Below are 144,179 nucleotides of genomic sequence, written 5' to 3'. Positions count from 1 at the left end.
CAAAGATTTGAAAGACGTTTAGGAAATAAAACTGCTAGAACTTGGTGATTAGATATGTGGAATGACAATCTAACACATACTACTAGAAATGGGTTTTACTTTCCCTTCTAATCTAACAGTAGCTACGAGTGAACCACTCCGTGTAGGTGATAGAGCTTTAATCAGGATGAAATAGAGCTTGATGAAGAAAATGTAGGTGATTTAGGGAAAAAAGGATTTGAAGAAAGCATTAAAAAAATATTCAATCCTGCGTAGAGGATCGAAGAGAGAAGTATTTGCACCCTGATGAAGTCTGACCAAGAGAAGTACAGTCAATTAACATCTAAATGAAATAAATACTGATTCTCTTAGACTAAACTTTCATTAAGTGCTGAATGTCACCCTTTGTTCATGTAAGCCTCTGTTTATAAATGAGGGGTGAATCACCCCCCTCCCTCCAGGGGCGCTTGGCAATGTCTAAAGACATTTTTGGCTATGATAACACAGGTCAGGATGTTAGCGCTACTGGAATCTCATACATAGAGACCAAGAGTGTTGCTAAATATCTTATAATGCACAAGATAGCCCCCTACAACAAATAATTATCCAGCACTAATGTCAATGGTGCCATGTCTGAGAAACCCTAGAATTCATTGACATAAGAAATATCAAATTAGACACCCAGACACTGTCATGTTGTAGGAGGCATGAAGAAAAGAAAGTCATAGGTCCTGCCCATGAAGAAGAAATCACTTAAACTTATTAATTTTCAATGTAAGAACAACTATTCAAATAATGTCACAGATAGTAATAAGACATATGTCATAAATCAGTTATGTCTGTGATTGCTAGATAAATGGCATCAATAAGTGCTCAATCTATATTTTTGTAGAGTGGAGAGCAAAAGTCAGCCTAGAAAAAAAAGCATACCTGTTTTGTGAACACAGCATTTCTGAGGTGTCTGGAGGAGAAATAACTTAGGATTTAGCTAAGAGAAAAAAAAAAAAAAAAAGTCATGTGAAACACAAAATATTCTATTTTGGGCAACTTCATGAGTTTTCCAGAGAAAAAAAGATATACTCCATTGCTTAAGGCCAGATTCAGGATGGTCTTTTTTTTTTTTTTTTTTACCTGAAAGTGGAGTTTTGAGCAGTAAAGTGACAGAATGAAATTTATCTTTCAGAAAAAGCAATTACGTGGCAGTAGGTGGAACTGACTGTATATCAGAGGCACTGTGGACAAAGAAAGATATCAAGAAGGAAAAAATGTTTGAATAGTGACATTAAAGATTCTTGCAAAAAAATGGTGGCTCTGAGTAAGAAGACAAAACATATAAGATCAACCTGAGAATCAGGAATGGACAGGATTATCCAAATGTTTATAAAAGCAAAGAAGAAAGCAATTTGTTTTGTTGAAGGGAATATTAAAGATCCTCATGCATGTGTAAAACTAATAAACTTGATATGCTTTTCTTTTATTAAAAAACCTTACTTACACCAACTTGACCATCATCTTCTGTGACCTCTTTTTGGTGTAAATAATGGTAGTCTCTGGTAATTAGAGGTAGAGAATGACTACATATGATTATAATGATAGGTATAGCAACTACCTTTAAGGCACCATGGAGAAATATTTCAGCTTCACCTGGCTTTTATTCCAGCACTTGGGCAACAACGGTCCTGCATAAGCTCTGTCCAGCTTCCTGTAGGTAACTTCTGACCACGGTTTGTCTCAGGTCTGTGTTGTGTGCCTCCTCCCTCCTTACCCTGGGCTTTTCCAAGTCGGATGTGCTTGATGTCCATATTTTCACAACCTGAGGGTCAATGAGAGTTAACATCCCATGTGGGCACAGTAAGGAATCAAGGACAGAAGCCAGTAGATATATGCTCCCCACCCAAACCCTGCCTACATGAGATTTCAAGGTGTAGATTATATTGTTTCTCAGGTGGTCCTATAAAATTTAAGAAACCAATCACCTCTATCAGTAGCCAACTAAAGAAGACATCTTTGCATTGCTTTTTTCTTGTTTCTGCTTCCTTCCCCTGTCACTCTCATTTGATCTCTGGGTTTAAACACCAGAATAAAGCATTTGTCCTTAACTCTGTGTTCCAAGTATGCTTTCTGAAGAACTTAGGTAAAGGCAATCATAATGACATTGATGATGATGATAACAACAACTAATATTGTGGATACATCGTTTTCGTTTTTACAGGTGAAGAAACTAAGGAAGAGAGACGTTGCCTTCATTTCCTCGTAATAAGTTTAGTCACAATAAAGAAAACAACAAAACAAAAAATAAATAAAATAGAGTAAGTTATAATGTCTTGCTAATGAGACTACATGTTTACTCATTGACATTTCCCCTCTCCAAATAAAGCAAGATAAGCACGAGGGGAAAATAGGTGGCTACATTAAGTAGACATTTCTAGTTTGTTTTGGTCACAGATGAAACACTGATTCAGTGAACACATTACAAAGTAGACTTGTAAATTACCCATTATTTATTATCATCGCATTAACTCTAGTAGTGGAGTTATTTATTTATGTGTGACTATTATTTGAGAAGTCTTCTTCAATACCAGATTGTCTTTTAAAATTTGAGAAATAATGGCATTCTGGGGACAGAATAGCAAGCACCTTGTTGGGTGATGAGTCATGTCTTCAGGGTATATATTAGCTGTTTCTAGCAGTCCTCAGCATTTGAAGAGTATCTTAATGATGCTTCTCCAAAGCATTTTTAAAAATAGAAAATAAATGAATAAATATAAAACATTATTTACATTTCTTCCTGAGATACTTAAATTTTGTGGTTGTGACACCTTTGGCATGCCAGGCAGGATTATGTGACTCTGCAAGAACCATAGCATTATTGAACTTGGAGTACCCTCTAATGCAGAAATGACTCCAGTGGCAGAAAACATAGATCAAAACATTCAATTCCCATCGAAACACCTGGAAAGCTTTCCCAAGAAGGACAAGTACAGCAAAGACCACAATAAATACTACTAACTCCCCAGACATTGATAGGCATCCATCCACAGGCATCAAGACCATCCAGGAAAACATGATCTCACCAAACTAAATAAGGCACCCATCACCAATTCTGGAGAGACAGAGATATGTGATCTTTCAGACAGAGAATTCAAAAGAGCTCTTTTTTGTTTGTTTATTGCCTTTTTTTTTTTTTTTTTTTTTTTTTTTTGAGACAGTTTTGCTCTTGTTGCCCAGGCTGGAGTGCAATGGTGCAATCTCGGCTCACCACAACTTCCACCTCCCGGGTTCATGTGATTCTCCTGCCTCAGCCTCCTGAGTAGCTGGGATTACAGGCATGCACCACCATGCCCGGCTAAGTTTGTATTTTTAGTAGAGACAAGGTTTCTGCATGTTGGTCAGGCTGGTCTCAAACTCCCGACCTCAGGTGATCTGCCTGCCTCGGCCTCCCAAAGTGCTGGGAATACAGGCGTGAACCACTGCGCCCAGCTGAAAATAGTTGCTTTGAGGAAATTCAATGATATCTAAAATAATGCAGAGAACTAATTCAGAATCCTATTGGATAAATTTAACAATGAAATAGAAATAACTAATAAGAACCAAGCAAAGACTCTGAAGCTGAAAAATGTAATTGACATACTGAAGAATGCATCAGAGTCTCTCAAGAACAGAAGTGATCAAGCAGAATAAACAATTAGTGATCTTGAAGATGGGCTCTTTGGAAATGCACAGTCAGAGAAGACAAAAAACAAAGGAGAATGAAACACAACTACAAGATCTAGAAAACAGGCTCAAAAGGGCAAATGTAAAAGTTATTGGTCTTAAAGAGGAGATAGAGAGAGAGAGATCAGGGTAGAAAGTTTATTCAAAGGGATAATAACAGAAATCATCTCAAATCTAGAAAAAGATATCAATATTAAAGTATGATAAAGTTATAGAACACGAAGCAGATTTTATCCAAAGAAGACTAAATCAAGACATGTGGTAATTAAACTCCCAGAGGTCAAGAATAAAGAAAAGATCCTAAAAGTAGCAAGATAAAAGAAACTAATAACATACAAAGGAGATCCAATACATCTATCAGCAGGCTTTTTGGTGGAAACTTTAGATGCCAGGAGAGACTGGTATGACATAGTAAAAGAGCTGAAGGAATTAAAAAACCTGTCCCAGAATAGTACAACCAGCAAAAATATTCTTCAAACATGAAGGAGAAATAAAGACTCTCCCAGACAAGAAAAACCTGAAGGATTTCATCAATGCCAGACCTGTTCTACAAGCAATGTTAAAGGGAATTCTTCAGTCTGAATAAAATGATATTAATGAACAATAAGAAATCATCTGAAGGTACAAAACTCACTGGTAATAGAAAGTATACAAAAAACACAGAATAATATAACACTGTAATTGTGGTGTGTAAACTACTCATATGTTGAGTAGAAAGACTAAAATATGAACCAATCAAAAATAATAACTACAGCAATGTTTCAAGGCATAGGCAGTACAATAAGAGACAAATAGAAACAACGAAAAGTTTAAAAAGCCAGGAGATAAAGCTGAAGTGTGGAGTTTCTGTTTTTGTTAGTTTTTTCTTTGTTTGTTCCTGTAATCAGTGTTAAGTTGTCATTAGTGTAAAATAATGAATTATAAGATATTATTCACAAGTCTCAAGGTAACTTCAAATTAAAAAACATACAACAGATACACAAAATATAAAAAGTAAGACATTAAAACCACCAGTAAAAATCACTTTCACTAAGAGGAAGACAGAAAGTAAGGAAAGAACAAAGAAAAGATCACAAAGCAAGCGGAAAACAAATAACAAAATGGCAGAGGTAAATTCTTACAAATAATAACATTGAATGTAAATGGACTAAACTCTCCAATCCAAAGACTCAGAATGGCTGAATGAATTTTTTTTAAATGCCTGATGATATGTTGGCAACAAGAAACAAACTTCACATATAAAGACACACATAGACTGAAAATAAACAGAGAAAGATATCACATGCAAATGGAAACCAAAAAAGAGCAGGGGTCATTATACTTATATGGGACACAATATATTTCAAGACAAAGGCCATTAAAAGAGACAAAGAAGGTCAATATATGATGATAAGCAGTCAATTCAACAAGAATACATACAATTATAAATATATATGCACACAACACAGAAGCACCTAGATATATAAAGCTAATTGGATTAGAGCTAAAGAGAGAGAGAGACCCAAATATAAGAATAGCCAGAAATTTCAACACTACACTTTCAACAATAGACAGATTATCCAGACAGAAAATCAACAAAAAAAATATGGACCTAATCTGCACTATAAACCAAATGGACCTCATAAATATGTACAGAACATTTCAACCAATGGCAGCAGAATACACATTCTTCTCCTCAGCACATTGATCATTCTCGAGGTAGACCACATGTTACGCCACAAAATGAGTCTTAAGAATTTCAAAAAATGTAAAGTTATATCAAGTATCTTCTTTGCCCACAAAAGAGTCAATCTAAAAGTCAATAACAAGGGGGATTTTGGAGACTATGCCAAAATGTACAAATTAAACAATATGCTCCTGAATGACCAGTGGGTTAATGAACAAATAAATAGAAAATTTTAAAACTTTTCAAAGCAAATAACAATGGAAATACAACATATCAAAATGTGTGGCATACAGCAACAGGAGTACAAAGAGTAAAGTTTAACCTATAAGTGCCTACATCAAAAAAGTATAAAAATTTCAAATATGGCCGGGTACGGTGGCTCACGCCTGTAATCCGAGCACTTTGGGAGGCTGAGGCGGGCGGATCATGAGGTCAGGAGATGGAGACCACTCTGGCTAACACGATGAAACCCTGTCTCTACCGAAAATACAAAAAATTAGCCGGGCTTGATGGTGGGCGCCTGTAGTCCCAGCTACTCGGGAGGCTGAGGCAGGAGAATGGCGTGAACTTGTAAGTTAGAACTTGCAAGTTAGAACTTGCAGTGAGCCGAGATCGCGCCACTGCACACTCCAGCCTGGGTGACAGGGCAAGACTCCGTCTCAAAAAAAAAAAAACAAAAAAAAACACAACAAAAAAACACTTCAAATAAACAATTTAATGGTGCATCTTAAAGAGCTGGAAAAGCAAGAGCAAATTAAACCCCAAATTAGTAGAAGAAAACAAATAGTAAAGATCAAGCAGAAATAAATGAAATTGAAATGAAAAAAACAATACAAAAGATCAATGAAATAAAATATTGGTTCTTTGAAAAGATAAAATTGACAAGCCTTTAGCAGACTAATTAAGAAAAAAGAGAGATGATCCAAATAAATAAAGTCAGAGAAGAATAAGGAGAATCTAGAATAGATGGAGAAATTCTTAGACATAGATGTCCGCCTACCAAGAGTAAACCATGAAGAAATTTAAAACATAAATAGAGGCTGGGCATGGTGGCTCATGCCTGTAATCCCAGCACTTTTGGGAGCCCAAGGTAGGTGGATTACTTGAGGTGCAGAGATTGAGACCAACCTGGCCAACATAGTGAAACCCTATCTCTACTAAAAATACAAAAGAAAATTAGACAGACATGGTGACACGCAATTGTAATCCCAGCTACTCAAGAGGCAGAGGCAGGAGAGTCTCTTTAATGTAGGAGGCAGAGACTGTAGTGAGCTGAATTTGCACCACTGCACTCCAGCCGGGGCAACAGAGTAAAACTCCATCTCAAAAAACAAACAAACAAACAAACAAAAGCATAAATAGACCAATAACAGAAAACAAGATTTAAACCATAAAAAACTGTATCACAGCAAAGAAAAGCCTGGAACCCGATGAATTCTTTGCTGAATTTTAGTTTGCAGTTGGGTAGTGTGATGCCTCCAGCTTTGTTCTTTTAGCTTAGGATGCTATATTAGTCTGTTCTCATGCTGCTGATGAAGACATACCTGAGACTGGGCAATTTTCAAAAGAAAGCCATTTAATGGACTTACAGTTCCATGTAGCTGGGGAGGCCTCAGAATCATGGTGGAGGGTGAAAGGCATGTCTCACATGGTGGCGGACAAGAGAAGGAGGTTGTGCAGGGGAACACCCCCTTTATATAACCGTTGGATCTCATGAGACTTATTCACTATCATCAGAACAGCACAAGAAAGACCTGCCCCTATGATTCAATTTCCTCCCACCAGGTCCCTTCCACATGGGAATTCAAGAAGAGATTTGGGGGGGTGGGAAACACAACCAAATCATATCAGATGCATTGGCTATTCAGGCTCTCTTTTGGTTCCATATGAATTTTAAAATGGTTTTTTTCTAATTCTGTGAAGAATGTCAATGGTAGTTTAATGGAAATGCCATTGAATGTATAAACTGCTTTGGATAGTACGGTCATTTTAATACTATTGATTCTTCCTATGCATGAGCATGGAATGTTTTTCTATTTGTTCGTGTCATCTCTGATTTCTTCAAGCAGTGGTTTGTAGTTCACCTCTCTTGTTCACTGTATTCCTCAGTATTTCATTATTTTTGTGGCAATTATGAATGGGAGTTTGTTCGTGATTTGGCTCTTGGTTTAATTGTTGTTGGTGTATAGAAATGTTAGTGATTTTGCACATTGATTTTGAGACTTTGCTGAAGTTGTTTATAACCTTAAGAGGCTTTTGGACCAAGACTATAGGTTTTCTAGATATAGGATTATGTCATCTACAAACAGAAATAATTTGACTGCCTCTCTTCCCGTTTGACTGCCATTTCTTTCTTTCTTTTGCTGATTGCCTGGCCAGAAGTTCCAACACTATGTTGAATAGGAGTGGTGAGAGAGGGCATTCTTGTTTTCTGCTGGCTTTCAAGGGGAGTGCTTCCAGTATTTGCCCATTCAGTATGATATTGGTTGTGGGTTTGTCACAGATGGCTCTTATTATTTTGAGGTATGTTCCATCACTACTTAGTTTATTGAGAGTTTTTAAAATGAAGGAATGTTAAATTCTATCAAAACCCTTTTCTGCATCTACTGAAATAATCATGTGGTTTTTGTCTTTAGTTCTGTTTATGTGATGAATCACATTTATTGATTTGCATATGATGAACCAGCCTAGCATCTAGGATATGAATCCTACTTAAACATAGTGAATACATTTTTTGATGCTGAATTTGGTTTGCCAGCATTTTGTTGGATTTTTTGCATTAATATTCATCAAGGATATTGGCCTGAAGTTTTCTTATTTTGTTGTATCTCTGCCAGGTTGGTATCAGGATGATGCTGGCCTCATAGAATGAGTTATAGATGAGTCCTCTTCCACACTTCTTTGGAATAGTTTCAGTAGAGATGGTATCAGCTCTTCTTTGCACATCTGGTAAATTTCAGCTGTGAATCTGTCTTATCCTGAACTTTTTAAGGTAAGTAGGCTATTTATTACTACCTCAATTTGAAAACTCACTTTTGGTCTGTTCAGGAATTCCATTTCGTCCTGGTTCAGTATTGGGAAGGTGTATGTGCCTGTGAATTTATTCATTTCTTCTAGATTTTCTGGTTTACATGTATAGAGGTATTTATAATATTCTCTGATAGCTGTTTGTATTTCTGTGGGGTCAGTGGCAACATCTCCCTTATCATTTCTGATTGTGTTTATTTGAATCTTCCCCTTTTCATTATCAGTCTAGCTGGTGGTCTAACTCTTTTATTTATTTGTTCAAAAAAACCAGTTCCTGAATTTGTTGGGGTTTTGAATGGTCTCTCATACCTCTATCTCCTTCAGTTCAGCTCTGATTTCAGTTACTTCTTGTCTTCTGCTAAGTTTGAAATTTGTTTACTCTTGGTTCTCTAGTTCTTTTAGGTAAAATGTTAGGTTGTTAACTTAAGATCCTTCTAATTTTTTGATGTGGTCACTTAATGCTATAAATTTTCATTTTATCACTGCCTTAGCTGTGTCCCAAAGATTCTGGTAGATTGTATCTTTTTTTCTCATTAGTTTCAAATAACTTCTTGCTTTCTGCCTTAATTTCATTATTTGCCCAAAAGTCATTCAGGAGCAGGTTATTCAATTTCCTTGTAATTGTATGGTTTTGAGTTAACGTCTTCATCTTGAGTTCTAATCTAATTGTGCTATTGTCTGAAAGACTGTGTGTCGTGATTTCAACTCTTTTACATTTGCTGAGGAATGTTGTATTTCTCGTTATATGATTAATTTTAGAGTAAGTAATATGTAGTAATGAGAAAAATGTATATTCAGTTGTTCTGGGGTGGAGAATTCAGTAGATTTAGATCAGGTTTATTTTAATCCAGAGCTGAGTTCAGGTCCTGAATATCTTTCTTAGGTTTCTGTCTCAATGATCTAATATTGACAGTGGGGTGTTAAATTCTCCCACTCTTATTGTGTGTGAGTCTAAGTCTCTTTGAAGATCTCTAAGAAATTGATTTATGAATATGGATGCTCCTGTGTTGGGTGCATATATATTTAAGATAGTTAGCTCTTCTTAGGTTGGTAATAACAAGCTTCTCTGAGCTAAAGGAGGATGTTTAAAACCATAGCAAGGAAGCTAAACACTTGAAAAAAGATTAGATGAATGGCTAACTAGAATAAACACTGTAGAGAAAACCTTAAATATCCTGATGGAGCTGAAACCATGGCATGAGAACTTCTTGATGCATGCACAAGCTTCAATAACTGATGCAATCAAGGGGAAGAAAGGGTATCAGTGACTGAAGATCAAATTAATGAAATAAAGTCAGAAGAGAAGTTTACAGAGAAAAGAGTAAAAAGGAACAAACAAGCCTCTAAAAAATATGGGAACATGTCAAAAGACCAAATCTACATCTGATTGATGTACCTGAAAGTAACGGGGAGAATGGAACCAAGTTGGAAAACACTCTCGGGATATTACCCAGGAGAACTTCCCCACCCTAGTGAGGCAGGCCAACATTCAAATTCAGGAAATACAGAGATCGCCACAAAGATACTCCCTGAGAACAGTAACCCCAAGACACATAATTGTCAGATTCACCAAGGTTGAAATGAAGGAAAAAATGTTAAGGGCAGCCAGAGAGAAAGGTCAGGTTACCAACAAAGGGAAGCCCATCAGACTAACAGTGGATCTCTCAGCACAAACTCTACAAGCCAGAAGAGAGTGGGGGCCAATATTCAACATTCTTAAAGAAAAGAATTTTCAACCCAGAATTTCATATCCAGCCAAACTAAGCTGCATAAGTGAAGTAGAAATAAAATTCTTCACAGACAAGCAAATGCCGAGAGATTCTGTCACCACCAGGCCTGCCTTACAAGAGCTCCTGAAGGAAGCACTAAACATAGAAAGGAACAACTGATACCAGTCACTGCAAAAACATGCATATTGTAAAGACCATCAATGCAAGGAAGAAACTACATCAACTAAGGGGCAAAATAACCAGCTAACATCATAATAACAGGATCAAATTCACACAAAACAATATTAACCTTAAATGTAAATGGGCTAAATGCCCCAATTAAAAGACATAGACTGGAAAATTGGATAAAAAAGAGTCAAGACCCATCAGTGTGCTGTATTCAGGAGACCCATCTCACATGCAGAGACACACATAGGCTCAAAATAAAGGGATGGAGGAAGATCTACAAAGCAAATAGAAAGCAAACAAACAAACAAAAAAACCCAGAGGTTACAATCCTAGTCTCTGATGAAATAGACTTTAAACCATCAAAGATCAAAAGAGACAAAGAAGGCCATTACTTAATGGTAAAGGGATCAGTTCAACAAGAAAAGCTAATTATCCTAAATATATATGCACCCAATACAGGAGCACCCAGATTCATAAAGCAAGTCCTTAGAGACCTACAAAGAGACTTAGACTCCCACACAATAATAATAGGAGACTTTAACACCCCACTGTCAACATTAGACAGATCAATGAGACAGAAAGTTAACAAGGATATCCAGGACCTAAACTCAGCTCTGCAGACCTAATAAACATCTACAGAATGCTCCATCCCAAATCAACAGAATATACATTCTTCTCAGCACCACTTCGCACTTATTCCAAAATTGACCACATAGTTGGAAGTAAAGCACTCTTCAGAAAATGTAAAAGAACACAAATTGTAACAAACTGTCTCTCAGCCCACAGTACAATCAAATTGGAATGCAGGATTAAGAAACTCACTCAAAATTGCACAGCTACATGGAAACTGAAAAACCTCCTCCTGAATGACTACTGGGTACATAACAAAATGAAGGTAGAAATAAAGATGTTCTTTGAAACCAATGAGAACAAAGACACAACATACCAGAATCTCTGGGACACATTTAAAGCAGTGTGTAGAGGGAAATTTATAGCACTAAATGCCCACAAGAGAAAGCAGGAAAGATCTAAAATCAACACCCTAACATCACAATTAAAAGAACTAGAGAAGCAGAGCAAAAACATTCAAAAGCTAGCAGAAGGCAAGAAATAACTAAGATCAGAGCAGAACTGCAGAAGATAGAGACACAAAGAAAACTTCAAAAAATCAATGAATCTAGGAGCTTGTTTTTTGAAAAGATCAACAAAGTTGATAGACCACTAGCAAGAATAATAAAGATGAAAAGAGAGAAAAATCAAATAGATGCAATAAAAAATGATAAAGGGGATATCACTACTGATCCCACAGAAATACAAACTACCATCAGAGAATACTATAAACACCTCTACAAAAATAAACTAGAAAATCTAGAAGAAATGGATAAATTCCTGGACACATACACCCTCCCAAGAATAAACCAGGAAGAAGTTGAATTCCTGAATAGACCAATAACAGCTCTGAAATTGAAGCAATAATTAATAGCCTACCAACAAAAAAAGTTCAGGACCAGATAGATTCACAGCCGAATTCAACCAGAGGTACAAAGAGGAGCTGGTACCATTCCCTCTGAAACAATTCCAATCAATAGAAAAAGAGGGAATCCTCCCTAACTCATTGTATGAGGCCAGCATCATCTTGATACCAAAGCCTGGCAGAGACACGACAAAAAAAAGAGAATTTCAGACCAATATCCCTGATGAATATTAATGCAAAAAAAACTCAATAAAATACTGGCAAACTAAATCCAGCAGAACATCAAAAAGCTTATCCACCACGATCACATTGGTTTCATCCCTGAGATGCAAGACTGGTTCAACATACACAAATCAATAAATGTAATCCATTTTATAAACAGAATCAAAGACAAAAACCACATGATTATCTCAATAGACGCAGAAAAGACCTTGGACAAAATTCAACAGCCCTTCATGCTAAAAACTCTCAATAAATTCAGTATTGATGGGACGTATCACAAAATAATAAGAGCTATTTATTACAAACCCATAGCCAATATCATACTGAATGGGCAAAAACTGGAAGCATTCCTTTTGAAAACTGGCACAAGACAGGGATGCCCTCTCTCACAACTCCTATTTAACATAGTGTTGGAAGCTCTGGCCAGGGCAATCAGGCAGGAGAAAGACATAAAGGGTATTCAATTAGGAAAAGGGGAAGTCAAATTGCCCCTGTTTGTAGATGATGTGATTGTATATTTAGAAAACACCATCATCTCAGCCCAAAATCTCCTTAAGCTGATAAGCAACTTCAGCAAAGTCTCAGGATACAAAATCAATGTGCAAAATTCACAAGCATTCCTATACACCAATAACAGACAAACAGAGAGCCAAATAATGAGTCAACTCCCATTCACAATTGCTTCAAAGAGAATAAAATACCTAGGAATCCAACTTACAAGGGATGTGAAGGACCTCTTCAAGGAGAACTACAAACCACTGCTCAACGAAATAAAAGAGGACACAAACAAATGGAAGAACAGACCATGCTCATGGATAGAAAGAATCAATATCGTGAAAATGGCCATACTGCCAAAAGTAATTGATAGATTCAATGCCATCCCCATCAAGCTACCAGTGACTTTCTTCACAGACTTGGAAAAAACTGCTTTAAAGTTCATATGGAACCAAAAAAGAGCCGACATTGCCAAGACAATCCTAAGCCAAAAGAACAAAGCTGGAGGCATCATGCTACCTTACTTCAAACTATACTACAAGGCTACAGTAACCAAAACAGCATGGTACTGGTACCAAAACAGAGATATAGACCAATGGAACAGAACGCAGCCCTCAGAAATAATACCACACGTCTACAATCATCTGATCTTTGACAAACCTGACAAAAACAAGAAATGGGGAAGGGATTCTCTATTTAATAAATGGTGCTATGCCATGGAATACTATGCAGCCATAAAAAAGGATGAGTTTGTGTCCTTTGTAGGGACATGGATGCAGCTGGAAACCATCATTCTCAGCAAACTATCGCAAAAACAGAAAACCAAACACCACGTGTTCTCACTCATAGGTGGGAACTGAACAATGAGATCACTTGGACTCGGGAAGGGGAACATCATACACCGGGGCCTATCATGGGGAGGGGGGAGGGGGGAGGGATTGCACTGGGAGTTATACCTGATGTAAATGATGAGTTGATGGGTGCTGATGAGTTGATGGGTGCAGCACACCAACATGGCACAAGTATACATATGTAACAAACCTGCACGTTATGCACATGTACCCTAGAACTTAAAGTATAATAAAAATATAAAAAATAAAAAATAAATGGTGCTATGAAAACTGGCTAGCCATATGTAGAAAGCTGAAACTGGATCCCTTCCTTACATCTTATACAAAAATTAATTCAAGATGAATTACTTAAATGTTAGACCTAAAACCACAAAAATCCTAGAAGAAAACCTAGGCAATACCATTCAGGACATAGGCATGGGCAAGGACTTCATGACTAAAACACCAAAAGCAATGGCAACAAAAGCCAAAATTGACAAATGGGATCTAATTAGACTAAAGAGCTTCTGCACATCAAAAGAAACTACCATCAGAGTGAACAGGCAACCTACAGAATGGGAGAAAATGTTTGCAGTCTACCCATCTGACAAATGGCTAATATCCAGAATTGACAAAGAACTTAAACAAATTTACAAGAAAAAAATCAAACAACCCCATCAAAAAGTGGGCAAAGGATATGAACAGACACTTCTCAAAAGAAGACATTTGTACAGCCAACCGACACATGAAAAAAATGCTCATCACTGGCCATCAGAGAAATGCAAATCAAAACCACAATGAGATACCATCTCACACCAGTTAGAATGGCAATCATTAAAAAGTCAGGAAACAACAGGTGCTGGAGAGGATGTGGAGAAATAGGAACACTGTTGGTGGGACTGTAAACTAGTTCAACCGTTGTGGAAGACAATACAGCGATTCCTCAAGGATCTAAAACTAGAAACACCGTCTGACCCAGCCATCCCATTACTGAGTATATACCCAAAGGATTATAAATCATGCTTCTATAAAGACATATGCACACGTATGTTTATCGTGGCACTATTCACAATAGCAAAGACTTGGAACCAACCCAAATGTCCATCAGTGACAGACTGGATTAAGAAAACGTGACACATATACACCATGGAATACTATGTAGCCATAAAAAACGATGACTTCTTCTCCTTTGTAGGGACATGGATGCAGCTGGAAACCATCATTCTGAGCAAACTATCGCAAGGACAGAAAACCAAACACCGCATGTTCTCATTCATAGGTGGGAACTGAACAATGAGAACACTTGGACACAGGAAGGGGAACATCACACACTGGGGCCTGTCATGGCATGGGGGGCAGGGGGAGGTGTAGCATTAGAAGAAATACCTAATGTAAATGACAAGTTAATGGGTGCAGCACACCAACATGGCATATATATATATATATATATATATATATATATATATATATATGTAACAAACCTGCACCTTGTGCACCTGTACCCTAGAATTTAAAGTATAATTTTAAAAAAAGAAAAACTAAACTAAACTAAAATAAATAAATCCTGAAAAAAATTAAAAACCAAAATATCTGTAAGAGAAGTATGGAAATAAATTCCGGTAGGAAAAAAGCTATTGTGTAAGCTAACTGAATTATATTGTGTAACCTAAATGAATTAAATATTAATTTTTTTGACTAACTCTTACTCTAACTACTGTAGCTCACAAATTACAATAATTTCTGGCTGCTTTTAAACTACATATATGATTCTGATAGAAGGAGAAACTTTCTAACATAAATAGAGATGACCCTTGAGCAACATGTATTTAACTGCACACGTCCAATTAGACATGGATTTTTTTTTCAACCAAATACAGATTGCACATACAGCCTTCCTGGGGTGTAAAACCTGCACATCTGGAAAGCCAACTTTTTCTATACACAGATTCCACAGGGCCAAGTGTGAGACTTCACCATGTATAGGTTTGGGTCTACGTGGAAGTCCTGGTACCACTGCCCCGCCCATACTGAGGGTCGAGTGTACTATGCATGAGAGATTTCTGCCTTAAAATGGCATCTAATGATTCCCAAATTCCCCATAAAAGCATTTGTAAGTACTCTGGAAAATGCAAAAATGTATAATGCTACAAAAATTTGGTCTGCACAAATGTATTTACTTACCTAAGGAAACCAAATTGAAAAATGAAATGAGTAGCCCTCCATGCAGTATTTGCCTGAAAATATGTCTTTGGTTCTCCTCAGACCTCACCCAAGTGCCATGGGAAATAGCACAGGGGAACGGCTAAGAGCAAAGACCCTGGAGTAAGGCTGTGCTCGTAAGTATGAATCAGATGCATTCGAAGTTGACATCCTGGTTTTATGGCAACTTGGTGCAAACACCAGTGATACTATTTTTACAGAAGGTTAGAGGGGGGAGAAAAGAGAATTCATAGGCCCTTGAATGTTTTCTACATGTGGAAACAAATGACAAATATTGTCTGGCTAACTAAAAGCCAAAAGTTAAAACCAAAATATACATGGTTAAGGATTAGAGAAAAGGAAACAGATAGGAATAGCCTTAGGAATTCAAAATTAGAGGAACAATGTAGATCACTGTGAGGTGGCTTATTTTTTAGCAGTTAATTTGGATACATTAATCATAATCAACTCTTTTTAATCAGAAATTGGGATTTCCTGAGGACTTTTCATTAATTGCAAACCAGAGCAGTAGGCAAATTATTCTTCACTGTAGATCAGAGTATTCCTTTGTGGGTTATGTTCGTATCCCACAGAATGAAGTTCAAATAGAATTTTTACTGAATTTTGCTATCACATTACCACACATCCCCCATTAATTCATTACTGCTAATAGGATACATGTGTGTTCCTCAAATGGTAGCCCATGAAATGACTGAGCTAATGAGTAAAAGTGAGCTTCTACAGGTACAGCTGGGAGCATGCAGAGGAATGGTGTAAGGGCTGTTGTTCTATTCGGCACAGAAGCAGTTAAGCGAGCTTCATATTCTCCTCTATTTTGCACTGGCTTTTAATGACATTAAATCAAATTATATTTTCTTAGAAGATTTAATGTTTAGCTTTTCTAATTTTACCTTCATAATGAAATTGAAGTAGGGCTGTGCGCAGTCATTTGGATGAAATTGAAAGTGCCATCAGTTACACACTCTAAACAAAATAGCAGCCTTTCTGTTTAACTTTAGTAAATGGTCTCATAGTTTCACATAAAAACTTTCTACCTCTTTTGTTGGAATTTGACTAAAAGCTTTGAAACTACAAGCACAGTTGCTTATCACAAATGGAGAATTCCCAGAAACAAAAGCTTATCTTAATGCAGTTATTCAAATTAAAATGTTTGTATTTGATGACACACATATTCGAGGACAATCGCCCACCTTTTTTATGTTTACATTTAGTAATTCATGTCCTTTCTGTTTCAAGGCAGCTTCACTGGTACAGTGGTTTCCAGAGTCACTTCTCACTGTCATCATGAACTCCTTAAAAACTCAGTGAGAGGAGCAGCCTTGCGCAGAGAAAGGTACCAGTGTGAAAGTCAGTGATCAAAATGTTTTTCAGGTTCTGAAGCTACTAAGCAGACATCATTGCCCAAATTCTTTAATTCTCCAAGCCTCCTGTTTCTTCAACTATAAGGTTAAGTACCAATAGTAATTATTAGTGATGTTATTACTGTTATTCTGAAAATAACAGTAAGTAGCTAATATTTACTGGGTATTTGCCACGTGGCACATTGTGAGCTGGGCACTGGTCTCTATAAGATCTCATTTCATTACCATGAAAGCTTTATATACAGTCAATGATTTCCTCATTTTGCTGATGAAGATATTGAGATTCAGAGAGGTTTAGAAATTTATGTAAGCTCTCACAGCTAGCAAAGGTCAGAACCAGAAAGTTAAATAAGGTCTGAATTAAGAATAAAAGACATTAAAAGACCCTTTAAGTTCCAAATTTCACAGTAAAATAGGAGTCACTGACTGAATTTTAACTTTACATAAACACAAGACTTCTTTTCAAAAAGTATCATATGAAAATTATACTTATGAAACATCCATATTTCTAAAACTAATTTCCTGTTGGAATATCTTTATAATTATATCGAACGTAGTTTAATTTATAAAGTTATTTTAGATGCACAGCTACCATTTGAAAGGAGAATGACCTGTAATTTTTATATAAAATACCATGCAGTGTAATATTACTCTCGTTAATTTTCAATTAACAATTTGCCTTTTTTAAATCATGTCTCCAATTACTGTGTGTGCCCTTTTTCAGCTGTGCAACTGCAATCTTTGACTGAAGTGTAATTTCATTATTTGTAAAGGCAGAAACAATGGAACTGTCTGTGCTCATATTAATTTTAGTAGAGCATGCACTCTAAAATGTTTAGCCAGAGCAACAAAGTTTATGTCAATCCTGGTTATTATCAGCCTAGAAATCTCTTGGACTTAGAATCCATTGCAAAGCCAAATTAAAGGTTTGTGTCTCTTGGTAAAGCAGGACTCTCTCACTTACTACATTTCAGAGAAAAATATACTGCTTATCTAGTTTTCTTCACAACATGTTGGAACTTATCCTTATGCCTTTGCTCACACTGAGTTGGGCTTAAAATATTTCCTCCTCCTTTGCAAAGTTTTAGATATCCTTTTATTTATTCTTTAAGACTAATGTTTGTGTCACCTTCTAAAACATCTTCTTTATTGCCCTACTAAAATCCACACATACCTAGTCCCAGGCAAAATGATGTTCCTTTATAAAGATCTTGATTGCTGCACATATGGCATTATGGTACAATTAATAGTTTATATGTCATTCTTCCTTACAAGACAGAATATTGCTTCAGGAAGGTTTTTCGTTTTTTTAAGTGACAGCCTCTCTATGCACCTAGGCTGGACTGCAGTGGTTACTCATGGGCACAATTATGGGACATTATATTCTTGAAATCCTGAGCAAAGTGATCCTCCTACCTTGGCCTCTGGAGTAGCTGGAACTACAGCGATGCATCACCATGATTAGCTTCAGGCAGCTTTTGAGTGTAGAAGAATAACCCAGTAGTTGCCTGATCTAGGCTGCCTTTTTGGCCTGTTCTGCATCACGCTGTGGGTCAGACCGGATATGAGTCCTTGCTTAGATCTGTCTGTGTATTACTTCTGGGGCCCAGCTTCTACTTATGGTGATGGGGGAACAATCAATAAATCAACCTGCACTACACAAGCACATCTTGTGCAACTGCTTTCATCACATCTGCTAACATTGTTTTGGCAAAAGCAAATCATATGAGCAAACCCGACATCAGGGGGCAGCCCAAGATGAGGCCGTGAATGCATATTATCACGACAAGGAAGTGAACAGTTGTAACCAATAGGTCAAATACTAGAGAATAACAACCACTTCTCATTTATCTTTATTTGTATATCCAGTGCCTGGGACTATACTTGACCATTGTGAGTCCTCAAGACATGTTTGAAGAATGAATGCTCTGATACTGCTGATAGGGTTCCCACACTCATTCGTGTTGTGAGGCATACTCCAAACCACATCAAACTACCAAAGATTTGAAACACAGGATGTTGAACTCTTCATTTCTATTTATTGAGACACTCAACAGCTTCCAAACAGAAATACAAAGATAGAGATTTTCATACAGTAAACTGTTAGGTTATAATTTGGGCAGAAGAACATAAAGTTGTAGCCTTAGACATGGAATTTATTCATTTCCATTTGGGGCCTATTGTTTTCCAAAATGGCTACAACAATACCTCCTTTCCCACACGCCCCTTTGCAATAGGACCATGCCACCCATCCCAGCAAGGGATACAGTCTATTTCTACATTTCTCCAATCTAGGATATCCTTGCAACTTGCTTGACCAGTAGCATATGGTGGAAGTGACCCTATGCAGTTATGGGTCTACAATATAAGAGGTCTTGCAATATTTTTCTTAGTTTCTGCAGAATTTTATCTTTTACATAAAGAAACATGGGTGAGACAACTGAATGATGAGCGACCATGTGAAGAGAGCCAAGACACTTGGAGGAGGACCAAAAGACACTGCCAACATTCACCACCAGCAGACCATCCTGGATCCCTTGGTCCCAGTTGAAATTTCTCAGCCAATACCAGGTGAAACAGAGACAAGCCATACCCTCTGCGCACTGCCTGAATTCCTGACCCACAGAATCATGAGTAATAAAACAGTTATTTTAAGTTTCTAAGTTTTGGAGTGGTTCATAATACAGCAATAGATAACTAAAGGAGTTCAAAGCTACTCCTAAAAGAAGGGAGAAAATTGATACCGAGAACTCTGACATAAACCAGCTGGAATCATTTTAAAAATAACCGTTACAGAAATGCTACATCTGAAATAATGAACACTTTGAATTGATACCTAAAAAAATAAGCACAGAAAATTTCAGACTAAAAGATAGCCAACCTCCAAATATTTCTTGTCTAAACATGATATGTGGATACAAATATTGTTCACTTCGACTTTTTTAGAAAAATCATCAAAATGTCAAAGCATTTTAAACATTTATAAATATGATACAAATAATAGATTTAAGTATATTATAACTTTAAGTGTTTTCACTTTTATATAAATAATCTTTGTTCCATTAAAAAAAAAACTTCAATTTCTATAAACATTTAAACTCATATAAAAATAGTTATTAGTAAGTAAGTAAACCAGGAGATGAATTCCCAGCATAATTCAACTAGCTATTTTTGGGAAAGTCCACTGATAATATGAACTTAAGATTAACTGATCTTCTGAAAGGTGCAATTTCAAATCAAGCAGAAGAGGTAACATTTTTTAGGAATTCTTTTTTTCCATTTTAGTGAGATAAAAACTCACTCATTTAGATGCCAAAATCATTTAAAGCTTGTGTAATGAATGTAAAAATAAATATACTTTAAGATTGAATTCAATTCCACCTGAATATATTATAGGGAGAATATGTCACATCCAATATTGAGGGAAACATGAAGCTTCTTAGGAAATGTAAACGTTTCTACTTTAGCAAGTCTAATCTGATTCATCATCATCAGTGTGTCCCCTCCACCGCGACCAAAAAAAAAAAAAAGAAGAAGAAGAAATAGTTTGGAAAGAGTCCAAAGATCATTAAAAGTGAACCAAAAAAAAAGCCTGTTAATTTTGCATTTTGACTATAGAATTAGCAACAGGATGGCATTTTAATTAAGGTTACACTCATTTTATATTATATTTTCTAATCTGTTATTGTTATGACGCATATGTGCTTCTGGCAACATGATGAAGAGAATCTCTCTGAATATTCATCTTTCCTCCTGAGTGAAAATGCTCATGATTTCTATGGCAGGACTAGTGGGGGCCATGGAGTGAAGTGGCATAACCAAGAGTTGGAAGAACCACACACAGAAAAAAAATTCCAACTTTCATAGCAGATAAGACATCTAAAGCCTAGTGACAGTAAACAACATATTCAAGATCCCCCAATATTACTAATTAAGTCAGCAACAATGACAAGACAAGACCTTAAAAGAAAATTTATCATGACATAATTCACACACCTCTTAACTGAAGTGGCCTTATAAAGGATTAGAACCGAATAGCCACATGTTGTTTGAATAGTGAGTTAAAAGACAGCAGTACTTTGCTGAAACAATGGCTTAAGGAAGCAGTGAGGCACATCTTCAAACAACATGCTGTGGCTGTGACTGGCAGGGAAACAAGTGACTGATAGACTGGCTTGCACACTACATTCAAAGATGAGTGGATCCTTCTAAACAAAGCTTTCAACTGTCCATAGTACCCAAAGAGAGAAGTCAAGACACAACACGCACTACAAAAAGCCCACATCACTGACCATCAGGAAATCATTGTTATCTGAGTACCAAATAAGGAAAGACTCTAAGGCATGCTTTCTACTTTCTTGCTCCTTTAGATGAGGTGTGACCGTGTGACTGGCATTCACCAAGAATACAAATAGAAGTGGCATGAGATACTTTGGGGTGGAAATTTTAAGTGTGAGTAGGCAGTTTGCATAAGAGAATAAATTCAGTTTGATAATGCATAAAAACAGCAAGAATTCTAGCAACCTGAGAGGAAAAGTCAATCATCTCTAACTACTGAGTGATAAAGGCTGTACTTTGAGTAAGACTATTAATAGCGGGTGAGAAGTAGAAGCCAGGTACACAAACATGACATCAAACTACAGAAGGCAGTGGGACAAGAATACTTCACAATGAAAAGGTGAATCAGGAGAGAACAAAGGGAACAGGTATTCAAACAAAACCAGATTCAAAATTTGAGAAAATAGTTTGTGTCCCTCTACACGATAAAATAAAAATTTTATTAGAACTTTATTAGCTTATTAATTATACTTGCCTACAATTAGGCTTCATTTCATCACATAATGTAGGATTTCCTTTTTAAAAATTATTTGTATAAATCAATGGGGTACAAGTGCAATTTTCTTACATGTGTAGATTGTGTAGTGGTGAAGTTAGAGCTTTTAGTGTATCCATCACCCAAATAATGTACATTGTATCCATTAAGCAATTTCTCATCATCCACCCTCATTTCATCCCCTCACCCTTCCAAGTATCCATTGTCTATCATCCATCACATCACATAATGCAGGATTTCTTTTGCCACCCTTAAAGTCCACTCCAGAGCAAGACCCTGACACAAAAAAAAAAAAAAAAAGAAAAGAAAAAAAAAAGTCAGAAAAGAAATTAAAAAGTTACAAATATTTATACACTTTCTAATTGTTATTCAAAGTTATACTCCCCAGAGTAAGCAAACCAGAAAAACAGCATCAAGTATATGGTGTTGTTCTGCCCAATTTAGTTTCTGTTGGTGTGGTACATCTCATGAAATAGATGGCCTCTAAAGTGCTTGTCAGTTTTAGAATATGACAAATCTAGATTTCACTAATGAAGTATTCCAGAAGCTGAATATACCAGGAGTCTCACCTCACAGATATGTATATATTTACAATTGCTTTAGTTTGATCTACTGCTTACTATCATGTTGGCTACTATGTACTCTCTGCTAGCTTTAAAGTTCTGTATTCACTTGAAATGGCCGTCTTATAAAAAGTAGTGGTATATTATGACATACAGTGATTTTAGGGAACTCCACTGAAGAAATAAATTTAAAATTCTGTTACGTACGATTTTAAAAATCAAAAACTACTGGGACTTTTCCCAGAGATTATCATTATTCCTTTTTACTAATAATAATTTCTACCCCTTATGGACTGTATCACTATGTTCATGTTCAGCTAGACAATGGTGAGGTTGAAATCTAAAGACATTTTTCAAAGGAAGACTGTACTCTTTTCTTTGTGGCACACTGCCTTTATTTTATTAAGCAAGGGTAACTAAAATGTCTTACAATCTTACAAAAGGTGGTCTGTCAGATTCCTTCCCTTATTCTTAGCTGATTTTAATTGTTGTAGTAGATTTGTTTTTGTTTCATGGGTTTTATGTTTTTTCTTTACACCTGTTTGTTCTTGGTTTCATTATCAATAATTTCTTAAATTTGGAGGGGGGTTGGTCAGACAGTTATCTAGCCTCTGGAGACTCAACTATGGTCCCTTTTCTCAATGATTTTAACATCTGGTGAAAAAATTCACTACCTGGTAAAGCTAAAGTACAGGCTTTCTTCACTGTTCTCTGAGTATGCGTGATTGTCAGATATATCAACTTTCAGATAATGAAAGCATGGCACCATTGTTTTCTCTAAGAGTTGAGGATGAGATGAGGAAAATCATCAATGTCGGCTGAATTTCTACGATTCCAGGATTCCTATAAAGCATGGACAAGGTGTCATAGATAGGGTATAAGTGGAGGGCAGGATGTAGAGTTCCACTTGTACGTGAAACTCTGAGCTTTTGATTCCTGACACATAATTGGATATAAACAGCTTTACTGTTTGTAAAGGGGAAGGCATTAGGAGCTTTTCAGTATACCCTTCCATGTCTAAAAATGAAAATGGGGGAGGTATCTTTTGGTCCAAAACACCAAGAAAAACAAAACTAATAACTTCCAAACAGGATTAATATGTTATGTCTACAGAAGAAGAGAGGTGACTAATAAATTTTACATCTCAATGTACTCTCTTATTTTAATATGAATGTGTAGTATATGGCTTTCTCACAGGATTCTCAGAACACATTTTCAATGTTCTCTGAGGACTTCTTGCGTTTTTTTTAATTGATGGGATAAAGTGGGTACAGAGAACAAATAAGCACATGGAGTTTCAAAGGCTGCTTTGAAGCATGCTCCATTAAGTGCCTATTATATGTAATTTCAAATGGAGGGCCATGAAATCCTATAAGCACCTTTTAATTTAATTTAGTCCATAATTAATTCATAATTTAATTCATATTTTAATAGGGGTAGTTTTAGGCTTCATATTTATAGAAAACAATAAAAATTGTGATTAATATCAGGAAAAAAATCAGAAGAAGGCCAAAGATAACATCCATTGCAAAGGCATTTTTGAGAAGAAGAGTGTATAATACCCATTGCAAAAGAGCTCGTAAACACTAACTCTATAACTAGTGTTTAAAATAAGAGGTTTCGAGGAGCCAAATAAATAATTTCCAAGTAGAAGGAGCAGAAAAACTTCATTTATACAGTGCCAGGATATTAGTCTGGAATCAACATGTAGAAAATCCCAGACAAGGATATGAAGAAGATTGTTAAAACAAGGCTATTTAAGAATGGAAAAACAAAACTCCCTGTTAGGCAAAAAATTTTCCTTTCCTTAGGGAATTAGAGGGGTCAATTAATTATCTGCCCTCTTCATCAACTTTATAAAACATTTTTTTGAGTCCTTACTAGGACCAGCACTTACGCTATGATAGCATCCCATTGATCGTGTCATTTAGTATTAACAATAGCACTTGCAGATCATAACTGTCATTATCTCTCCATTTTTCCTGGTGAGGAAACTAAAGCTTTAAGATATTTCTAAATACTCAAGTTTGAGAATATATTTTTATAATTTTATGACAATAATAGAACAAAAAAGTGTCAGGAAATGGAGCTATAGTGAAACAATTCTGACCTTGTGATCTGCCTGCCTTGGCCTCCCAAAGTGCTGGGATTACAGGTGTGAGCCACCTCGCCTGGCTTAGTGAAACACAATTTTTGTACAGTTTTGAAACCAAGTTTGTATTAATCCAAACCGGGTATTTCAAAGTTATAATTATTAACTATAATCTCTAGGGCAACTAATAACAAAATATCTTTTAAAATATAGTAGAAGTGGCAATAAGGAAATTAAAGTGACACACTAGAAAATGTCTATTTTTTAAAAAATAGGGCAGAAATGGAGGAATCAAGGAACAAAAAAGACATGAAACACAAACTAAGGGAGGAAACCACCCCTCATATTGTCTTATGCCAATTTCTGCCTCCAAAGAAAGAAAAAGTAAAAACTAAAAGGCAGAAATGAAATCCACAAGCAGACAGCCTGGCGCTGCACCCTGGGCCTGGTGGTTAAAGATCGACCCCTGACCTAATCGGTTATGTTATTTATAGATTACAGACATTGTATAGGAAAGCACTGTGAAAATCCCTATCCTGTTTTGTTCCGATCTAATTACCGGTGCACGCAACCCCCAGTCACGTACCCTCTGTTTGCTCAATCAATCATGACCTTCTCATGTGCACCCCCTTAGAGTTGTGAGCCCTTAAAAGGGACAGGAATTGCTCACTCAGGGAGCTCGGCTCTTGACACAGGAGTCTTGCCGATGCCCCCGGCCGAATAAACCCCTTCCTTCTTTAACTCAGTGTCTGAGGAGTTTTGTCTGCGGCTCGTCCTACTACAAAACCAATACCAACATGGTGAACATAAATCCAACCTTTTCAGTAAAAGCATTAAATGCAAATGGATGAAACACTTCATTCAAATGACGGAGATTAATGAAATAAATAAAAGGAAAAATAATTGAATTATATACTATCTACAAGAGACACACATTAGATTCAAAGATGTATAAGGTAAAATTCAAGGATGAAACAGTGTATATCATGCAAATAGTAAATAAAAGAGAACTAAAGTAGCTATATCAATATAAATCATTCACAAACTCTTCCAAAAAAAATAGAAGATGAGAAACACTTCCCAGTTTATCTTATTTGACCAGTATTACCATAATACCAGTCCAAAGAAATCATAACCCCAAAAAATATAAAATAGATTGTAAAAGAAAAAGTGAAACCAGAGACCAAAATGGGCATACTGTAGTGATAAAACAGACAAGCCATCAGGAAGACAAAACAATTAAAAACATGTATGCACTAACAAAAGGACCTCAAATACATGAAGCAAAAAAACAACAGTATTGAATGGAGAAATGGACAATTCAACAAAACAATTTATGACTTTAATACCTCACTTTCAGTAATGGGTAGAAAAACTAGGAAAAATATCAGCCAGGAAACAGATGCTTGAACAATACTGTAAACCAACCATATCTAACAGAAATATGTAGAATATTGCCCAACGATGGCAGAATACACATTCTACTTAAGTATGCCTGGAACATGCTCTATTATAGACCACATGTTAGGTCATAGTCAAGCCTCAATAAATATAAAATGATTAAAATCATACAAAGTGTGTTTCTCAACCACAATGGAATGAAATTAAAAACCACCTACCAAAATAAATTTGGGAAATTTACAAATATGTAAAAATTAAACAACATGCTTGTAAAAGAAGGGTCAAAGAATAAATCTCAGGCAAATTATAAATATTTTTAGATGAATGAAAGCAAAAACAAAACATCACCAAAATTTACAAATGCTGCTAAAGCAGTCCTTAGAGGAAAATTTACAGTTGTAAATGCCTGTGTTATAAAGGAAAGTTCTTAAATCAAAAGCACAGTCTTCTACCATAGGAAACCAAAGAAAATAAAAAGAGAGAGAGAGAGGAAACTAAAACCAAAGCAAGCAGAATGAAGGAAATAATAAAGATTCAAGCATAAACAAGTAAAATAGATAATACAAAAAACAACTTTAAAAATAAACAAAATCATATTTGCTTATTTGAAAAAGTCAGCATTGTCTGGCTGTGGTGGCTCCTGCCTGTAATCTCAACACTTTGGCAGGCCAAGATAGGTGGATCACTTGAGGCCAGGAGTTCGAGACCAAACTGGCCAATATACATCTCTACTAAAATACAAAAATTAGCTGGGCGTGGTGGCACGTGCCTATAATCCCAGCTGTTTGGAAGGCTGAAGCAGGAGAATCGCTTGAACCAGGGAGGTGGAAGTTGCAGTGAGCCAAGATTGCACCACTGCACTCCAGCCTGGGTGACACAATGAAACTCTGTCCTGTAAAAATAAAGGAAAAGTCAACAATGGCAAACCTTTAGCTAGAGTGACAATGAGAAAAATAGAAGATTCAAGTTATTAAAATCAGGAGTGAAAAAAGGGACATCACTGCCAAACTTATAGAACTTTCATTTTGAAAGATTATAAGAAAATGATTTGAACAATTGTATGCAAAAATTTTGACAACCTAGATGAAATGGACAAATTTCTGAAAAGATGCAAAACTGATTCTAAAAGAAACAGAAATCTGAGTAGATCTATAATAATTAGAAATATTGAATTAACAATTTTTAAAATTCCATAAGTAAAGCCCAGACTTGGATGGCTTCACTGGTTCAGTTTACTAAATATTTTTAAATGAGTTAACATCAATCCTTCACAAACTCTTCCAAAAAAAAATAGAAGATGAGAAAACACTTCCCATTTTATTTTATTTGACCAGTATTACCATAATACCAAACCAAAGAAATCATAACAACAAAGAAACCCACAAACCAATGTTTCTTATGTATATTAATGCAAAATCTTCAAATGTCAGCAAACCAAAGTGACACTTTAAAAAAATTATATACCATGACTAACTGGGATTTATCTCAATAGTACAAATTTGACTTGATATATGAAAATCAGCTAATGTGATACACCATATTAGCGCAATGAAAACTAAAAGCACATGATCATTTCTATAGATAAAGTAAAATCCTCTGACATAACCCAACACTGCTTCATGATAAAAACACTCATCAAACTAGAAACAGAAGGAAACTTTTTCAACTACGTAAAGGCCATCTGCAAAATAACAGCAGCTAAAATTATATCTAATTGTGAAAAATTGAATGCTTTCCTTCTAAAATCAGGAAATAGAAATAAAATCATCCCTATTCATGATCTTCTATTTAGAAAATACTAAGAAATTGACACAAAAAATGTTAAAACTAATAAGTACAGCAAAGTTGCAGAATACAAGCTCAATATACAAAGATTAATTGTATTTTTGTACATTACTAACATATAATCCAAATAAGAAATTAAGAAAACAATTATATTTACAAAAGCATCAGAATAAAATAGAAATAAATTTAACAAAAAACATGGATCACTTGTACACTGGAAACTATAAAACATAATTGAGAAAAAAATATGGAAGATAGGAGGCAAGACTCACTTGCAGCTCCTACTCAGATTAACAGAACAAGATGTGGAGACTCACATTATGAACTTTTGCTCCAAGACATATTGCAGGAACATACTGGGAAAACAAACAAACAAACAAAAAAAATTACAGACTTTTTGAAAGAAGGAGCTTCCTGCTGCAAATTCTGTGAGATAGTTAAAAACTGACTGCCCAAAGTTTGAGAGGGAGAAAGTCCGCATCTGAATACAGATTCTCCCTGGGGAATCTGAAAATCAAGATTACAGGAGAAAGATTTAACGTTACCTAAAGCTGAAACAAATTTAGAGAGCCAAGTGAAGTATAAAAGTAAAAGAAGCAGTGAGAAGAGCTGGTCCAGCAGGACTCCTGGTCCCCAGGGAAGCCATTTCTGACTTCATCTCACAGGGGTCCTTTGAGAGGACTGCCAGCAGAATTGTAGAAGGACCAAAGGAACAAGAAAACTTCCAGGTGAACTTTTTAATAATTTTGACCTAACGTGAAATTTCCGGGACAGAATCGGTTGGGGAGTGGGGGCGGTGAATGCGAAGAGCAGGTGCAAGCACAGAACACATGGCAGGCAGGGATGGAAAAGGCCTGAAAGCCCGGCTTGCTTTCTCAGGGGGAAGGTTTGTAGCCTGGGTCAAGAACTCCACCCTGCTCACTGGCTGTCTGGGTGTAAACTTAGTGCTGTTGGTGGGGCATGGTGAAAGTGAGCCTTTCTGGCTACATAAGAGCTGGGAGAGGCAGGTCATGCTGGCATTCCCCTACTTCCCTGGTGACCTGTATGATGCAGCAGAGGAAGTCATAATCTCCCCAGATTCCCTCTCTGAAGAAAGAACTTAAGAACTTAAAAACAAAGCATTCAAATTAACCTGATACAACAAAGACAAAGAAAATAAAGTTTGAAAAACATGAACAAAGACTCCACGAAGTTTTGGATTATGTTAAGCAACCAAACCTAAGAATAATTGGTGTTCATGAGAAAGATGATACATCTAAAAGTTTGGAAAACATATTTGAGAGAATAATCAAGGAATACTTCCCTAGCCTTTCTAGAGATCTAGACATACAAGTACAAGAAGCTCAAAGAACACCCGAGGAATTCATCACAAAAAGATCTTTACCTAGGCACATGGCCATCAGGTAATCTAAAGTCAAAACAAAAGAAACGATCTTGAGAGCTGTGAGGCAAAAGCATCAGGTAGCCTGTAAAGGAAAACCTATGAGACAAACAGCAGATTTTTTTAGCAGAAACCCTACAAGCTAGAAGGCATTGAGGTCTATCTTTATTCTCCTTAAAAAAAAAAATTATCAGCCAAGAATATTGTATCCAGCAAAACTAAGCTTCATTAATGAGCAAAAGATAAAATCTTTTTTCAAACAAACAAATGCTGAGAGGATTTGTCACTACCAAATGAATACTAAAAGAATTACTAAAAGGAGCTCCAAATTTTGGAAGAAATTCTCAAAATACACCAAAATAGAACCTTCTTAAGGTTCCTAAAGCACAAATCTCACAGGGCCTATAAAACAATAACACAATGAAAAAAAAAAAGGTATTCAGGCAACAAATGGCATGATGAATAAAAAAGTACCTCACATGTCAATACCAACATTGAATATAAATGGTCTAATTGCTCAACTTAAGAGATACAGAATGGCAGAATGGATAAAAATTCACCAAGCAAGGTTCTGCTGTCTTCACCTAACATAAAAGGATTTACATAAACTTAAGGTTAAAGGGTAGAAAAATATATTCCATGCAAATAAACACCAAGAGCCAACACAAGTATCTATTTTTATATTAGATAAAACAGACTTTAAAGAAACAGTAGTTAAAAAGACAAAGAAGTACATTATGTAATGATAAAAGGACTAGTCCAACAGGAAAATATCACAATTCTAAATATATATGCACCTAACACCGGAGATTCCAAATTTATAAAACAATTACTACTAGACCTAAGAAATGAGATAGACAGCATATAATAATAGTGGGGACTTTAATACCCCACTGACTGAACTCGCATCAAGACAGAAAGTCAACAAAGAAACAATGGACTTAAACTATACCTTCAACAAACGGACTTAACAGATATTTACAGAACATTCTACCCAATGATTGCAGAATATACATTCTATTCATCAGCACATAGAACATTCTCCAAGATAGACCATATGATAGACCACAAAACAAGTCTCAATAAATTTAAGAAAATCAAAATTATACCAAGTACTCCTTCAGACCACAGTGGAATAAAATTGGAAATCAACTCCAAAGGGAACCCTCAAAAACATGCAAATACACGGAAATTAAATAGTCTGCTCCTAAATGGTCCTTGGAGAAACAATAAAATCAAGATGGATATTAAAAATTTGTTTGAACTGAATGATAATAATGACACAACCTAACAAAACCTCAGGTATAGAGCAAAAGCAGTGCTAAAAGGAAAGTTCATAGCATTAAATGTCTACATCAAAAAGTCAGAAAGAGCACACATAGGCAATCTAAGGTCATACCTTGAGGAGCTACAGAAACAAGAACAAATCAAACCCAAACCCAAACCCAAACCCTACAGAAGAAAAGAAATAACAAAGATCAGAGCAAAACTAAGTGAAATTGAAACAAAAATAAATACAAAAGATAAATGAAAGAAAAAACTGGTTCATTGAAAAGATAAACTAAAACTAATAGAACATGAGTGAAATTAACCAAGACAAGAAGAGAGAAGTTCCAAATAAGCTCAGTTATAAACAAAACAGGAAATACCACAGAAATACAGAAGATCATTCAAGGCTACTATAAACACTTTTATGTGCATGAACTAAAATCCTAGAGGAAATGGATAAATTCCTGGAAATATAAAACCCTCCTAGATTAAAACAGGAAGAAATAGAAACTCTGAATAGACCAATAACAAATAGCAAGATTGAAATGGTAATTTAAAAATTGCCAACAAAAAAAAAGTCTAGGACCAGATGGATTCACAGCTGAATTCTATCAGACATTCAAAGATTTGATACCAATCCTATTGAAACTATTCCAAACGATAGAGAAAGAGGGACTCTCCCTAAATTATTTTATGGAACCAGTGTCACCCTACTACCAAAACCAGGAAAGAACATGACAAAAAAAGAAAACTAGAGACATACGTCTCTGATGAACATTAATGCAAAAATTCTCAACAAAACATTAGCTAACCAAATCCAACAGCATATCAAAAAGATAATCCACCATGAATCAAGTTGGTTTCATACCGAGGATTTAAAGATAGTTTAATACACATAAATCAATAAACATGATGCACCACATAAGCAGAATCAAAAAGAAAAAAATCACATGATCATCTCAATACACACAGAAAAGCATTTGATAAAATCCAATATGGCTTTATGATTAAAACTCTCAGTAAAACTGGTATAGAAGGGACATACCTTAAAGTAATAGAAGATATCTATGACAAACTCACAGCCAACATTGTACTGAATGGGATAATGTTGAAAGCATTCCCCTGAGAACTTTGACAAGCCAAGAATGCCCACTTTCACCACATCTATTCAACATAATATTGGAAGTCCTAACCGAAGCAATCAGAGAAGAAAAATATAAAGGATATCTAAATCGGTAAAGATGAAGTCAAACTGTTGCTGTTCACCAATGATACCATCATATAACTAGAAAACTCTGAAGACTCATCCAAAAAGCTCCTAGGTCTGATAAATGAATTCAGTAAAGTTTCAGGATACAAAATCAATGTACACAAATCAGTAGCACTGCTATACACCAAGGGCAACCAAGCTGAGAATCAATTGACAGGGACAGGAGGCAGGGAAATTCTGGGTAGAAGAATGCAGGTCTCCAGTGAGGGCCCTGCTGATTCTCACCAAATCCTTGGTCTATCATGGATAGCTTGGTATAATTGAGAGGCTTAGTTCTAGTCCTCCATTATGCACACCCGAAAGTGTCTCCTCTTCCATTCTCCCATCTCATCATTAGGATCTCATTTAGGGTCATCCAGTGGTACTGTTTCTCTTCCACTTGGATAAAGTTTGACCCCCTCCCTGACACTATATGTGATACAAAGCTCGATCCTTCCTGGAAAGGCTAAGAAGGGCTTTGATAAAGCACAACTCTCTATTTCCTGATTCAGTTGAGGGACAATTAATCCCTAAATGTATTTAAAAGTAGATGTATTACTAAAAAATAAGTGTGTTAGTCAGGCAGCCCCTTATAGCAGGAGGAAGTTGCAGAATTGGGCCCTGAGACCAGATAGTACTTTAGAGAACCTCCTTAAAGTGACCACCTTCATCTTTTATAATAGAGATAGGGAAACCCAAGAGAGAGAGAGGAGACAAAGGAAAGAGGCAGGGGATTTAATGGCCACCGTGCAAGCCCACAAACCCAGAATCCCTGAGGTGCACCTCTTAACTGCTACAGATGTGCTAAGCCAGGAAATTTTAGGAAGAACTCCCCAGGCAGCATAAGGAACCCACCTTGACCCTGTCCAATCCATAAAGGGGACCACTGGAAGGTAGACTGTCACCGGGGACACTAGTAACTGAGTCCAGAGTCAATCACCCAAACGTTCCAGCAGGACTGATGGCTCCCAGGGTTCCTCTTTCCAGCTCCAGTGGTCTGGACCACTATTACCATCCAGGAGCCCCAGGTAATTCTGGAAACTGAAGGGAGGAAAGTGGATCTCCCTCTGCACACCACGGCCGGTCTCTCAGTTCTCCTCTCCAATCTGAGCCCTCTCTACTCTCTTAGCATGACTTAGTAAGGAGTGTCTCAGGAAGTCCTTTAATCCAATATTTTTCTCAACTCCTTAATTGTAGTTTAGGAGACCTCTTGTTCACCCATGCCTTTCTAATTATGCCTGAAAGCACAAATCTTCTGTTGGGCAGGAATATTCTGACCTATATGGGGACCACCATCCTGATGGCCACAGGACAAACTCTTTGTCTTTCCCTAGTGAAGACTAATATTATCCCAGAAGTTTGGGCAATTCAAGGGAAAATTGGCTGAGCCACAACCACCATACTGGTCTGGGTATTACAGTACCTTAAGGCTCTCACCTCCTTTCCTAACCAGAAACAATATCCCCTGAAACCAGAAATTAGGAAAGGACTAGAAGCCGTCATTGATAACAAAGTTGCAGGGCCTTCTCAAACCCTGGAACAGTCCTTTAATACCCCAATATTGAGGGCACAAAAACCCAATGGGGAATGGAGACTAGTTCAGGACCTCCACCTCATTAATGAGGCTGTGGTTTCAGTTCACCTGGTGGTTCCCAATCCACATTCCCTACTAGCTCAAATACCTGAGGGAACTAAATGGTTCACAGTCCCAGACCTAAAGGATGCCTTCTTCTGCATACCATTGCACCCCAACTCCCAATATTTGTTTGCATTTGAGGATCCCTCCAAGCAAACCACCCAGTTAACCTGAATGATGTTACCTCAGGGACCCTGAGATGGCCCCCACATGTTTGGACAGGCACTGTCAAGAGAACCCTCTGAGTTACTTTATCCTCAGGTTAAAGTTTTACAGTTTATAGATGACATTCTTCTCTGCACTTCAACTGAGGAAACCTCTCAGGAGGGCAGTAAAGCTCTTCTTAATTTTCTGGCTAACAGAGAATACAAATTTTCAAAATCTAAAGCTCAGCTCTGTCAGACTTAAGTGAAGTACCTAGGTCTGGTCTTGGCAGAGTGGACCAGGGCATTGAGCAAAGAAAGGATTAATCCCATTTCCTCCTTTCCTTTCTCCAAAACACTCAAGAAACATTACAGGATTAGGTATTACAGGATTCTGCAGACTACGGATACCTGGGTACAGTGAATAACTCATCCCTTATATCAACTAATAAAGGAGACTTGGGTAGCTAAAACTCACTAATTTGGGAACCAGAGGCTAATTTTTTTGTATTTTTAGTAGAGACGGGGTTTCACCATGTTAGCCTTGGGAGTTCTAACCCACATCTGTGGTCCAGCCCAGAAGCCTGTAGGCTACCTAAGTAAGGAGCTTGATTTTGTAGCCAAAGGACAGCTGGCCTGCCTCCAGGCAGTTGCAGCTGGTACCAGAATGTCCTGAATGATGTCCTGGTACCAGAGGTTACTGAGTTAACCACAGGGAATAACTTAACCATCTATACTCTGCATAATGTTGCAGGACTTTGGTCTTCTAAGGGGAGTCTCTGGCTAAGGGATAACGGCCTCCTCAGGTATCAAACTCTGCTATTAGAGGGATCTGCAGTCCAAACAAGAACCTGTCCCTCCCTAAATTCAGCCACCTTCCTCCCAGGGGAAGCTGAGAGCTTGAACATGATTGTGAAGAGATAGTAGTATCCAGCCAGAGAGGGCCTAGGAAACCCCCTTAGAGAACCAAGACAAAATTCTCTTTACAGATGGAAATTCTTCTGTAAAACAAGAGATCCATAAAGCTGGGTACACTACAGTTACTCTGAATGACATTTTTGAGAGCACGTTTCTCTCCTAGGGCACAAGAGCTCAACTGACTGAGCTCATTGCCCTCAGGAGGGCACTCAAATTAAGCAAAGGGAAAGCAGTTAACATTTACACTGATTCTAAGTATCCTTCCCTAGACCTCCATGCCCATGCTGCTATCTGGAAAGACAGGACCTTTCCCACAGCTAATGGATCTCCCATTAAATACCATCAGGAAATTAATTGACTATAATCCTTGGTTTTTATCCCATGGGAAGTGGCAGTAACACAATGTAAAGGCCCCCAAAAGGGATGGATAAAGTAACTGAGGGAAATAGGTTGGAAGACTAAGCAGCTAAGTCAGCAGAGAGAGGGCCTCAGGTTTCTGATCCACTTGAAGCCCCACTGATCTGGGAGGGCCTCATAAGAGAAATAAAACTTCAATATTCCCCTACGGAAATAGAATGGGGCACTTCTTGGGGATACATCTTTCGGTCCTCAGGATGGCTACAATTGGAGGATGCCAAGCTTTACCTACTGGCTGCCAAACAATGGAAAGTTCTTAAAAGCCTTCACCAGGCCTTTCACCTGGGTAAGGATAAAACCTTTCAAATGGCTCAGAGATTGTTCTCAGGTAAAAACCTGACACAAATGGTTAAACAGGTTGTTAATGCTTTCAAGACTTGCCTTAAAAATCATCCCCTCAACTGACCGCTCCTGCACCCAGGAACCCAAAGGACAGCAGACTACCTGAGGGAAAACTGACAAATAGATTTCACCCATATGTCAAAGGTAAGGGACATCCAGTACCTTCTAGAATGAATAGATACCTTCACTAACTGAGTAGAGCCATTCCATGTGGGACAAAGAAAGCCTCTGAGGTGATAAAAGTACTAATTAACGAGATAATTCCTTGCCTTGGCCTGCCTAAGCACCTTCAGAGAGATAATCACCCCTCATTGAAGGCAGCTGTCACCCAGGGGGTCACAAAGGCACTAGGAATACACTACCATCTTCATTGTGCTTGGAGACCGCAATGCTCAGGAAAGACAGAAAAGACAAATGATATTATAAAAAGGCACATCAGGAAACTATCTCCCTCAGACTCACCTTCCCTAGACTACCCTTCTCACCATAGCCTTACTACATGTTTAAAACACCCCTTTAGCGATAGGTTTGAGTCCTTTTGAAATGATGTATGGACAGCCTTTTCTCACCAATGATTTCTTGCAAGACAAATAAATCTCTGATTTGATTAAATGTATATCTTCTTTGGCCCACTTCCAACAGGAACTGGAGCAACTGTCGGAGGCCTAATCCCATTCACTTGGGCCACTTCTATTCAACCCAGGGGACCTAGTACTGATGAAGGTTCTTCCTTTCCTTCCTCCCTCTATAAACCCAGATAGGAAGGGACTTTATGCTGTACTTATTTCTACTCCTACAGCACTGAAGGTCACTGGATTTGGTTATATAAATCTAGCTCTTGGATTTATTATATCCAAGTAAAGGCCTGGAAAGCTGACAGAGTTACCTCCATCAGCCCAGAAGACCACCCAAAGTACCAACATGAAGAGATCAGAGATCTCAAGCTAAAAATTTTAAAACTAAGTGTTAATAATTAGCCTTTCAGGTATATTCTCTTTAGAGTCTTGCCTATGCTTGCTGTTGTTACCTTCATTCTATTGTATACCACAGGGTACAAATGTTGCTTTCAGAATGATTAGTATATTTCACTTATTTCTGTATTCTTTGGCACAAGATTCTTTCAACTCCTCTTTGTATAATACACATATTTGATCCACACATACTTAACTTTGTAAAAGTTGTTTCTTCTTGCCTAGAGGTCATCAAACTCCAAGTTGTCAAACAACCGGAGCCTCAGACAATGGTTTCCTTTTGCTGGGGACCTCTGGGAGGAATCTGACTGCTGTTCTCCCTAAAACAACATCCCCTGTCACCAAAAAACCTGATACCATGGCCCAAGTGAGGATTTATATCCTTGTCTTCCTGCTTAAATGTTGCCTTTTCCAAAACCACTCATGTTCTGCCCTGCCCACATCCTGTACAGACAAAAATCCCATGCTCAGCCAACAAAAGAGGAGAAGCAACTGGACGTCAGAGACTGTGGTTGCATGTGGCAGAGAAGCAGCTTAACTTCAAAGAGACAGCTTGATGATGTTGCTTCAGAGAGGAGTCTGGCTAGGGATGGTCAGACTTCAAGGGAGGGTTTCCTTCCCACTCTATCCCCTTTTCAACTCCCCATCCCACTAAGAGCCACTTTCATCAGCAATATAATCCCCTGCATTTACCATCTTCAATTCATTCATGCAACTTCATGTTTCCTGGATACCAGAAAAGAGCTTAGAGCCACAAATGTGGTGCAAAAGGCTGTCACACTGACTCTCCATTGAGCTGTTAACACTGAAGCCATCACAGATGGCAAAGGTAAAAGTGCACTGTAACACTCATTCTGGGGCTTCAGGGATTGTGAGCACCCTTCAAGATGGTGCCATGAGTTTTGTTCCTGCTGGTGCCCAAAAGCACTCACCCTGGTTTCTGCACCTACTCACCTGCATGCTCCCTCTTGTGATGGATTGAGAACTGTGGGATTAGTAAGTGAGGCACTCCTTTCATGAGGCCTATGAAGGGGTCAGAGAAATATCCTGCTTCAAAATTAATAACTCAACATCTTTTACGGTAGCTGCAAAAAGAAAAAAGAAAAAAAAACCTTAGGAATACATCTAACCAAGGAGGTGAAAGACCACTACAAAGAAAACTACAAAACATTTCTGAAAGAATTCATAGATGACACAAACAAATGGAAACATATCCCATGTTCATGGATGGGTAGAATCAATATAGTGAAAATGATCATACTGTCAAAAGCAATCTAGACATTCAATGCAATTCTCATAAAAATGCCATCATCAGTCTTCACACAACTAGAAAACGCAATCCCCAAATTCCCGGAACCCAAAAAGAGCTCACATACTCAAAGCAAGACTAAACAAAAAGAACAAATCTGGAGGCATCACATTACATGACTTCAAACTATACTATAATGCCATAGTCACCAAAACAGCAAGGTACTGGTATAAAAACAGGCACAAAGACCAATGGAACAGGATAGAGAACACAGAAATAAAGCAAAATACATACAGCCAACCAGTCTTTGACAAAGCAAACAAAAACATAAAGTGGGGAAAGGACACCCTATTCAACAAATGGTGCTGGGATAATTGAAAAGCCACACATAGAAAAATGAAACTGGATTCTCATCTCTCACCTTATGCAAAATCTACTCAAGATGGATCAAACACTTAAATCTAAGACCTAAAACCATAACGATTCTAGAAGATAACATCGGAAGAACCCTTCTATACATTGGCATAGGCAAAGACTTCCTGACTTAGAACAGAAAAGCAAATGCAACAAAAACAAAGATAAATAGATGGAGTTTAAACTAAAAAGCTTCTGCACAGCAAAATAAATAATCATCAGAATAAACAGACAACCCACAGAGTGGGAAAAATTTTTTGCAAACTATGCATCTGACAAAGAACTAATATCCAGACTCTACAAAGAACTCAAACAAATCAGAAAGAAAAAAAAAAACAATCCCATCAAAAAGTGGGCAATGGACATAAATAGATAATTCTCAGTTTGGGCCATATACAATGGCCATATACAAATGGCCAAAAAAAATATAAAAATGCTCAACATCACTAATTTTCAGGAAAATGCAAATCAAAACCACAATGCCATACCATGCCACCTTATTCCTACAAGAATGGCCATAATTAAAAATTCAAAAAATAATAAATGTTGGTATAGATGTGATGAAAAGGGAACACTTTTACACTGCTATTGGGAACGTAAACTAGCACAACCACTGTGGAATACAGTTTGGAAAGTCTCTAAAGAACTAAAAATAGATCTACCATTTGATACAGCAATTCTACTACTGGGTATCTACTCAGGGGAAAATAAGTTATTATATGAACAAGACACTTGCACACACCTATTTATGGCAGCACATTCACAATTGCAAAAATATGGAACCAGCCCAAATGCCCATCGATCAACAAGTGGTAAAGAAAATGTGGTATGTATATATCATGGAAAACTACTCAGTCATATAAAGGAATAAAATAATGGCATTTGCAACCACCTGGATGTAGTTGGTGACCATTATTCTAAGTGAATTAACTGAGGAATGGAAAACCAAACATTGTACATTCTCACTTGTAAGTGGGAGTTAAGCTATGAGGATGCAAAGACATAAAAATGATACAGTAGACTTTGGGGACTTGGGGGGAAGGGAAGGGGGATGAGGAATAAAAGACTACACATTGGGTGCAGTGTACACTGCTCAGATAATGAGTGCACCAAATCTCAGAAATCACCACTAAAGAACTTGTTCACGTAACCAGACACCACCTGTTCCCAAAAACCCATTAGAAATAAAAATAATACTTGAAATAAACTAAAAAGGAAGTGAATGGAAGGGCATTAATGTATGGATTGGAAGACTTAGTATTGTTGCAATAGCAATACTCCCCAAATTGATCTATAGATTTGATGCAATTTTAATGAAAGTGTCAGCTGCCTTTTTTAGAAATTCACAAAATGATCTTAAAATTCACGTGGACGCAAGGGACCCAGAATAGCTAAAACAACCTCTAAAAGGAAGGACAAAGTTGGAGGACTCCCATTTCCAATTTCCAAATTTAATACAAAGTGCCCACAATCAATATAGCATGGTACTTGCATAAGGACAGACATACAGGCCAATGGAATGAAATTTTGAATCCAAAAATGCACCCTTCTATTTTTGGTGAATTGATTTTCACAAGGGTACCAAAGAAGTTCAATGAGCAAAAATTCATCTTTAAAGAATGACACAGAGACAACTGGATATAATGCACAAGAATGAAATTAGGCCCCTATCCCACACTGTATATAAGCATTAATTTTTAAAAAAAGAGCAGAGTATTAAGTATGAGAGTTAAAACTATAAAACTCTTAGAAGTCAACATAGTAGTAAATCTTTGTGACCTTGAATTAGGCAATGATTTTCTAGTTATGAAACCAAAAGCAATAATAAACAGATAAAATTACACCTCATCAAAGTATTTTTGCATTTCAAAGGAAAACATCAAGAAAGTGAAAAAACCCACATAATGGGAGCATTATTTGCAAATTGTATATCTGATGGGAGATTTGTATCCAGAATATTTAAAGAATTCTCGTAACTCAACAACAAAAAGACAAATAACCCAATTTAAAAATAGACAAAGAATTTCAATAGCTATTTCTGCAATATACAAGTGGTCAATAAGCACATGAAAAGATACTTAACATCATTAATCATTAGGGAAATGCAAATTAAAACAACAATGAGATACAAATTTGCACATACTAAGATGGTTATAATCAAAAGGACAGGCAATGACAAGCATTAGTGAGAATAATTGGAACCTTCATACAATGCTGGTGGAAATTTTAAATTATGCAGCCACTTTTGAAAACAACGTGTCAGCTCCTTTAAAAAAAAGTTAAACATAAAGTTACCATTTGATCAAGCAATTTCACTCCTAAGTATATAACCAAGAGAATTAAAAGCATATGTCTATACAAAATCTTGCAGAGAAATGTCATAGCAGCATTATTCATAATAGATCACAAGTGGAAACAATCCAAATGTCCATCAATTGATGAATGGATAAATAAAATGTGTCAGATCCATACAATGAAATATTATTCAGCAATGAAAAGAAATGAAATGTAATACATGTTATAATGTGGATGACCTTTAAAACTTTATGTTAAGTAAAAGAGGCCAGAAACAAAAAGGCCACATATTGTATGGATCCTTTTATATACGAGGTAGAGTAGTTAAATCTATAAAGACAAAAAGTCAGTCAGTGGTTGCCAGGACTTAGGAAGTATGGGAGAAAGGAGAGAATTGCTAAAGGGCATGAGCTTTCCTTTGGGATGATAAAAATACTCTTTTAAAAGAAATGTATGAGGTACAAGTGCAATTTTATTACATAGATTAGATTATGTTGTAGCGAAGTCAAGGCTTTCAGGGTATCCATCACCCAAATAATGTACATTGTTTCCATAAGGTAATTTCTCATCATTCACCCTTCTTTTACCCTTTCACCCTTCCAGGGCACCATTATCTATCATCCCACACTCTACGTCCATGTGTACACATTATTTAACTCCCACTTATAAGTGAGAACATGCAATATTTGTCTTTCTGTATCTGACTTGTTTCACTTAAGGAAATGACCTCCAGTTCTATCCATGTTGCTGCAAATGACATAATTTTTTAATGGATGAATAGTATTCCATTGTGTATATGTACCACATTTTTTATCCAATCATCTGTTGATAGACACATGCGTTGATTCCATATCTTTGCTATCGTGAATAGTGCCACAATAAATATACAAGTGTAAGTATCTTTTTGATATCATGACTTATTTTCTTTTGAGTATATACCAAGTAGTACAATTGCTGGATCCAATGGTAGCTTTGTATTTAGTTCTCTGAGAAATCTTTATACTGTTTTCTATAGAGGTTGAACTAATTTATATTCCCACCAACAACATATAAGAGTTCCCTTATCTCCACATCCTCAGAAACATCTATTATTTTTTTACTTTTTAATAGTAACCATTCTGACTAGAATAAGATGATATCTTGTTGTAGCTATAATTTGATTTATTGCTAATTAGTGAAGGGATGATAAAAATATTCTAAAATTAGATACTGATGATGCTTACACAACCCTGTGAATATACACTGCAAAAGGGTGAATTTTATGTGTGAATTATATCTCAATAACATATAAAATATTTTAATTAATAAATAAAATACATCTGTTTACCACCCCTCCCCCAAAAAATACCCAGATCAATGGCTAGAAGGCAAAGAAGCTAGAAAATACACTATTCCTATTCTAAGACTGATAATCATTTTACCATGTTGTAGATATCTCTAAGTAAGAAGTTGAAAAAGATCAACAAAAATATGTGTTCCATTCCAAAAAGTTCTCGATTCTATAATTTAGTGCAGAAAGATTGTGCAAGTTTATACTTTAGTAATATGAACAAAGTTGGTACTGGTGATAGAGGCAGGAGGCAGACACATTTCTAGGCAGATAGGGGTGGGTCCCCAGTAAAACTGAACCTTCAAACCAAGCACAGGTTAAAGCCTGAAAACGGAGCTGGCAGAATCCACAACCAGAGTGAGAACTTCCTCAGTGCCTTTTAGCGAATTTAATGGTGCTTTGTCTAGGCCCACTTATGGACCAATCAGCACACACTCTCCCATTCTGATCCCATATAAACCCTGGACTCAGCCACATATTGGGACTACTGCATGCTTTCAGGTAGACGCTAACCACTTCAGGTCTCCTCTCGTGTCAAGAGCTGTTCTGTTGTTCTCTTCTCTGCCTTGCTTATTCTCTAGTTGTCCATGTAACCTCATTCTTCTTGGACATGGGACAAGAACCCAGTACCTGCCAAATGGCAGGTACAAAAAATGCTGTAACACTGTAACCCTCCCACCCTCCGCTGGTGCCAGGCAGCTGCTCCACATAACAGAAAGCAGTAGCAGTGGGGCCAGGTCAGCCCAGAAGCTACGAGCTGGAGTGGAGCAGCAGGACTGAACAAGCTGTAAAACAAATGAGCTGAAACTTGCTGCCCTCCCACCCCCATTCACTGTGCCACAGGCAGTGGACAGGAGACAGAGACGTAACACTCCTTGAGGGCTCAGACCTCAGGACTCCCCAAGCAAGACTGTATCACCCCCTGGGGCTCCACAGTTGCTGGCATCTCTGAGTTTTCAGGAGCCACTGCAGCCCCCTTGTCCAGACACTGGCACCCAAGCAGAAGTGATTCAAGACAGCACACCTGGACCAGTCATGGACTGAGCACAGAGCTGGCAGGCACCGGATCCAGGTCCATAGCACAAGCTGAGTGCAACTGCTGGGCTGAATGAGAGGAGTGAGCCTAGCAGCAAGCCCAGTGCCAAGCAAAGCCTAAGCAAAGACACCACTGGCCACAGAGGTCTCCTGCTGGCAAAGGAGCACCAAAAGAATCCTGTGTCATTTCTGGGGACTCATCTGAGATCTGCAAAAGGGTGAGTAAAAGTGGACCTCTTTCACTTTCATTTTGAGGCTTCTTGTCCTCAGACTTTTTTTCTGAAAACAGATAAAGCACTAGGCCTCTAGCAGCCAGTTAAGAGCTCATAGAATGGCTGCAGAGGACAGATTTGCTGGGGGGGACTTTGACAACGCATCCTCTTGCCCCCATCACCCTCAGGTATTGAGAATATTGGCTTTTTTCTAATCCAGTGTCCCTTCACAGAAGTCTAGTCATCACGTGGGATCAAAATAAGGTCCTGGGGCAACTGAAAGTATCTGGCCAAGGCTAAACCTCTGCATTACCTGAAGCTTCCTGGGCCAGCCACCAATCCCTGACAGCCCATTCGAGTGTCAGTCAAGACCTTCAGTCTTTCTTATGGCCTTTTTTTTTCTTTTGCAGCAGTCACAGCTCCTATCTCTTCCTTATATACAATGTTACGGGTGTTGTTGCAAACTACAGAGATAATATGACTGGGTAGCATGAGCATTTGGCTCAGGCATCAGGAGTATAATTCAGAACAATGTAGTATCTGTCTAATCTTAGAAACTAGGAGGATGTAAACATTGAGAGCTTTCTTTCCTCTGTTAAAGGAATCTATTTGCTTAGGGGAAGAGCCTATTTCCCCCCCAAGCACCTTACCCTCCCCTGCATTTAAGGGTTGTTTTTTTTTTGTTTTTTTTTTCTCCACCTTGTCAAGAGTCAACGACTTCACCTTAGCATTGTGCTTATGATGGAGAAGCAACAGAGGAGTTGCCCTACTGGTTGTTGGCTGCAATTTGGTGAGGGCCACCTGGGACTAGTTTAATGGGTCTGTGTACACTCCTGAGGCACCTTATTGTCCCAAATTCAATTCCAAGCTTCAAGTTGAAGGCCTAAAAAGGGAAAACTAGATCTGAGGGACCCAGAGGCAGTTACAGCGGAAGGCTAGCGCACAGCCCAAGTGAGCATGACTCTCCCTGCTAATTAGGCCTTCCCACTTCACTGGGAAGAATTATCATCATGACTTTGATGTGAAATCAGAATTAAGAACTAATTCTCTGAACTTACAGTGTGAGGATTACATCTACAAAGCAGACAGGCAAGTGGTTCTCAGAAACCATTCAGTTTTTAAAATACAATTTCTGGCAATATGTAAGATTGCTCATTATGGACCCTGCTCTTCTGTCCCTACCTTAATAACCAGGACCCCACTTTTCAACATTCTGAATATCACCAGTCTTAGGGAACCAAATCCTCCACTCCATCAAACACTTCTAGAAACTTCTTTGTAAAAGTGTCACTTGTGAATCCAGAAGAAGTGACTGACAGAGCAGGAGCATCACCATCTTGGACAAGTCCCTCATTCTGAAGTTCACCTTAACAGAAGCCACCTAAATCCAAAGGGCATCAGCCTAATGGCTAAGGTCAGCATGAATATAAACCACAAATAACATCTCCAACCAGAAACATGCCAAACTCCTCCACAACCAGGGACATGCTAGCCCCAAGGTAAATCCCACTCCAGGCCAGAAGGATGCCTGCCCCAAGACAACCCCCCTCCTCCCAGAGAGATTCCAACCCCGCCATAAACTTCTCCAACACATAAACATTCCAGGTTGTAATAAGCCCTCCCACCCTAAAACCAATATATACTCTTAGTCTGTACGAGAAAGCGCTCCTGACTGAAATGGGCCAGCAGCGCCTCTCAGGTTTTAACTAAAGGAAACCAGTCTTTAACTGCCAGCCACATTTCATGTTTCTTTCCTCTTTCTTTAACTCTTAAACTGACTATGTTCAATAATAAAGTCAATAAACAGGTCAAATAATATAAACATCCAGTTGATGTTTTCTGAATGTTAAATTTGTAAGACAACAAGTTCTACAATTCTATGGAACAGGGATATGAAAGGTAGTGGGAAGTGGGGAGAACATTCAAAGATTCAAATCTTCATAGGTCTTTGCCAGATATTTATGACATGTTCTCAGGACACTGAACAACAGCAAGTGTTTGAGTTCTTAGAATAAATCACATCCAAAAACATTAGTTTTCAGAGCTTGAATAGACCTTAGAGATCATCAAAACCAAACTCCTTATTTTATGAACTAGAAAACTGCAGTGCTAAGAAAAACAATACCAGATATGATTAGCTTATACAGTTAGTTGGAGATGGGGGATTTGAATGCAGGTTTCTTGATGCATGGACCAGTCATTCTTTGGTAGTTTTAGTTCCACCTCTTCAGAGAAACCACAAATTATTTGAGAGAGTTGTGCTGTCATCTCTATCAATACAAAGTGTGCAATCTATAGGTAAAGTCTATTTAAGGAAGCTTTTAAATTACTCCTCTCAGCCTCTTAAGTTGTTCAGAGACAATCTTGACTCCATGAAATATATTTTCTAGTTAGTCTCATAGTATCCTCTTGATTTAATACTGTGGAGATAGGTTGAATATCTCAAAAACATGACTTAAGAATGACAGCAAGGGTCACCAGGCAATGTCTTTTCCACAGAAACAAAGAATTCAATCTTATAGATAACTCAAGAGAACAGAATCTCCTCATGATCATTCCCTCCTACTTTTCTGTTCTGTTCTTCTTTGCTGCTTTTAAACTCCTTTCCATTTCCTCTTTGCTTCTTTACATCTCTCTGCTCAAATATATACCAGAAACATTGGGACCAAGTCAGAGGTTTGAAGACTGAAAATTCTTTTCCTTTTGCTCACCACAGTGACTCTACCTATTCTCCTGACCCAGAATATATGAACAAGCTGCAACTCACTGCCTACTCTCTATTAGTTCCATTCTCCTTTGTTTTAAGGCCTCGGAATATTGCATATGGATAATAACATAAAAAGTAATAAGTCCTCTCACAGTTCCTTGTGAAATAAAAATCTAGCAAGGGGGGGTGGGGAGGATTGACAGTCTAATCATCTATTATAATAGCAGTATTTTGTTTTTTGTTTTAAACAAACTGCAGTTTGGAATAGCAATGTGTTTTGTTTATCATGTCAAGTTCTTATGAAAGTATTTCGGTTGGATTTCATCCAAAATCTATAACTCACCATGTAATGCATAATTTTGCTGTCATATGGTTGCAAATTTTGACACTTATTTTGCCAGAAAATACAGGTATGAATATGAAAGAGGCTCCCTCAGAGATGTATTGCTTAGTATCCCACTAGTTCCTCAGCCTTTCTTTGTCAAAGCTTAACCAGCCAGTATTTTACCAAGTAGATTTTGTTGCCCTTTGTTTCTGTTTAGAGTTCCTTAAAAATTGCCCTTCAAAAAAAATCCATAGGCTAATTTTTTTTATTTTTATTGCTAATTCTTCCTAATTCTTCAACATTAAATGACATACACTGTCTTGGATATTCATAGCTAAAATAAGTGCAGACAATCTTACAATTTCCTTGAATGGTCATGGTTGTACAAAGAAACTTTTTACTACTCTTTCAATTGCACATAAAAATTATTCTTTTTCTTTATGGCTATGTACCTCAAAATTCTTTGTTTCAAGTATACACATAAGTCGTTAGTGAAAGCAAAATGGGTACTTTTTATCTAAGAAATGTTAAACTTAAGTTACTTTAAAATTCAGCATTTTCTGGGTTAAATTAGAACACTACTTCAATATCTGCAATTCAAATAAGTCCTCTGAGAAATTGGCCTCCATAACCAGTGACGTGCTGCTGAACTGAACAGATCTCCAAAATATCCTAACAGATTTCTTTCTTTCATTGTAGAATTGTTTCCATCTGGTGCTTAGATATTAAACCTGGAATATGTAAAGGCTCTCCTCTCTCACCCTGTTTGACTTCCAAATGCTGGCAAATAATTTGCATTGTCAATGAATTGAGGATTAAAATTTTGAACTTAACTGAGTAGTTGTAAGATGTGAAATTTAAAGTGATAGATCTTCAAAGTAGTGAATTTTTCTTTCTTTTAATTTTGAGAAATGGAGACTTGAAATGTTAGCTGTTTGTAGAACAGTCTAATTTGAATCTTATTTGCTTAAAAAGAATAAAAATTTTTAACCCAGGTTCAGGATATCAAAACATGAATTTATGAACAGTATTATAGGCCAAATTTTTGAGTACTTATATCAGAATGTTAGCATCTAAAAATACTTGTATGCATATATTTCAAGAGATAAGCAGATAGCTATTTAGATGTATGCATGTGGAAGTTTCCAAGGCCCTCGGTCAGTGACAGTGATTTCTTCATGAGAATTTTAAGGAGGCTTCACAGTAATATAAATTAATGTCTGACTTTTACGACTAGCAACATTTTTCATGGCATCTTAACTGGAAAGCACAGAGTTACTTCTGAGAAACATAATTGCTTCCAGAAATGTTTAACCCACTAGGAGAATGTTTACATGAAGTGAGCAATAGTCACAAGAAATGAATAAACCAATTCTATGCACACGGCAGTGTAAAAGGCTGGGAGGGATCTATAAGAGAATCAATGCAGGACACAATCATTCTGTTCAATTATTTTCTTATTGTCAGTAGTCTGGCAACTTCCACCCATTCCCCTTTAACACAGCGGTGGATAGCACATGGCTTCCAGAGCAAATAGTCAACCAGTTCTCGTTTCCAAACCTTCACACTTAGGTCTGTCTTCCCCCTCACCATTCATTTCTTTCTTACATTCCATTATACTTTCTTCACATTGTCTCTCATTTAATTGCTTCCTTTAATCTCTTTTTCTTAAATTTGATCTGCTTTGATCTGGAATATTCTCTGATACGCTGAAGTAAAACTGGTCATTCTCCATTCCATAGCTAGTTAAAAAGATAACTTAGAGTTCCTACACACACTTGGAACTGCTCACCATCTCTGCTGGTGTGCTCACATTTACTTTAAAAAAAAAAAAAAGTCTAAGAAGGCTTACAGGAAAGGGATCGACATTACCTTGAGAAGGACAGTTAAGAATGTTTTGCTGATAGGCATATAATCACTTGACTGATTCTCACAAACATTTGTGGGAATCTTTTGAAGTATCTTAGTCCAGTTCGGTCTCAGCAGGACCCAACATCTTGACCCAAAGGCCTCCAAACAAAAAGACTTTTTTTTTTTTTTTTTTTGGTGAAAAAAAAATGTGAAAATTTTTTTCACATTCAAAAAAAAATGTGGTGAAAATTTTCCATAAAACTGTAAGGCGTCAAAGAATGAATTTCTGTAGTTCCCTGTCATGCAAAATATTACAGTATAAGTTTAGAGCTAATATTGGAACTAGACTAATCTAGAACAGATATTCTCAAAATATTGTACATAAACTAAAATCTAAAAGATCCAAAAACACCCTTTGCAGTTTGCAACATGAGTCTTACAGAAAATTACAATGTGTACATCTAGCTAAAAGGAGCAAACAAAAAAAAATCAATGCTAAGTGAATGATGTAACTGTTTTGTGTCTTTTCACACTCAAAAAGCAGAAAGAAAGAAGAAAGAAAGAAAGAAAGAAAGAAAGAAAGAAAGAAAGAAAGAAAGAAAGAAAGAAAGAAAGAAAGAAAGAAAGAAAGAAAGGAAGGAAGGAAGGAAGGAAGGAAGGAAGGAAGGAAGGAAGGAAGGAAGGAAGGAAGGAAGGAAGGAAGGAAGGAAGGAAGGAAGGAAGGAAAGAAAGAAAGAAAGAAAGAAAGAAAGAAAGAAAGAAAGAAAGAAAGAAAGAAAGAAAGAAAGAAAGAAAGAAAGAAAGAAAGAAAGAAAGAAAGAAAGAAAGAAAGAGAAAGAAAGAAAGAAAGAGGGAGGGAGGGAGGGAGGGAGGGAGGGAAGAAAGAAAGAGAAGAAAGAAAGAGAGAAAGAAGGAAGGAAGGAAAGAAGGAAGGAAGGAAGGAAGGAAGGAAGGAAGGAAGGAAGGAAGGAAAATTTTATTTCCTCTGATTGAAAGTCGCATTTTCTTTTCTGTCTCCTTTTTTCCTTCCTTTCCCCCATCTTCCCTCTGTTCCCTCTTTCCTTTTCTCCATTTGTATGACAGTGGCACTGATTCAGAGAAGGGGTGGAGTCCGATATTTTGGGTGGTCTTAGTAAAGCTTTAGTCTTTGGCTAACCTCTCCCTAAATTGGTCAGAAGCCAAGAATTTCCAGTTTTAGGGAGAGTCACTTTGAAAAGCTCTATATGCACGTCTGTGCGCATGTCTGGCTTAACAAGAAAAACTGAACAACAACTTGTCAGCCAGAGCAACAACTATTTCTCCCAAACTTAAAACATATCCCTGTATAAGTTGTGGTTCTTCTTTGGTTTCAGTGTTCATTTATTTCAGTTGATTGTTTGACATCTCCTACTAGCTAAGCCAGGAAACTGATGGCAGATCTTCAAAAAATAACTCCACTCCCACATTTATTTTTTCTTTGTTCTGATTATTTACTCTCTCTTGCCCTCATAAAGTTTAATGAAACAAGTGTTCAGGGAAAGATAGTATTTGCTTATTGTATCTTAGTATGGTTTTAAGAACCACACAAAAAGTCTCCTTAAAAGCTCTCCATTTTATTATAAAATTATACTTGATTCAGCCTTGTTTTGAAAGACCTTTTACACTATTTTTAATTAAAAAGAGGAATACAATGTCCTTTTTTCCATAAGTAGACTCACAAAGAAGGTAGGAGTTATTTTTTCCATTCATGTCTTAACAAAACAGTCTTACATCTTCTGAATTAGAGTGAAAATTAGAGGAAAAAAACCACCTCCATGATGAGCATACATTATCATGGAATTTTAAAAGGCCTTATCTTTTGGGTACCTGGCAATACTTAGCAAAAATAACCAACAGGGTAAAAAAGATGTCAACATCATTTCAATGAAAATAGCCAAACTGCTGCCAGAAAACAAAGTAGCAGATCCATTTAGGCTCATTGGTGCATGTCGGGAACTTTCCAAATGAAACCTTGCATCAAAGGAAAGTTTGAACACTTTTCTTCAAGATCAACCAAAACTAAACTAAAATTGCAGGTTTTAAGAGTTACAAATTTCCATTCTTAAGAGCAATCTTATTTTGTTTGATTGCAGTTGGTCCAAAGCAAGAAATGAAATATTTAAAATGGAGGATTTGTAATATACTGCTGGTATCCTTTCTTAAGTGGCTGTCCCTCCAAAGAATGCCAAAACTTTGTAGATTTGATTGGATTGGTACTGGAAATGGTAAACAACACTGCAAAATAATGAAGAGAACATTTTATCCAAGTTAGCACAAATGAATAAGCTTTATTTTTAAATGAAAAATTCCAAGGATACTGATTCACAAAAAGAGGGAGCATTTCAAGTTCACATTAGAAAAGTCATTGGTAGGAACCAACAATACAGTATTTAGTGTAGCTGTTCTGGAACAAAATGGAGCTAAATTGATTAAGCAGGAATTTGAGCTACAAAATGAATATCAGGTAAAACAGACTAATGTTTTAAAGAACTATAAGCTACTGATTCTCAACATCCTTATGATTTTTGAATTCTTATATTATAGAACTCTATAAACCAAATCACCTTCAAAATAATGAACTGAAAATCTTCAAAATAATCAATCTTCTTTGAATGTGCTTCTATTCAAAAAGAGTGTGAGAATTGAGTTTTTCGAAAAAGTGACAAACCTAATTTCAATGATGATGACTTTTTTTATTTCCAGCTGGAGAAAGAGGCAAAGATCTAGTTGCTATTTAAGTTTGACAAAGTCTACATCATTTTGAGGAAATCTTGTTATCCTTAGAATATTTAGAATAATGCTAGTAGTTAAGAGTGAACAATATCGGCTCTGTTTCAATACAGTAGTGTGAGCACGTGCATCTAATTGCAATAATATCTGACAGCCTACTCAAACTACAGTAAAGTATTTTTTAAAAGATTTAAACCCACAAAGACACAAAGAATAAAAGATAACACTGCATTTTGAGAGTTGAATCACACACACACACACACACACACACACACACACACACACACAGAGAGAGAGAGAGAGAGAAAGAGAGAGAGAGATTGACTAATGGCTATTTCCTCCCACCAGTAGTTATGGGAAATGTAAGATAAAATCTAATTTATGTCAGAGAATACTCAAAAGGCATAGGAACTAACAGCAACAGGTGACTTTATAATGAGAGTTTATGGGAGAATGGAGATAAAATAAAGAGGCCCAGAGAAAAGCTTTTTTAAGAAACAATGAGATCTCAGGATCCTCTACTTGATTCCATCTTGCTGAGCAAGTGCCCTACCAGCACACTTGTAGAATGCTGGAAGCTTATTTTCTAGAAATGGAAAAAAAAAAAGAGGCTAAGTTCATTTCCTGTGGTTGTTGTAAAAGAAGTCACCACAAATGGGGGCTTCAAACATCAAAAATGTATTCTCTCTCAGTTCTAGAGGTCAGAACTCTACAATCAGTTTCACTGACTCAAATGCAAGGTGTTGGCAGGACCTCATTTCCTCCATGAGAGCGTCCCTCCCTGGTTTCTTCTAGCTTTCTCAAATGACTGTGGATCTCCAAACTCTTCCTGTATAGTCACACCATCTCCTTTCCTGTGTATGTCAAATCTCCCTCTGCCTCTCTTTTACAAGGTTACAAGAGATTTCACCCAAATGATACAATATAGTCCTACTATGTCAAGATTCTTAGTTAGATCTGCTAACTAAAAAGACTCTTATTTCTTGTAAGGTAATATTTTCAGGTCCCAGGGATTAGGACTTGATGTGTTTTGGTGGCCATTAAGAATACTAACCTTGCTCGAATACAAAGAATATGTAATTTGTGAATGTCAGGCACTGTTGAGGGCATAGGTACCATAAATGACTATATGAATAGAAACACACCAACTTCTTCCTCACTTAGCTTCCATAATGCCAAAAAAGTGGACTCTTATCTTCTCTTAAATAGATTTAAAAGCTCTACTGTAGGGAACTTGATTAGTCCAAAAAGAAAGTTCTAAAGTTGGTGCCCTCAAAATGCCCCCATCAGATCATTCTGCAGTGAAGCTCAAAGTCAACAAATATCCACATGATCACAGTCTCCATTCAGTCTTTTATTCTTCCATTCTTAAATCACAGGCATACAGGGATTGCCAGATAGCTGAGAGAAGCTTCAAACACAGAAGACAGACTCTAAAATAAGCAAACAAAAAGCAAATACCTCTTTGGGGGTAGTAAACTATCCAAGGAAAGAAGCTTACTTTTTATAGTAGTGATAGCCTCTGAACAATAAAAATAGATGGAAAACATCTATTTTTTCAAATATTCAAACATCTGTTTGAAAGAACAACAGAAAAAAAATTTAAGAATTAAAAGACTTAAACTAAAATTGTCTACCCATTCAGTCCATCAACATATCAACAGAGAAAATAAGCCATTTTCTGATTTGCAAAGTACCAAATTTTGATTTTCATGTAACCTTCCTCAAAAAGTTATTGAGGATGTTTGCTTTGAACCAAAATGGAGTAATAGAAACTAGATTTAATCTCTTCCTTGATACAAATAAAAAACAGACAAAAATAATTGAGAAAGCCATTTGAAAAACACTGAACATCAGGCAACAAAGGAAAATCCTTATATTACCCCAGTTTACCACCTTGAGAGTTTACAGATCCAAAATGAGTGATGAAAAACTCAGATGGAGCCCGGATGCTCCCTGAGTTGAGGACACAGAGATGAGACTCCAGAGAGATGAAGGCAGGTAGAGTTTCTAGGAAAGAGTATCAGAGAGGAGATAGCTCACAGGACGAAACCCAGAGAGCTGCAGAATGTGCCCCACAAGTACCAATCAGTGCTATAAGTGAGAAGACTACCCAAAGTAGGGGGAAAACACCCAAAAGGACGGTGTTAACAGCATCTGCTTCTCACACAGGAATGGTAAAAGGACCTTGTCTCACCCAGAAATCTGGGAAACCTTTTTGTTTACAGGCATTGGGTAGGATACACAGAAGGATTTCATCTCTAGCATACATTTCCAGCCCTCTTAACACACCCTAGAAGCAAAAACTCAAAGGATCAATCTGCTTTCAAGTAACTTGACTCCATGCCCAAAAAAACTCAAGAATGTTTATAGGAAACAAAAGTGCACCGGACCCAAAAAAGGAAAATGCATAATATCCATCAACCAATCAAAAATTGCCAGACAGACAAAAAGCAGGAAAATATGACTCATTATGAAGCAATAGAGCAATCAATATTAAACTGACTCGGAACTGATACAGATGTTAGAATCAGCAGACACATACATTTAAAATGTTATTGTTACTATATTCCATATGTCCAGAAAGTTTGGTCGACACATGGGAGATATCTTTTTTAACTCAAATCAAACATCTAAAGATGAAGATACTGGAGAAAAAAATGAACTTGAAGATATAATAATAGAAACTATCCAAATATGAAACATAGTGAAAAAAAGAAAATGAATTTTTAAAAAAGCATTGGTAGTCGTGAGACAACTTCAAGCAGCCCAACATATGCGTATTTAGAGTCTTGCATGGAAAGGAGAAAGAGGAGGAAAAAGAAAAAATATTTTAATAAATAACCTCCAAAATTATCCAAATTTGATGAAAACTATAAATACACAGTCTAAAAAAAGTCAATGAACCCTGAGCACAAAAAAAATGAGGAAAACTGCCTAAGAATACATTGTACTAAAATTGCTAAAAACCAGTGATAAACAGAAAGTCTTAAAAGCAGCCAAAGAAAAAGCAAACAATGTGTTCTGATGATGAGACATCAAGATAAGAGCATGTTTTTTTGTTGGAAACAATGCAAGTGAAAAGACAGTAGAGCAGTATATTTAAAGTACTAAAAGAAGAGAAAACTATGAACCTCAAAATCTATACCTGAGAGATATTTTTGAAAATATCAATGAAAATAAAAGATTATTTTTAAAGTCAAAATAAAGATTATTTCCAGACATACAAAAGCCACAGGAATTTATCTCAATCAACAAATAATTAAGTTGAATGAATTCCTAATATTTGAAAACCAAAAGATCACTTCCTACATAATTCAGAGGTCTAAAAAAATTAAAAGAACAAATTTGAGTGTATTTTAAACAGAATAAAAATTAAAGTGTACTTTAAAAAGAATAAAAATAAAAGTGTATTTTAAAAAGAATAAAAATAAAACTGCAATTGTTATGGGTTAAATTGTGCCCTCACCCCAAATTATGTTCTTACTGTTAGCACATCAAAATGTGACTTTATTTGAGAATAGGATCATTACAGGTATAATCACTTAAGTTCAGATAATGTCATACTGGATAGAGTAGGCTCTTAACCCAGTTTGGTTGGTGCTTTTACAAGAAAAGGAGAAAAGACACACACACAGAGAATACCAACTGATGACAGAGGCAGAAATTACAATGATGAACCACCAAGCTAAGGAATACCAACGATTGCTACCACCCCCAGAAACTAAGAAAGGACAAGGAAAGATTCTGCCCAATGACTGGAGGAGAACATTTTGGTGATATTTCGGCTCTGGAATTTTAGCCTCCAGAACTGTGAGAGAATAAATTATTGTTGTGTTAAGTGACACAGCATGTGGTATTTTGTTATAGAAGCCCTAGAAACTAATACAAAATATCAAAATGTATGGGATGCCTTTAAAATAGTACTTAACGTTTGATTTAATGTACTTAATATCTATACTTGAAAATAAAAATGATCTTGTCAATGACATTAACTTCCAAAGCAGGAAGAGGAAAAGGAAAAAAATAAGTATCAGTGCAGAAATCAATTATCTAGAAATCACAAAACAAATCAATGAAACCCAAAACTCAAAACAGTGTGGTACTGGTACCAAAACAGATATATGGACCAATGGAACAGAACAGAGGTCTCGGAAATAACACCACACATCTACAACCATCTGATCTTTGACAAACCTGACAAAAACAAGCAGTGGGGAAAGGATTCCCTATTTAATAAATGGTGATGGGAAAACTGGCTAGCCATATGCAGACAACTGAAACTGGATCCCTTCCTTAAACCTTATACAAAAATTAACTCAAGATGGATTAAAGACTTAAATGTAAGACCTAAAACCATAAAAACCCTAGAAGAAAACTTAGGCAATACCATTCAAGACAAAGGCATGGGCAAAGACTTCATGACTAAAACATCAAAAGCAATGGCAACAAAAGCCAAAATTGACAAATGGGATCTAATTAAACTAAAGAGCTTCCGCACAGCAAAAGAAACTGTCATCAGAGTGAACAGGCAACCTACAGATTGGGAGAAAATTTTTGCAATCTATTCATCTAACAAAGGACTAATATCCAGAATCTACAAAGAACGTAAACAAATTTACAAGAAAAAAAAAAACTCCATCAAAAAATGGGTGAAGGATATGAACAGACACTTCTCAAATGAAGACATTTATGCAGCCAACAAACTTACGAAAAAATGCTCATCATCACTGGTCATTAGAGAAATGCAAATCAAAACCACCATGAGATACCATCTCACACCAGTTAGAATGGTGATCATTAAAATGTCAGGAAACAACAGATGCTGGAGAGGATGTGGAGAAATAGGAATGCTTTTACACTGTTGGTGGGAGTGTAAATTAGTTCAACCATTGTGGAAGACAGTGTGGTGATTCCTCAAGGACCTAGAACCAGAAATACTATCTGACCAAGCAATCCCATTACTGGGAATATACCCAAAGGAATATAAATCATTGTACTACAAAGACAGATGCACTTATGATTATTGCAGCACTGTTCACAATAGCAAAGTCCTGGAACCAACCCAAATGCCCATCAATGATAAGCTGGATTAAGAAAATGTGGCACATATACACCATGGAATACTATGCAGCCATAAAAAAAGATGAGTTCATGTACTTTGCAGGGACATGGATGAAGCTGGAAATCATCATTCTCAGCAAAGTAACACAGGAACAGAAAACCAAATACCACATGTTCTCACTCATAAGTGAGAGTTGAACAATGAGAACACATGGACACAGGGAGGGGAACATCACACACTGGGGCCTGTCAGAGGGTAGGGGGCTGGAGAAGGGATAGCATTAGGAAAAATACCTAATGTAAATGACAAGTTGATGGGTGCAACAAACCAACATGGCACATGTATACCTATGTAACAAACTGGCATGTTGTGCACTTGTACCCCAGAATTTAAAGTATAATTTAAAAAAAGAAAAGGAAAGGAAAGAAAACTGACATTCTAGCCAGACTGGTCAGAAAAAAACAATGAAAGAGAAGACACAAGTTACCAATATCAAACATGAGAGAGGTAACATCACTATAAATTCTATGAATATTTAAAGAATAATAATAAAACATTGTGAACATATTTATGGCAACAAATTGACCAATTTAGATGAAATGAAAGATTCAATATTATTGAGATGAGGTTTCTTCCCAGTTTACAGATTCAACACAATCCCAATCAAAATCCTAGCAAGGTTGTAGAAACTTACAAGCTGATTCTAAAATTTATATGGAAATGCAAATAATCTAAAATACTCAAAACAACCTTGAATAAAAAGCCAAAGTAGGAGGATAACACTACATGTGATATGAAGACTCATGATAAAGCTATAGCAATCAAGATGATGCTATTGGCATCACACAAGATAGACATGTAGATCAATGAAACAAAAAGAGCTCAGGAATAAGTTCCCACATGTATGGACAATGAGTTTCAACAAAGATGCAAAGGCAGAATTGATTGGAAAAGGACAGTCTTTTCAAAAAGGGTACTGGAAAAATTGAATTTCCATATGGAATAAACAAACTTTGATCTATATCTCACACTGTATAAAAAACTAATTCAAAATGGATTACACATTTAAATGTAAAATCTATAAGTATAAAAACTTCTAGAATACAGCATAGGAGAAAATTTAGGTGACTGAGTTAAACCAGGTTTTATTATTTACTATACAAAAAGAACAACTTATAAAAGAACATGTGTTAGTCCATTTTCATGCTACTGATAAAGACATACCCAAGACTGGGCAACTTACAAAAGAAAGAGGTTTAATTGGACTCACAGTTCCAGATGGCTGGGGAGGCTTCACAATCATGATGGAAGGCAAGAAGGAGCAAATTAAATTTTATGTGGATGGCAGCAGGCAAAGACAGCGAGCTTGTTCAGGGGAATTCCCATTTTTTAAAACCATCAGATCTCAAGAGACCCACTCAACATCACAGGAACAGCACAGGAAAGACCTGCCCCCATGATTCAACCACCTCCCACCAGGTTCCTCCCATGGCATGTGGGAACAGTGGGAGCTACAATTCAAGATGAGATTTGGGTGGGGACACAGCCAAACAGTATCAGAACACATTTATAATTTTTACTTTATCAAAACTTAAAACTTATGCACTTCAAAAGACTTTTTTTTAATTTTGTAAGACAGGATCTCACTCTGTCACCCAGACTGGAGTGCAGTGGCACAATCTCAGCTCACTGCAGCCTCCATCTTCTACAATCCTCCCAACTTAGCTTCCTAAGTAGCTGGGACTACAGGCGTGTACCACTACATCCAGCCAACCTTTTTTTTTTTTTTTGGTAAATACAAGGTCTCACTATATTACCTAGGCTGATCCCCAGCTCCTGGACTCAAGCAGTCCTCCATTTCAGCCTTGCAAAGTGCTGGGATTACAAGCATGTGCCACTGTGCCTGGCCAAAAGATTATTAAAGATTAAAAACACTGTTAAAATAATTTTAAAAAGCAGCTTACCTAATGAAATAAAATAGTTGCAAATAATGTATCTGATAGGGGAATTTTACTCAGAATATATAATATATAAATAACTCTAAATTTCAATAATTAAAAGAACATAATCCACTAAAAATATGGGCAAAATATTTTAGTAAACATTTAACTGCCCTCTCACCACTCCTATTCAACATAGTGTTGGAAGTTCTGGCCAGGGCAATCAGGCAAGAGAAAGAAATAAGGGGTATTCAGTTAGGAAAAGAAGTCGTCAGATTGTCCCTCTTTGCAGATGACAAGATTGTCTATTTAGAAAACCCCATTGTCTCAGCCCAAAATCTCCTTAAGCTGATAAGAAACTCCAGCAATGTCTCAGGATACAAAATCAATGTGCAAAAATCACAAGCATTCTTATACACCAGTAACAGACAAACAGAGTCAAATCATGAATGAACTCCCATTCAAGATAGCTTCAAAGAGAATAAAATACCTAGGAATCCAACTTACAAGGGATGTCAAGGACCTCTTCAAGGAGAACTACAAACCACTGCTCAGTGAAATAAAAGAGGACACAAACAAATGGAAGAACAGACCATGCTCATGGATAGGAAGAATCAATGTCATGAAAATGGCCATACTGCCCAAGGTAACTTATAGATTCAATGCCATCCCCATTAAGTTACCAATGACTTTCTTCACAGAATTGGAAAAAACTGCTTTAAAGTTCATATGGAACCAAAAAAGACCCCGCTTTGCCAAGACAATCCTAAGCCAAAAGAACAAAGCTGGAGGCATCAGGCTACCTGACTTCAAACTATACTACAAGGCTACAGTAACCAAAACAGCATGGTACTGGTACCAAAACAGAGATATAGACCAATGGAACAGAACAGAGCCCTCAGAAATAATACCACACATCTACAGCCATCTGATCTTTGACAAACCTGACAAAAACAAGAAATGGGGAAAGGATTCCCTATTTAATAAATGGTGCTGGGAAAATTGGCTAGCCATAAGTAGAAACTTGAAACTGGATCCTTTCCTTACTCCTTATATGAAAATTCATTCAAGATGGATTAGAGACTTAAATGTTAGACCTAAAACCATAAAAACCCTAGAAGAAAACCTAGGTAATACTATTCAGGACATAGGCATGGGCAAGGACTTCATGTCTAAAACACAAAAAGCAATGGAAACGAAAGCCAAAATTGACAAATGGGATCTAATTAAACTAAAGAGCTTCTGCACAGCAAAAGAAACTACCGTCAGAATGAACAGATAACCTACAGAATGGGAGAAAATTTTTGCAATCTACTCATCTGACAAAGGGCCAATATCCAGAACCTACGAAGAACTCAATCAAATTTACAAGAAAAAAAAAACAAACAACTCCATCAAAAAGAGGGCAAAGGATATGAACAGACACTTCTCAAAAGAAGACATTCATACAGCCAGCAGACACATGAAAAAATGCTCATCATCACTGGCCATCAGAGAAATGCAAATCAAAACCACAATGAGATACCATCTCACACCAGTTAGAATGGCGATCATTTAAAAAGTCAGGAACAACAGGTGATGGAGAGGATGTGGAGAAATAAGAACACTTTTACACTGTTGGTGGGACTGCAAACTAGTTCAACCATTGTGGAAAACAGTGTGGCGATTCCTCCAGGATCTAGAACTAGAAATACCATTTGACCCAGCCATCCCATTACTGGGTATATACCCAAAGGATTATAAATCATGCTGCTATAAAGACACATGCACACGTATGTTTATTGCAGCACTATTCGCGATAGCGAAGACTTGGAATCAACTCAAATGTCGATCAGTGACAGACTAGATTAAGAAAATGTGGCACATATACACCATGGAATCCTATGCAGCCATAAAAAAGGATGAGTTTGCGTCCCTTGTAGGGACATGGATGCAGCTAGAAACCATCATTCTCAGCAAACTATCGCAAGAACAGAAAGTCAAACACTGCATGTTCTCATTGATTGGTGGGAATTGAACAATGAAATCACATGGACACAGGAAGGGGAACATCAAACACCGGGGTCTATTGTGGGGAGGGGATGGGGGGAGGGATAGCATTAGGAGATACACCTAATGTAAATGACGAGTTAATGGGTGCAGCACACCAACATGGCACATGTATACATATGTAACAAACCTGCACGTTGTGCACATGTACCCTAGATCTTAAAGTACAATAATTTTTAAAAACGCAAAGAAAAAAATGATTTATACTTCTACATATTTTACATTTTCACACTTGAAAAATGACTAACCTTTGTAAGTCTAATAAGTTTATATTTGTTGATATTTCTTACCCATGTGTATGTCTTCTTCAATTTGTTTGAAAAAACTTAAGTTTGTACATTTCTCGTAATGGGAAGCAGTTCTGATAAAGGTATATTAAGCTACAAACACATGGCAGAATTTTCTAGAGAAGACTTTCTTTGATACAAATAATTCTGGCAACAGTAAACAGGTTATTTATAACTCCTGTTCTAATCTAGAAAATAACGTAGATCTCTGTTTCGAACTACTTTTACATATAGAGATACATATTCACAAGAGTCAATTAAGAAAAATGCTTTTATACTATGTTTTCTGAGATTTTTGCACTAATGACAACAATAAGCACAAAATCTTCTTTGATTTCTATACATTTGCTGAGATTGAAGCAAAGAAATTGGTTGTTTATCTTCTGTTTTTCTTACTATCTTTGATAGCTGGCATTTCTTTCTACAGAAACAAAAATAAAGTAGAAAAAATCTCAAATATCATTGATATGTTTTCAGCAGCTAAGTATGCAATTTAAACATTTCACCTCTAGCAATTTCAGTGTTAATTTATATCAATTATCTAGGGAATTACTCCTTTATTTAGCTCTAAGTATAAAAAAGAGTAAAATTCCTCCAGTGATTGAAGCTACTGACAGTATTCTGCTAGGAATTTTGAACATACATCTCTTCCTCTCTCCATTCAGCAGCAAAGTACCTGGGGAAATTATGTCAATTATGCATTTCTCCGTCAACTTAAAATAAGTTTTTTTAAATTTTTTAAATTATTATTATACTTTAAGTTCTAGGGTTTATGTGCACAACGTGCAGGTTTGTTACATATGTATACATGTGCCATGTCGGTGTGCTGCACCCATTAACTCGTCATTTACATTAGGTATATCTCCTAATGCTATCCCTCCCCCCGTCCCCTCCCCACAATAGGCCCCAGTGTGTGATGTTCCCCTTCCTGTGTCCAAGTGATTTCATTGTTGAATTCCCACCAATGAGTGAGAACATGAGGTGTTTGGTTTTCTGTTCTTGCGATAGTTTGCTGAGAATGATGGTTTCTAGCTGCATCCATGTCCCTACAAGGGACGCGAACTCATCCTTTTTTATGGCTGCATAGGATTCCATGGTGTATATGTGCCACATTTTCTTAATCTAGTCTGTCACTGATGGACATTTGATTCCAAGTCTTTGCTATCGTGAATAGTACTGCAGTAAACATACGTGTGCATGTGTCTTTATAGCAGCATGGTTTATAATCCTTTGGGTATATACCCAGTAATGGGATGGCTGGGTCAAATGGTATTTCTAGTTCTAGATCCTGGAGGAATCGCCACACTGTTTTCCACAATGGTTGAACTAGTTTGCAGTCCCACCAACAGTGTAAAAGTGTTCCTATTTCGCCACATCCTCTCCATCACCTGTTGTTTCCTGACTTTTTAAATGATCGCCATTCTAACTGGTGTGAGATGGTATCTCATTGTGGTTTTGATTTGCATTTCTCTGACAGCCCATGATGATGAGCATTTTTTTCATGTGTCTGCTGGCTGTATGAATGTCTTCTTCTGAGAAGTGTCTGTTCATATCCGTTACCCACTTTTTGATGGGGTTGTTTTTTTCTTGTAAATTTGATTGAGTTATTCGTAGGTTCTGGATATTAGCCCTTTGTCAGATGAGTAGATTGCAAAAATTTTCTCCCATTCTGTAGGTTGCCTGTTCACTCTGATGGTAGTTTCTTTTGCTGTGCAGAAGCTCTTTAGTTTAAGTAGATCCCATTTGTCAATTTTGACTTTTGTTTCCATTGTTTTTGGTGTTTTAGACATGAAGTCCTTGCCCATGCCTATGTCCTGAATGGTATTACCTAGGTTTTCTTCTAGGGTTTTTATGGTTTTAGGTCTAACATTTAAGTCTCTAATCCATCTTGAATTAATTTTCATATAAGGAGTAAGGAAAGGATCCAGTTTCAGCTTTCTAAAAAATTAAAGCTTTACAATGCTGGAAAGTTTATTAGTCATTGTTAAGAGCCTGAAACAACTGGAGAAGCAAGTCCACCAAAAACAAAAATCCAAAACACAGAAAAATAGTATGATAACTCTTAAGAAAACAAGGTAGATTTTAATTATGTTGATTTTTTTTAAAGCAATCAATAAAGAAGAGAGAAGGATTTACATTGTTTTACTTTATTTTTCCAATTTTTGCTAAGGATATATTTCTCAGTTACTGCTTCCTATGTCTGCCCATCAAAGACAACTGGAAATTTCCTGCCAATTCAATCTAAGGAGATGGTCTATTTATTCAGTGTCCACCACTCTGTTTCCACACCAAATCGTCTAACATCAATTGGGCATATTGCGTTTCAATTACAACATTAAGTTATCGTCAGACTCCACAGGATTAAGGGCTGAATTTTGCACAAGATTGCTCTCACTGTAGATGCTAGCTGCTAGTCTTTGGGGATCAAGTCACCTGCACTTCTGACCAATTAGTTATTGATTCAGAAAGTCCCCATGACATACATAAGAGGACTAGACAAAGAGATTTAAATGGCAAGGTCTGGCAGGGGATACAGAGCCTCTGTGACATCTCCCATGGAGTCAGGGCACATCACCCTCACAGCACATCTGTTTCCCAACCAAGCATCTCCCCTGACCTTTGGCATTCAGAGTTTTTATTAGACCTTCATGTACTTAAGCAAGACTGATTAAATCATTGGCCATGTGATTAAACATAATTTTCAATCCCGCTTTCCTCTCTTGAGGTCAGGCTGGCCTTTCTGATAGCCAACCCCCATTTCGAAGCTATCTAGGGGCCCATCATGAGTCACACCATATCAGTGTAACAAAGACATTCCTATAATTCATGAAATTGTAAGGGTTTTAGGAGCTCCGTGCCAGGAACTCAGGACAGAGACTAAATTCTTTATACTACTACATGCTCTTGGTGTCTTTGATTAACTGTGTGAAACACAAGCTGTTCCCATCATTGCCTACTGTCTAGTATCTAACTAATAGGATCAAGCATATGACTTTACTCATACAGGAAATTCTTTCCCAGTAAGATAAAGCTGCAACTAATACACAGTTCAACTAGCTTCCTTTCAAAATAATAGGTTGCTTATCAGTGTAAATGACTCCTCCTGTGGACAATACACAGCTCAAAAGGCCAAATTACTTGTTTATCAAATGACTAATTAATTATCAAGCCTTACTTTGAAACCCTCACCTTGATGTGTCAACTAATCCTAAACTATTACATCTTGCACATTGTCCAATTCCAACAACCCCCATTATTAAAAGACATAGCTAAAGCCATACCCCAAAGGCTTATAATTATATGTCTTTAATCGACCTCTTTCCAATATACAATAAAATTCTTTCAAGAAGGTGGTCTTTCTTACTGCAGATAATAAGCTTTGCTAAATCAATTTATTATTTCAGTGGTCTTTTCAAGGAGTTGGCCATCAATAATAGCCACTGAAACATTTCTTTCTGTAAAACTCCAAAAGGGTAGCCCTTCTCCCCTTGACCTAGCTTTCTAGAAATGATTCTGACATGGAATATTGCTAATACTCAGACGACTGCTATTTCTGTGGGCAGGAAACTGTCCTTTCTCTCTGACCAGGAGTCTAGTACCTACTGATGAAACCATAAGACTATTTAAGCTTGTGAGTAAGGTAAAATCTTAGACCCTTCACAGTTTTTGATCATCTGTTATATTAGAAAACAGGAACTAAAAATTTCTAAGTGATTTCATATGAGTGATACTACTCTTAGGTGGCTCTTTAATATGAAAGGACAAAATAGAAAATGGATTTGACACAATTCCATTAAGCTTAACTTTTACTGGAGTCAGATCTTTTAATTTTTTATCCTATGATTCCATTTCTCTTGTGCTTATCATGCATTTGTTCCTTGGCTTTTAATCTTTCTTTAGGGGCTGCAGCGGCTTCACTGGTTCATTTCTTTCCTTGGTGACATTGTCCAAAGACCATGTGGTAGTCAGGTTTTTAGGTAGAGCTCTGGACTATTCTTCTGCAGCCCATAAGAAGAAATATTGTTTTCATTTCCTAGCTCGCTAAAGGCATCTAAGTGTCTTGGTTGATTCTTCTGAACTAAGCCATTTAGTTCATTGAGTCTCTCCTTTCTGCAGGTAAGATGTCAATATTTATCCTGCTAATTGTGGCTAGTATTACTCATGCATGGTTTCCAGGCATGGCCTTTCAGACTGGTAGGTAACTTCAAGAGATAAATGACCATGGCTTTTTCCTGGGACAAACATTTTTCTTCATTCATTACATATGTCCCAGAGCCCTTGAAGAGTGTGGCTGGCAGTGGGTCACTTCATGATTTCATTCTGTCTTTCTAGAAACTACTATAACAAGATATGGATTTAGAGTAATCACTTTTAATGTTATTTTTGGAAATGTTTGTCTTTGTAGCCTTCAAAAACAAGATTTGGTGCTTTACATTAGACTGTTTTGGGATGCTCCTCACAGAGGGTCTTTCTTCAGGACTTTTGTTCTGCACTGTTTTTATCAGTTCTGCCAGCTCTGGCCTATAATCTATTGGTATCTCTGGCAGCTTTTCTTCAATAATCTCATACACTAAAGAATTGGTATTTTTACATTGAAAGTATGCTTTGGGTGACCATTTCACAAACACAGCATCCCAGAGCCCAAACATCAGACTTATAGCTGTAGTGTTTGTTTGAGAATAACTGAGGACTCACGTAGTAGGGTGTGCCAGTGAGGGTACTAACCATGTCACAGTTGGCATAGTGACCCAGGCTGGGGCGCTGTCCTCAGACACTTGATTTTAAGTAGTCCACAGAATATCAAAGAAAGCTTTGGTCACCAAGTACAGATTTTTAAAATAAATGTAAACTATTTGCATGTATAGACAAAATATAAAAATGAATCCACATAATTTTGTTTTTCTAGAAAGTATCTGGTATTGTATTATTCAAAATAATATTGTTCACAGTATTGATTGTCTTGATAGAAATGTTAGAAGTTTTCTTTTGATTTAATTTTAGTTTCTGTTTAATTCCTAGGAAAGCTATTGGTTTAAAAAAAAAGTCTTACCACTCAAGAATATGAGTTGATAGGCCGGGCGCGGTGGCTCACGCCTGTAATCCCAGCACTTTGGGAGGCCGAGGCGGGCGGATCACAAGGTCAGGAGATCGAGACCACGTGAAACCCCGTCTCTACTAAAAATACAAAAAATTAGCCGGGCGCGGTTGTGGGCTCCTGTAGTCCCAGCTACTCGGGAGGCTGAGGCAGGAGAATGGCGGGAACCCGGGAGGCGGAGCTTGCAGTGAGCCGAGATCCCGCCACTGCACTCCAGCCTGGGCGACAGAGCGAGACTCCGTCTCAAAAAAAAAAAAAAAAAAAGAATATGAGTTGATAAAGACAGTAAAAACCCTGTGTTATCATCTTTGTGCAGTTTACCAGACACTGTGCCCATAATAATACATTCTCAATAAAGAATAAAGGAAGGAAAAATACAAGAAAGTGAAGAAGAAATGATGAAAAAAGAGAGAATCGTAAAAGCAAAGATAAACTCATGAATCAATAAAAGAGAGAAGAAAAGGGAAAGGTACAAGAAGAAAAACATAAAGAAGGAGGGGAAGTTCATGAAGGACAAGAAAAAAGACAAAAGATAATTTTTTTATAGCACAACACTAACATGGCAAGGAATTCTCAATTCTCAAGATTTACTCAAATTTTGACAGAACTCATAGAGACTGTAGAATGTGTGCTTGAAACATGAATGAAGAAAAGAGAAACAAATCAGAGGGTGTAAAGTAGACTCTTAACAGAATGTACAAAAGTGAGTGGAAATATTTTTTTTAAATAGAGACAGTGTTATGGTATGAATGTGTCCCCAAAAATTCATATGATAGAACTTAATCACCAATGTGACTTTATCAAGATGTGAGACTTTAGGGAGTTATTAAGTCATAAAAGCAGAGTCATCAGGGATGAGATTAAGGAATAGTATGTAAACAACTATTTAAAATGTTTTAAAAAGTCTATTCCATTGAAACACTGTTACACATTAGAATATATTTTCGTATTAATTTTTTTCTCTTTTCTAAGAACACAATCCTCACTTTACATGACCTAAAACCTTGATTTGCAGTAAACAGTGTAGAGAGTGGGAGAGCAGCAGTCCCCAACTTTTTTGGCACAGAGACCAGTTTCATGGAAGTCAATTTTTCCATGAATGGAGGGGTAGAGACTCACATCATCAGACATTAGTTAGATTCTCATAAGGAGCATGCAACCTAGATCCCTCACATACGCAGTTCACAATAGAGTTCATGCTCCTATAAGAATCTAATGCCGCCACTGATCTGACAGGAGGCAGAGTTCAGGCAGTAGTGCTCACTGGCCTGCTACTCACCTCTTGCTGCTCAGCCCAGTTCCTAACACGCCCAGGGTTTGGGAACCACTGTGGTAGTGTACGAGAAAGTAGATTTACGATGCTGTAGAAGAAATGCCAATATAAAAGCAGAGATAATACTTAACTCCTAACAAGTAACCAGAATTTTGCAACCAAACCATTGCCTTACAAGTCCTTGGTTTCTACATGGGCAAAAATGGAACCCAAAATCAGGTAGAGTTTAGCTAGAGGGACTCACACAGAGTGACCATAGCTACAGAAGAGCTCTGCAGTGAGAGCTGTTGAGTGCAGAGTCACGGTCATTGCTCAGAGCCCATCCTTTTCTCTTCTTTCATTTAGTGACTGTACATGCTCTTTGCCACTTGCTTTTACCCAGACAACGTTGTATAGTCTTGAAAATTCAGCAACTGTCATCTCATATGTAAGCTCTTTTCTGATTCACCACACTGATTTAGAACACTCTTGTCTGTAGTTCCACAGTACCATGTGAAAAATATCTATTATATTCCATATTATACCATGTTTTAACACTTCTTTTAAAGCTGTGCATCCTCCTCAATGACTGTAAATTTTTTAAGAGAACACACTATTTATAATTTGATGGCATATATATATATATACACACACACATATATATATATTCATGTATATCTCATTAAATGTTCAGTAAATAAAATCAGGCTATAAGTCTGGCACAGTATATTAATGTTTTTAAGACTTCAGAGTTCAAGTTTTCAACAGTATACCTGTCTTTTTTAACTTAAGCTGGTTTGACTGAGTTTTTTATATCTTTCAAAAGCTTAAAGTCTCACCATCTAGAGTTAAAAGGAAATGTTTTCTGATGGGATCTCAATTTTTTTCATGTAAATTCAACCAAATAATTTTAATTTTACACATAAGAGATATTTTGGTCTTCTACAATGAATCTTTATTATTATGGAAAGGATTTTTTTTTCCTTTACTGATCTTGTGGTTGGGAAATATGGGCATTTTCTTTTGTTTTGCACTTACTTCCTTTTCTTTAAGTGGTAGATTCAGCCTAAACCTAAAATAAAAGTTAAAAGAGATAGAATCAACCATCAGGGAATAAAATAGAGAAAGTAATCAACAAACATGTCCTCCCTTTTTTTCTATGAATGATATTGTGAACAGAAATCAGGCCAATAACAAGCAAAAAGACTTAATGAATCAAAGTAGTTCTCTTAAGTTGGCTTAGAATTATAGCATGTTGAATCCAATGAGTGATTAATTTTCAATACAGTTATGAACCCTCCATGTATAAAAAATTGTGTACAGTGTAATTCAGAAATAAAGACCAAAGTTCCACTAACTTCAACTTGGCTAGAGTTGCACTAGATTTAAACTATTTTAAAAATTCATAAAATTTCACCCCGTTTTATATATGACACCCAAACTTTGCACTGGTCAAATTTCATCTTTAAAATGTGAGGGCTGAACCTCTTTCTTACAACTGAAGCTATAGGTAGACAATAGCTTCATCGGTCCACAGAACATTCCCATTGTTTTAATGCTGTGGGCTACCTCTGGGGCTGTCAGAATAAATCTGAATACTGCTTCAAGCTGGGGGAGTAAGCTAAGGCCGCAAAGAATTTGGCTCACTGTAGGAAGGCCAGGACTCACAAAAGGCCAGGTGACAGTGGAGCAGGCTTGAAGGCCTAGGAGTCTCATGTTCCTTATTCGTTTCATACCCTACTAATGTATCCATTCATGTGTGAGCCTCAGTAGCAGAAAATCTAGAAGAACATAGAGATAGAGAGTGCCAACATTTCCTCAAGTGAGCAGCAGTCATGTTCAGATAACTTCCCAGTATAAGCGGATTGGCCAGCATTTACAAGCAGAGGAGGGAAGAATAGGCCCTGAGGCAGAGATCAGAAAGCTCTAAGAAGATTCCCAGCCAAGGAACCAATAGCCACTTAGGGCCTTTGCGGAAAAGGAGGACAGGGGAATTACTGAATTGTCTCCAATAGGATGTTTATGTTAGAGATTCTGAAAAAGAACCAAGGCTGACTTATGGCAAGAAAGTCTTCCTATTGGACTCTAGTGAATAATGTTGTGTATGTGAGAACTCTGCAGCAACTGCATCACAGAGCAATGTCTCCCTCTCCCAATTCTGCTTCCTTCACCAGCCTACAGAGTTGTTTCTGAAAACACTCCTGTAGACCACCAAGTCAGTGTGTGAGTTTTGTTATAGCATATTTATGTATTTTTCATTTTCTTCCTTTCTTCTTTCTAATTTGACAAACCTACAAAGGATTTGAGGTAGCTATGGTACACCTTATAGGAAATTAAATACCACCAGTTAGATAAATCTTTCTTCCTTCCTTACAACAAAACAATGTTAATGTTAGCTACAGTTTTATTCTAAAGAAAAAAAAGAATGCAAATTTTATTCATTTTTGATCATTCAAAACATTTCAATCTATAACTGGTATGGTCTCTGGAATCTAGACTTAGAATTTTAAATTAGCTTAAAACATTATTTCTGCTAGCTTTACAGTATCAACATAATTACTAAGGAAAATTTAAATTTTCTATTACACTGTAATTTCTCCTCCATTCTGCAGTGAGATAAACCACAGCCTCTTAAGCTTTCAAATACACTAAACTTTCTAAAGTGAATTTTAAAAAGGAAAAATTGAATTATTTTAGCAAATCAATAATTATTTACAAGTAGATTCATAGATCAGATAATAGACTAGATTCGATTGATATATATAACACATTCCTAAGAAAAAAAATTATTGGATTCAAATGGTAAAAGTAACTAAGTAAATTGAGACTTCCAGATGAAATATGAATTCTTTATGAAATAATATGATATAGCTATTTGTGGTAATAAAATTTGGATGCTAATAGCACAAAGGAAATTTTATAAATGAAATAAGCATGGTCAAAATTATTCTAACACCTCTGACCACAACTCTTGTTTGTGTTGAAACACAATATAATTGAGCCAATATTGACCTGGAAATTTTATAGCTTGCCATTCATCTTCTCCAAAATAAATTTATTAATGCCTGTACATATGGTGACATGACAGAAGAAAGAAATCTATTATCACTGTAGTTACAATTCAGGTTTATTATAACAACTGTCTGCATTGGAAAAATGTGTATTGTTGAGTAATTGTTTCATGGATTATATCAATGTAGGTAAGGTATTAGGTTTTTAAAGATTTCACTTAAACCTTATGCAATTCATTATTGGCAATTTAAATTACCTCGATAGTCAGTTTTCAATCACTAAATTAAGATCATTACAGTGTAGTCCCCAAAATGACAATTTAGTTTTAATAGGAAAGAAAAAAACTGTCAGCTAGGCATATTTGGAGATCTGATCAATTACGTTCAGTGATTAGACCACTATGGCTGCATGGGAAGAACATTTCTGACTCTTTTTGGTCAGGCCAAGTATTTTTTTGTCAATAGTTGTCAGTAGTTGATCTAAACCCTTAAGAAAAGTGACATTTTGCTCTGAAGATAATCAGCAAAATACAGAACAAATTATGGAGATAAATGGAAGTATATGTGTGTAGAAATACCACCTGAATATACCAAAACAGGGTATATATTTGCTTTTTTATAACTTTTTTTAAAACAAGAAAAGTTGGGGATTAAGATGGCAGATAGGAGGCAGGACTAGCTTCACCTTCCACTTGGACAGACAGAGAGCAGCATGTGGAGATTCACATCATGAACTTCTGCTCCAAAAACTACTGCCAGAGCATAACCAGGAAAGCCGAGAGAATCCACAGACCCTTTGAAGGAACTGAATCACCACTGCTGGCTCCCAGAGATGCTGAAAAACCGTGAGTCCAGTTGCTTTCTTAATGGGGAGGCTCATGGTCTGGGGCAAGTTCTCAGTCCTGGTCTCCAGCTGCCTGAAAATCGATTCGGTGCTGTTTGGGGAACACAGTGGAAGCGAGACCAGTCTTTAGGACTGCAGGTTGTGTGAGAGCAGGGTGAGGCCTGTGACTGCTGGCTTTTCCCCACTTTCCTGGCAACCTGTATAACGTGGCAGAGGCAGCCATAATCCCTCCAGGAATATAACTCTATTGGACTGGGAATCACACCCCCATCCCCCACAGCAGCCACAGCAAGCCTCACCCAAAGAGAGGCTGAGTTCAGACATCCCTAACCCTGCCCCCACCTGGTGGTCTTTCTCTACCTACCCTGGTAGCCAAAGACAAACGTCACAATCTTTCGGAAGCTCTATGGCCCTGTCCACTGCCTGAGAGACCTGAAGACTTAACCAGGATGCCTAGGGCAAGTTTGTGTCCTCTCTATAGGACCATAGCTGACGCACTTTTGAAAGCACCACCTCCTGGCTGGAGGTCAACCAACACAACACCAGTGCACTAAACAAAAACACAACCAAGGACCCACACGGAGTTCACTTCACTCCCCTGCTACCTCCACTGGGGAAGATGTGGATATCATGGCTGCAAGACCTGAAGACGGATCACATCACAGGACTCTTCACAGACACTCCCCAGTACCAGCCCGGAGCCTGGTACCTCTGCTGGGTGGCAGGACGCAGAATATCAAAAACAATCACTGAAGTTAGGCTCTCAGGAAGCCCCATGTCTAGGGGAAGGTGGATAACACCGCATCAAGGGAGCACCCTGTGATAGAAAAGAATCTCAGCAGCAGCCCTTGAATTCCAGATATTCCCTCTGACATAGTCTACCCAAGTGACAGGGAACAAGAAAAGCAATTTTTGCAAGCAAGATTTGTTAACCCCTGCAAAAGATCATACCAGCTCACCAGCAATGAATCCAAACCAAGATGAAATATCTGAATTGTCAGAAAAAGAATTCAGAAGGTCGATTATTAAGCTAATCAAGGAGCCACCAGAGAAAGGTGAAATCCAACTTAAAGAAATCAAAAACATGATGCAGGATTAGAAAGAAAAAATCCTCAGTGAAATAGATAGCATAAATAAAAAACAATTACAACTTCTGGAAATCAAGGACACGCTTAGAGAAATACAAAATGCATTGGGAAGTCTCAGCAATAGAATCAAACAAGCAGAAGAAAGAACTTCAGAGCTCAAAGAAAGGTTTTCAAATTAACCTAATCCAACAAAGACAAAGAAGAAAGAGTGTAAAAAAAAAATGAACAAAGACTCCAAGAAGTTTAGAACTATGTAAAACATCCAACCCTAAGAATAATTGGTGTTCCTAAGGAAGAAGATAATCTAAAAATTTGCAAAACATATTTGAGGGAATAATATAGGAAATATTCCCTGGCTGTGCTAGTGATCTATCCATCCAATAAAAGTAGCTCAAAGAATACCTGGGAAATTTATCACAAAAAAGATTTACACCTAAGCACACAGTCATCAGGTTATCTAAAGTCAAAATAAAGGAAACAATCTTAAAAGCAGTGAAGCAAAAGAATCCAGTGACCTATGAAGGAAAACCTATCAGACAAACACCAGATTTCTCAGCAGAAACCCTATAAACTAGAAAGGATTAGGGTCCTATTTTTAGGCATCTTAAGCAAAATAACTATCAGCCAAGAAATTTGCATCCAGAGAAAGTAAACTTCATAAATGAAGGAAAAAATAGTCTTTTCCAGACAAACAAACGCTTAGAGAATTCACCACTACCAAGCTAGCACTACAAAAACTGCTAAAAGAGCTCAAAATCTTGAAACAAATCCTTGAAATACACCAAAATAGAACCTCCTTAAAGCATAAATCTCAGAGGACCTATATAAAAACAATACACCGAAAAATGGACTTGAACTACACCCCTCAACAAGTGGATTAACAGATATTTACAGAACGTTCTACTCAACAGCTACAGAATATACATTATATTCATCAGCACATGAAACATTCTCCAAGATAGACCATGTGATAGGCCACAAAACAAGTCTCAGCAAATTTAAGAAAATTGAAATTATATCAAGTATTCTCTCAGACCGCAGTGGAATAAAATTGGAAACCAACTCTAAAGGGAACCCTCAAAACCATACGAATACATGGAAATTAAATAACCTGCTCCTGAGTGATACTTGGGTCAACAATGAGATCAAGACATAAATTTAAAAATTCTTTGAACTGAATAATAATAGTGACACAACCTGTCAAAACCTCAGGGATACAGCAAAAGCGGTGCTAAGAGAAAAGTTCATAGCATTAAATGCCTACATCAAAATGTCTAAAAGAGCACACATAGACTATCAAAGGTCACACCTCATGGAACTAGAGAAACAAGAACAACCCAAACCCAGCAGAAGAAAAGAAATAACAAAGACCAGTGCAGAGCTAAATGAAATTGAAACAAAAACAAATACAAAAAATATATGAAACAAAAAGCTGGTTCTTTGAAAAGAAAAGCACTATTGATAGACCATTAGCAAGATTAACCAAGAAAAGAAGAGAGAAGATCCAAATAAGCTCAATTAGAAACAAAACAGGAGATATTACCAATGATAACAAAGAAATACAAAAGATTATTCAAGGCTACTATGAACACCTTTATGTGCACAAACTAGAAAACCTAGAGGAGATGGATAAATTCCTGGAAACATACAACCCTACTAGATTAAATCAGAAACATATAGAATCTCTGAACAGACCAATAAAAAGCAGTGGAATTTAAATGGTAATAAAAACAAATGCCAACAACAACAACAACAAAATAGGACCAAATGGATTCACAGCTTAATTCTATCAGACATTCAAGGAAGAATTGGTACCAATCCTATGGAAACCATTTCAAAAGATAAAGAAAGAGGGAATCCTCCCTAAATCATTCTATGAAGCCAGTATCACCTTAATACCAAAACCAGAAAAGAACATAACAAAAAAAGAAAACTACAGACCAATATCCCTGATGAATATAGATGAAAAATCCTCAACAAAATACTAGTGAAACAAATCCAACAGCATATCAAAAAGATAATTCACCATGATCAAGTGGGTTTCAACAGGGATGCAGGGATAGTTTAACATCTGCAAGTCAATAAATGTGATACACTCCATAGACAGAATTAAAAACAAAAATCACATAATCATCTCAATAGATACAGGAAAGCATTTGACAAAATCCAATACCCCTTTTGATTAAAGCCCTCAGCAAAATCGGCATACATGGGACATACCTTAAGGTAATAAAAGCTAGTAATATCTATGACAAATTCCCAGCCAATGTTATATGGAATGGGGAAAAGTTAAAAGCATTTTCTCTGAGAACTGGAACAAGACAAGGATGCCTACTTTAATCACTTCTATTGAACATAATCTACTGGAAGTCCTAGCCAGAACAATCAGACAAGAGAAAGAAATAAAGGCCATCCAAATCAGTAAAGAGGAAGTCAAACTGTTGCTGTTTGCAGATGATATGATCATATATCTAGAAAACCCTAAAGATTCATGCAAAAAGCTCCTAGTACTGAATAATGAATTATCAAAGTTTCAGGATACCAAATTAAGGTACACAAATCAGTAGGTCTGCTACACCAACAGCGACAAGATGAGAATCAAATCAAGAACTCAACCCTTTCCACAATAGCTGCAAAAACAAAATACTTAGGAATATACCTAACCAAGGAGGTGAAAGACCACTACAAGGAAAACTACAAATTCTGCTGAAAGAAATCATAGATGACGTAAACAAATAGAAACACATCCCATACTCACGGATGGGTAGAATCAATATTGTGAAAATGACCACACTGCCAAAAGCAATCTACCAATTCAATGCAATTCCCATCAAAATACCACCATCATTCTTCACAGAACTAGGAAAAACAATTCTGGAATTCACATGGAACCAAAAAAGAGCCCACATATCAAAAGCAAGACTAAGCAAAAAGAACAAATCTGGAGGCATCACATTACCTGACTTCAGATAACACTGTAAGACCATAGTCACCAAAACAGCATGGCACTGGTATAAAAATAGGCACATAGACCAATGGAACAGAATAGAAAACCTGGAAATAAACCCAAATACTTACAGCTAACTGATCTTCGACAAAGCAAACAAAAGCATAAAGTGGGAAAAGGACAACCTATTCAACAAATGATGTTGGGATAATCGGCAAGTCACAAGTAGAAGACTGAAGCTGGATCCTCATCTCTCACCTTATACAAAAATCAATTCAAGATGGATCAAACACTTAAATCTAAGACCTGAAATCATAAAGATTCTAGGAGATAACATCAGAAGGCCCCTTCTATACATTGTCTTAGGCAAAGACTTCATGACTTAGAATCAAAACGCAGATGCAACAAAAACAAAGATAAATAAATAGGACTTAAACTAAAAAGCTTCTGCACTGCAAAAGAAATAATCAGCAGAGTTAACAGACAACCCACAGAGTGAGAGAAAATCTTCACAATCTATACATCCAACAAAGGACTAATATCCGCAATCTACAAAGAACTGAAACAAATCAGCAAGATAAAAACAAGCAATTCCATCAAAAAGTGGGCCAAGGACATGAATAGACAATGCTCAAAAGAAGACATACAAATGGCCAGCAAGCATATGGAAAGATGCTCAACATAACTAATGATCAGGGAAATGCAAATCAAAACCGCAATGTAATACTACCTCACTCCTACAAGAATGGCAATAATCAAAATAGATGCTGGCACAGATGCGGCTAAAAGGGAACATTTTTACACTGTTGGTGGGAATGTAAACTAGTACAACCACTATGGGAAACAGTGTGGAGATTCTTTAAAGAACTAAAAGTAGATCTACTGTTTGATCCAGCAATCCCACTACTAGGTATCTAGCCAGAGGAAAAGAAGTCATTATACAAAAAAAAGATACTTGCACACACATATTTATAGCAACACATTTTGTAATTGCAAAAATTTGAAAACAGCCCAAATGCCCATCAGTCAATGAGTAGATAAAGAAATTGTGTGTGCGTGTGCGTATATATACACACACACATTTTATATATATATATATAGTATTCCATTATATATATACACTAATATATACTAATATATATATTATGGAATACTACTCAGCCACAAAAAGGAACAAAACAATGGTATTAGCAGCAATTTGGATGGAATTGGAGACTTATTCTAAGTGAACAAACTCGGGAATGGAAAACTAAACATTGTATGTTCTCACTCCTATGTGGAAGCTAAGCTATGAGGGTACAAAGACATAAGAATGATAGACTGGACTTTGGGGACTCAGGGGAAAGGGCGGGAATGGCAAAAGATAAAAGACTACACATTGTGTACAGCGTACACTGCTCGGGTGATGGGTGCACCAAAATCTCAGAAATCACCACTAAAGAACTTACTCACATAACCAAATACCACCTATTCCCCAAAACCCTGTTGAAATGAAAAATAAATAAATAAAAAGGGAAAAATTAGTATGACTTATAGCACACAACTGAAGTTAAAATATGAGTTTTATCCTTAAGCACAGCACAGTAATAAGAAATTTAGACCTGTATTGAATCCATACTGGTGACTTATTTGTTATGTATTATTAAATAAACTGTTAAACTCTCTGAAAGTCCATTATTATTTTCCTCTGTACAATAAAAAACTTTCCTCTATCTTGAAGAGTTGTGAAAATTTGGAAGAATGTATACAAATGACTAGAACACCACCAGGCACATAGAATGCTCTCTCTATATTTCCTTCCTTCCCTCCCTACTCCCCATTCTGTTATTAGTGTACTATGAAGTTTTTAACAAGTCACTTTTGGGGTCTCAGTTTTACCTCTCTAAACAAGCAGAGCCAAGCCAGTTTGACAATTTATAGTCCCAGTGTTATGACACATTGTTAGGTCATGAGTAAGTGGGCAATGTATCACAAGTACTCCAACCTAATATTAATAATAGTTAAATTACCAACATTTACAAATAAGTTTCTTTAAAATGTACAATTATAACGTCAAAATAAGTCATCAGTACTTCCACTTGCTTTTCAGGTGGAGTATATGAAGTAGAGTTTCAGATGACAAAGATAGAATTGCTCTAATGCATGGACTACTTTGTCTCACATAATAGCTTTGAGGTACCCTTAATAGTTGGATGATTATAAGTTACAACTGTCATAGATTATACTTTTCTTAACTGAACATTTCTTACTTATTTTATTTATGCATATGTTTCTAAAAGGAAAAAGATAACATTAATTGTTTTTTTTTTTTAAGTCTGTAGTTCTCTACACTGTACTTCCCTGCAAAACCCTTTGGCATTTCTCAAATCAGAGTACGCTGATGAGAATGTCTGAAGTAAACCATGATCATCCTTGGTGCTTGTCTCAGTGAAGACAATGTTGGAAACCACTGAATTTCACCTCTAAGGATTTTTTTTCTTTTAGTGTTGGTATCATTTGATGTCTTTCTATTTATTTTTATTTTAGATTTAGCAAGTGCACAGTCTTGTTTGTTACATGTATTACATGTGTAATGGTGGGGATTGGGTTTCTAGTCTACCCATAATCCAAATAGTGAACATCATTTTGCCTAATAGGTAATTTTCAACCCTCACTCTCCCCACCCTCCCCCCCTTCCAGAGTTTTCCGTGGCTATTATCTCCATCTTTACATTCATGTGTACTCATTGTTTAGCTCCCACTTGTAAGTGAAAACATGTGGTATTTGATCTTCTGCTTCTAAGTTAGTCTCAGGATCTTTTTAACTGCAAACCATCTATGTTATCCCCCAACAAGTTTAGACAAGCAAACACGTTTGCAAGTAAATGCTCTTTGATAAAAGAAACCCTTTCAGAAATTCTTGGCAAAACTTTGTAATAACTGTAAACATTTCAAAGTACTATGCCATAATTTTGGTGTATTATAGGAGCAATTGAAAATAAAGGATTCTTTAGTTCAAATGGCAAAACCCACTTTAGAAAGAACATGTCTAAAACATGATGTAACTCAGAGAAAGAATTACTGGATCTTAAACAAAGAAAAGGATTATCAAAGCATTTGACTTGATTTTACAGTACCTCTGATTATCTGCCTGTTCACAACCCTTTAATATCTTATATTTATTCTAATATGGAAAATATAGTACACCTGGTAAAATTAGGCAATATTTAAATTCCGTGCTCAACCTATTTAAAATATCAACTCAAAAATATTATAGTATATATCTTGGAAGGCAAAATATGAGTATTTTTTTCTTTTGGGAATATACACTGTATCAGTTCCCTAGGGTTGCAAAACAAATTATCACCATGAACAATGAATCAAAAAAATGAATATCACAATGAATCAAACAAATGAAAATGGAAATATGTTATACAAACACCTATGAAATACAGCAAAAGCAGTATAATTTGGAAAGTATATTGCATACACATCTACACTTAAAAAGTAGAAAAACTTCAAATAAACAACCTAATGATGTATCTTACAGAACTAGGAAAGAAAAGTAAACCAAACCTAAAATGAGTAGAAGAAAAAAAGACAAAGATCAGAGCAGAAATAATACTGAAATGGAGAAAACAATACAAAATATTAACAAAACAAAAAGTTGATTTTTTAAGAGATAAACAAAATTGATATACCTTTAGCCAACTTATTAAGAAAAAAAAGACCAAAATAAATAAAATCAGAGATTAAAAAGGACACGTTACAATGGATACCTCGGAAATTCAAAGGATCACAGAGGCTACAGTGAGCCGCTATATATATATATATCAATACATTAGAAAGCCTAGAAAAAGTAGATAAATTCCTAGTCACATTAAACCTACCAAGACTGGACCATTAAGAAACAAAAAACCTGAAAAGAACAATAACAAGTAATGAGATCAAAACCACACTAATAAGTCTACCAGTAAAGAAAAGCCCAGGAATTGATTACTTCACTGCTGAATTTTACCAAACATCTAAGGAAAAGCTAATGCCAGTCCTAGTCAAACTGTTCTAAAAAATAGAGGAGCATGGATACCTCCAAACTAATTCTACAAGGCCAGCATTACCCTGATACCAAAACCAAAGACACATCAAAAAAAGAAAACTATACATCAATATCACTGCGGAACATTGGTGCAAAAATCCTCAACAGCATACTAGCAAACCAAGTTCTGCAATGTGTTTAAAAGATTATTTATCATGACCAAGTGGGATTTATTCCAAGGATGCAAGGATGATTCAACACACAGAAGTCAATTAATATAATACATAACACCAGCAGACTAAAGGACAAAAACCACGTGATCCTTTCAACTGATGCAGGAAAAAACATTTGATAAAACTCAACATATCTTCGTGATTAAAAAAATTTAAAAACTGGATATAGAAGAAACATACCTCAAAACATCGTATACAACAGACCCACAGCTACTATCATACTGAGTGAGGAAAAACTGATGGTCTTTCATCTAAGATCTGGAACAAGACAAGAATGCTTACGTTCACCATTATTATTCAACTAATATTGGAAGTCCCAGCTAAAGCAATCAGACAAGATAAAAAAATAAAGGGCATCCGACTGGGAAAGAAGAAGTCAAATTATCTTTTTTTTTGTAGATGTTATGACCTTATATTTGGAAAAACCTAAGGATTCTAGGAAAAAATATATTAGAATCAATAAATTCAGTAATGTTTCAGGTTACAAAATTAACATACACAAATCAGTAGCATTTCTATATGCTAGCAGTGAACAACCTGAAAAGGAAATCAAGAAAGTAATCCAATTATAATAACTATAAGTAAAATTAAATACCTAGGAATAAACTTAAGTGAAGAAAGCAAATGTTCTCTACAATGAAAACTATAAAACATCGATCAAAGAAATTGAAGAGGGAAAGATATTGTAAGTCCATGAATTGGAAGACTCAATATTGTTAAACTGTACATACTATCCAAAGCAATATACAGATTCAATGCAATCCCTCAAAATACCAGTAACATTCTTCACAGCAATAGAGAAGAAAAAAATTACATAATGTATATAGAACCACAAAATCCAAGAAGACCCAAAGCTATCCTAAGCAAAAAGAACAAAACTGGAGGAATCACATTACCTGACTTCAAATTACACCACAGAGCTATAGTAAGCAAAACAGTATGGTACTGGCATTAAAACAGACACATAGACCAATGGAAAAGAATAGAGAACCCAGAAATGAATTTATATATCTACAGTGGACTTATTTTCAACAAAGGTGTCAAGCACATACTTTGGGGAACGACAGTCTCTTCAATCAATGCTGCTGGGAAAACTGGATATCCATATACAGCACAATGAATCTCGACCCCTGTCTCTCATCATATACAAAAATCAAATAAAAATGGGTTAAAAACCTAAATCTAAAGAAACTAGTAAAAGACTTAAATATACTTGCAAACTACTACAAGAAGCATGGGGAAAACTTTTTGGGACATTGGTCTGGGCAAAGTTTTCTTGAGTAATACCACACAAGCACAGGAAACCAAAGCAAAAATGAACAAATGGGATTACATCAAGTTAGAAAAGCTTCTGAACAGCTAAAGAAACAATGAACAAAGTTAGAAGATACTACACAGAATGGGAGAAAGTATTTGCAAACTACCTATCTGACAAGGGATTCACAACCAGAATATGTAAGGAGCTCAAACAACTCAATAGTAGAAAACCTAATAACCTGATTTTTAAATGGGCAAAAGATCTGAATAGACATGTTTCAAAAGATAACACACAAATGGCAAAGAGATATATGAAAAGGTGTTCAGCATCATTGTTCATCCAGTAAAAGGAAATCAAAGCTATAATGAGATATCCTCTCACTCCAGTTAAAATGGCTCTCATTCAGAACTACCACTCAATCCACTAAACTCACTGCTGGGTATATAGAGGAAAATAAATCTTTCTACCTTAAAGACACATGCATACAAATGTCCATTGCAGCACTCTTCACAATAGCAAAGACATGGAATCAACCTAAATGCCCATCAATGACAAATTGGATAAGGAAAATGTGGTACATATACACCATGGAATACTATGCAGCCATAAAAAATGAGATGATGTCATTTGTGTGAACATGGATGAAGCTGGAGGCTATTATTATTAGAAAACTAACACAGGAACAGAAAACTGAATGCCATGTGTTCTCACTTATAAGTGGAAGCTAAATGATAAGAACTTATGAACACAAGAAACAACAGACGTTGGGGTCTACTTGAGGGAGAGAGGGAAAGGAGAGAGAGGAGCAAAAAAGATAACTATTAGGTGCTTGTCTTAATACTTGTGTAACGAAATAATATGTACAACAAACCCCTGTGACACGTGTTTACCTATATAACAAACCTTCACATGTACCCCAAACCTAAAATAAAAGTTAGATAAATAAATATACAAATAAATAAAATGACTTTTATCAAAATACAGTCAATGACAAATGCTGGCAAGGATGTGAAGGAAAGGGAACCCTTATACACTGTTGATGGGAATGTAAATTAGTACAACCACTATAAAAGATGATTTAAAGTTTCCTCAAAAAACTAAAAATAGAACTACTATCTGATCCAACAATCCCATTTCTAGGTATCTACCCAAAAGAAAGAAAATTAGTATATTGAAGAGATATCTGCACTCCCATGTTTAATGTAGCACTATTCACAATAGCCAAGGTTTGAAGCAACCTAAGTGTCCATCAATAGATGAATAGATAAAGAAAATGTGATACATATACTTGATGAAGTACTATTCAGCCATAAAAAATAATGAACTCCTGTCATTTTCACTAACATGGATGGAACTAGAGGTCATTATGTTAAGAGAAATAAGCCAGGCACATAAAGACAAACTTTGTATGTTCTCACTTATTACTGTGAGTTAAAAATTAAAACGATGGAACTCATGGAGACAGAGAGTAGAAGTATGGTTACCAGAGGCTGGGAAGGGCAGCAGGGGAGTGGGGCAAAAGTGGGGATGGTTAATGGGTATGAAAATACAGTTAGATACAATTAATAATATCTAGTATTTGATAGCACAACAGGGTGACTACAGTCATCAATAATTTATTGTACATTTCAAAATAACTAAAAGAGTATAATTGGATTGTTGTAACATAAGGAAAGGATAAATGCTTCCAGTTATTTATACCCCATTTACTTTCATGTGATTATGTACAACATGCCTGTATCAAAATATCTCATGTACACCATAAATATATATACCTACTATGTACCCATAAAAATGTTTAAAATAATAGAAAATTTTTAAATTAACTTAGTTGCTTAAAGCACCAGAAATTAATCATCTCACAGTTCTATAAATCAGAAATGTTGGTTTTGGCAAGGTTGATTACTTCTGGAGTCTCTGAAGGAAAATCTGTTTCATGTCTCTCTCCTAGCTTCTGGCGACTGTCAAAGTCGTTGGCCATTTCTTGACCTGTAGACAAATTATTTCAATTGCTGCCTATATCTTTACATGGACTTCCCCTCTGTGTGTTCTCTTTTGTATCTGTGTGTCTCAAATCTTCCTTCCTTTTCCCTCTTATAAGACCACCAGTAACTGAATTTAAGGCCTAATCCAGAATGACCTCATCCTAAGGTCCTTAGTTATGTCTGCAAAAACCCTATTTCCAAATAAGTTCACATTCACAAATACTAGAGGTTAGGTCCTATGCATATCTTTTTGAGGAACACTATTCAACCACTGTAGCCTGCCCTCAGCCCCCTAAAGTTTACATCTGTCCCAAATGGAAAATGGGGAATCACACCATTCCAGCATCACTCAAAGTTTTCCAATTACAGCATCAACTCTGAATCCAAAATCTTATCTAAAAGTCATCTGCTCAAAAAGTTCCAAATCTAATATTTTAATTATCTAAATCAGGTATTGGCAAGACTCTCTATATGATCCATCTTGGGGGAAAATTCCTCACCATCTGTGGACCTATAAAACTAGGAAACAAGTTGTCTGCTTCCAAAATACAATGGTGGGATAAGCACAGAATAAACATTCTCATTCCAAAGGGGAAAACTGGAAGAAATAAAGGGGTCGCTGGTCTCCAGTAAGTTTGAAGCCCTACAGGAAAAAATCTGTTAGGTTTCAAAACCTGAGAAAATTCTCCATAGCTATAAGCTCTGTCCACTGGGCCCATGAAAGCTCTCCTCTCCAGACTTACAGAGAATCCATCCTCTGCTCCTAGGAAGGCTCTGTTGGCCACTGCCTCTGCGTTCAAAATACTGCCCTCAGAATTATTGTCCTTTTTTATGGAAAAGGGGCACATGTTTGCAGGCAAATTACTCTCTTATCCTTTTTCTGTTTGTAGAATTTTGGTAGTTCAGAAACATTCTTTTATTTTATCCAATTACTTTCAGTCAAAACTGTTAGAATTTCTGTTGGTATAACATTCTCAAAAATGTTGTGAGTCTCCTTTGTAATTCATAGGGGTCCACATGATTAGACAAGAGGATACTCAACAGATCCTTCCTTGAACACTTCATCTCTATGCTGGATTCTCCTGAGACATTTTATTGGCTCCATGAGTCACACACCCAATCTCTTCAGTAAAAGATTGTTCAGCGACACGTTTGGCCCTGTCTCCAGTGAATGCTTTTCTAGCAGCAATTTTCTAACTTTGGCGTCCTTTACAATGTGACTAGACCAAGAACTGTCCAAATTATCAAAGGCTAGTTGCTTTCTTTGCATGAGTTCCTTCTTCCATTTATCTTTTTCCTCTGGAATTGTACTATAAGCTGCAACTTCAACACTTTGCTTGAAAATTTCCAGCTAAACATCCAAATTTATCGCTTACAAGTTCTACTCTCTCCCAACAGTAGATCACAATTCAAACAAGTTTTCTACCATTTTTTTTTTTTTTTTGAAACAGAGTCTCGCTCTGTCACCCAGGCTGGAATGCAGTGATGCGATCTTGGCTCACTGCAAGCTCCACCTCTGGGTTCATGCCATTCTCCTGCCTCAGCCTCCTGAGTAGCTGGGACTACAGATGCCTGCCACCACGCCCGGCTAATTTTTTGTATTTTTAGTAGAGACGGGGTTTCACCACGTTAGCCAGGATGGTCTCAATCTCCTGACCTCGTGATCCGCCCGCCTCGGCCTCCCAAAGTGCTGGAATTACAGGTGTGAGCCACCACGCCTGGCCAGTTTTCTACCATTTTGTAACAAGAATCACCTTTCTTCCAGTTTCCAATAAAATGCTCCTCATTCCTTCCTGAGATCTCACTAGAAATACCTTTAATATTCACATTTCTATCAATCATGTCTTCAAGGCAATTTAGGCTTTTTCTATTATGCACCTAAAAATTCTTCCAGCCACTTCCACATTGTTCAGATATTTGTTACAGCAGATTCCACTCTCAGTACCAAATCTGTATCAGTCAGGATTCCATCAGAAAAACCGAACCAGTGGGATGTTCATGGTATGTGACACTTCCCCATTATGAAAGGTAATCTTCTTTATGTAAAGTCAGTTGTCTGCTGGCAGGCACAGTTGCTCATGCCTGTAACCCCAGCACTTTGGGAGGCTGAGGCAAGAGGACCTCTTGAGGCTAGGAGTTAGAGACCATCCTGGACAATGTAGAGAGCCCCTTCTCAACAACAAAAGAAAAATAATTGAGTAGTTGAGTGTGGTAGTATGTCCCTGTAGTCCCAGCTACTTGGGAGGCTGAGGTGAGAAGACGGCTTGAGCTCAAGAGTTCAAGGCTGCAGTGTGCTATGATTGCACCACTGCACTCCAGCCTGGGCAACACACTGATACCCTGTTTAGAGTGAGATCCTGTAAACAAACAAACAAACAAACAGAACACGGAGTTTATTGCATCATAGAAGCAGAGAGTAGAATAGTGATTACCACAGGCTGGGATGAAAGAGAAATTGGGGTGACGTTGGTCAAGGATACAAAATTTTAGTTAGGAGGAACAAGTTCAAGAGATCTATTGTACTGTACAACATGGTGACTATAGCTAATAATAATGCATTGTATACTTAAAAATTGTTTAAAAATTAGATTTTAAGTGTTCTCATCACAAGTAAATGATATGTTCATGAAGCAATGTATATGTTAATTATCTTGATTTAGCCATTCTACAATGTATACACATTTCAAAACATCATACTGTGTACCATAAGTATGCACAATTTTTTTGAGTTAAATAGGCAAATAAGTTTTTTAAATGTCCATGTAAAGATGGGTCGTATGAAAAGAGTTTGTTATATAATAGATGCCCCCCCCCAAAGTTCCAGATCTCCAGAAAGGAAATAAATGGCATATTGCATGAGACTAATAAAATTTAAAACAGTCCAAAGAAAGATGGCAATTTAGTAGATAGAAACCATAACAACAGGCACTGAGCTAGACAAGCTCAACCACAACACCAAATTGTCTTTGTCATGGTCTAGCTAACTTTTTTTTTTTTTTACATAATAATAACCCTGTAGAACATACACACAAAAACATACGCACCATTCAAAAAGTATATACAATAAAAAGTAAATTTTATTACCTACCCAGATACCTAATCTCATTTTTCACAGCTAAGTTTCATCAATATTTCTTACATGTCTTTAAAAAAAATCCCCAGGCCCATCTATTCTTCTACATATTTTTAAAGAGAAAAAGGAGTAATATATTTGACACTTTGTTCTGCAGCTTGCCTTTGTTTCCTTTTTTCTTTCTTTTTTCTTGTAAAAAAGGTTTTTTTTTCCTCAGCACATCAAGGTCTACACCATTTATTTTAATGGGTAGTTTATTTTATATCTATACAATAATACATGTAACCAGTTCTCTGTCAGGGTGCTTTTAGGATTTTCTTGTTTTTTAATGTTCCAACAAAGCTGAATTCAACTTTTTCACAAGTGTGGGTGTTGGTTTCTTTCGCTCTGCTTCTTATGCAGCCCAGCTGTTCATCTCTGAGTGTCACACGGCCCTTGGTGTTTGCTATCTACTATTCTTGTGCAGTTCAGAAACTCCCTTGCAAAAGAAAAAATTTCAAGGGAGATTCTTGCATTTGTTCTCTACAGAACTTTAAGAGCAATATGGGTAAGTAAGTGTCACAATTTAGATGTTATTAAAAACAGATCTTCATAGGTTAACTTCTAACCTTAAATATTATACAATGTTATAATAAGAAACATGGCAAAGACATTTAAAAGTGCTTTCCAAAGTTAAAAGAAACCAATCACTTTTTTATTATACTCCCTAAAAATTCATTTAGCTCTATTTGGAAACCCCTACCAGTCTGAAGAGTCATACATTATTTCCTTGCCCTTATGCACTTTTTCACTTGACAGGCAAAAACCTAGTTTTCATTTTATTAAATGAAAATGAATACTGAGCAATACCTATCATTTTTATTTATATTTTTAGAATACCAAACATCAAATAACAACTTCTAACAACACTGAGGCAAAATTAGTCATTATTCTAACTGTATTGCGTCATCTCTGCAAATACTTTTCATTTGTCTTCATTTGCAGCAGATGAGGACTGTTCCTTTTTTTTTATTTTTTTATTTTTGGAGACAGAGTCTCACACTGTCTCCTGGGCTGAAGTGCAATGGCAGTGATCTTGGCTCGGCTCACTGCAACCTCTGCCTCCCAGGTTCAAGCAATTATCCTGCCTCAGCCTCCTGAGTAGCTGGGATACAGGCACCCACCACTGCACCTGGCTAATTTTTTATATTTTTAGTAGAGACAGGGTTTCACTATGTTGGCCAGGCTGGTCTGAAACTCCTGACCTCATGATCTGCTCGCCTCAGTGTCCTAAAGTGCTGGGATTATAGCTGTGAGCCACCACACCCAGCCTGATGAGGAATGTTTTCATTTCAAAAACAACTATTCAATTCAACTTCTTCAATAAAAAGTGAATTCAGTAATAGAATGAGCCGATAAAATGCTTAATAAGTTTTTGCTAATAGTAAAATAAAAAGAATTTTTAAATGAACTATTATTTGAGCTGGGATAGCCCAAATACCTCCTAAATGACCATAACTTTTCACTTTTTTATATTGTGTTGTTATAGGACAGATCAGCACATTATAAAATGCTGTTACACAGAACAATGCTCCATGAATGTTAATGGTTATAAGAACAAAATGGTGGTAAAAGGGAACATTTAATGTGTAACTCTTCATTCTGAAACTTCAAAACAATGTATGGGATGAATCATTTCACTTTTTTTCCCCCTTTGTCCTACTAGTTAGCATTCTCTGGTATTCTAGAAATCACCAGAAAGACCAGTATGCAAACTTAATCATGAATAGCTATGAAACAATTTTTAAAAACCTTAAAATAGTGCAACTTAGAATGAATTATCTTCAGCATTATGAGGAACATTGTTTTTTAAACGTTACCAACCTTAATGGATGTAACAAGTAGAAATGTTTCTATACATATAAGTCTCTTGTTAAAATTCTCTTTTTAAAAAAATCACTATGTGACCTAATTTTCAAAACCTGCTTTCTGTCTACCTTTCCCAACCTACTATTTCCCATTCAGCAAAACTATAAATTTCCTTTTTGCGATTTAAATGAGAGGTTAACTCTTTTGTTAAGCACTGAGCCCCCTCAGGTGTCACCCATTCCCTCTTCTGTGTTCCCAGGCCCTCTGGAAACCTACTACTTATTTTCTTTCGTCACATAGTACTATAATTTGGCATTTATTTTTCTGCCTGTTTTACTAGGCCCAGAGAACCTAGGGATCAGAGACAAATTATTAGTATCAGTATTAGTATTAGTATTAATATCAGTATTTACAGGCATGGTACCTATATGGGAACCTGGAACTCTGCAAGCATTCAATAAATGTGTTTTTAATAAATAAATGAGCAAAAGTGTCTCTAAAGCCTCCACGTTATTAATGTTTTTGTCAATAATTTAAATCAGGAAGAGAATCAGGTCTGTAGACAATTTTTAAATTGATTTTTGCCAAAGAAGTGTTTTAAGTTAAATTGTAATGCCTTCAGGTGAAGCACGCCTTCCTCTTTCTACAGTCCTGACATCACTCTATTTGCTTCTATCTGGCAGCTTCAAACTTTACTCTCACTTAGACTCTCACAGCAACTGAGTTTTCTACTTCTGGTCTAGATATTACATGAGGAAGAATATCCATTATGTTTACAGGTATAAAATGGGTTGTACATAGAGAAAAGATATACTTTAATAAAAATGAAAATAGATATGCACACTTAAGTGGGAAAAGAAATGAGAAAAATAGATAAGAAATAATACAGTATGATCAATTTGTAAAGCAAGTTCTATAACATGATAGTGACATGGTAGCCATTAGAGCATATACTCACTCCACATCTTTAATGAGCATCTAGGTAACAAGCAGAGGCTGACATGGAAAATGGGGAAAGGGTTCCTAGGATGGCCACCGAGATGATTCAAGGTTAAAAAAGAAAACCTAGGCCGGGCGCGGTGACTCACGCCTGTAATCCCAGCACTTTGGGAGGCCGAGGCGGGTGGATCACGAGGTCAGGAAATCGAGACCATCCTGGCTAACACGGTGAAACCCCGTCTCTACTAAAAAATGCAAAAAATTAGCCGGGTGTGGCGGCGCCTGTAGTCCCAGCTACTCGGGAGGCTGAGGCAGGAGAATGGCGGGAACCCGGGAGGCGGAGCTTGCAGTGAGCCGAGATCGCGCCACTGCACTCCAGCCTAGGTGACTGAGCGAGACTCTGTCTCAAAAAAAAAAAAAAGGAAAAAAAGAAAACCTAGTCCAAATAGGAAGAGAGGAAGTCAAATCATCTCTGTTTGCAGGTGACATGATTGTATATTTAGAAAACCCCATCGTCCCAGCCCCAAATCTTGTTAAGCTGACAAGCAACTTCAGTAAAGTCTCAGGATACAAAATCAATGTCCAAAAATCACAACCATTCCTATACACCAATAATAGACAGAGAGCCAAATCATGAGTGAACTCCCATTCGCAATTGCTACTAAGAGAATAAAATACCTAGGTATACAATTTACAAGGGATGTGAAGGACCTCTTCAAGGAGAACTACAAATCACTGCTCAAGAAAATAAAAGAGGACACAAACAAATGGAAAAACATTTCCATGCTCATGGATAGGAAGAAGCAATATCGTGAAAATGTCCATACCGCCCAAAGTAATTTATAGATCAATGCTATCCCCATCAAGCTACCAATGACTTGCTTCACAGAATTGGAAAAAAATACTTTAAACTTCATATGGAACCAAAAAAGAGCCTGCATAGCCAAGACAATACTAAGCAAAAAGAACAAAACTGGAGGCATCATGCTATCTGACTTCAACTTATACTACAAGGCTACAGTAACCAAAACAGCATGGTACTGGTACCAAAACAGAGTTATAGACCAATGGAATAGAACAGAGGCCTCAGAAATACCACACATCTACAACCATCTGATCTTTGACAAACCTGGCAAAGCAATAGGGAAAAGATTCCCTATTTAATAAATGTTGGAAAAACTGGCTAGCCTTATGCAGAAAACTTATACCTTATATAAAAATCAACTCAAGATGGATCAAAGACTTGATCTAGGAACTAGGACCATAAAAATCCTAGAAGAAAACCTGGGCAATACCATTCAGGATGTAGGCACGGGCAAAGACTTCATGACTAAAACACCAACAGCAATGGCAACAAAGGCCAAAATTGACAAATGAGATCTAACTAAACTAAAGAGCCTCTGCACAGCAAAAGAAACTATCATCAGAGTGAACAGACAACCTACAGAATGGGAGAAAATTTTTGCAATCTATCCATCTGACAAAGGACTAATATCCAGAATCTAGAAATAACTTAGGCAAATTTACAAGAAAAAAAAAACACATCAAAACGTGGGCAAAGGATATGAATAGACACTTTTCAAAGGAAGATATTTATGCAGCCAACAGACATATGAAAAAATGCTCATCATCACTGGTCATCAGAGAAATGCAGATCAAAAACACAATGAGATACAATCTCATGCCAGTTAGAATGGCGATCATTAAAAAAGTCAGGGAACAACAGACGCTGGAGAAGATGTGGAGAAATAAGAAGGCTTTTACACTGTTGGTGGGAGTGTAAATTAGTTCAACCATTGTGGAATATAGTGTGGTGATTCCTCAAGGATCTAGAACAAGAAATACCATTTGGCCCAGCAATCTCATTACTGGGTATATACCCAAAAGATTATAAGTCATTCTACTATAAAGACACATGCACACGTATGTTTATTGTGGCACTATTCACAATAGCAAAGACGTGGAACCAACCCAAATGTCCATCAATAATAGACTGAATAAAGGAAATGTGGCACATATACACCATGGAATACTATGCAGCCATAAAAAAGGACAAGTTCATGTCCTTTGCAGGGATGTGGATGTAGCTGGAAACCATCATTCTCAGCAAACTAACACAAGAACAGAAAACCAAACATCGCATGTTCTCATAAATGGGAGGTGAAAAATGAGAGCACATGGACATAGGGAGAGGAACATCACACACCAGGGCTTATTGGGGGTAGGGGGCTAGGGGAGGGATAACATTAGGAGAAATACCTAATGTAGATGATGGGTTGATGGGTGCAGCAAACCACCATGGCACGTGTATACCTACGTAACAAAACTGCACATTCTGCACATGTACCCCTGAACTTAAAGTATAATCAAAAAAAATTTTTAAAGAGAAAACCTGGTCATGAAGAGTTTCTCCAAGGAAGACCAGAGAATCACGTGATGTAGCTATTTCTAAAGATGGACCAGGATAAGCAGAAGTGGTATCACTGTTCCCTTTAGACACAGCTCTGAACAAAGGAGGGGAAGAAAATTTTTAAAAGAAAAAGATCCAAAAATTTTTAAAAGTAGTATTGTAAACTGACAAACTCTGTTAAAGAAAGAATCAAAAGAAGGTGAGCTTTTGGGAGCGTTCTGAAGACACTTCTCAAATTAAATAAGCCATAAGATTATTCCAGTAAGGATAATCATGGCTGAGAGGAGAGTTCCAATGGTCTCCACTCCCGTTTAGAGACCACATTCAAATAGGCAAACTGTGTAAACACATCCTGAGTTCAGGTTTGTTTCCCCAGTACAAAAATAGAGCCAAAGAACAACAAATAAATACTTACTGAATGTCCTCTATGCTGGATACCACAATTGATGCTGAAGGAGAAGAATTACAAAGAACAAGTTAGAATCCTTTCTAAGACAAGTGATTCTATGTGGTGGTCTCAGCCTTTTCTTTTTTACAGCACATAGTTTATATGTAAAAGAGCTGTTCCATCAGTAATGAATCTCTTTACAGTAAATGATTTCTGCGAGTCTTCCCTACTCCCCAAGGGTTCATATCAGAATCTTTGAGAAATGATAATATTGGGGGTATTTTGAAAAGTTTCCACCTTGAGATTCTAATATGTGCCCCTTCTCCAAGGATATACTATCCCTAGGTGAGAATTACAGGTTTGGTGAGGCTTGGTGACGCTTGGGGACTGGAAAATAGAGAAAGAAGTAGAGACTGTTATAGCAACTTGCATACTAGATTTAATTACAAAGTCGTAGCACACAACAAAAACTTGTACATGACAAAGTCTTCTATGAAAATCCCTTAAACTTCTGTGAAATACAGTATGTGTTTCATATCTAAAACTATATTCTATAACATCTGTAAGTAAATGTGCTGTGTATTCAAAGACAAAAATCATCTATTTCCTTAGATAGTTTGTATTCATAAATTATAGCACATGCTTTGACAACTTGAAAAGCTTTAGCAAATGCATGAAAATATCAACTTACTAGGTATTTCTATTTCTTATAATCATTTTTATCTTATGGAAAAAATTTCTCTCTTTCTATCACTCTTCTAGTCAATGTTCTGAATTGTTCTCAGTACTATATTTACCCCAGAAGTGCTTTTAGAAAACCAGCATTATCCACCTGTCTAGCTGTGTAAACACTACAGTTCTCTTTGCCAAAGATTTAAAAAAAGAAAATCCTCAATACAGTTCACAATTGTCTTTAGGCATGCATACTGTTTCAGGCTTAAGTATATACATAGCCTAAACACTTTTGCCCCACCTTTTAAATTATTCTTCTCGTTGGCAAGTAGATGTAGTTGAATGTGTATAAGTTAAATACCTATCTGATGCTATTCCACTGTGATTACAAGATAAATTAATGGTGCCTACAACAAAGGCCTGTAGAATGTGCTTAGATACACAGAGGACAAAGTGACTAGCTCCTTAAAGAAGAGATTGAAAAAAGCATCACCAAGGAGGTAACATTTGGAATAGTGAAGAAACTGACAGTTAAAGATGTCAATGGAGACAGGTCAGATACTCTAGCAAAAACATAAATAAATATAAAAGGCATAAAAGAATATCGTATGTTTAGGAATGATGATAAGTTTGAATCATTAAAGAAAAGTATGTTGGTCCAGGCTCTGTGGCTCATGCCTGTAATCCCAGCACTTTGGGAGGCTGAGGTGGGCAGATCACTTGAGGTCAGGAGTTCCAGACCAGCCCGGTCAATATGGTGAAACCCTGTCTCTACTTAAAAAAAAAAAAAAAAAAAAAAATTAGCCGGGCATGGTGGTGGGCACCTGTAATCCCAGCTACTCAGGAAACTGAGGCAGGGAAAGTTGCTTGAACATGGGAGGCAGATGTTGCAATGAGCCAAGACCAGGCCACTATACTCCAGCCTGGGCCACAGAGCAAGACTCTGTCTCAAAAAATAAAAAAAAAAAGAAAGAAAAGTATGTTGATGAGTATATCTGGAGAGAAGATTTGTCCAAAAAATGGAACTAATAAAGTACAAATGGAACCAATAAAATAAACTGTTCCTAGACTATGGTAAGTTTCACATGCTCTGAGAAGACATATAGATATGGACTTTATATTATCATCAAAAGGTAACTAACATGAGGAGTTAATCAATGAGCAACAAGGTAATGTTTTGCTTTTTTTCTTTCAGTAACATAACTTTAATAGCAGTAAGGAGTTACGGATTAGAGACACAAAAAGAGTAGATATGTGTATATCCATTAGGAAAACTTTGCCTTAGCCAAGAAGGAAATGAAGAGGATATGATAAAGTCAACATTTGAACTTTGCAATTGGTTCTTTGCAATACACTGTGGAGATTAATAATGCAGGCTTTAAACTAGACTTCTAAGGTCTACAACTACTATTATAAAACCACAAAGAAACGAACTCCTCTAAACTTCAGTTATGTGTCAGTTAAATAGTACTTTCTGGATAAGATTGTACTTGACATAATGCAAGTAAAAGTACTCAGCACCATTTCTGACACACAGTAAGAACTCACTGTTAAGTATCATTACTGGCTATGGTGAGGAGATGAAAGTAGGCAAAGAGAAATCAAGAATGATTCTCAGATTTCCTGATTGAATAATGAAGTACTGGATAATGTTGGAAGAAAAATAGGTTTTGCAAAAAGGCAGGTCTCCTCTTTCTCTCTCTCTCTCTCTCTCTCAGAATTATTATCTGCCTCTTTTTCAATCCTAGTACTCTCCTTAACACTAGACCAGGAAGCTGAACCTGCTGGATATCTTCAATTTTCCCTTCAGATCAATTTTCTGCATCTACCAAGTAAGAAACCCAGCTTCTGCCAAGAAATCCTGCTGCTTCTAGCCTGAGTCTTACACGGCCTGTGACTTCTTAGCGCCTTAATAAACATTCCCTCCATCAAACTCTGCTGAAATTGTCCAGTTGGATTGTACCATCTCTGGTTCTGCAAAGACCCTTATTGATCCATGGAAACTGTCATATCCTGGAATCAAGTCTCCTGGAGGGATTGGGAGTGACCAATACATCTCAATACATCAGAACTGATTATTCCCTTCTCTATAGGGCTCTACTTTAAGGAGACTCAAGGCAATTTAAAAAAAATCCAATAAAGGGGGTGTTAGAACATCAATCATAGCATGGAGGCTATAAAGTAGCCATTACTGAGGGAGTTTACCGGACAGGAGGGCCTGAGGGCAGCCATGTGAGTTGAGTATAACTCTGCTGGGCAGGTGTAGAAAGGATGGGCTGTAGAAAGACCAGCAATTTTGCAGGTCCAATCACATAATTAAAGGCATTGGTAGAGGAAAGAAATCATCAAGAATACATGCAAAGTTTGTGAAAGAGTATAAAAATATGGTTAGATAGAAGGAATAAGTTCTAGTATTCATAAGTACAATAGAAAAATTATAGATAACAATGATTTATTGTAGATTTTAAAGTAGCTCGGAAAGAAAAATTGCAATGTTCCTAACACAAACGAGAGATAAATGTTTAAGGCGATGGATATCCCAATTACCCTGATTTGATCATTACACGTTGTATACACATATCAAAATACCACATGCACCCCAAAAATATGTACAGCTATTATCTATCAATAAAAATAAACAAAATAAGAATTTTAACAAAGTCAATGCAGCACAACACACAAAAAATCTGGTGGGACAACTCATGGCCCATTGGAGACCAACTCAGAATACTGATAGATCATGTGGACTGAGCTACCCTGCAAAAGGCAGAGGCTAGTTCCAAAGACTAGCTGAGGTGTCTGGAGGTTAGTAAGAGTGATGGAAAAAGAGCTGTGGCCTACATGCCCCTCCCGCAGCGTCATCAGGACAATTAAAGCTTCTTTTTGCACTCAAATACTGTATTGGAAGGAAGAGGAGAAAAGAACTTTTGAGAGTGGGAGGAAATTTTGAGAGACTGAGTAGTTACCAAAAAATAAATAAATAAATAAGACTAATATGCAGAACAGACTGATACATGCTTAATTGGCAAGATCTCATGATATCTACCCTCAATAGGACTGTGTGCCTGCGAACAAAATGACATGTTACAGAACACAAACATCTTGTTTATAATTTATTTACCTTACATTTCTGTTTCCCAATTAATGATGATTCAAACTGAACTTCACCATATACATAGCCATGCAATTTGGGCTAAAATGTGAGAAGCCAATAGGACATCCATGGAAAGATGACCTAGTATACCTAAAGACATAGATTTGCAAGTTATTGGCATACAGGTCATGTTGGAGTCATGGAAGTGAATGAATTATAAAGGGTAGAAAGAAGAGAGAGGAAAAAAGTAGAACTCCTGAGTAATACCAAAAATTATGGGATGTAGACAGAGAAATTACCAGAAGGAATAAACAGAGAGGTTGGAAGGTAATCTAGACACTGTAGTGCATGCAGAAAACCTAACAGGAGAGAAAACAAATCTAAAGAGGGAATAATCAATACTGCCAAATTCTGCAGAAGGAAAAAAACTAAGGATAAGGACAGAAAAGTGGCCAATAGAGTCTGTTTCATAAATCTAGAGAGAGAAGAGGAAAAAGCCTAAGATTACAGGTCTGTTCTGCCATCAGTGACTTGAGATCTTGCCTGAATACTGGCTAACAGAGATATTATGTCTAACTAAACATCTTAGGAAGTTAACACAGAGGTTACTTCTTCTTATGCATATTTGAAGAATATCAAATATATTCATATAGCTATTAAAGAGTATAAGACAGCTATATAATAAATTTACACTAGCATTTTATGAGGAAGAGTATCTCCAACTGGGTCTCATTTCTTCACTTTCATCAAAAAGCTACAAATAAGACACTGTCCATTTGTGTCACAATTCCTTGTATGCCTGCTGGTCCATTCTCTGTACTAGTTATTTGCAATTAAATGAGTCAAGAAGAGAGAATAGAAGAAATTGGTGAGAAAATTAAATTTATAATATAAATATAAACCAAATATTTATATTAAATAATTTTCTATTTGTAACATTCAAATTTCTCACTGTCAGCAAAACTTCAGCAGAAATTTCAGATCATGATGGTTGATGTGACTTGGTGCCCCAAAGTAACTGTGTTTAAGTTACATAAATAACTAAAGTCTGCCACAGATTTTTTTATCTACTAGCCTGTGATCAAATTTTTCTTTGAACTTAAGGAGTCCAAAAAGATTTGTCCAGAGACATGTTATGTTTATAGGCGTAGTCTAGTGGGCATGCTGAGTACCTATTTTTCTAAACACACTATGTTGCATCCTGATTGAGTCATTTATATGCAAATGTTATACTGAATGAGATACCTGGTTTTTAAGACTTCTCCATTGTGCGTGACGCCTCTATTATAAACATTGCTCATATGTTTAGATATGTATTCCTCACTGAGATATTTTTATCATCAATTGACAGAAATGTACCAGTGATTGCTCAGTACTATGTACTATGCCAGTTTTCAAATAGTCTAATGGGATAGAGCCTTCAGGTCATTAAAGCACAAGCTTACAGAAACATAACTGCCCCTGGGATTAAAAGATAATTTTAGTAGTCTTTGGGAGTTGCATCCTTAACATTTAGGTTGGGGAAAGGGGTTCAAGACAAAAGTCTGCCCCCTACCTTGAGAACAAAGGCTGAGAGTGTTATCCTGTGCACTCTAACGTTTTGCACAAAAGTGTGTTACATTGAAGCAGATCACTCCAAGCCTGGGATCTAATGGAGTGGGTCTGAGGTATGCCACCCACAAGTACCCTTCTCGACCAATGCATCAGCTTTTGGGAGTATTGGCTGCTAATAGCTCGCAGTTAAGTGTTTCTCCTGGCATGTGGAAACCATCTAATCCAATGTTATGCTCTGTCCCAGGGGCAGTTTACTTCCAGTGGCTGGTTAACTGGCAAGGTGGAAAGATGAGAGTAAGAAAACCAATCCTTTATGTTCTAATTTGGTACAAATCTGAAGAGACATATAAACTCCAGAGCTTCTTTATTGCAATCACAAGGCATTTTCAACCACTCCCTCTGCCTCATCCTGCTTCTTTCAATCCTTTCTAATTGAATTTCTGAGAGCATTCACCAATAAAATTTCTGCAGGTAAATCTCCACCTCAAATTCTGTTTCTAGGAATAGTGACCTAAAGCAGTTGAAGCCAAGAGTGGTCCTAAGAAGCAGAATCTAAAATGGTATTTTACAGCTGAGTCATCTGCTGATGGCTAGCAGTAAGGATCCCATCACTGGTGATAGGCAGAATGTTATTAGCTCCAGGCACATTAGAACAATGAAATCGTTAAGACTGTCACCTGAGATGAATCGGATGGGAAAAGAAAGCACTGTCTGGGGACAGAATCTCCAGCATTTGAGAAATTTGGGGAAAATAATAATTATAAAAACTATGGAAGAAATGACTGTTGCTGGGGGCTATCATTTCGCTGGAGAAAGGCAATGGAAAACTGGAGATAATTAATTACCAGTTTAAAGTAAGTGTGAAAACCACAGGGATTGTTTGGCAGCATATAAAGAATCTCTGCTCCAGAGTGGTTGACAAGATGGCCAAATAAGAACAGCTCCGGTTTGCAGCTCCCAGTGAGATCAACGCAGAAGGCAGGTGGCTTTTGTATTTCCAACTGAGGTACCTGGCTCATCTCACTGGGAGTGATTAGACAGTCGGTGCAGCCCACGGAGGGCAAGACAAAGTAGGGTGGGGTGTCGCCTTACCCAGGAAGCACAAGGGGTCAAAGAGCTCCTTACCCTAGCCAAGGGAAGCAATGAGGGACTGTGCCGTAAGGAAAAACAAATTCTGGGCCAGAAACTGTGCTTTCCCCACGGTCTTCACCATCTGCGGACCAAGAGATTCCCTCAGGTGCCTACACCACCAGGGCCCTGGGTTTCAAGCACAAAACTGGGTGGCCATTTAGTCAGATACTGAGCTAGCTGCAGGAGTTTTTTCATACCCCAGTGGCACCTGGAACGCCAGAGAGACAGAACTGTTCACTCCCCTGGAAAGAAGGATGAAGGCAGGGAGCCAAGTGGTCTAGCTCAGTGGATCCCACCCCCATGGAGCCCAGCAAGCTAAGATCCACTGGCTTGAAATGCCTGCTGCCAGCACAACAGTTTGAAGTCAACCTGGGATGCTCGAGCTTGGCGGGGTAGGGGCATCCAGCATTACTGAGGTTTGAGAAGGCCATTTGCCCCTCACAGTGTAAACAAAGCTGCCAGGAAATTCAGACTGGGCAGAGCCCATCACAGCTCGGTAAAGCTGCTATCGTCAGCCTGCCTCTCTAGATTCCTCCTCTCTGGGCAAGGCATCTCTGAAAGATAGGCACCAGCCCCTCTTAGGGGCTTATAGATAAAACTCCCATCTCCTTGTGACAGAGCACCTGGGGGAAAAGAGGGCTGTGGACACAGCTTTAGGAGACTTAAACTTCCTGCCTGCCAGCTCTGAAGAGAGTAGCAGATCTCCTAGCACAGCGCTTGAGCTCTGCTAAGGGACTGACTGCCTCAAGACACCTCCCAACAGGGGTCGGCAGACACCTCATAGAGGAGAGCTCTGGCTGGCATGTGGTGGATACCCCTCTAGGAAGAAGCTTCCAGAGACAGGAAAAGGCAGCAATCTTTGCTGTTCTGCAACCTCCACTGGTGATACCCAGGCAAACAGGGTCTGGAGTGGACCTCCAGCAAACTCCAGCAAACCTGCAGCCGAGGCGCCTGTTAGAACAAAAACTAACAAACAGAAAGGAATAGCATCAATATCAACAAAAAGGATGTCCAAACATAAAGCCCATTTGAAGGTCACCAACATCAAAGACCAAAGGTAGATAAATCCATGAAGATGAGGAAAAACCAGTGCAAAATGGCTGAAAATTCCAAAAACCAGAAGGCCTCTTTTCCTCCAAAGCATCACAACTGCTCCCCAGCAAGGGAACAAAACTGGACAAAGAATAAGTTTGATGAATTGACAGAAGTAGCCTTCAGAAGGTGGGTAATAACAAATTCCTCCAAGCTAAAAAATAAAAAAATAAAAAAAATAAAAATAAAAGTGCATTCTAACCCAATGCAAGGAAGCTAAGAACCTTAAAAAAAAAAAAAAAAAAAAAATGTTAGAGAAATAACTAACTAGAATAACCAGTTTAGAGAAGATCATAAATGACAAGATGGAGCTGAAAAACACAGCACAAGAACTTCATGAAGCGTACACAACTATCAATAACTGAATCAATCAAGTGGAAGAAAGGATATCAGAGAGATTAAAGATCAACTTTTATATATCTATATATATACAATATAAAGTGTGAAGACAAAATTAGAGGAAAAAGAATACAAAGGAACTATAAAGCCTCCAAGAAATATGGGACTATGTGAAGAAGCCAAACCTACATTTGATTGGTGTACCTGAAAGTGATGTGGAGAATCGAACCAAGTTGGAAAACACTCTTCAGGATATTATCCAGGAGAACTTCCCCAGCCTAGCAAGACAGGCCAACATTCAAATTCGGGAAATACAGAGAACATCACAAAGATACTCCTTGAGAAAAGCAACCCCAAGACACATAATTGTCAGATCCACCAAGGTTGAAATGAGCGAAAAAATGTTAAGGGCAGCCAGAGAGAAAAGTCGGGTTATCCACAAAGTGAAGCCCATCAGACTAACAGCAAATATCTCTGCAGAAACCCTACAAGCCAGAAGAGAGTGAGAACCAATATTAAACATTCTTAAAGAAAAAAATTTTCAACCCAGAATTTCATATCCAGCCAAACTACACTTCATAAGTGAAGAAGAAATAAAATCCTTTACAGACAAGCAAATGCTGAAAGATTTTGTCACCACCAGGTCTGCCTTACAGGAGCTCCTGAAGGAAGCACTAAATATGGAAAGGAAAAGCCAGTACCTGCCAATGCAAAAACATACCAAATTGTAAAGACCATCAACACTATGAAAAAACTGCATCAATTAACAGAAAAAATAGCCAGCTAGCATCATAATGTCAGGATCAAATTCACACATAACAATATTAACCTTAAATGTAAATGGGCTGAATGCCCCAACTAAAAGACACAGACTGGCAAATTGGATAAAGGGTCAAGACCCATTGGTGTGTTGTATTTAGGAGACTCATCTCATGTGCAAAGACACGCATAGGTTCAATATAAGAGATACAGGAATATTTACCAAGCAAATGGAAAGAAAAAAAAAAGCACAGGTTGCAACCCTAGTCTCTTATAAAACAGACTTTAAACCAACAAAGATCAAAAAAGACAAAAGGAATCAATGCAACAAGAAGAGCTAACTATCCTAAATATATATGCACCCAATACAGGAGCACCCAGATTCATAAAGCAAGTTCTTAGAGACCTAAAAAGAGACTTAGACTCCCACACAATAATAGTTGGAGACTTTAACACCCCATTGTCAGTATTAGACAGATCAATGAGACAGAAAATTAACAAGGATATTCAGGACTGGAACTCAGCTCTGGACCAAGCAGGCCTGATAGACATCTACAGAACTCTCCACCTGAAATCAACAGAATATACATTCTTCTCAGCACCACATCGCACTTACTCTAAAATTGACCACATAAATGGAAGTAAAACACTCCTCAGCAAATGCAAAAGAATGGAAAACATAACAGTCTCTCAGACCACAGTGCAATCAAATTAGAACTCAGGATTAAGAAACTCACTCAAAACCACAAAACAATGTGGAAACTGAGCAACCTGCCCCTGAATGACTACTGGGTAAATAAAGAAATTAGGGCAGAAATAAATGAGTTATTTGAAACCAATGAGAAAAAAGACACAACATACCAGAGTCTCTGGGACACAGCTAAAGCAGTGTTTAGAGGGAAATTTATAGCACTAAATGCCCACAGGAGAAAGTGGGAAACATCTAGAATTGACACCCTAACATCACAATTAAAAGAACTAGTGAAGCAAGAGAAAACAAATTCAAACCTAGCAGAAGACAAGAAATTACTAAGATCAGAGCAGAATTGAAGGAGACAGAGACACAAAAAACACTTCAAAAAAATCAATGAATCCAGGAGCTGGTTTTTTGAAAACATTAACAAAACAGATAGACTGTTAGCCAGACTAATAAAGAAAAAAAGAGAGAAAGAATCAAATAGACGCAATACAAAATAATAAAGGGAATATCACCACTGAACCCACAGAAATACAAACTACCATCAGAGAATACTATAAACACCTCTATGCAAATAAACTAGAAAATCTAGATGAAATTGATAAATTTCTGGACACACACACCCTCCCAAGACTAAACCATGAAGAAGTCAAATCCCTGAATAGACCAATAACAAGTTCTGAGATTGAGGCAGTAATTAATAGCCTACCAACCAAAAAAAAGCCCAGGATCAGATGGATTCACAGCCAGATTCCACGAGAGGTACAAAGAGGAGCTGGTACCATTCCTTCTGAAACTATTCCAAACCAAAGAAAAACAGGGCCTCCTTTTTAGCTCTTTTTATGAGGCCAGCATCATCCTGATACCAAAATCTGCCATAGACACACCAAAAAAAGGAAGTTTCAGACCCATATCCCTGATGAACATCGATGCAAAAATCCTCAATAAAATACTGACAAACCGAATCCAGCAGCACATCAAAAAGTTTATCCACCACCATCAAGTCAGCTCTATCCCTGAGATGAAAGGCTGGTCCAACATACACAAATCAATAAATGTAATCCATCACATAAACAGAATGAATAACGAAAACCACACGATTATCTCAATAGATGAAGAAAAGGCCTTTGACAAAATTCAACACCCCTTCAGGCTAAAAACTCTCAATAAACTAGGTATCAATAGAATGTATCTCAAAATGATAAGAGCTATTTATGACAAACCCACAGCCAATAACATACTAAATGGGCAAAACCAGGAAGCGTTCCCTTTCAAAACCAGCACAAGGCAAGAATGCCCTTTCTCACCATTCCTAGTCAACATAGTATTGGAAGTGCTGGCCAGGGCAATCAGGCAAGAGGAAGAAATAAAGCGTATTCAAATAGGAAGAGAGGAAGTCAAATTGTCTCTGTTTGCAGATGACGTGATTGTATACTTAGAAAACCCCATCGTTTCAGCCCAAAATCTCCTTAAGCTGATAAACACCTTCAGCAAAGTCTCAGGATACAAAATCAATGTACAAAAATCACAAGCATTCCGATACACCAATAGTAGAAAAACAGAGAGCCAAATCATGAGTGAACTCCCACTCACAATTGCTACAAAGAGAATAAAATACCTAAGAATACAACTTACAAGTGATGTGAAGGACCTCTTCAAGGAGAACTACAAACCACTGTTCAAGGAAATAAGAGAGGACACAAACAAATGAAAAAACATTTCATACTCATGGACAGGAAGAACCAATATCATGAAAATGGCCATACTGCCCAAAGCAATTTATAGATTCAATACTATCCCCATCAAGCTATAATTGACTTTCTTCACAGAATTAGAAAAAACTATTTTAAATGTCATATGGAACCAAAAAATAGCCCATATAGCCAAGACAATCCTAAGCAAAAGAAAACAAAGTGGAGCCATCACAGTACCTGACTTCAAACTCTACTACAAGGCTACAGCAACCAAAACAGCATGGTACTGGTACCAAAACAGATATAGAGACTGGTGGAACAGAACAGAGGTCTCAGGGATAATGCCACACATCTACAACCATTGGATCTTTGACAAATGTAATGAAAACAAGCAATTGGGAAAGGATCCCCTATTTAATAAATGGCATTGGGAAAACTGGCTAGCCACATGCAGGAAACTGAAACTGGACCTTTTCCTTACACCTTATACAAAAATTAACTCAAGATGGATTAAAGACTTAAATGTAAGACCTAAAACCATAGAAACTCTAGAAGAAAACCTAGGCAATGTCATTCAGCACATAGGCATGGGCAAAGACTTCATGACTAAAACACCAAAAGCAATGGCAACAAAAGTCAAAATTGACAAATGGGATCTAATTAAACTAAAGAGCTTCTGCACAGCAAAAGAAACTACCATCAGAGTGAACAGACAACCTACAGAATGGGAGAAATTTTTTGCAATCTATCCATCTGACAAAGGGCTAATATCCAGAATTTACAAAGAGCTTAAACAAATTTACAAGAAAAAACAACCCCCTCAAAAAGTGAGCAAAAGATATGAACAAACACTTCTCAAAAAAAGACATTTATGTGGCCAACAAACATATTTTAAAAAGCTTATCATCACCAATCATTAGAGAAATGTAAATCAAAACCACAATGAGATACCATCTCACACCAGTTAGAATGGTGATCATTAAAAAGTCAGGAAACAACAAATGCTGGAGAAGATGAGGAGAAATAGGAATGCTTTTACACTGTTGGTGGGAGTGTAAATTAGTTCAACCATTGTGGAAGACAGTGTGGCAATTCCTCAAGGATCTAGAACCAGAAATACCATTTGACAAAGCAATCCCATTACGGGGTATATACCCAAAAGATTATAAATCATTCTACTATAAAGACACAGGCACATGTATGTTTATTACAGCACTGTTCACAATAGCAAATATTTGGAACCAACCCAAATGTTCATCAATGATAGACTGGATAAAGGAAATATGGCACATATACACCATGGAATATTATGCAGCCATAAAACAAGGATGTTTATGTCCTTTGCAGGGACATGGATGAAGCTGGAAACCATCATTCTCAGCAAACTAACACAGGAACAGAAAACCAAACACTGCATGTTCTCAGTCATAAGTGGGAGGTGAACAATGAGAACATATGGACACAGGGAAGGGAACATCACACACCAGGGCCTGTCAGGGGGTGGGGCACTAGGGGAGGGATAGAATTAGGAGAAATACCTAATATAGATTATGGCTTGATGAGTGCAGCAAACCACCACAGCACATGTATACCTGTGTAACAAACTTGCACGTTCTGCACATGTACCCCAGAATTTAAAGTACAATAATTTAAAAAACAGAATTTCTGCTCTACTATAGCTGAAGAGAAAAAAATAAAACTGAGAATCTTTCCAGGAACTGAATTATAAAGTTAGCAGAATTTCAGAGAAAGTAAAATTCTAAAATAGTCAAGTCTGCAATGCCTAGACAAAACTTTGATTAGTACACATGAAATTAAAATATCCAGGTGTATGACTCAAAAATCTTAAATATGGCTGGGTTAGTGGCTCACACCTGTAATCCCAGAACTTCAGGAGGCCAAGGTGGGATGATTGCTTGAGGCCAGGAGTTTGAGACCACCCTGAGCAGCATAGGGAGACCTTGCCTCTAAAAAAAAAAAAAGAGAGAGAGAGAGAGAAATAGCAGGATCATCACTTGAGACTAGGAGGTCAAGGCTGCAGTGAACTATAATTGTAACACTGCACTTTATCCTGGGTGACAGAGATTCTGTCTCAAGAAAAATAAATACAATAAAATCTTGAATACCCAGATTATCTTAAACTTTCTGGGTCCACTAGAAAGGATCCGTTTTTCCTTGTTAAAGATGAACACTGCCCCCTTTGTTTGTCTTTGTCCCCACCCAAATCTCATCTTGAATTGTAACTCCCACAATTCCCATGTGTAATAGGAGGAACCTGGTGGGAGGTAATTTAATCATGGGTGCAGGTCTTTCCTGTGCTGTTCTCATCATGGTGAATAAGTCTCATGCAAGTTGATGGTTTTAAAACTGGGAGTTTACCCACAAAAGTTCTCTCTTTTTGCCTACTGCCATCCATGTAAGACGTGACTTACTCCACCTTGCCTTCCGCCATAATTGTGAGGCATCCCCAGCCATAAGGAACTGTAAGTCCAATAAATCTCTTTATTTTGTAAATTGACCAGTCTTGGATATGTCTTTATCAGCAGCATGAATATGGACCAATACAGTAAATTGGTAACAGTAGAGTGGGGCACTGCTGAAAAGATACCCAAAAACGTAGAAGCAAATCTGGAACTAGGTAACAGGAAGAGATTGGAACAGTCTGGAGGGCTCAGAAGAAGCCAGGAAAATAAGGAAATTTTGGAACTTCCTAGAGACTTGTTAAATGGCTTTGAACAAAATGCTAATAGTAATATGGACAATGAAATTCAGGCTGAGGTGATTTCAGATGGAGATGAGAAATTTGTTGGGTACTGGAGTAAAGGTAATGCTTGATATTTTTTATCAAAGAGACTAGTGGCATTTTACCCCTGCCCTAGAGATTTGTGGAACTTTGAACTTGAGAGAGATGATGTATGGTATTTGACAGAAGAAATTCCTAAGCAGCAAAGCATTCAAGATGTGACTTGGGTGCTGTTAAAAGCATTCAGTTTTAAAATGGAAACTGAGCATAAAAGTTTGGAAATTTTGCAGCCTGACAATGTGATAGAAAATAAAATCCCATTTTCTGAGGAGAAATCCAAGCTGGCTGCAGAAATTTGCGTAAGTGACAAGGAGCCGAATGTTAATCCCCAATACAATGGGGAAAATATCTCCAGGGCATATCAGAGGCTGTCACAGCTGCTCTTCCCATCACAGGCCCAGAGGCCTAGGAGGAAAAAGTGGTTTTGTTGCCAGCCCCAGGGTCCCCATGCTGTGTGCAGCATAGGAACTTGGTGCCCTGTGTCCCAGCTGCTCCAGCCATGGCTGAAAGGGGCCAACATAGAGCTCAGGCTGCAGCTTCAGAGGGTACAAGCCTCAATCAAGACTTGGCAGCTTCCACATGGTATTGAGCCTGCCAGTGCACAGAAGTCAAGAATTGGGGTTTGGGACCCTCTGCCTAAATTTCAGAGGTTGTATGGAAGTGCCTAGATATTCAGGCAGAAGTTTGCTATAGGGGTGGCACTTTCATGGAGAACCCCTGCTAGGGCAGTGCACAAGGGAAATGTGGGGTCGGAACCCCCACACAGAGTCCCTACTTGGGCACTGCCTAGTGGAGCTGCCAGAAGAAGGCCACCATCCTCCAGACCCTAGAATGGTAGATCCACCAACAGCCTGTACCTTGAATCTGGAAAATCCGCAGAGACTCAATGCCAACCCATGAAAGCAGCCTGGAGGGAGGCTGTACCCTGCAAAGCCACAGGGATGGAGCTGCTCAAGGCCATGGGTACCCACCACTTGCATCACTGTGACCTGGATGTGAGACATGTAGTCAAAGGAGATCATTTTTGGAGCTTTAAGATTTGACTGCCCTGCTGGATTTTGGACTTGCATGGGGCCCATAACCCCTCTGTTTTGGCCAATGTCTTCCATTTGCAAAGGCTGTATTTACTCAATGCTTCTACTCCCATTGTATCTAAGAAGTAGCTACTTGCTTTTGATTTTACAGGCTCATAGGCAGAAGGGACTTGCCTTGTCTCAGATGAGACTTTGGGCTGTGGACTTTGGAGTTAATGCTGAAACGAGTTGAGACTTTGGGGGACTGTTGGGAGGGCATGATCAGTTCTGAAATGTGAGGACGTGAGATTTGGGAGAGGCCAGGAGTACAATATGGTTTGAAGTTGCCCCCACCCAAAACCCATCTTGGATTGTAACTCTCACAATTCCCCTGTGTTGTGGAAGGAACCTAGTGGGAGGTAATTGAATCATGGGGGTAGGCCTTTCCCATGCTGTTTTCATGGTGGTGAATAAGTCTCATGAGATCTTATGGTTTTAGAAACAGGAGTTTCCCAAACAAGCTCTCTCTTTTTGCCTGCTGCCATCCATGTAAGATGTGACTTACTCCTCCTCGCCTTCCACCATGATTGTGAGGCCTCCCCAGTCATGTGGAACTGTTAGTCCATTAAACCTCTTTCTTTTGTAAATAGCCCAGTCTTGGGTATGTCTTTATCAGCAGCATGAATACACCCCTTTACTTGAAGATGATGCAGAGACTTCTGCCTTTCAAGATAACACATCTCCCTCTGAAGATCCACCCCAACCTTTGCTTGGAGCATCTGGTGACTGATAAAGAGGCCAAATCCATGAATAATCATTATACAATGGATAAGCAACATTATATGGTGATTATTCAACCAGCCCTTCTTCACAGAAACCTATGACCATTTACTCAGGTAATCATAAACTGGAGAAAGAGAATACACAAAAATTTTTGGTCACATCGATTATACAGAAACTTAGAATTATTCAGCACTCCATGTCAGAGCAGAGGTACATGGTAATAAATATATTCATTTGGTCTAGTTTACAACGGATGCAACAGGCATGGAACAACCCAGTAAGCCCTTCCTCTATCTTTCAGTTTCTATTGGAATAGACATATTTAGTAGTTGTCTGACATCTTCCCAACCCCAGGTTTCTTGCTTGACCTTCGGGGGCAAGAGATATCATGGGAAAGACAAAGTGGATACTTCTGTCCAGATATGGCAATAACTAGTTAGGCTGCTGGACAGCCTAGGAAGATAACGATAATCAGCAGCCTCCAGACAAGCTGCAGCATCAGGGCTATTTTCAACTGCATATTTAAATGTAGTGGTTTGGATATAGTGTGTTAAAGAAAATATATTATTAATTTTAACTTTTTTAATGTAGTGACTTGAAATTTTAAAATATATGGATCATGTTCGTGGCTTGCATTACATTCTTATTGGACAAGTGTACACTATAATATCTACATATAACAAAAATTTCATCTAAAACCTCTAACTAATAAAAATCCATCAGTTGCTAAATACATGTTTTGTAGCTGACAGAATAAGATCTATTCAGGTGGCCACACTCTGCAGAAGAATAAAGTACACAATGCAAGCTAATGAGAATCTGAAAAAGGAAACATCCTTTCAGCCGATTCCCTTCTCCCTCTTTAGAGGAACAGCATAAGTACCACCCATGAAATGGACAGAAAGCTGCAGGAATATGATTATTTATAACTTTAAAAGATCATGAGACTCTGTCTTAGATGCTTTATCTGAACTCCAAACCTGGATCCATATCACCACATCACACAACTATATCTGCAGCAGTTGAACCTGTTTAGATTGCAGAGGGTCCTACCGAGCTGCATGCATGGAGAAAATGCATCCTAAAAGTGAAAGCTCAAAGTAAAATATGGTCATTATATTTTAGAAACAAAGTTTAAAATAAAGCAGTGACCACAATATTCCAGTCATCCACCATAACATTATGTGCTGTGATCTCCATTTCTGGATATGGATTGCTAAATAGCAATATATAAACAAACAACATCAAAGTGCCTTTTTGGCTAACTGCCACTCTACCACTTCTGAACTGAAGCCAATTATAATGACATCACCCGAGCTTCTTGTCCTTTGCTGACCTTCCTACTTATGTTGCCAAAATGTATTAAATTTCTCCTCTACAATTTGTCTTATTCCCTTTGTCTTTGTTTCTTTAAATAATGACTTGACATCACTTGACCTCAACCTACAATTTTGGCTGGTAATACCACTGAGCAATTCACTTACATAAATGGCTTTGCATAATCATCCGTTGTGTCACAGAAAAATAACTGCACAAGAAAAGGTTGAATTTGTATAATGTGGAACTGAAGAAAATTATTTTAATATTCTAAAAATCATACATCCATTTAGCAGGTAAGATGGGATATTCTATCAAGCTGTTAAAATCCAGTTTCCACCGTACTATAATTAATAAAATTTATAGTTAGTAAACCCATCTATGCATACTGTTTATTTTAGTATTCTCTAAGTGAAAGTCACTCTGTCCATTAAATCAAAAATAAAAGTGATCTAGTGAAATTGCTGGGTCAATGTGTATATAGTTTTTCAATTTAGAAATACACTCCAGTTTTATAAAGGATTAAAATAAGGCATACTGATCTTACATGCATTAGTCCAAGACGAGAAGTCCTTTCCCTGCGAAGGGATCTTAGGCATCTGCCAAATTCTGGTGATCTATTATATGTAACAATGTTTGTCTGCATTAGCTAAGGTCTTCAAGCATGAATGAAATCCTAGATATATTTGGATATCCACATATACTAAGGAAAATAGCTGTTTATCAATTTGATAAAAAAGGAATCTCTTTGGAACATTAAAAGTTTCTTCTGAAAAAAAAATATAGCCCAGTTAATAAAAAATATTTTCTGATAGAATAATTATGTAATAAAATGTACGCTAGTCTACATTATGATGTTGATTCATTATCTATGAATTCACACATACTAATTGGATAAAAGGTCATGACAATTATTCAAGCATGAGACTTTTTCTTGTTTGAAGAAAAAAATACTTCACTTGCACAGTTAAGAGGTTCTAACTGACCTGCCCTTTTCCTTATTGTACCCTCAGTGCTTAGCAGGTGTCTGACTTATATTTTATATTAATATATATGTGCTCTGAATGGTTCAATAGTGCCAATTTTACAGAATATCAACATAGCACAGTGGTTAAAAGCAGATAACCTATGTTCAAGTCCTGGCTCTGTCATTTACTGGACATGATCTTACAAGTTATCTAATTTCTCCTGCATTTCTCATCTGTATAGTGATAGCCCTGACCTCATAGGAGTGTTATAAGGAATAATGAGTTGATATATCGAAACCTTTAGAATAATATGCGTAACATAGAGTTCAGTCAACTATAATTGCAAAATAGTAGCACTTGTTTGTACTTCATAGTTTACAAGTTCTTTTCACATGTAACATTCAGAATCTTGTAAAAGCTTGTGACTTAGGAAGGACACATACATAGTATGAATCTGGTTTAGAGTTGAGGACACAAAGGCCCAAGGATATGCTATCAGAAAGGATCAAAGCCAGAATTTGAATTCAAGGTTTCTGAATATGAATTTCAAATATTTTCTATTACATATAACTGGAAAAGAGTATCTGGATTCTTTACCTAATACTACCTGAAATGTGAGTATACATATTGAATAACCATGATAGGACTATTGGGACTCACCAGTCTCAGGGACCAAATTGTGGCAGAAAAAAAAAAACATAATGAATCACTGGTTTCTTTTTCAGGGATTTGCTCTTGCAGTCATTGACGATTCTTAGGCGCCAGTCTTCCTGTGCACCATAACACAGGCTGACAGGTACTGCCTCCCCTCAGAGATCCTAATCTAAAGGAAGAAATACAATACATATCTGTGCATCTAGAACATGGACAGGTGCTGTAGCAGGGTGTCAAAGAATAAGCCACATAGAGAAGAGAAATCCTGAGAAAATATTGTGGTATATAGTAGATCGCCAGAACTTGGCAGATGCCTGGGGTCCCTTCCCAGTGAAAGAACTTGTCGTCTTCGACTAATGCATATAAGATCAGCGGACCTTGTTTTCATCCTTTATAAAACGAATGTGTAGATTTCTAAGACAATTTTTAGCTTCACATTATTATTATCCTATACTCTCATACACTTTTGGAGGAGCATCAGTTAGTAAAATCTTTTTGGAGAACAACTTGCAAAATCAAAAAACCATGTACACATTGACTCTGCAATTTCACTGGATCCACTTATTTGCACCTCTACTACTAGGGCTGGTCAAACTCACAAGCATGTCTTATCTGGACTACTATGGTAGCCTTCTTAGTGGTCCTCCTGCTTCTACTTCAGTGCCACCACAAGATCTTCTTTCTACAGCAATGGGGGAAATCATCCTAAAAGGCAAATCAGATGGTAGTACTTCCCTACTTAAAAATCTCCTCATGATTTATCATAATACATGAAAGAAAATTCAAATTTCTCCTCTGACTGACAAAGCCCCAGAAGTTTGTTTTTGTTTCTCATCTCAATCATTCCACTGTCTTCCATACACCACACATTGACTACCCTGGCCTTCTTTCTGTTTCTACATTTGAGCTTTGCACCAGCTGTCCCATCTGCCTCAAATACTCTTCTGTGCTCATCCATTCAAATTTCAACCTAAATGTCACCTCTTCAAACAGGCTGTACCTGACAACCCAATCTAAATGTGACCACCTAACCAGTCTCCAGCATATCACTGTCGTTTTAATTCTCTGTACAGCATTATCCATGATGTGATACTTTCCTTATTTATTTATACAATTAATTTTTCATACATCTATTTTTGAATATACATATGCATGTTCATACATATTTTCTATTTATTTGTTTATTTTTTCTTCCCTTTATGCACTCCAGAGAATTTAAGTTTATCAGAACAGGGAAGCCAGGCGTGGTGGCACATGCCTTTAATCCCAGCAACTCAGGAGGCTGAGGCATGAGAATAACTGGCACTTAGGAGGCAGAGGTTGCAGTGAGTCAAGATTGTGCCACTGCACTCCAGTCTGGGCAGTGGCAGCAAGACTCCATCTCAAAAAAATAAATAAATAAAATAAGAAGTCCTGTTCCATTCACCAGTGTATCCCCAGCTCCAATAACAATGCCTGGCTCATGACTGGCACTTAATCACTGAATTTTTAATTCTAATAATGTAACTATGAGCATTTTTCCATGCACTGTGGTTCCAAGTATGCACATAGACTAAATTTCCAGTTTCCTTAACTCATGTTTTAAGTTCCTACCAGTTGTGATGCCTGAAGAACTGGGAATAAAATGGGTGTGGGATGAACATCAGATGACCTAGAAGAAAATTTGAATTCACACTGAAAAGAGTGAAATTTTAAAAAATAAAGAAAAACACCTAATATAAAACAAAATTGAAATGTTATATAGGGTTCCTTCTGGGCATCCAACACTCATCTAGTGGAAAAATAGAAGAAGGAACAGAGAAGACAAAATGGAAGAAAAACACGAAAAAAAAAAAAAAAAAAACACAGAAAAATTCTTTGAAAGCTAAAGAAAAACAAGAGTCTCCAAAATGAAAAGTGCCTATTCAGTCCTAAGCAGTCACAATTAAGCTAAGAAAAAAAAAGTACATGTATTTTCATTAAGGCTCAGATAAATAGAATATTGTAAACATTCTTACACACTCTTCCTAAAAATTACTTGAGGATCCACTCTGGCAAAATAAATAAGAAAATATCAAAAAGTAAAAGACAAGGGGTCCAAAAAATTGCCGAACAACATAGGAGCTCAATAAAAAGGAGACCCAATATTATGGCTATGAAGTAGACTTGAAACCAATGGATACCGATTAGAAGAGCAAGTAGAACTCCAGAAAAAAAAAATGTCTTCAAGACAAAGAATGAAACAGAAATCGTAATAGATTTTATGTCAAGAATCTAAAAGATCTTAATTAAGTGATAAGTAAAACAATGTAGAAGTCAATTAGAAACTTCAGTTTTAGTTTTCTGCATATGGCTAGCCAGTTTTCCCAACACCATTTATTAAATAGGGAATCCTTTTCCCATTGCTTGTTTTTGTCAGATTTGTCAAAGATCAGATTGTTGTAGATGTGTGGTGTTATTTCTGAGGCATCTGTTCCGTTCCATCGGTCTATATATCTGTTTTGGTACCAGTACCATGCTGTTTTGGTTACTGTAGACTTGTAGGATAGTTTGAAGCCAGGTAGCATGATGGCTCCAGCTTTGTAGAATGCTATACAAGTAATTCATGGTTCATATATAAAATAAACTAAAATTAAGCATCATCTTAAGAAAATGATAGGAAGATAATCCATTTAATCTTGATATTTGAAACAATCTATATAAAGGAGGATTATTTCAGTGACATAGAATTATATTTATTAGCTGTAAATCCAGTTACACTACCTGATTTTATAGTAAATAACAGTTACATTTTCAAAGTATTACAAAACTCTTTGCTTTCAGTATTCAGAATCGGTGTACAAAGTGCCTAAAATAATTATATTTGCATAATAAAATGTAAACTTTATACTTTGAGAGTGAAGATGTAGTTGACAGGAGTTTAGAAAGTGGAGACTTGTGAGAAGCATGCCAAAAAGTATCAATTTTCTCTTTCTAAATGAAAAAGGAACTAGAATTTTATATTTAGTGTCTCAAGTTATAAATACTACCAATAGAAAAAGAAACAAAATATGTAATAGGTAAATTAAAGATTCTGAACTACCCAGAATCAAACAGGAATGATTTTCCTTGGAAAGTTGCCTTCAGTCATACTCTGAGGTTTCTCTTTCCTTCCGTTACTAATATCTGAGCACATCCTTTGGCTCTCTGGTCACTTTCACTTATAGAAACAAACCTAATTTTCTAATAAAAGACTTATGTTGAAAAGGTATACTTTTGTCTAAATCAGAATTTCAAATTTGTATCCAATTCAAACATCTCCCTTTATCTCAATCCTTTCTTTTTTTTTTTTTTTTTTTTTTTTGAGACGGAGTCTCGCTCTGTCGCCCAGGCTGGAGTGCAGTGGCCGGATCTCAGCTCACTGTAAGCTCCGCCCCCCGGGTTTACGCCATTCTCCTGCCTCAGCCTCCCGAGTAGCTGGGACTACAGGGGCCCGCCGCCTCGCCCGGCTAGTTTTTTGTATTTTTTTAGTAGAGACGGGGTTTCACCGTGTTCGCCAGGATGGTCTCGATCTCCTGACCTCGTGATCCGCCCGTCTCGGCCTCCCCAAGTGCTGGGATTACAGGCTTGAGCCACCGCGCCCGGCCTCTCAATCCCTTCTTTAGCAAGCTCTAAGCCTTGGGTCAAAGGAGAAGCTTTCATTCAACATCCTGTTACAAATGTAATCAACAAAACTTGAAGGAGGAATGGGGAAGTATAAATTAGATAAATGTATCATCTTGTATACCATAAAATCAATTACTACTGCTATAAAGTTAACATATCAAGAAATAGAGGTATAAGTACACTGTGGAAAATTATGATAGTAACCACTGCAATACCTAAAAACAGAAATAAGTAGTTACCCTATAGAGTGGGACTGTGAACAGGTGATTTTTTTCCTTCCATTAAATAATACCACGTAGCCTATAACCATAGACGCACTGAACATATATTACATTCATACTAATAAACAAATGATGAAAGAAATAATAAAGCACAATGTTAGAAGAAGGGAGTAGTTAAGATTGTCAGACCATCAAATTTCTTTGAGGAATCGAAGTAAAATAAGAATTGAAAACAATCATGGAATTTAGCAACAAGAAGGTCATTGTTCCTATTAACTAAGAAAATTTTATTGGAGTGGCCAGGTGCAGTGGCTCACACCTATAATCTCAGCACTTTGGGAGACCTGTGCAGGTGGATCCCTTGAGCGCAGGAGTTCGAGACTAACCTGGGCAACATGACAAAACCCCATCTCTATTAAAAAAAAAAAAATCAGCCGGGCATGGGGGCATGCACCCACCTACTGGGGGAGCTGAGGTGGGAGGATCACTTGAGCCACCGGGTGGCTGAGGATGCAGTGAGCCGAGACAGCACCACTGCACTCCAGCCTGGGCAATACATAGAGTGAGACCTTGTCTCAAAAACAAGAAAAGAAAAGAAAATTTTACTGGAGTAATTGGTGTAGGTGAAGCAGGCAGAGAATAAGTAAGCAGTGAGAAATACAAGACAGTAAATACCAACTCTCTCAAGATCTTTGGCTTCCAGGAGGAGAAAAGAAAGAGGGCAATAGTTTGAAAGTGGAATGCATACTACTTGTAGTCTTTGCCACTTTTATTTTAAGACAAGAGATACTTAAACACATTTAAATATACATGGAAACGATTGAGTAGGGGAATCATGGTTCAATGACTTGGGAAAGAGAAGGTAAGCTAATAAGTTTCCTGAGAAGGATAGCAGGGATATAATCAGAAGCAGGAGATGGAAGACTAAACCTTAGCTAGAAAGAAGAATAGTACTTCTTTGTACAAGAGAACTGAAGACAAAATGAAGCTAGATGCATCCGTCTATGAGTAAATGCATAGATTTGGTGACAAAAAATTGAGAAGACTCACCAGTGGTTTTTATATACTCTGTGAAGAATGTAACAAAGTTACATGCAGAAGTTTGAGGAGAGTAGAACATTTGTGAAATATTTTTTGCACAGAATGGGAGACGGTTGACTAGTAAAGTGGAGCAGGCTCACTGGTCAATATTAAGGTCCAAGTAAGGAACTAACAAATGCAAGTTGAAGGCAATATGCTGAGTTCATTATTTTCTCTAGTAGTGCTCGTCTGCTTATGCGCATGCTTAGAGAAAGCAGGTATTTTGGGTGATGAAGGGTTGGTGTTTTGCCAGAGAGAAGTGATGAAAGACAGAAGAGCAAGGCAATTTTGCCTATTTTTAGATAGGTATCGAAACTGGAATAGATACGTAACTTATGAAAAGCAATATAACATTCTGTTTTTCTCTAACTGAACTTGATTTTACTTTCAATCACCATTTATCCCTGAAGCAGAAAATTTTTATTCAAAAAAAAAAATTACTAATGCATGGAATCTAAGCCAGATAGGAAGGGCAGTGAAGACAAGAAAGGGATAACAACAAAGGAGATGACATAAGAGAGACTAAGTCTAATTCTCACCTATGGATGATTATGGCGCTATGAATGTTCTGCCAGCCTGGTTCAGAATTGGCTCCATAACTGGATAATGCTGGGATCTGAAGGTGCTGGAGTCCCAAACTCCAAATAATCCATACTAGGGAAAACAGAGGCTGACAATAAGCAACTGCCAGAAGCATAAGCTGACTAGAATATTAAGAAGTCCCTCTCTTGGCAATTATAACACCCAAAGCCCTTTCTATCCATTTTTGCCCATTTCAGTTTTGTCATGTGATTTTCATTTAGATGGAGAATATAGATATGTGGTCATTATGCTAGTTTCACCGGATGCTTTAAAACTAATGCCATTTTCAATTCTTGTTTCTAAGACAAGTGAAATTATCTCTGACTGCATAAGCAAGGTGGTGTTTAGTAGTCTAAATCTCTCTCCTGTATTTAAAATTGGTCTCTGTCTCTGACATTAGTTATACAACTCCCTATCTTTTGCATTTTAAGTGAATCACAGCCACAAAAGCTTACTCAGCTGGGGTGTTTCTTAATCCCATCAACTCAAGTCACAATCATCTTTTTCCACCCACATACACTTAGCTTTCAAATCTAAAATCCAAAGAAACATTTAAATTATTAAAGTCAATCTTGTGAGACAAGATTTGTCACACTATAAGACAAATAATTTAAAGAAATTTCACTTAAAATTTGAACTTACATTGACTATTCAAAGCTCTTTTCCAAATCAAATCAGTAACATAGTATTATGTTTTCGCATTTTGTTTTAATGATCAAGTCTGGACGTTATTTTTATGTTTTATTATTTTTACTACTCCTTTAATATGGAGTTTATAATGTAGCAACTATATATTTTGTATCTGCTATGCTTGAAACACTGTGTTGTGTGCCTCAAGCTTAAAAATTGGAAAGTCACAATTTTTGCTTTATAAGTTCTAAATCTTTTGATGTGGATACACAAGTACCCAAGTATACCTTACAATAGCACTTGAACTAAGTGTGGAAGGAGTATTCAGATTGTGAACTAAAGCCGAGATAGGCAGAATTTAAAAGATGGAAAGGAAGAAGAGATACCTAATTAGGCAGAGCTGAAGGACTCTAACAAAACCCCATATTTCTCAGGCTGAGTCAATGGAAGAAAAGTGTTATATTTGGCAGAAATTGGATATTTAGGAATAATGAGTTGTTTTGTGGAGGAAGGTGATAAATCTGTTTTGAGAAATTTTTAGTTTAAAGAAACTGTGGAACATGCAAATAATGATGTCTAGCAGGCAGTTGGAAATGTGTAGCCAGAGCTTTGGAGCGGAGCTGTAGAACTTGGAGTTATTTGCATGAAATAATAAAAGCTGCTACAATCTTAATGGTGAGAATTGGATAAAAACAATTTGTGCATGGGGTAGGGTGGTGGTATGAGGACGGAAATCTGGAGTATTTTTGGAAGAAGAAAAAACACAGCAAAAGGAGACAGTAAGGGACATAAATACAAAACTAGTTGTCAGAGATACCCAAAGAGCCAAGATAATATAAAAAAAAAAAAATCAGAAGAGAAAACATTTTCATTAAGAATGGTGTGATCAACTCTGTTAAATGCCACAGAGATTTTGGAAATAAATCATTTCCTAAATCACTCAGTATTGTTAATCTTGGGAATATAATGTATGTTACTCTTAATGAGAGCTACCAACATTAATTACTTTTCAAATTAATAATTATATTTTAATTCTCTCTTCAAGTTTAAGAAAGAAACATACACATAAAAATGTATCTGGATTTGTCTGAGTTGAGCTTCTCCTTTAGTAGTTAGGGATTTGCAGGTGTCCCCAGAGATGATGACTCCCTTCGTCATCGTAATTACACATCCCTTTCTTATCATCATTTCCAAGTACATGTCACTGGTCTCAGAGCAGGAAGGCTGCTTCTCCCAATTCACTATCTGTCGGAAGTCTTCCCTGTTCATTAGATTTAGTCACTCAATGCTGCCTAACAGTGGGAGAAAACATTGAGAGCCAGACTTAGCAGGACTTGCAGGCCACAGCTGCTAAGGTTCTGAAAAGCATTGCACTGAAAATTAAAACCCACTCACTGAAAAAGAAAATAAAAATTCATAGAAATTAGTTTCTAAAGATCATGGCACTTGGTTGAGGAGACATTTAGAGAAAATCAACCCTTAAAATAACACCATGTAAACAAGTGCTAAGTTAACATATCCCAAGAGTGACATTGTAATTGAACAAGTTTAATTAAGATTATTCTGTGAATTTTTTAAAGCCATACCACAATGCTATTATTCCAACGCTAGAATCATCTTTCTCAAGAGGACCTCGAAGATTTGGCAGGTAGGGGAGTAGCCTCATATAGTCTTTTTTCTGCATTTCAAAGATTCTTCTGTTCTAGATTGACAAGGAGATTCCTGATGCCAATATTTTCTAGTAGTCTATTTCATTGATAGAAGCAGCCAAAGAGAAATCTTAGTGTCCTGCACACAGCTGGTTGACTTACATTTGCCTTTATGGATGCATTGTAATTTTTGTCTTTGAAAGGGCTTGATCATCTTTTCCTTTTTCAAATGCTATTTCCTTTTTTCTAGAATGTGAAGATAGATACAATTTACGTTGGGAAAATTCAAAGGTGACATTAAAAAATATTTAACAACTAGGTAAGTAACTGGGGCATGAGAAAGAAGGCAGCTAGAAAAGGTGGGAAGGCTCTTGGGGAGGGTCAAAAGATGGCCATTTAATTATGGAGAGAGTTCAGTTGTTTTTTAACAAATAGTATGTTCTTATGGGTTCCTGCTATCTGGATTACCACCCTGAGCAAACTTTTTCTTTATATGATTCCCTTAAATCTAAACTCTGATTAGTGAAAACCAAGAGAAGCGTTCCACATGATTTCACTACTTGCCAGGTTAAACCTACAAAAGATGGCGTATCCATATTTCATGACTTGGCTCTGGCCAGTTAGAAAAAAGACAAGCATATGGTATTACTTTCCATGACTGATGACTTTGCTCTGCTGACACCTTTCCTTCCCACACTGTTTACCCTACTAATGTAGCCACACAAAAGAAGTCAGCCTAAAAATGTCCTCAGAAGCTCTTGAGTTAGATAACTCAGAAGTTTCTTGTGAACATAAGTTGAAGGTATAAAGATACAGAGTCACAGAGTTGGTCTGGAAAGAAAGAACAACTTATTTTTAGTCATGGTTAGCACGAACCTGTCTTGGATCTTATCATTTCAAATAGCTTGTGCCATTTTTTAAAATCATGTTCACCACTTTTTGGTTGAGTCATTGTAGTCTCTAATTAGAGAGCCTATAACAAGTTTTATATAAAGTTTAAAAGTACTTACACACTAAAAAAGTAAGAGAGTCAAATATAAGAATAAATACGTGGTGAAGGATAGGTAAGCGTGGTATCTACTGGATTCAGATACTTCCTTTGTGCTTCCTAAATTAATCAGGAAAGATTAATTGAAATAAAGAGCTTAGAAACCTTCTTTTAGCAAAAGAAAAAAAAAAAAGTATTTCAAGTAGACCAGGCAAGAGAATGTATATTTTTCCTGAGATAAGTTGGTTGGGAAAAAGTCAGCCTATGTCCTCTGTGTGGGCATCCTCAGAATGGTTGGATACTGAGGAGCCCAGTGAGTGCTGTAACTGGAAAATACAGTTTTATTGCATTCCCACCGAAGTTGTTTCTCTTTACCTGCTGTCTTCATGCTCTGCCTAATGTTTTGTTGTTGTAGCTGTTGTTTTGAGACAGAGTCTCACTCTTTCACCCAGGCTGGAGTGCAGTGACGCGATCTTGGCTCACTGCAACCTCCACCTCCCGGGTTCAAGGGATTTTTCTGTCTTAGCCTCCAGAGTAGCTGGGACTACTGAGCAGCATCCACCACCACGCCCAGCTAATTTTTGTATTTTTGGTAGAGAAGGAGGTTTCCCCATGTTGGTCAGGCTGGTCTCGAACTCCTTACCTCAATGATCCTCCTGCCTCGGCCCCTGAAACTACTGGGATTACAGGCATGAGCCACCTTGCCCAGGATACTGCCTAGTGTTTTTAAAACCCAAATGCCATCACTTTCTATTAATATTACCTAGACCTATGTTTCATTGTTCAAGGAAAGCACTCTCCCGTTGATTTCTAAAACCAGAAAATACAAAGCTGGGAGAGATTATTTCATTCATACAACAAATATATTTGTGTATCTACTACAGGTTCAGCCTTGTATTCCACTCTTCATTTCACAGATGAGAAATCTAAAACTCAGAGATTTGAAATCTCTTAACCAAGTTCACAAATCAGGACAAATTTATCTTAAAACATGGAAGTAGTCTGAGCCTATGAAAACTAAGTCTGTTTAAATCCAGTTAGTAATATAGTTGGTTTCCGTCTTCTGAGCCTTTCAGGAAATATTAATGTAGAAAAAAGTCTGCTGTTACAGACATGAAGGTATATCTTGCTACATGAGAAATTACTTAATAGGTACAATGTACATTATTTTGGTGGTGGCTAGCCTAAAGCCTTGACTTGACCACCATGCAATCTAGGCATGCAACAAAATTTTACGTGTACCCCGTACATTTATATAAATTAAAAAACAAAAAACTTTAGAAAGATCAGATCATCCAAGAATCAACAGCATTTAGATAGACATTTTAGGTCCCTCTATCTCAAAGTATGGCCTCAGATTATCAGCACCTGGGAACTTACTAGAAATGCAGAATCTTAGGCCCCATCCAGAGTTCCTCGATTATTTCTGAATTTTAACAATATCCTCCAGGTGATTTGTATACGTATTATTAACCTTTGAAAAGTACTGTTTTAAATGATCTTGAAAATAATTTATAATCTTAAAAATGTATTAGCTAAAATGTGTGTGTTTAAATGAAATCAGGGCTATATTATTATTCAAAGTAATTCTGGTGTGAATCTTTTCAAAGTGAAGAATCTCTTTTAGAAACAAATGATCTCCAATCTATTTTGGGTGTTAATAGGGACTTGTTTGTGCATGAACTCCCTATTGTATAAGATGAGGTCCATATAGGAATCAAGGAAGCAAAAGTGTGAAGAAATAAAATGCCTTCAAAAGAATAATTGAACAAGCAATACATAAATTGCTTTTATTTAGAAATGCATTAGTTCAAAGATGATTTATACAGAATTTAATTCAGTAAGAAGTTGGGTGAAATTACCTTTCACTATAAACAAAGATAACTCTATATTAATTCCAAATAAAAAATTTTCATTCTTAGAGAAAAGCATTATTTTACACATTTACAAGTCTCTATTTACACACAAGTAATTGCTATGTAAGCAAGAGCAAGTATTGTTATGTTTGTACACTCGACTAATTGCAAATGATTCTTAGCTAGTAATTAAAGTAACTTTAAAAAGGCAACATTTGGTTTACTTGGTTTGCCTGGCTGTGCACATAAAAATAATCAAACTGTCTTTAAAGCCAGAAGACTGTCCATGAATTTAGAGAAGTCTAAATTACGCTGCATTGCTAAATTTTAACTGATTACTCATTTAATATCTGTATATTTTCTTTCCCTAAGATCCTTTTAAAGTACTTAAGGACTACATTATTTCTAGTGTATTAAATTTTAAAAATCTAAACTAAATAGACAGTATGACATTTCTGTCAAATCTAAATCAATATCTTGCATGTAACACCAGTGTCTTAACCTATACGTGCAACATTTTGTTTTATAGAGTAAAAACCTTTATGGCTTTAAACATCAGTTTTATTACTTTTAAGTCCACATTGCCTGGTAGGTGTCTTCTGATCATCATCTTTCCAAGAATAACCCCATTTTTAGTCGCTATTTCCTATCTGCAACAAGAAGTTTTTGTGCATATTTTGAAAACTTTGCCTAAAATTAAAATGTACCCAAATTGAAACCAGTGTTTATAGTGTAATACATATCTCTTTTTAGCATTACAATGAAAATGCTCTTTTACATTTGCCTGAAATTTCAACAGCTACTACAGTATTTTCCCTATCTTCCTTAAAAAAAAATTATCATTCAAAGTAATTCCAATTTATTTTGGGTGTGAATAGAGATTTTCAATTTAGAAAATGAGTACTTTCATTGTTACCACTGTTACAGCCCCATGAAAACTACGTTTTGCCAATTTCTATTGGCCTGTGTCATTTTGCCACATTTAAAATCTATAATCACCCTAGCAAATATAATTTTGCCTGACTTTTTAGAGAGTCTCTAAACTTAAAAATTTTCCAACAGTATGACACACAACTTTAGGGGCACATGCATCATCTGCTTTTATTGCATGTAAGTCCTGGGACTTTTATATTTATTTCATGTACTTTAAACATTTCTTGAAATCAAGAGTGTTAATATCATTAGTAACAAACATCTGTCATTATTTTCTTCCATTTGTCACATAGCTAATACAGTGTATAGTATTATTTTTGAGTGACCTTATGTAACATCTCCTTTCTAAATTCCTGCAAGTAAGTTAGGACCAGAATTACATACTAAAAAGAGTCAAAGAATACATTACCTACTTCTATAAATGGATACTTTTATAGTAACCTAAATAAAAATGAGAGCAGAATAAATATTTTTCTAGCCTTCTCTGGAATGCTAAGCAGTGTTGAGGAGTGAGTTAATAAGAAAGAGAGTTAAAAGTAAACAGTGCTTCAGTTTAACCGTTGTCTCTTAGGGCACTGTTTTATGAAGATCTTTCAGAAAATAAATTTTCTTCAGATTCCTTATGCTGCGCAAATATTCCCTCAGATAAGGGCCATATTTTGAGTCAATAAGTCTGCATAAACATCAGGCTGCTTTATGTTGGTATCCTTAGTTTTTCTGTATTAATTCAAACTTCAAACCACAATTCCCCATAACACACTCTATCAAATGGTATTCATGACTTCATACAGCAAGGATGATGTTTTCCTTTATACATGCCACATAAAATCTGGGGTATATCTTTAAATGGAAAAATTGTGAGAACACCAACATAACCACAGATTGCCCTCCATCCTCTGTCCAATAAATTCTAACTTTGCGTTTTTACTATCTGACAGAAATACTTTACAGTCTTGAGAGGGGCGAAAGACTGCCTTTTTTCTTGTACATTTGTCTGTGGGACTTTCTGTGGAGAATGTATTATGTATCAAGGACATTAAAATTTATATCTGCATAGGACGACTTTAGGGAGTATATTTTCTCCAAAAATAATACTAGGAAAACTTAAAAGAGAATTTTACCACATAGAAAGAAAACATGAAAACAGAATTTTGAAATATATGTGTCATTACCAAACATATGCTGGAAACAACTAATCATCTGCTGGAAAAAAAAAAACAAATAACAGTAAATTATATCTATTTTAAATTGACTCTGAATGTTATAGTATGAACAGGAGTTTAGCAAACCTAAAAGGTTGAAGCTTGACTTATATATGTTTTTATGTTAAAATATGTTTTTCAGTCAATTACCAAAATTAGTAACTGTTACCAAAATATAGGAATCCATTTAAATAGCTATAAAAATATTACATTTAACTTAATATTGAAGTATTAAAAACAATAGATAATCGTGCTCAGACTTATTAAGAAGTGGAAAACCCTTTGTTGCCTATTACGTAGCTGACAACAAAATATCAGTGGAAAATTTTCTTCTTAAATAAAACTAAGGAGGGCAAATAGCTAATGTCGCAACTGTTATCTAGTCTCAGGTTATATTGGTAGTAAGTAGCTCCTTAAGCTGACTGAGTTAGACTCCGAAATACATTTATTTAAAAGGGATTGGGCCGGGCGCGGTGGCTCAAGCCTGTAATTCCAGCACTTTGGGAGGCCGAGACGGGCGGATCACGAAGTCAGGGGATCGAGACCATCCTGGCTAACCCGGTGAAACCCCGTCTCTACTAAAAATACAAAAAACTAGCCGGGCGAGGTGGTGGGCGCCTGTAGTCCCAGCTACTTGGGAGGCTGAGGCAGGAGAATGGCGTGAACCCGGGAGGCAGAGCTTGCAGTGAGCTGAGATCCGGCCACTGCACTCCAGCCTGGGCGACAGAGCGAGACTCCGTCTCAAAAAAAAAAAAAAAAAAAAAAAAGAGATTGGGCCCTCTGTTGAATATACAATTAATTTTAGTTTTGACTTCATTAGCTGAGGTAAATTATCACATTGGCATCCCATAATATCATTTCACTTTACTTAGAAGGCTTCTAGATCTTTCCATTCCATATAGTTAGTTCTCTCTCTCCCCTTTTCTTTTTTTTTATAATTATTTTGGATGAACATTTGGGGAGATAGAAATATTTCATATGCACATATTATATCCTATACATGTTTAAGAGACTAAGTGTCTGGCTTTCTGACTCCCATGATGATATCTAGAAAAATTAATACAAATTAAATCTATGCCCTGCCCAATAGACTATTAGAAGCTCTTTCCTACCACTGTGTCCTACATAAAACACCTCATACTCCAGACTGTGAGGTCTGAAAACACAGAAAAACAAAAACTGTGTTCAGCAATGAAAAGGATATGATTTGTCATGTGGCAGGGATTTCCCCACTGACCAATTAAACTAAGAAGCCCCATCTTCTCTTCTTTAACTGGAGGATAGTCATAACAAAGGAATTTTTTTAGTAGGAGATAAGATAGAGAGAAACTGATGAGTATCTTCAAGGCTTCTCAGGGACATTAAACATCCCCCTAACAAAGACCAGACAGAAGAAACACGCTGGTATGCTTCATGTTCTTTTGGAATATTTGGGCATCTTAGGGAGAAACTAACAATTTTGTCCTATGAGATCACAGTAAAAAACTATATATTCAGCCATTTCAAACTCACTTTAGAAAAGAAAAAAAGTATACAAAGTGCATAGCTGATTATAGCTGTCATTTCTATTCTTTTGTATATATCACATGACACCAGTGTCAAAAATTAATTATAAAAGTAGTTACTTTTATAATTATACAGCTAAAAATGAATATGTTATATTTTTACTCATGGTTGTGGTGTTGTCAAAGCTCCTATTTCAGCATAATCCTTTATTTGCTATTGAGTTGTGGAGTTTATTTGGTTTTTTAAGTGCAATTTATTTTTTCTTTATTTGTACATTAATTATTGATAAAACAAAAACAATATTAAAGAAAACCAACATACATGGAGATACATCCTGTAGTAGACTGCTTTCTTTGGCTTTCATGATTAAAATGTTAATGAAGTGGACAAGCAGTTCTTTTAATAACATGAAACAATAAACATAAGGGAAGAAGAAGGTTAAAAAAAAAAATGATGTGACTCGTCCATGTCAAATATTGCATACCCATCACCAAATCTAAAAACTATTCATGTAGGTGTACTGTAGTCCATGTCTTTAATACCAGTCACAACCCCCTTTCCTCAAGATTAGCCACAGGACAAATTAGAAGCTGCTCTGTGGATGCTTCTTCTCTTTAAAAACTGGCTTCCCTGAATCCCTAATAGTGAACTTGACCTAGTTAGAAAGTATGTTCACAAAAATAACCCTCAGTCTTTGCCTGTGAAAAGTGAAGATTTATTGCTTGGGTGGCTGAGGCTAGACGATCATTTGAGCCTAGGAGCTGGAGGATACAGTGCACTGTGATCCCACCTGTGAACAGCCACTGCACTCCAGCCTGGGCAACATAATAAGACCCCATCTCAAAAAAAAAAAAAAAAAAAAAAAAAGTTTTTAATTAAAAAGTGAAGGTTATTGACATTGTGACAACAAGGATAATATGGATTAAGTCAGCAAACCACAAAGATTTTCCAGTGTGCCTAATGTCTAAAATTATAATTTAGTTATCATTTAGTAGTTCCATTAAATAATTTCCTATACAGGTAATCATATATTCAATTTCTTTTCCAATATAGGCAATTTTACACTCAGGGAGTTGAAACTAATAAAACCTAGGGAAGGGATATCTAAATTATAAACCATTCTTTTACAGATTCCGTGATTAACCCTTGAAAATATTAAGACCAACCTCCAAACACAGACTACATAAAAATTATTTATAATTTGCAGGTATTAGTGGCTTAATACAGCATATATTCTCCATCAGTTTTTGCATTTTAAAAGAAAAATTACAGACAAAAATCTTAATGCAAAGTAATAAACTACTAATCATAAAATTCTCTCCTATATTCTTTTAGAACACAATGAAAGGAAATTATTTGCTTTTTATGAGAAACTGATATATTTTCTCTCCATAGATGACGAAAATAACTTTCTTTGACCACCAAGAAATGTATAATCAAATTTGTAGACCACTTTTAATTTTTTTTTAAATTCTGGGTCTGTATTTTTCACATTCCTGACCTCCTACTGTAAGTTATTTTTTCTCCGGTCCTGAATCTCTGTAAGCTGACTTGCTTGCAGGCGAATGACACTGTGTACATAATACAGCACCACCTGGGTCTTCCAAGATTTGGTCTCCACCATCACCTCACCATGACCCAGTCCCACCTGCCCACAAACAGTTTGAAAGTTTCCTCTTTTCAGCTTTCCTCCTTCCAAACTTAAGCTTCCATATGTACAATACAGCTCTTTCCTACTTAAAGAAAAATAAATTCAGAGTGATCCTCCTAAAGTTGTGAAATAAAATCTGTCTGTAGTTTTTCCCTCTGTCCTCCTTAGAGTCCTCCTGGTCAGGCTCCCAGGACCTCCAACATCTGAAATTCGTGCCTTTATTTGACCCTTGGCATCAAACCAAGCCAAATTCCTCTTCAAATGCAGATGCAGTGTTTTCTAATTTACAGAGGGCTTGTATCTTACCCCGTTTACTCAAATAAATAATAACACTTAAATTTTTTACATTACATGCACATGTTTCTCAAAAAAAATTATCTATGGAATTTATATTAATTGTATTTATTTTAAATATTTCTGGGAAAGCATTCCTAAGGAGCACTTCTTAGTTTCATTTATTGTCAAAGAGGAAATGGAGTGGGGCCTTTTAATTTTTGCGTGTGTGTTAAATACAGAGTATTAATTGGTCTAAATATTCCAGGTTGAATTTCCACACTTCTAGATCAATTCTAAACATGCTTTGTTTTTAGAAAAGACACATATTAATGCCCTAAACCTAAACTAAAACTAAACCAGATGAAATGCTGTGTCTTAATGCAAGTCAGGCACCATTGACTTGTCTCCCAAAGTTTCCAGTCAGTCTACCTTCCAGTTGCACAGTGCTTTCCATTCAGCAGAAATGGCTGCTGTTCTAAATGCTGAAGACTTTTATTTTGTCATTTGTATCCTTTTAACAAGTAATTAATGTGTGTAAATACCTTCCTGCATGATTACATTTTTCTCGTATTAGCTTTTAGCTGTGTGTGATATTCAACATTGATTCCTCTTTGTCTTTAGAAAGTACTTTTTAAAAATCTGAAGTTTAAACATAGGGTATAAAATTTCTATTTGTTTTATAGTTCTATAACGTCAAATAATAATCTCTCTAAACTTGTATTTTGAAATACAAAATACTTCCTTCTTCCTCTAAATCAACAAAATGGGTTTAATTAATCTTATGCTGTTATTTAAGGTTTTAGGAAATAATAATTAATCACCATTCTTTAGCAGACAAAAAATTATGGCTACAACTGTTACAATAAATTAACTCAAATGATCTCACAAATGAAAAAATTTTCCTGGTTAGGAGTGTAAAAACTTTACTGTCCTAAATTGTCTCCTAATTACACGATGCTACTTAAACAACATATCTCAGTAAAAGTACAGATGTCATTTCACATTTGTCAACTCACTGATTTAATAACCACATGAAAAGGCAATAGAATTATAAAACATGTCATTTTTCCAATACTCTAATGAAATTTTTCATGTATATGAAAATTCACTTACTTGATTATGCATTTTAATTACTATTATTTTGAAAATATATCAAAACAAAAGGAGTTGTATCATAGCCAAAAAGATTTTTTAAATGTAAAATTTGGTCTAAGTAAGATAATGTTTTATAATAACATAAACTATGAAACTACAACTACATATACGAAAACATATTGATTTTGGTAAAAACTTTTCAGATTAATCCAAAAAATTTTTCATTTCTAAAACAATCTATACCTAGTTACTTATCAACTAATTTCCAGTTGTTCAACTGACTATGAACTACTTTTTGTTTACAAAAATAAATTATGGTAACAATGTAAGTACTGTCATATTTGAGGCTTTTAAGGTTAATGTAAATTTAGTGCTGACATTTTAAAAATTACTATTAAGATGGCCATTGATTACAATGATTAGTGAATATAATCAAAATCATGAAACCAAATTATTTAAGTCAACAAGCCGCTGAAGTAATCATATTCATTTAGAGGTGAGAAAGTGCAAGTTGTCTTTTTAACTGAAACCACAGTAAAATCAAGAAAAAAAGAAACTCCCATTCACATTCTAAGTAAAATTATGTAACCAAAAAAAGTTATTTGCATATATAAAAATGCATTCAAACTAAGGTGGATGTGTGCATAGAAATCCCTATGAAGAACCCAGATTTTGTTTATGGGAAAAGTTGGCACATACTCCTGGCAAATCTTCCAGAGTCTATCATTAAATTACCAGCTATTGAGAAGGCTTTTAGCAAGATAGCTAAATTTCTAGTTGATAACTTTAAGACTTGTTTAAAAAAATAATTCCAGTACTGCAAATAAAAAGAATTAATTTTTCTTTCTACAGACTAAAAGGTTTTGTTATACTTCCAAATCTGTGCCACCTTCTGCCTGACACACTATTTAGAGCTGCTCTTTTGTGTTAGTTGTTTTTCAAACTTCACTGGATGATCTCGGAACCTCTAGGGATTTAAATCATCACGAACAAATGACAGAGTCAGACTGATGTACTATTAAAACAAAAGATAACTTACATTTGTAACACTAGTTATAAATAATAATAGGACATTAGAGAGTTTTATTAGAAGAAAAATTGCCTGAAAAACTTCCTCCTATTAGGTTAACCTTCTAGAATTTCTCAAACAAACTGAATTATTTCTGCAAAATCAAAGTCAATACCTGCGTCTGTTTATAAAATCAACATTTCACAATGCAACTATTTTTTTCTTTTCATTTAACATTTTTAAATGATCTCTTGTCTTCTTTTGTGTTTTAGCTGAGTTTGTGTGCGGCACACATTGTTGCTTCAGCTTAAAAACCCCCTGTGTGGTAAGGGCTTGGGCAGCCCTGGGGAAGGCAATGAACATGGTGAAATTCAGTACAGTGTGGTAAGACAAGGAGAGCATGAATAATATTTGGAGATCTAGCACACCTTAGTGGAAACAATCATTATTACAACTGCTTTGAAGACATTTGAATTTTAAATTCCATTGTTTGTGAAATTCTATCTCGGCTAAATAGAGGGACTTTTGTTCAGGCTTTTGTTTTCTTTAGCATAATGTGTTTCTTTCCCAAACTCCCCACAGATAAGAAGATAAAATTGATCATGAATTTCTAAAAGTAGAAATCATAATTTTTTTGGGAATTAGCATAAAATTATTGTACAACCCTCCATGGGCTATCAAATTGGGAGCAAATCCAATTTTCTTCGGCATCATGGTCACATACAAAGTGTCAGATCCTTCTTGTTAAATGACTATTGTGTATTTAATTTACAATAGCTTCTCAGGTCTGCTCTTAGGATGTTTGAAAGACTTTTGGTTTAAATAGGTTGTATATGTTCTGCTGTTAATGGCTGACCCTCTTTACTTCATATTACTAAAATGTAATCAAGAAAAAGAGAGTAGAAAATACATCACAAATATTCAGTCTACTATCTGACAATTTCAAGAGCTTTCAATTTTATCTCCTGTTCCATTATCTTCAATTATAGAGTTTGGAGAGGGAAAGAATTCAAAATAAATACAGAACATTCATTCCAATACATGAAGAAAATTAGCCCTGTTCATGTACACTTTAGAATACAGATATGTTTCTAAAAATCAGAATATAGTATTTATGGAGGCATTAGTAAAACACACTTGATTATCTAAGCATCTCAACTGCGTGATGCTTGATCAAAAACTAGGTAGAAAGTAAATCATGTCTACCAACAATTAAATATTTCTGAAGAGGGGACTTCCAAAATGGTAGAATAAGAAGCTCAACAGATACTTTCCCTAAAAAGTGACAGCAAAGCTGAAGAAAATGGTCAAAAACAACTATTCGAAGACTCCATAAATTGTCCAAAATCATGCAACAAATTGAGATGTATTTATTCAGGAAAAGCCTCCAGGAAGAATAGTGGGAGTCTGGGGCATTTATATCAGGAGCTGCTCCCTTCCCCCACTACCTTCCAGCTTTGTTAGCATGGTAGAACCATGAAGGTAGGACAAACTGTGAAAAATAGCAGCTTTGCTGTTGGAGGGGGGATCACTCAGTTTGAAATGGAGCATTAAACAACTCTATAGCCAGGGGCATAATTGAAAACAGTTGCAATCTCTGTGGCAAACAAATAGGGAAGGTCAACAACATAGCTCTCCTAAGCTTGAGGTCCTAGCCAGAGCAAGCAACAAAATGGCAAACTAGCTAGAAAATGAAGAAGAAGATTGGGGAATGAGACGACAGTGTTGGGACTTGATAAGTTCCTCTCTGTCTCTGGAAATTTGGAAGGCTGCACAGACGCACATATGGAGAAGAAACCAGAAAGGGCCCTTGCCATCCACTCATCCCTGACTGAACATGAAGACTTGTCAAGGCACAGAGGAAATGTGAGAGGTCCTGAAAGAAAGCAAAGTTGAAACTGACTTGTGAACTGCCTGAATTTTGAATATGTTCCCAAACATACAGTCAAGTCAATGCAAAATACTGGGTCAACGTATTTAAGCATATTTTCTGAACAATCATTGACTAACCACTAAGCTATGCTGTCACAAGAGTGACCCCCTAAGACGCTACCCTTAAGAATTCTAAAGATTATTTAAAAAAAAAAAAACAGTAGAAAATTCAGAGAATGCATTGATGTGTTTCTTTCCCAAACTCCCCACAGAGAAGAAGATAAATTTGATCAAGAATTTCTAAATGTAGAAATCATAATTTTTTTACAATTAGCATAAAATTATTGTACAACCCTCCATGGGCTATCAAATTGGGAGCAATGCAATTTTATTTGCCATCAAAAAATAAAAAAATACTCCACAGTGGAGGTGCCCAAGATGGTCAAATAGGAACAGCTCCAGCCTCCAGCTCCCAGCATGAGCGACACAGAAGCCAGGTAATTTGTGCATTTTCAACTGAGGTACCGGGTTCATCTCACTGGGGCATGTCGCACAGTCGGTGCTGGTCAGCAGGTGCAGCACAACCAGCGAGACCTGAAGCAGGGTGAGGCATCACCTCACCTGGGAAGCACAAGGGGGAAGAGAATTCCTTTTCCTAGCCAAGGGAAACTGACACACGCAACACCTGGAAAACCGGGTAACTCTCACCCTAATACTGTGCTTTACTAAGGGTCTTAGCAAACGGCACACCAGGAGATTATATTCCACACCTGGCCTGGAGGGTCCCATGCCCACGGAGCCTCCCTCATTGCTAGCACAGCAGTCTGAGATCTAACTGCAAGGCAGCAGCGAGGCTGGGGGAGGGATGCCCACCATTGCTGAGGCTTAAGTAGGCAAACAAAGCCACTGGGAAGCTCAAATTAGGTGGAGCCCACCACAGCTCAGGGACGCCTGCCTGCCTCTGTAGACTCCACCTCAGGGGACAGGGCATAGCTAAACAAAAAGCAGTAGAAACCTCTGCAGATGTAAATGTCCCTGTCTGACAGCTTTAAAGAGAGCAGTGGTTCTCCCAGCACAGAGGCTGAGATCTGAGAATGGACAGACTGCCTGCTCAAGTGGGTCCCTGACCTCTGAGTAGCCTAACTGGGAGACATCCCCCACTAGGTGCAGAGTGACACCTCACACCTCACAGAGCTGGGCACACCTCTGAGACGAAGCTTCCAAAGCAAGAATCAGACAGGTACACTCGCTGTTCAGCAACATTCTATCTTCTGCAGACTCTGCTGCTGATACCCAGGCAAACAAGGTCTGGAGTGGACCTCAACAAACTCCAACAGACCTGCAGCTGAGGGTCCTGACTGTTAGAAGGAAAACTAACAAACAGGAAGGACACCCACACCAAAACCCCATCAATACATTACCATCATCAAAGACCAAAGGCAGATAAAACCACAAAGATGGGGAAAAAGCAGGGCAGAAAAGCTGGAAATTCAAAAAATCAGAGCGCATCTCCCCCTCCAAAGGAACACAGCTCATCGCCAGCAATGGAACAAAGCTGGATGGAAAATGACTTTGATGAGTTGAGAGAAGGCATCAGTCGATCAAACTTCTCAGAAATAAAGGAGGAACTACATACCCAGTGCAAAGAAACTAAAAACCTTGAAAAAAGGATGGATGAATGGATAACTAGAATAATCAATGCAGAGAAGACCTTAAAAGAACTGATAGAGATGAACACCATGACACAAGAACTACGTGACAAATGCACAAGATTCAGTAACCGACACGATCAACTGGAGAAAGAGTATCAGTGATTGAAGATCAAATGAATGAAATGAAGCAAGAAGAGAAGTAAAGAGAAAAAAGAGTAAAAAGAAATGAACAAAGCCTCCAAGAAATATGGAATAATGTGAAAAGACCAAATCTACGTCTGATTGGTGTGCCTGAAAGTGACGGGGAAAATAGACCAAGTTGGAAAACACTCTTCAGGATATCATCCAGGAGAACTTCCCCAACCTAGTAAGGCAGGCCAACATTCAAATTCAGGAAATACAGAGAATGACACAATGATACTACTCAAGAAGAGCAACTCCAAGACAAATAACTGTCAGATTCACCAAAGTAGAAATGAAGGAAAAAATGTTAAGGGCAGCCAGAGAGAAAGGTCAGGGTACCCACAAGGGGAAGCCCATCAGACTAACAGCAGATCTCTCAGCAGAAACTCTACAAGCCAGAAGAGAGTGGGGGCCAATATTCAACATTCTTAAAGAAAAGAATTTTAAACCCAGAATTTCATACCCAGGCAAACTAAGTTTCATAAGTGATGGAGAAATAAAATCCTTTACAGAGAAGCGAATGCTTAGAGATTTTGTCACCACCAGGCCTGCCCTACTAGAGCTCCTGAAGGAAGCACTAAACATGGAAAGGAACAACAGGTACCAGCCATTGCAGAAACATGCCAAAATGTAAAGAGCATCAATGCTAGGAAGAAACTGCATCAACTAATGAGCAAAATAACCAGCTAATACCATAATGACAGGATCAAGCTCACACATAACAATATTAACCTTAAATGTAAATGGACTAAATGCTCCAATTAAAAGATACAGACTGGCAAATTGGATAAAGAGTCAAGACCCATCAGTTTGCTGTATTCAGGAGACCCATCTCACAGGCAGAGACATACATAGGTTCAAAATAAAAGGATGGAGGAAGATCTACCAAGCAAATGGAAAACCAAAAAAAAGCAGGGGTTGCAATCCTAGTCTCTGATAAAACAGACTTTAAACCATCAAAGATCAAAAGAGACAAAGAAGGCCATTACATAATGGTAAAGGGATCAATTCATCAGGAAGAGCTGAGTATCCTAAATATATATGCACCCAATACAGGAGCACCCAGATTCATAAAGCAAGTCCTTAGAGACTTACAAAGAGACTTAGACTCCCATACAATAATAATGGGAGACTTTAACACCCCACTGTCAACATTAGACAGATCAACGAGACAGAAAGTTAACAAGGATATCCAGGAATTGAACTCAACACTGGACCAAGCAGACATATAAGACATCTACAGAACTCTCCACCCCAAATCAATGGAATATACATTCTTCTCAGCACCACATCATATTTATTCCAAAATTGACCACATAGTTGGAAGTAAAGCACTCCTCAGCAAATGTACAAGAACAGAAATTATAACAAACTGTCTCTCAGACCACAGTACCATCAAACTAGAACTCAGGACTAAGAAACTCAATCAAAACCGCTCAACTACATGGAAACTGAACAAACTGCTCCTGAATGACTACTGGGTACATAACGAAATGAAGGCAGAAATAAAGATGTTCTTTGAAAACATTGAGAACAAAGATACAGCATACTAGAATCTCTGGGACACATTTAAAGCAGTGTGTAGGGGGAAATTTGTAGCACTAAATTCCCACAAGAGAAAGCAGGAAAGATCTAAAATTGACACCCTAACATCAAAATTAAAAGAACTAGAGAAGCAAGAGCAAACACATTCAAAAGCTAGCAGAAGGCAAGAAATAACTACGATCAGAGCAGAAATGAAGGAGATAGAGACACAAAAAACCTTCCAAAAAAATCAATGAATCCAGGAGCTGGTTTTTTGAAAAGATCAACAAAATTGATAGACCACTAGCAAGAATAATAAAGAAGAAAAAAGAGAAGAATCAAATAGATGCAATAAAAAATGATAAAGGGGATATCCTCACCGACCCCACAGAAATACAAACTACCATCAGAGAATACTATAAACACCTCTACGCAAATAAACTAGAAAACCTAGAAGAAATGGATGATTTCCTGGACACTTACAGTCTCCCAAGAATAAACCAGGAAGAAGTTGAATCCCTGAATAGACCAATAGCAGGCTCTGAAATTGAGGCAATAATTAATAGCCTACCAACCAAAAAAAGTCCAGAACCAGACAGATTCACAGCCGAATTCTACCAGAGGTACAAGGAGGAGCTGGTACCATTCCTTCTGAAACTATTCCAGTCAATAGAAAAAGAGGGAATCCTCCCTAACTCATTTTATGAGGCCCACATCATCCTGATACCAAAGCCTGGCAGAGACACAACAAAAAGAGAGAATTTTAGACCAATATCCCTGATGAACATCGATGCAAAAATCCTCAATCAAATACTGGCAAACCGAATCCAGCAGCACATCAAAAACCTTATCCACCATGATCAAGTGGGCTTCATCCCTAGGATGCAAGGCTGGTTCAACAAACGCAAATCAGTAAACGTAATCCAGCATATGAATAGAACCAAAGACAAAAACCACATGATTATCTCAATAGATGCAGAAAAGACCTTTGACAAAATTAAATAGCCCTTCATGCTAAAAACGCTCAATAAATTCAGTATTGATGGAATGTATCCCAAAATAATAAGAGCTATTTATGACAAATCCACAGCCAATATCATACTGAATGGGCAAAAACTGGAAGCATTCCCTTTGAAACCTGGCACAAGACAGGGATGCCCTCTCTAACCACTCCTCTTCAACATAGTGTTGGAAGTTCTGGCAAGGACAATCAGGCAAGAGAAAGAAATAAAGCATATTCAGTTAGGAAAAGAAGAAGTCAGATTGTCCCTGTTTGCAGATGACATGATTGTCTATTTAGAAAACCCCATTGTCTCAGCCCAAAATCTCCTTAAGCTGATAAGCAACTCCAGCAATGTCTCAGGACACAAAATCAATGTGCAAAAATCACAAGCATTCTTAAACACCAGTAACAGACAAACAGAGAGTCAAATCATGAATGAACTCCCATTCAAAATAGCTTCAAAGAGAATAAAATACCTAGGAATCCAACTTACAAGGGATGTAAAGGACCTCTTCAAGGAGAACTACAAACCACTGCTCAGTGAAATAAAAGAGGACACAAACAAATGGAAGAACAGACCATGCTCATGGATAGGAAGAATCAATATCATGAAAATGGCCATACTGCCCAAGGTAACTTATAGATTCAATGCCATCCCCATTAAGCTACCAATGAGTTTCTTCACAGAATTGGAAAAAACTGCTTTAAAGTTCATATGGAACCAAAAAAGAGCCCACATTGCCAAGACAATCCTAAGCCAAAAGAACAAAGCTGGAGGCATCAGGCTACCTGACTTCAAACTATACTACAAGGCTACAGTTACCAAAACAGCATGGTACTGGTACCAAAACAGAGATATAGACCAATGGAACAGAAAAGAGCCCTAGGAAATAATACCACACATCTACAGCCATCTGATCTTTGACAAACCTGAGAAAAACAAGAAATGGGGAAAGGATTCCCTATTTAATAAATGGTACTGGGAAAATTGGCTAGCCATAAGTAGAAAGCTGAAACTGGATCTTTTCCTTACTCCTTATATGAAAATTAATTCAAGATGGATTAGAGACTTAAATGTTAGAGCTAAAACCATAAAAACCGTAGGAGAAAATCTAGGTAATACCATTCAGGACCTAGGTATGGGCAAGGACTTCATGTCTAAAACACCAAAAGCAATGGCAACAAAAGTCAAAATTGACAAATGGGATCTAATTAAACTAAAGAGCTTCTGCACAGCAAAAGAAACTACCATCAGAGTGAACAGGTCACCTACAGAATGGAAGAAAATTTTTGCAATCCACTTATCTGACAAAGGGCTAATATCCAGAACCTACAAAGAACCCAAACAAATATACAAGAAGTAAACTAGTTCAACCATTGTGGAAGACAATGTGGCGATTCCTCAAGGATCTAGAACTAGAAATACCATTTGATCCAGCCATCCCATTACTGGGTATATACCCAAAGGTTTATAAATCATGCTGCTATAAAGACACATGCACACGTATGTTTATTGCAGCACTATTCACAATATCAAAGACTTGGAACCAACCCAAATGTCCATCAATGACAAACTGGATTAAGAAAATGTGGCACATATACACCATGGAATACTATGCAGCCATATAAAGGATGAGTTCGTGTCCTTTGTAGGGACATGGATGCAGCTGGAAACCATCATTCTCAGCAAACTATCTCAAGAACAGCAAACCAAACACTGCATGTTCTCACGCACAGGTGGGAATTGAACAATGAGATCACTTGGACACAGGAAGGGGAACATTACACACTGGGACCTATTGTGGGGTGGGAGGAGGGTGCAGGGATAGCATTAGGAGATAAACCTAATATAAATGACAAGTTAATGGGTGCAGCATACCAACATGGCACATGTATACATATGTAACAAACCTGCACATTGTGCACATGTACCCTAGAACATAAAGTACAATAAAAAAAAAATAACAGTAACAATAAAGAGTTAAGATCCATTGGTGTGCTATAGTCAAGAGACCCGTCTCAAATGCAAAAACACACATGGACTCAAAATAAAAGGATGGAGGAAAATTTACCAAGCAAATGGAAAACAGAAAAAAGCAGGGGTTGAAATTCTAGTTTCTGACAAAATAGACATTAAACCAACAAAGATCGAAAAAGACAAAGAAAGGAACTATATAACAGCAAAGGTGTCAATTTAAAAAGAAAAGCTAACTATCCTAAATATATATGCATCCAATACAGGAGCACCCAGATTCACAAAACAAGTTCTTAGAGACCTAGAAAGAGATTTAGACTCCCACAAAATAATAGTAGGTGACTTTAACATCCCACTGACAATATTATACAGAAAATTAAGTATGCTATTCAGGACTTGAACTCAGCTCTGGATCAGGTGGACCTGATAGATATCTACAGAACTCTGCACCCCAAAACAACAGAATATATATTCTTTCTGGTGCCACATGGCACTTATTCTAAAATTGGTCACATAATTAACAGTAAATCACTCCTCAGCCAATGAAAAAGAACTAAAATCATAACAAACAGTCTCTTAGACCACAGTGCAATCAAATTAGAACTCAAGATTAAGAAACTCACTCAAAACCACACAACTACATGGGAATTGAACAAACTGCTTTTGAATGACTCCTGGGTAAAGAATGAAATTAAGACAGAAATCAAGTTCTTTGAAACCAATGAGAACAAAGAGACAATGTACCAGAATCTCTGGGATGCAACTAAGGCAGTGTTAAGAGGAAATATTATAGCACTAAATGCCATATCAAAAAGCTAGAAAGATCTCAAATCAACACCCTAACATAACAGCTAAAACCGAGAGCAAAAAAAAACACCTCAAAGTTGGCAGAAGACAAGAAACAACCAAGCTCAGAGCATAAATGAATGAGACAGAGACATGAAAAACCCTTCAAAAAAATCAATGACCACAGAAGCTGGTTTTTTTGAAAAATAAAATAAAATAAAAGAGGTAGACTGCTAGCTAGACTAATAAAGAAGACAGAAGAATCAAATAAACACAATAAAAACTGATGAAGGGAACATCACCACTGCCCCCACAGAAATACAAACAATCCTCACAGAATACTATAAACACCTCTATGTAAATAAACTAGAAAATCTGGAAGAAATTATAAATTCCTGGACACATACAACCTCCCAAGACTGAACCAGGAAGAAGTTGAATCCCTGAATAGACCAATAACAAATTCTGAAATTGAGACAGTAATAAATAGCCTATGAACCCCCCCCCAAAAAAAAGAGGATCAGATGGATTTACAGCCAAGTTTTACCAGAAGCACAAAGAGGATCTGATACCCTTTCTTCTGAAATTATTCCAAATAATTGAAAAGGAGAGACTCCTCCCTAACACATTCTATGAGACCAGCATCATCCTGATACCAAAACCTGGCAGAGATACAACAAAAATAGAAAACTTCAGGCCAATATCCTTAATGAACATTGATGCAAAAATTATCAATAAAATGCTGGCAAAGTGAATAAAGCAACACATCAAAAAGCTTATCCAAAATGATCAAGTTGGCTTCATCCTTGGGATGCAAGACTGGTTCGGCATATGCAAATCAATAAACAAAATCCATCACACAAACAGATATAAAGACAAAAACCACATGATTATCTCAATAGATGCAGAAAATGCCTTTGATAAAATTCAACATCCCTTCATGTTAAAAACTCTCCATAAACTAGGTATTAAAGGAATATACCTCAAAATAATGAGTCATTTATGACAAACCCACAACCAATATCATACTGAATGGGCAAAAGCTGGAAGCATTCCCCTTGGAAATCAGCACAAGACATGGATGCCCTCTCTCACCACTCCTTTTCAACATAATATTGGAAGTTCTGGCCAGGGCAATCAGGCAAGAGAAAGAAATAAAGGTATTCAAATAGGAAGAGAGGAAGTCAAACTGTCTCTGTTTGCAGATGACATAAACCTATATCTAGAAAACCCCATCATCTCACACCAAAAGCTTCTTAACCTGATAAGCAATGCCAGCTAAGTCTCAGGATACAAAATCAATGTGCAAGAGTCACAAGCATTTCTATACACCAACAGCAGTCAAGCAGAGAGTCAAATCATGAATGAACTTCCATTCACAATTGCTACAAAGAGAATAAAGTACCTAGGAATAGAGCTAACAAGGGAATTGAAGGACCTCCTCAAGAAGAACTACAAACGACACAAGCAGATGGAAAAACATTCCATGCTCATGGATAGAAAGGATCAATATCATGGAAATGGTCATAGTGCCCAAAGTAATTTATAGATTCAATGCTATTCACATTAAACTACCATTGACATTCTTCAGAGAATTAGAAAAAGCTATTTTAAAATTCATATTGAACCAGAAAAGAGTTCATATAGCCAAGAAAATCCTAAAGAAAAAGAACAAAGCTGGAGGTATTATGCTACCAGACTTCAAACTATACTACAGGCTACAGTAACCAAAACAACATGATACTGATACAAAAACAGATATATAGACCAATGTGAAAGAATAGAGAACTCAGAAATAAGACCGCACATATACAACCACCTGATCTTCAACAAACCTGACAAAAACAAGCAATGGGGAAAGGATTCCCTATTTAATAAATGGTACTAGGAGAACTGGCTAGCCATATGAATAAAATTGAAACTGGACCCCTTCCTTACACCTTATACAAAAATTAACTTAAGATGGGTTAAAGACTTAAATGTAAAACTCAAAGCTATAAAAGCACTACAAGAAAATCTAGGCAGTGCCATTCAGGACATAGGCACAGGCAAAGATTTCATGACAATATGGCCAAAAGCAATTGCAACAAAAGCAAAAGTTGACAAACGGGATCTAATTAAACTAAAAGAGCTTCTGCACAGCAAATGAAATTATCATCAGATTGAACAAGCAACCTAAAAATGGGAGAAAATTTTTGCAATCTATCAATCTGACAGAGGTCTAATATCCAGAATCTACAAGGAGCTTAAACAAATTCACAAGAGAAAAAAAAAAAAACCCTATCAAAAAGTGGGCAAAGGACATGACCAGAAACTTCTCAAAATAAGACATTCCTGCAGCCAACAAACACACGAAAAAATGCTCAATGTCATTGATCATTAGAGAAGTGCAAATCAAAACACAGTAAGATACCATCTCACACCAATCAGAATGCCAATTATTAAAAAGTCAAGAAACCACACATGCTGGTGAGGTTGTAGAGAAATAGTGCAGACATAATCTGCACTGTAGGCCAAATGCATCCAATAGATATTTACAAAATGTTTTATCTAAGAGCTACAGAATACACATTTTTTTCCTCAGCACATAAATCAATCTCCAGAATAGACCATATGTTAGGTCACAAAACAAATCTTAAAACGTTTGAAATAATATCAGGCATCTTCTCTAACCACAGTGAAATAAAATTAGAAAATAATAGGAAGGCTTTTACACTGTTGGTGGGAATGTAAATTAGTTCAACCATTGTGAAAGACAATGTGGTGATTGCTCAAAGATCTAGAACCAGAAATACAATTTGACCCACCAATCCCATTACTGGATATATAACCCCAAATTATAAATCGTTCTATTACAAAGATACATGCACACGTATGTTGATTGCAGCACTATTCACAATAGCAGGGACATGGAATCAACCCAAATGCCCATCAGTGCTAGACTGGATTTTTAAAATGTGGTACATATACACCATGGAATACTATGCAGCCATAAAAAGGAATAAGATCATGTTCTTTGCAAAGACATAGATGAAGCTGGAAGGCATTATCCTCAGCAAAGTAATGCAGGAAAAGAAAATCAAACACCACATGTTCTCTAAGTGGGAGCCGAATGATGAGAACACATGGACACAAGGAGGGGAACAACACACACTTGAGGGGCCTGATGAGTGGCTGGGGTGGGGGAAGGAAAGCATTAGAAAAAATTGCTAATGCATGGTGGGCTTCATACCTAGGTGATGGGTTGATAGATGTAGCAAGCCACCATGGCACACATTTACCTATGTAACAAACCTGCATATTCTGCACATGTACACCCAGAACTTAAAATAAAAATAAAATTTGTTTCAAAGAAAAGATAATTACAGTCACATCTGGGGTATCTTTTCTGGAGAGCAAAGAATAAAATTGTGATAACAAATTATCAAATAGCATCTGAGATTGAAAACTAAAAATATAGGAAAAGAAATGCAAATTATGAGGTTGAAAAGTACAATAACTGAAATGAAAAATTGACTGGCATGAATCAAGAGTACATTTGAGATGATAGCACAAGGAATAAGTAAACTTAAAAGTAGATCAATATAAATCATTTAATCTGAGTTTAAAGAGTTTGGGAGGAGAACTAAAAAAAGAAACAGATCTTCAGCCACATGGTGCTTATGGGTATCAGTTTCAACATCCCCCATGGATACAAAAATCCATGGATGCCTAATACAATGTAAATGCTATGTAAATAGTTGTTAAACTGTATTGTTTAGGGAATGGTGACAAAGAAAAAAAAGTCTGTATATGTTCAATACAGACACAAACATCCTTTATTCCCTAAAATTCTTGATCCAGTTGTTTGAATCGTGGATGTGGAACTCACAGATTCAATGGGCCAACTGTATGTACAATAGAATATTATTCAGCCCCCCTCCCAAAAAATTTGCCATTTGCAACAACATGGATGAACCCTAGAGGACATTATGCTAAGTGAAATAAGCCAGACACAAAAAGAAAAATACTGCATAATCTCCTTTACATTTGAAATCCAAAGTTGAACTCATAGAAATGTAGAGTAAAAAAGTGGTTGCAAGGAGCTGGTCAATGGCAGAAATAAAGATATTTTGGACAGAGGGTACAAAATTTGGTTATAAGATGAACAAGTTGTGGAGATCTAAAGTAAAACATTGTAACTATAGTTAATACTAATGTATTATTGTACACTTGAGATTGCTTAAAAAATAGATCTTAAATGTTCTCACAACAAAAAATAATATTTATATAAGGTGATGAATATGTTAATTGTGGTAATCACATTACAATGTATACATGTATCAAAATGTCACATTATACAAGACTATATACAATCTTTATTTGTCAATAATGACTATATTATATATATTAAAGTAACTAGGAATATAAAAACTCATTATGATAAATGGCATATACAAAAGCCCTTCAGCTAATATTATACTTAATGGTAAAAGATTGAATGCTTTCTTCTTAATGGAGGGAACAAACCAATGATTTCCACTACTACTTCCTCTATTCAATAATGTACTGGCAGTTCCAGACGATTCAATAAGGCAAAATAAGAGAAAAAGAAAAAGAAAAAGAAAAACATTAAACCTTCTATAATGAAAAGAAAGAAGTAAACCTGTCTTTATTTGCTGATGACACAATCCTGTTTGTGAAAATTCCTTAGGAATACACAAAAACTGCCAGAACTAATAAGTTCAAAAGGTGGCAGAATACACACTTAGTATACAAAATTTTACTCTATCTTTCTATACTAATTAAAAAAAAAAAAATTGAGGCCAGGCACTGTGGCTCATGCCTGTAATCTCAACACTTTAGCAGGAGGCTGAGGGAGGAGGATCATTTGACGTCAGAAGTCTGAGATCTGCTGGAGCAACAAAGTGACACCCCATCTCTACAAAAAAAATTTTAAGTTAGCCAGCTTAGTGGAATGTACCTGTAGCCCCAGCTACACAAGAAGCTGAGTTTAGAAAAGTGCTTTCACTCAGGAGTTTGAGGCTGCAGTGAGCCATAATTGTGCCACTGTACTTTTGTTCACTGCCTGCATCCTAACTCCCGCTTACTGCAAATGCTAGCAAAGAGGCCAGCACTCCTGCAACTGCCAGTACTCCACCACAGCCAAAGAGCGCATACTCTGCTGTACTGCTATTGATGCTGGTATGTGTGAATGAGGATGGACTTTGCTGTCACCACTCTACAAATTGTTCTTTGGCTGGCAACACCCACCAGAGTGTTGTGACCAGCAGTCCAGGAATACCTTGGCCCCCCCAGTGCAGCAGGTTCCTAACCCTGAGGGGCCAGAGGACAAAGCCAGGGACCCAATACCAGTCCTCCAGAGTTAGAGGGCATAGTCCAGAAGTCTTGAGCAGAGTCTCGGCCCTCAAAAGTCTTCCAGAAATGAAGCCAGTTTACTGAACCCACCTCACACTACAATCAAACCACCAAAGACATCTAATAAATAAAATGAGAAGAAAACCATCCAAAGGATAGCTACGTCAAAGCTTCAAAGAACATCAGCCCACGGAGATGAGAAAGAACCAGCACAAGAACTCTGGCAACTCAAAAATCCAGAGTGTCTTCTTACCTCCAAATGATCACGCGAATTTCCTAGCAATGGTTCTTAATCAGGCTGAGATGGCTGAAATGATAGAAATAGAATTCAGAATATGGACAGAAACAAAGATCACTGACATACAGGAGAAAGTGAAAACCCAATCCAAGCAATCTAAGGATTACAATAAAACAATATAGGAGCTGGTAGATAAAATGGCCATTAAAAGAAAGAACAAAACTGGTCTGATAGAGCTGAAAGACATACTACAAGAATTTCATAATGCAATCACAAGTATTAACAGCAGAATTGGCCAAGCTGAGGAAAGAATCGAGGAAAGAATCTCAGGGCTTGAAGACTCTCTCTAAAACAACTCAGCCAGAGAAAAATTTAAAAAAAAATAAAGAATGAGCAAAACCTCTGAGAAATATGACATTATGAGAAGAACCCCATTATATGATTCACTGGCATATGTGAAAGAAAGGAAGAGAAACTAACCAAGTTGGAAAACATTTTTCAGGATATTGTCCATAAAAATTTCCCCAACCACACTAGAGAAGCCAACATTTAAATTCAGAAAATTGAGAGAATCTCTGAGAAATACTAAACAAGAAGACCATCCCCAATACATAGAGTCATCAGATTCTCCAAGGTCAAAATGAAAGAAAACCTGATAAGAAAGTAGAGAGAAAGTGCAGGTTGCCTGCTGATGTGGTTTGGCTGTGTCCCCACCCAAATCTCATCCTGGATTGTAACTCCTATAATCCCCACATGTTGTGGGAGGTAATTGAATCATGAAGGCAGGTTTTCCCATGCTATTCTCATGATAGTGAATAAGTCTCAAGAGATCTGATGGTTTTATAAATGGCAGTTTCCTGGCAGATGCTCTCTTGCCTGCTGCCATGTAAGATGTGCCTTTTCTTCTCCTTCACCTTCTGCCATAATTGTGAGGCCTCCCTAGCCATGTGGAATTGTGAGTCCATTAAACCATTTTTTAATAAATTGCCCAGTCTTGGGTATTTCTTCATAACAGTATGAAAATGGACTAATAAATCTAAAAATAGAATCCTACCAGGCTAACAGCAGACCCCTTAGCAGAAACCCTGCAAGCCAGAAGAGATGGGGGTTCCATTTTCAGTATTCTTAAAGAAAATAATTTTCAACCAAGAATTTTATATCCAGCCAAAGTAAGCTTCATAAGCAAATAAGAGCCTTTTCAGACAAGCAAGTGCTAAGGGAATTCATTAATACCAAATGCATTACAAACGATACTGAAGGGAGTGCTAAATATGGACAGAAAAGACTGCTGCCAGCCAGTACAAAAACTTGCTTAAGTACATGGACCTGTAATGCTTTAAAGCTACCACATAAACAAGTCTGAATAATAAACAGCTAACAACGTGATGACAGGATCAAATCCATACATATAAATACTAACTTTGAATGTAAACAAGATCAATGCCCCCAATTAAAAGACAGAGTGTCAAGTTGGATAAAGAAGCAAAACTGTCTTCAAGAGACTCATGTGCAATGAAACCCATAAGCTCAAAATAAAGGGATGGAGAAAAATCTACCAAGCAAATGGAAACCAGAAAAAAAAAAAAGGGTTGCTATTTGAATTTCAGACAAACAGATTTTAAACTTAAAAAGATCAATAAAGACAAGGAAGAGCATTACATAGTAGTAAAGGACTTAATTCAACAAGAAGATTTAACTATCCTAAATATATATGTACCCAACACAGGAGCACCTGGATTTACAAAGCAAGTTGTTAGAGACCAATGAAGACATTTAAATAGCCACATAATAATAATGGGAGACTCTTAACACCAAGTGACAGTTTTAAATCATCAAAGCAGAAAACTAACAAAGGTATTTGAGACCTTAACTCAACACTTAAACAAATGGACCTATAGACATCTACAGAACTCTCCATCCAAAAACAACAGAATATACATTCTTCTCATCTGCACATGGCACATACTTTAAAATCAATAACACAATCGGCCACAAAAAACATCTTCACCAAATTTTAAAAAACAGAAATTATATCAACCACATACTCAGACCACAGCACAATAAAAATAGAAATAAATAATAAGAAAGTCACTTAAGACCATAGAAGTGAATGGAAATTAAATGACTTCATCCCAAATGACTTCTGGGTAAGTAATAAAATTAAGGCAGAGATAAAGAAATTATTTGAAAGTAATGAGGAAAAAGATAGAACATACCAGAATCTCTGGGATACGGCCAATGCAGTGTTAAGAGGAAAGTTTATAGCACTAAATGCCCACAACAAAAAGTTAGAAAGCTCTCAAATTACTAACCTAACATCACAACACCTCAGAACTAGGGAAACAAGAGAAAATCCACCCTGAAGCTAGCAGAAGAAAAGAAATTAGAAAATTAGAGCTGAGCTAAAGGAAATTGATGTAAAACACACACACACACACACACACACACACACACACACGAGATCAATGAATCCAGGAACTGGTTCTTTGAAAAAAAGTAAGATAGATAGACCACTAGTTAGACTAATAAAGAAAAAAAAGAGAGAATATCCAAATAAGCCCATCAGAAATGATAAACGGAATGTTACCACAACCTCACAGAAATACAAATACCCTCAGAGACTATTATGGATACCTCTATACACACAAGCTAGAAAGCCTAAAAGAAATGGATAGATTACTATAAACACACAACCTCCCAAGATTGAACCAGGAAGAGATTGAACCCTTAAACAGACAAACAATGAATTGTGAAATTGAATCAGTAATAAAAGGCCCGTGAACCAAGAACAGATGAATTCATAGCCAAAATCTACCAGATGTATAAGGAAGAGCTGGTACCATTTCTACTGAAATGATTCCAAAAGATTGAGGAGGAGAATCTCCTCCTTAACTCATTCTATGAGGCCAGCATCATCCTGATAACAAAACCTGGTGG

The sequence above is a fragment of the Macaca fascicularis genome, chromosome 3 (genome assembly GCF_037993035.2).
Source record: "Macaca fascicularis isolate 582-1 chromosome 3, T2T-MFA8v1.1".
NCBI classification, from domain to species: Eukaryota; Metazoa; Chordata; class Mammalia; order Primates; family Cercopithecidae; genus Macaca; species Macaca fascicularis.
Note: the sequence above shows the minus strand (reverse complement) of the source record.